This window comes from Metopolophium dirhodum, chromosome 2 (genome assembly GCF_019925205.1).
Source record: "Metopolophium dirhodum isolate CAU chromosome 2, ASM1992520v1, whole genome shotgun sequence".
Taxonomy (NCBI): Eukaryota; Metazoa; Arthropoda; class Insecta; order Hemiptera; family Aphididae; genus Metopolophium; species Metopolophium dirhodum.
The window spans coordinates 20601466-20745644 of record NC_083561.1 but is presented as its reverse complement, the minus strand read 5'-3'; the positions used below and the strand labels follow the sequence as shown (position 1 = coordinate 20745644).

At 29.7% G+C, this 144179-nt stretch overlaps 1 protein-coding gene and 1 long non-coding RNA gene across 4 annotated transcripts; both read left to right on the top strand.

Annotated features, from left to right (window-relative positions):
- Window positions 1-61375: 61375 nt before the first annotated feature.
- LOC132938368 (uncharacterized) lies at window positions 61376-62155 on the top strand. Its single transcript, XR_009663904.1, has 3 exons — window positions 61376-61513; window positions 61761-61941; window positions 62015-62155. It is a non-coding gene; the product is annotated as an uncharacterized LOC132938368 (long non-coding RNA).
- A 3721-nt stretch (window positions 62156-65876) lies between these two features.
- On the top strand, window positions 65877-130077 carry LOC132939174 (activating transcription factor 3-like). Of its 3 annotated transcripts, XM_061006220.1 has the most exons (5): window positions 65877-65946; window positions 75692-75743; window positions 120718-121420; window positions 122691-122798; window positions 128509-130077. In XM_061006220.1, the coding sequence occupies exons 3-5, from the start codon at window positions 120863-120865 to the stop codon at window positions 129043-129045; spliced, it is 1203 nt and encodes a 400-aa protein (XP_060862203.1). In that variant the 5' UTR covers window positions 65877-65946; window positions 75692-75743; window positions 120718-120862; the 3' UTR covers window positions 129046-130077. The 3 variants fall into 3 exon arrangements, with proteins under 3 accessions (XP_060862203.1, XP_060862202.1, XP_060862204.1); XM_061006219.1 differs by lacking the exons at window positions 65877-65946; window positions 75692-75743 and adding an exon at window positions 94334-94493; XM_061006221.1 differs by lacking the exons at window positions 65877-65946; window positions 75692-75743; window positions 122691-122798 and adding an exon at window positions 94334-94493.
- Window positions 130078-144179: the final 14102 nt, after the last annotated feature.

The window sequence follows — 144179 nt, the reverse complement described above, 5'->3', positions numbered from 1 at the left end:
GTTCCCAAATAATTCTATCGCCAAAGACTTAATAATTACGACCGCAATTTGGGAGACTATAATAATATGCAATGTATATAATATTATCATGCACGCATGACTCACATTTGGCATAAAATAAAATATAACTCTAATAACTACATAATGATAATTCCAAGAATATAATATTAGAGTGTGATTAATGATTATCATAATTAATATACTGCTGCTTTGGTTTTCACTAATATAAGCAATTCGCCGATAAGTCAAATACCATGTTATTATTATTTTAATGCAAATTTATAGCTAGATATTCTAGTAATACCTGTTGGATTTCTCAATATATCAAACCGAGGATATCATAATAATAATATAATTCAATATTAAATTGTGTATGTATGCACACGGTTGCAGGTTTATTTAGTCGCATAATATATATATATTATATAGTGCACACTATAGTGTCGTACATTAAGGATTTATCACGAACAGTTCATTATCATGTGACTATAATATAATAACAATATGTAATTGGATTTTAATTTATAAAACATATAATTGATTTCCATCAATTTTTTTTAACCTTTATTATGTTTGGTAGAAATATTTTTGCGTGACCTACCTACGTCAAAATATGGATAAAAATAAAGTTTTTAAGGTAAACGGTCACCGTTGTATACGGTCCATCTTTGTTTAAAATGCATAACTCGGACACTTTGTATACGCCATACTCATGGTGAAAATGTATATTTCGGAATGCGTACACTCTGTAAAATTATATATATATAAAGTATATAATATATTATGTAAATATAACTATATAATATAATATTATGTAAATATATTATGTATATAATATTATAATGCTATAAAATTCGATGAGATTTAAACATTATTTTATTTAATTTGTATTTAAAAGTGAATTAAAGATGTTATGAATAGTACCTATATGTATAGGTAAACAAACCAAATTAATCAAAGTTTTTTAAATTTACAGGTTAGCTGCCAACTAGTAACAACCACACGTAAGGTACTTGGTGTTGTAACATCATAATAACTATAAATTATAACTATAATATTACTGAATTAAATACCTATACCAATAATGGTATTTAAAACTTAACAACATTTTTAATAGTATATAATAGGTCATGATTATTCAGTCTTTTTATACTATGCTTTATGTAGTTATATATTATTATGTATAAACTAGTACTAAGTAGTGTCTGAGTTCTACAGTTTTACCCGACCGTACAAAGTGTCCGGGTTTCGCACTTTTAATGTTTGACGGTACAAAGTGACCGAGAATCAGTTTTGAAAGGTATCAAAAACAAAATAGGCGATAGTCACATAATAATAATTATTATTTGTAATCGGATTATAAAATATAAAATTGATTTTCATCAATTTTCAACTGTTATTATTATCGTATGATGTTTGGTAGAATTGTTTCTTACCTAATCTACCTATGTCAAATGGAGAAAAATTAAGTTTTGAAAACGATTGGTCGAAGTTCTTGGTCCGCTATTTGTATGTACCGTATGATTTATTATAGTATATAATTTATTAAAAATTCTGAACACGTACAATTTGTAAGCACCGAGTTGGACAATTTTACAATTATTTTCAATTGGATGGTGAATCGAAATAATACGCACTCGTTATAAAAAAATATTATTACCTATTATACGCAATTACTGCTTGTAGGTAATTATACTGTCAACTGTTCTTTTAATTATTATTCAATTGGCTATAATATATATATGTTATTAAACGGTGTTGAAGTGCATAAGGTATTATGACATTTTCATTCATCAGTTGAACATAGATTTTTACTTATTGTGCAACCGACAACCGCATCCAAAAATATGTATGGCTATTACAGTTATCATAATATATTATAATCAGACGGTCCACATAATTTGTTAATATACGTAGTACCTACTATAATAGCACTAAACATTGTGTAGCACCAATTAATTGATTAAAAATACTACATTATATTCAATATTCGAGTTTCTTAATAATAATTAAAACTTATGAGTTTTACTGTAGATTAATACTACACAAAGTCGTATTAAATTAAATACGTTAGTCGTCATGGCCCGATGTAAACTTATTGTGTACTCCAAGTCTCCACATAATGCTGTACAGAATTAAAAAAATATTCATTAATAAATGACTATATGAGTAGGCACACTACGAGTCGTTTTCATTTTGGTTAACCTCATTGACTTATGGCAATCTGTATTCAATTTACAGGGCGTGTGGTACACGTGACTTTTTTCTTTGAAGTTTGAACACAACCTTTTCACTGTCCTAAAAGCGTTTACTGTGAAAAACCCCGTTATAATGTAAAGCTACACTTAACCTTACGGTACTTCGAACGCTCCTCAAAGACGCTAAAATATATGTAAGCATATGTAAATAACCCATTTCGTCAAGTTTCACATGATATTTTATAAAAGTAAAAATAAATCAGTACAGCAGTTTATAGGGTAGGTAAATTGTAAGACGACGGTGTACAGGGTGATTTTTCTAAGCATCCTCTACCCCATTTCTCTCTTTAATAGCACTCTTACTCAAATTTTTAGAATTCTTAAGTATATATACTTACTGACCATATTTTCAAATGTCTGATATTTTTTTTCTACTTAAAGAATGTCTTGCGACGATACAAACTTCTATAAGTAAAGACAATTATTATCGATCAGATGCAGCAATCGTCCAACTACACCAGGTAAATAAATAAATTTATACATTTAAGTTTAGAACACCTTTATTCCAGTTGGGTCCTTTCATATTGGTTACTAGTACGGCAGTACTGCATAGTCACGATCGTTAATTGTAAGGATTTTTATTTAATATCCTTAGTTACTGTACGTCGTTACCTATTGTATTAAGATATTTAATTCCACTTATGCAGAACCAAGTTATTATTGTGTAAGTACCTAAGTATTTAATATAGATTTACGCTAGATAAAATATACCGCCAAAATATTACGGTTACCAAATTCTGTTAAAATTGTATTTGGAATTATAGTTTATTGCGTTGCGGGCGCGGATCTAGAAATGAAAAAAGGGAGGTGCTGGACGCTTTAGACCCCACACCCTACTTGTATCCGCGTTGTATATTAAAATATATACGTTTGAAAGCTTAACCGGGAAATTTAGCGCGTTCGCAGAGTGAGCTTTCCTAACTCGTTTTATTTTTCCGACCGATCGCGACCGCGCTTTTCGTCGCCATCATTGAAACCACGCAAATCAACAACAAAAACATATTGACTTATCATAATATGCAACGATTTCTCAATTTTCATCGCAGAGGAAAAACATCGAGTGCGTCACTAATTTCGATCATTTATTTTTGTTGTACGACTGTTGTAGTTATATTATATAGTCGAACACCGCCGTAGTGCCCGGCCTGTTCAGCATACTAGCTGATATTATAAATATATGATGATGTATATAATAGTAATTGCTATAAGGACCGTCCTGCAGCCGCCTATGATTCACTCGCTGCCGGATCTAAAGTCGGGACGTGACTCATATATAGACTCTCAGTGATATCGCAATATCCAACTCGAGCCGGTAACCAATAGCGGCACGTTATACCGCGGTAACGCGCATCACATATATAAATTGGTATACAAAATGCGTGCAAAAAATATATTATAATAATATGTTCACAGTGGTCAGTGTTCGCGGGCTACAACGGCGGCGCGCCTATGATTGCAAACGAAAATAATAATATAATGTTATAACATTATTCCAACACTGTTACAATATCATGTGAACGAGTCGACTGTTTATTTATGTTTTTTATGCCCCCCCCCCCCCTCCTCCGGAGTCGACGAATTTATAATCTCGCGTGCGCGCGGTCTGCTTTTTTGGCTCGGTCCCAGGGAGATTTCGGTGAATCATTATATTATCTGGAGACTACAATATATACATAATATGGATGGTATAAAACATAATATATAATATTATTATTATTGTGCACGTTTGCTGCCCGTTTTCAGACGCACTATATAGGAGAGACGCGTACAAACCAGCAGACCCGCCGCCGCCATACGGTCATCATATATTAATAGAGTTTTATATATTAAGTACATTTAATTTTTCTAGCTAGTACGATTTTTTTTTTGTATTCCGTTCTCCTCGATTTTTATGTATAGTTTTGTGTGTGTGTGTGTCGAGTGTGTGCATAACGTCGTCATTTCTCTCTCACTCTCTCACTCTCTCTCTCTCTCTGTCGCTATTTTTTTTCTCTCCGTACGAATCTATACAACGCCCAGACAGCACACTAAATTATCTTTGAACAACGGCGACGGCGTTTTCACAATGTCATCTCCACACGCCGACTGTGTGTCGCCATACACTCGCCGACGTTTTAAATCTATAAACGATATCGCCCGAGTTGAAGAAAAAAAGAGTTCAGTGGTTTCCGTCCGGTCGTCTATTATACTATTTCAAAAGACAATATTAATTATTATTGTCCGTATTGTAATATTGTACCTGTACATAATAAGTGATCTGTTTATCAGTTAACCCACTCATCATCTAGCGGAAAACATTCACGATTTAGAAAATACCGTTTTTACATATTTTCATATCATATAATATATTACAAATAACAATATGTTTGAAAAAAAGATATATTTTTTAACGTTGTTCGTTTTTGTACGACGACATACATTTCATATTCCCAAACTGAATATTTTTCTAAACATTTTTATGCATAAAAATCGAATTTCACACGTAACTTGTCGATTAGTTGTATACTATTATTAGTAGGAACCTTTTTGCTATGAGTGGAGTGGCACGCTGGCCCATGGTTACCCCTCAAAATGTCACTCACCAATGGTCATTTAAACTTTTAAATATACAATATAAAAGATATAAATAATTTAACTACTCATTCGCGATGACTCGATTTTCTTACACAGAAAAATATTGTACTTAGGAATATTATATTAAACATTTATGTTGTACTTCAAAATCTTAAAATGTCAACACGAAATAGATGATTTTTTTCAAAAATGTCGTTATTTGTAATGAATTCCAAATCGTTTATTCTTTTATATCGATAACGATACGTGTTTTCTTAAATAATCACCCCATCATAGATCGAACCTATGATTTTCCAATCAAAAATATTGTCATTTATGTAGATTTTTTTTTTTGTTTCTACTAATAAAGGTCGACAAATTATGTACGGTTGGAAATTCGCATATCGATAAAATTTTTATCATTAAAATATTTTACAGGTAGCGTGTTTAATAATGATCTTGACAACGACGACGACGACGATGATGATAATAATACTACTAATAATAATAATATTGTTGGGTTATAATCAATTGTTATATTAGAATAAAATAAAAATAAATGTCTTTATACGGCGTGTCCCTCGATTTGTACAGTTGTTGCCGAGCTGAACTCATGGTTCAGGGGCGATTTTCATACGGATAGTGAAAGGACTCGTGACAAGGATACGCGCACAACTTATACCGCTTTATAGCGGACAATTATTATTGAAGGGCCAAACGAATACCTAATAACCATAATTATTATCATCATCATCATCGTTATTAATGTTAGAGAGACCATATGGTCAAGTCGCCTGCTGGAGAAAATATTTTAGTGGCCGCAATTTCAGTAGAATATAAATGTCGTGACAATCAACGCGTTCTCGATAATAACTATTGTTGTTCCATATGGGTGTTTTTTTTAATTATTGTACTTTTATAGTGGCGATTTAAAATAATAAAATTAGGCGTCTATATTATTATGTTTAATTATTCCTAATCCTCGAAATTAAAAAAATATATAATTTAATAATAATATTATATTATACAGTTACTATTATGTCGCTTTTGTGACTATACCTACCGTATACACAATAGTGCAATTTCCATATCACGAATAAGTCTCATGAGCCACAACAAAAAATACGTATTATAGAGAAAAATATTCGTTAACTGGAATTAAATAAATTTACTTCTAATTTGGTTTGGTTCTCAAAAATAATTTGTTAAATCCAAGTGCGTTATATTATGGAAGATTCGCTGTATATTTTCATATTATATTATTGTTAATTGTATAAGATTTCTAGTGTAATAATAATATTGTTCCGTCGCTGATGATTTGTGTAAGAAAAAAAAATGATTTAGGTACCTACCTATGTACTATCATATGATTGGTTAATATGATAATATCGATATGGCCCTGGACGTCACGACCATTATTTTTCCATTTTATACATTTATTTATTTATTTATTTTTACGTGTGCGCATTTCGTGGCAATTAATTTATTAGTTTCGTGTAATTAAATAAAAAAAATATGAAAAACAAAACACTTTTATTCGGTTGTTGTTCGTATGTTCATATAATATATTATGCGTATATGCGTGGATAGTTATTATATACACATCCTTTGGCCTCATTTGTCCTCCAGCTGAGAATACGACAGGCGCATCAATAATAATCAATAATCATAATAAATTAAATTATTGTTTAACTGCGCGGTGTTTTTTTTTTTTTTCATAAAAGGAGAAAATATCAGCATGAAACACTTAAAATTTATATTTGAAAACAATTAATCATTCATATAGAAATTTGTGTAAACAGGATACTTAGAAAAAAACAGTAGTCATGAAATACAGCTCTGTATAGTATTATATAATATACATAATTTATACTCTACGACCGTGTGGCGTAGAAACCATGGATGATTAATTGCAAGCTAAAAATTCACCAAACAAACTAAGCATAAAGTCTCGTTAAATTTGCTTTGAAAAACTTGGACATTTCATGTAAGGAATTTCTTTGTTTTTTCTTTTTCTCTTCCCGTCATAATATCTCTTTGTGCGCCTCTCTCTTGCGCCGTCTTTCCGAAACGCACCTACTTCGGTTTCAACCAAAATAATAATGGCATTCTCTCGTAATATTATTGTACATAGATATTAATAGAAATACTTAACCACTTGTATTTATTATTATTGCCGTTATAATATTGTATACGATAATGCCGGCCGAATCCCATACCAGTAAATTAAACGCGTGCCGTAAATCCGTAATAATAATAATAATATATGACTTATGATATATGCACTACATATTATTATATATTTTATACCGCACATTATTTACGTATTTATACGTTTCGAATAATAAATGCACATTTGAATTATTAGGTTATTTTATATAACCCGAACGTGACAATACTCGTTTTGTGCGAGGACAGTATTATTAATTACATTGTGCTGTCATATAATTAACCGATCCAAAACTGATATTATTATTATCCCGTGTTGTACACGCGTATTATTGTTTTAAAACCATTCTAAAATACGTATATATAGATAATAATATATTGGACGATGTTGGTAAAAAACTCGCACGGGTGAATAAACTCGGGAAAACAATATAGTTATTTATTTATTGTCAATTTAACAGACATGTGCCCTATACATTATGGATTTACAGAAATAGTAATAATATGAACACACACTAATATAAAATAAAGTCAATAGGTACAAAGGTGGGCAAGTTAGGTACCTAATGTAAATAATCGACTCAAGTTGAGTTAAGAGAACAAAATACCGATAAGTTAACAGTTAACAATTCAGAAATAATTTAGCTCCATAAGTTAAAAGTTAATATGGAAAAAAATATTAAGTTAACTCAGTTTAAAAAGAGTCAATCTACTTTTTTAAGTAAGTAGTATGCGGATCACATAAAGAGTAACTGCGCGTCCTTTCTAATTTTCTAATTTTCTAAATTATATTAAACAATTTGATTGAACTTTTATCGTTATGTACAGTGTGAATAGATATAGATACCTATTTAATTATACACTATTATTAAATATTTAAACTATACAATTTAATAAATATTAATTATTTTAGATCATTTAATATTGAGCCTATCTAATCTACTAAAGTATATCTATGTAAAAAAATATTTTATTAATGAACATAAACGTTTGTATTATTATAGTGTTGGATTGTTTTTATTTCAATATTAATATTTACGTATAAAACCACAAAAATGAAAAATGTTAACATTGTTGTAACTTGATGGATTATTTTAAATCAACAGAGAAAATCTAAGTATTTCAACTGTCAATTAAACTATTCAAGTTCATAAGTTAGTTAGAAAATTAACTAATTAGTTAAGTGAAAAAATAATTAACTTTTTGACTGGTTAATGCCTACCTTTGCAGCTATTTAAAATCAACATCAAAAATCAAGTGAATACTGTATAGAATATTCGATTTCTAGAATTAAAGGGATTGATTTTAAAATTGACTAAACAAAGTAAATTTGGACAATCGGTCAATCCAGAAGTTAATTTATAAAGAAAATTGTAGAGCAACACTGTCAACGCCCTTCTTTAAGAGGAATAAGATTTAAGGAATTTAAAATATTATCGTACAGACCATGCGCAGACCTATGCATATTGCATTTAAATGACATAAAACGCAGAAAGTTATTTTGTACAAATTCAATAAGTTCATTCTGTTTTAATGTATTATTAAATCCGAATTAATGGAAAATATACAAGGTTAGAACGAACTAAGAAGCATTAAAGAATTTTTAAAGCAAAATGGTCAAGGAAATCTTTACGTGCACGCTCAGTGAGGAATGTGGGTCATATCCCCCGGACTCCGGAGACTAAATTTTGTACAAATTACAACATGTTTATAATAATATCAATATATGTGTATACCAAATATGTCTATTAAAAATCTATACATCCCCCCCCCCTGTGAAAACCCTAGATAGGCTTACGCTATTGATAAAACCTAGAATACACATATAAATTAATTCTTGATCGATTCAGTATCGTAAGAATTAAGTTTATAGTCACGAGACTCTTTGATCCCAAGAACACTAGAGTTAGAGACAAATGCAAGATTAGTGTAGTTAAAAATAATTGGATTCTTAATTGAAGAAAATCGCAAGAACATATACGTTTTTCATTATTTAGGAAAAGATAATTAATATCACACCAACTGCAAATTATTAAAATCTGTTTGCAGATCAATATTATAGCATCTTGAATATTATTTTCAATAGTTCAATAAATTCGGCAAGTAAACATTTTTTAGATTTTATCGACATCATTATTCCTAGGCAAATCATATTTTATTAAAATATATAATCATATAAATATGTATTACGATCGAAATATCGTTTACCGCAAATACCGAAATAGCTTTAAAAAAATTGTAATCCGTCTAAATCATAATAATTATGCTTTATTAAAATATTCAAATCTTAATAATTTTAATGATAGTACAATTCACATTGGCTAATATCAACAATTTCACGGCTTTTCAGTAATATAATTTTAACATAATAATAGGTTAGGTTGGGTTATAATTAAGCTAGAGCAATAATCGACGTCATGAATATTTAAGTATAATATTATTATTTATTACAATAGTTGTTATTTTAGATTTTCTAGATTGTACTAACTTGTGTTATCTAATTCATATTGTTTTATAAGCTGTACGCAGTAGACTCTAGCTAGGCCCCCACACGAGAGTCTCAACGGGGCCCATAGTATTCTTGTTTGTTGAGAAATAAATAAATAAATATTTATAATTTGTATATTATTATACGACATATTATATTAACATACGCCTCATAAAATATCTTGGAAAAAATTTAATTCCATCGACTGAGAATAAAATAAAATAATAATATACGTTATGAGAATCGTAAGAACGTCGACCCTATTTTTTTGGCGAATAAATTATACGCCTAACTAATGATATATTATGTAATTTTGTGAACGCTTCGAAAATTCACAGTTTTAGCACTCTGAAAGTTTCGTCTAAATTATATTATTATAAGTCACAAATCACATTAATAATATAATTTGCTATCACATATTATATTAAATACTAATATTAATTATAATTGCTTACATTTTGTTTTCCTAAGACGAAAACAGCCAAATTAAAATTTCCGTTTTCAGTTTGTTCGTTATATTATTATCATTATTTTACGCAGCATTCGATGAAAACGATTGACGAAATATTTTAATCTTTTTGATGAATCAAATGGTGTTGAATTTCTCGATTTCTGATCGTGTACCTGTGTTATTATATTATATGGTGTGAGATAATATAAAAATTATAACTATTTCGGGTTGGGTTTGTAACTCTGAAATTTTTTTTATAGTAATATTAGAATACTTGCATAGTCACATAATAATTGTTATCAATTCACAACATTATTATACGCACATAAAAACAAAAATTAATACATACGTTCTACAACATTTTAATTTAAGTATTTTAATATTTTTATTTTTTATTTGTTACGTTTGATCGTCGAAAGTCGTATTAGGTTATGCGTAAAATAATGTTAACACTACTTATTTGAATTATTCTATTAGGAATAATTAAGGCTTCATTCATCTACTATTATAGGTCTATTAAGTTATTAGAAAACTATTTGCCATAAATAAATTAAAAAAAAGTCGATTTTGTATTATTATATTATATTATAAGAACATGTTAAATCTATAAATGTACATATACTATAATAATGGCCAGGTTGTTGATGTATTTGAGATCAGTAAAAAAATCAGTACAACTACTAAATATTATAATGTAAAAATTATTTTCAATAAAAAACAATAGTTCTTGAAGTGGTCGTTTGAATGATTTTGAAGAAATCATTATTATATTTTTTATTAATTTTATGTACTTATATAATTTTATTTATCCCCTAACAATTATAACTACGATTATTTAAGCATTATAAATATTATAATTTTTAATATATTGTTTCATTATAAATATTAAAAAAATAAACTAATTTTCCACTAATCTAGTATCCGATACATATTTAGGGGGGGGGAGTGGTTTAATACCACGGGGTAATTTATCGAAAAAAAATTACTTCACGGGGATTATTCTCAGGCAATGTAGAATTGTCGAATTTTGATAGCTATTTTTTTACCTGAAAGAAGAAGACGACTTCCAACAGGCCGCATTGAACACTGCAGATTTTATTTAAAATAATGGTATGATATAATTTATAAAATTGTATTATTTTTGAAAACATGTTATAAAGTTTGAGATTAAAATACTGAAAAAATCGAGTTTAATGCGGCCTGAAGAATATTACCATCATTTTAGTTTAAAAAACAATTATCAAATCGGGTCTGTTCTACAGAACATGATCGTTATTATTCCCGTAGAGCTTATTTTTGTGGACAAAATTACATTGGCACCGTTGCGCCTTAAGGGACCATTATTGGCTCACTATATATTATATTGATTCATTAAATGTGTTGCGATTGTCCGGGCAATCCAGCATTCCCGAGGTACCTATTTACCTATACTGATATACGGTGTCACATTATTTCACTGATTTTTTTTTATGCAATTTCTGTAGTATTGCGATGCTGCATTGGATTTATCATTACTAAACGTCTTATGTCCCTGAATCGGTCTTTTACTTTGTCCAATTAAATCGCGTCGAGTCGGCTATACATAATAATGATGATGATAATATCATCATCTATCCGTGCCTCCCATCATCGTCTGCGTATATTATAATTTCAATATAATATATATTATTATTATTGTGTAGATGTACAGTGAGCAACGAACACTACTGGTTTTGCGCGTCGTGCTCATCGGAAATGCAAAAAAAAAATAAAAAAATAATAAACACCAATTATATCGCATTATATTATAATTTATATTATATCTGACGCTGCAGCAAGAGAACGTGCCAATTAAATTGTCAACACGGTCGTCGTCGTCGGTGTCGCAAGTGTCGTGTCGTAAATCGGGCAGCCGTTACGAATAAAAGTCACATTGATTTTATATAACAGCAGCATTATAGGCACATAAATAACGATACGATACGTTTTTCCATTGGAATCCGCGAAGTCCGACGTCGAGAGTGACGTGACGTGCGCTAAATTTTTTTTTTTCCCCCAAGCGTGTGTCGAGCAGTCCTTTCAATTAAATTATTATTATTTTTAATTCGCCGTACAGTGGCCTTTTGCTAACATTATATTATTATCGACACCTTTGCGTCAGCTGCACCCGCGGTTGCCTATCATACGGCACTTGATATAGGCGTCTCATACTCTTTATATAATATTATAGACAGTGATGTTGTAAAGTACCCGAGTAAAAGTATTTGGGTAAAAATATTCTGAGTATAAAATACGTATTTTATATACTTTTCAAAATAAGTATCTGTATTTGTACTTGAATACTTTTAAAAAGTATCTTTCATAAGACTGCTTATATGTGTATAGTAGCCAATAGGTAATAATATATAGCAGTGGTTTTCAAACTATGGTAAACTACATACCACTGGTAGTACAATAGAATTAAAAATTAATATTTTTGCTACCGATTATGTTTACAACGGATATAATATTATTTTATGTTTTGTGTAAATAGGTTACTGTTAAAATATGTACCTAATAAATTATTATTTTTACCTATTATTATTGTTAAATATCTAACATCTTAACATTTTGAATAGCTTTATTTTTAGTAATTAGTCGTAAATGATGATCAATCTATAATACACAAGAGTGGAAAGTTCGCGAAAAAGAAATTAGAGAATCTCTGATATACAATTTACAGATATATTAAAATATATGTATATTGTATTATATGAGGTTATAGGGTCGTTTTAAATAATCGCTAGACATAAGATATAAAACGAGTACTTATAAGATGTCCAATATTATGTTTCGATGGCACTTGGATAAAACGGCGTCATAGTATATAGAAACCAAGACATGTGTGCGATTATAGCCCGTTTAAACAAGTAATCCGTCTGACCGTCTGCGTAGCTCCCTAAATCAATATTTTGAAGTCAAACCATACCAATAAATTAGTAACCAATTCGTAATAATTTTTAACCGCAAAACTAGGTACAACACTATAGGTAGTGGTTGTTTCTACAAGTACAAATTCCACAATTAAATATATCAAAAAAGAGATCAACATCAATAGCATACGATCATAGTTTGAACAATGATTCTTATTTTGTCGATATTTTGAGTCCAAGCAGCTTCTCATCAGTTCTCAAACAATGTCAAACAATAATTTATATAATTATAAACTAAATGAAAAAAATAATGCTTATACGTATATATTTTAGAAACTAAATGTAATGAATGAAATAAAATGAATTAAATAAATGAATGTATTGATTTTAAACCGATGTGTGTTTTTTTTTGTGTCCGTCATCACACCTTTTGCATTTTGGAGCACTAAAAATGCTTTAATTTTCAACTTTGATGGTGCCTGCAGGTTTCTGGTTACTTATTTTCCCCTTTTTAACTTTAAAAACGCTTTGCCAGATTACATTAAAAATAATTAGTTTTTTTAACACCCGACACCTTGATGTAATTCAATCCGACCAAGAAATATCACAATCAAAAGTTCTATTTTGGATTTTTCGGGTAAAAATTATACGTGTCATCTGTACATCATAATATGGTCTTGAACTACCGTACAACTAGTTCACAGGAGTGCCTCCAAGGGAAGGATTTTTATTAAGTGAATTATTCACTGTAAATTGAATATAAATATATTATGTAATCGTGAGTTCTATGTTATTGTAAATATTCACAGATTGTATTTTCACCAAGTAGAAAAATAAAAAAATTATACACGTATATAATATACGTTCATAAGCGATAGTAAGCGATACTTGCATTAAATATGGTAAACGGTAAAAAAGTCCATACAAAAGAAACAATATATTATATTATTATCTACAAAAAAATATATAATATATTGTTTGAAAAAAGTTAATTATTTATAAAAATAATAATTTAAAAAAAATAAGTTTGGTAAAACTTATTTATATTACTTATCATTGGTAATAACTTTCGATTTATTTCCCTCTATTATATAATGAGAATAGACGTATGAGTATTATTATAATATATAGGTACTTACCTATTGGCTATTACCTATATGGCTATATATAACCGGAACATACATTTTCATGCAGTAAAGTTGTTTCGGGCGTACATCTCTCAATCAAATTACGTAAAATTGAGGAAATTATTCTTGCCACCTAAATAGTGTGGAATGTTCGTAAAGCGTTGTATTAAGTAAACGGTCAATATCAAACCAGCTGTTTAACTGTATAACATATTTTGTGAAAGTTGGAACACCCGGTTAACACATTTGATGAGATTCTACAATCTGGAAATTAATTGACAATAAGTGTCAAGAATCAAGACGTGTGGACAAACTAAAGTATAGCATCAAACGATGCCCGTGAATAAAATATAATAGTAAAATATCCAATAAAATCGTACATAGCCTTAGCATGTATTGTATCAGCGATATGTGACTATAACCCAATAAATACTTTTCTACAATAGTGTCGTATACAAGGGGGGACGTGGGTGTCAGATCCCTCCCATTGGCTTTGGAGTTGATAATCTTCCATAATGTGTTTGATGTGAATTTTTAATAAACTCAAATTATATTCATTGTTCCTTATTGTGAAAAATTTTACTACCTAAGTAAAAAGTTTTGAGAGGATGGGGGATTTTCTAAATCCCCCTCCCCTCCATTTAGCTAAGTCGTTTTATTTTTTTGATCCACCCTTTCAGAAATCATGTCTACGCCACTGCTACATTGTACCCATTATGAAAATAATTGGACATGATTACCAATGGTAACCCATACGGTTAGGTCTTGAAGGTCCCCCTGGACCATACCTATTATACTATACTGTCTTAATCAATTTAATATTTTGATACTTAATAAATAATTAACTTTTTAAAGACATAATATTACACCATGGAAACTTTTATCTAAACTTTTGTTCCTTGAAATTAATTTTTAGCCACCATTTTTTACTCCGATCTTTTTTCCCCGTACTTTTTATCCAGTCGTCTTGCACAACCTCCTTTGCAGGAGCACTACATCGGTTGGTCGTCATCAAACGCTTTTGAATTGAACCATTTCTGCAGACAAATAATTTTGTGCGCAACGGTAGGTACTATATCGAAAAACTTGTTTTCGACTAGACCGGTAACGACTGAATTTCGCTGAAAATGTTTAACAGTTAAATAGAGTATTGTGCGCTCACGTATATAATATTATGTGTGTGTACAACTTTGACAAAGCCGATGCAGATTATCACTGCTGTTATTGATGTCATGGTATTGGAGAGGTTCAACAAAAAAAAACTCACATTTTACAGTTTAAAAGTGACGTTTATAAAAGTCGCACGTTTTTTTTTTTTTGGTTCTTATCGAGAATCGTTTTTCACATTTACCGTATTTGTTTATAGATAGCATTTGTATTTTATACTTAGCGTCTATGCACATACGATATAAAATTGAGACGTGTAAAATTTTGAAGTATCCGATTCGATATTTCCCGTACGACTTTTTTAATCACTTGCAGTCGTTGACGGGTTTAACACGCCTTAACGTGCAGATACGTATATAATAATAATATATAAGCAAGTGCACACGGCGTTAACACAACGTTTTGTCTTTTTTTTCCGAACTTGATTCAAGTATTGCTAATGACCCATATCGCCAAAGCTACAAAAAGTTCAATAAAAAAAAATAAAAAATATTCAAGTATTAATGTGGAAATTGGATAACATAGGTACCTTAAATAGGTTAAATTTCCCTTTATATTTCAAATTTGTTATATAATGCTATTACAGTTCTTGTATAAGTATTGCGTTCATTTTTCTAAAGTATTAAATAAAGTAGGTAAGTATAATATTGACTTTCAAAATGTAATTTCAATTTTTTTCTTTTGCGCGTTATATGATGCAATATTAAAAAATATAATATATTCTTATGATCTCGTGAACGTTAAATGACAAATTAAATAAAATTTATACCGTTAAAAAAATATCATTTCCGCAAGTAATAAAATTAATTATAATATTATTTAATGACATTTTATAGAAGTAAAGTTCATTATATAGATGTTTAATATAGTGTATTCATTTTTTTTATGTCTCAAAACTAATGCTAAGAGTGAAATTGACTATACTGTTTTTAATAATTGTGTCATGTAATAAATTTTATCGAAGGTGTGTATTATAATTTTATACAGGTATTTCTAGTTTAAAATATATATTAAACCACGGTTGTTTATGTGGATAAAATCCAGAAGCACACGGAACACGTGATGAGACAACATTCAAATTAATATTGTAAATTAATTTAAATTTTAAATTAAAAACGCATAATATGATAATCGATTTATTATGCATATATGCATTTTGTGCTATGATAGTAACTATAGGTATTATACGACCATTGAAGATCGAACAATGATGATTTTGTGCTCATTACTATATAATACAGTGATAACGATGATGTCGATATATTGATAACATATTATACTTTTTAGTGGGTACAAAATGATTCGATCATCGAACTTCGAACATATAATATATTATTTTGTCCACTTAGTCGATGCTATATAAACACTGCGCGTGCATTACGTGCGATATTATATGGTTGTTTACGTATTCTCGGCTTCGAGGGAATAAATTCAAAATCGAACGTTATAATATACGCACCATGTATAATAATATATAATGTAATCCTATATACAGGGTGATTCACCGAGCGTGCTCACCCCCTTTTCTTCTTCAATTGCAGTTATTCAAAATATTATATTTGGAATTTTTAAATATACCCACCTACTTAATATATTATTTTTAAACGTTTTGTCAAAACTAATTTTTTCGTACTATCTACGAGAGTATCTGGTGGAGCTATAAGCTTCTATTTTTTAAACGAGAACCCCCCCCCCCCTTCTTTTTACTGTAAATTATTCAGTGGACAAGTTTTCTGAACACTTTGACGTATCAGAATCAAAATTCTTACGAGTGGTTTTTGAGATATTGACCTTTGTATATTAAGGATAATATATAGGTCCTCAATAATAGGTTTGTAAGGCATAGCTATGTCTATATTTTTGGTATCACTAGTGGTGAATATTTTGGTGATCAATATTAATCAATCAACATTGAAAATTTGTAAACATAGCCCGAGTATAATAACTATTAGATCCAATATTATAATCTGTTTTACATTTTCGTAAAATCATTTTGAAGGACTATTTAAGGACAACAATTTTAATAACCGAGAAACTACTCGTTCGAATATTTTGAATTAGGTTCATCGACATTTTTGAAAATATTATCCACCTAATAATTTACGGTAAAAATGGTGGTTCTCATTTGAAAAACAAAAGTTCGTATCGCCCCAGGACACTCCTTAAGACAGACGTGTTTAGTGTTAACAAATTCAAGAATACGAAAATGTAGTCTTCGAGTATATATATAAAAATTCCAAAAATAAGAATTTGAATAAATGAAAGGTTCGAAAACGGGGGTGATTATGCTTGGTAAATCACCCTGTATGTATTATGACATACAACATGTATATATGTGTATGATACAAACGTCGATACGGTCTTTCACATTCACCGGATAAGGTACACCCGTCTGACGATAATAATATTATATATACTGTAGTTACTAATGTACTATATGATATACAACATAAACATATATTATGTATAACGTACACACGTACTTATTGTCATTATTATAATGTGTTTGGGAGGGGGGCATAAACTATTATCATATACGAGTGTGCGATATACCGCACGTGTCGCTTGCAGAAAATCTGATTTCTGCACAACGACCGAGCAGCTTTGCTCGAGCAAACAAAAAAAAGTACCACCGGAGAACGAAAAAAGAACTTTACACGCCGTCGGCTTCTAAAAAAATATCATTTCCACAAGTAATAAAAATTACTATTATATATTATGTATATATTTAATGACATGTTATAGAAGTAACGCGTATATTATAGATGTATAATATGATATAATATTATATGATAGTACCTAACCTAGCCTAACCTGACCTATAGGTTTAAAATATGTATTCAGCCGTGTGGATAAAATCCAGAAGCACGTGGAGATGAGACGACATTTTAATTCGATATCGTTCATTTATTTTAATTTTAAACTAAAAACGCGTAGTATGATAATCGATTTATTATGCATAAAATATGCATTTCGTGCTATGATAGTATATTATAGTAGCCATATAGGTATTTATATATTTATACACGACCATTGAAAATTGAACAATGGTGATTTTATGCTCACTATTATATAATACAGTGATAACGATGATGTCGATACTGATAACATAATATTATACTTTTTCGTGGGTACAAAACGATTCGATTATCTGATTCCTGCACAACGACCGTGTTTCGTCGTCGTCGTCGTCAGCGACAGAGCAGCTTCACTCGAGTAAACAAAAAAATACCACCAGAGAACGAAAAAAAAAACAACTTTACGCTTTACACGTAGTCGGCAGTTGCTATACGCATTATTATATTATAATATATAGGTACTCGCTATATTATATTATTATTATAGCATGGCGTATTACAATGTGTACATAACTCACATAAGGCACACACGTGCGCTACAATATCCTATTCTATTCTAGATTATAATAATAATATATGCCGAGTGGCGGCGAAAACGTTTCTACTTATTTAGACCATGTCCTATTAATTATTACACGGCGCATACTCCATAATAGTAATCCGCGGGGCTATACGAATAAAAAAACAACCAGAAAACAATGCATAAAACGATAATTACAGTGTGATACAACTTAAATTGTATTAAACTGCGAGCAGCTCGACTCGGAAAATAGGATAGCGGTAATATATTTTATTAAACATTTAAATTCGACTTAAGTCCGTCTATCCCTTAGAACTATGACCGAATCGAGTGCACGCAATCCAGTGACTTTACTAATCGCCCAGACGTTAGTTTTTAGAAATCATTTCTTTTCGACGCGGTAACTAATTATCAGAAGATTTTGCTTGCATTTCATCGACACTTATTATAGCAACACCTAACCCCCGTGGCCATAATGCGATGATTGTAGTGGATCCACTGATGCAGTTTAAAAGGTGTGTAGTTATATTATATAGTATTATTATAATTAATCAAAAGGATGAAAATTCGTTATTAAGTTTTTTTGCGATTCGGCGTCGTCGTGGGGAGATTAAAAACTCACACACACACAAACACACACCGTGAAAAAAACCGTGTGAAAAATACTGCAGTGTTATCAATGCGAATGGTTACCCGCACGCGCGCTGGATGATATATTATTATTATTATTTTTATTAAATATTATAGGTAGGTCTATATATATATACATACAAGCGCAGTCCCGATCGCAGTCTCTCTATATATGTAGCTAGTTGTAATGAGTTATCCTGGCTCGGTCGGGTGCGTGCACGACACGCGTGTACAATTTATTCGGAAAACGCAATCCCGGACGGAATATTAATATCGTCGTGACCCCGCGGAGGTCGCTGTTGCGATTGTGTGTGTGTGTGTGTGTGTGTGTGTGTGTGTGTGTGTGTGTGTGTGTGTGTGTATGTGTGTGTGTGTGTGTGTGTTTGTATGAGTATAATGTGCAATATGTATATATAAATAATATTTATCGTAAAGAATAATGCAGTTGTGCGCGATTTTCTCGACGAGGCGTCGTTTTGTTTTATTGTATATTATTATATTATACGGTGTGATCCGTTTAACGTGGACGCTCATCATTATAATTATTGTCAAAAACCATAAACATATTTTATGAAAACGTTTATTTTACGCAACATTAAGTCGTTACTAAACAAAATTATTTTTTGAAGAAATCATAATATTATTTTTTACCATTATTATTGTTCAAGTTTTGTATTGTTTAGAACGACTGCATACATTTATAATTTCATGTTCCGAAGCAGAATATTATTCGGAGTATTTCGAACTATAAAAATCAATTCTCGGACAAGTAGTTTATCAGTTAAAAGTATTTAAAGTTTAGATGAGCGGAGTAGTGGACCCACATTTTGGGGCGTACCACACGCCGCTCATCTAAACTTTAAGTTTTAACTCGTAAAACACTACTCGTACAAAATTCAATTTTTATGCATCGAAGTTGGTACTCCAAAAAATATTTCGCTTTGCAATAAGAAATTAAAAATGCACGTTTTCATTAAAAACACGGTAACCGCGGTTTGGTTGAAAATAATGAAAAATTTAAGTTAAACGACATAAATATTATAAACTACCTACATAATATTATGTAAAAAAAAAAAAAACATTATCGTTGCGAGTTCTTGAAATAACGAGTTCGTCTTACGTTAAAATGTACCACCCGGTATATACAGGTATACCTATCTTTATGTATTATTATTTTATTTTTTGTTTTTTGGTCGTTTCGTCGGGCCGAGCAGAAGGGTCACACGTCGCCATTGCGATCTCGAATAAGCAGTCCCATTGATATATTCACCGGTGTCCGAAACGACCATAAATCAACGCGATCCTTTTCCTCCGCGCTCGCGTCCATTTCATTTTCGATAATTTACGACCAGTCGCGTCGAGTTTTTTTCCTACGGTAGAATATTATACAGTCGGTTGTGCGCTCGCACAAGGTGCCCAAACCTGCGTAATAATATTATAATGTTGCGACGGAATCAACGCGTTTTCTGAACAATTTCGTTTTCGGAAACGTACCTAGGAGGCACCTTTACTATATTTTATTGTAACGATTTTTTCTCCAATTATTCATACTTTGCATCGTGGAAACGTTTTATTTTTTTCGGACGTTTTCCCGGAAAAGTTTACTGCGTTTCATTATTTCAATCCTATTTTGTATTTTTTTTTAAATACGCGCATAATATGTATATGTGTTACGTGGATATTATATTATTATATTATGGGCATGGGGCGCGGCACTTACAACTATAGGTATCGCAATATTCGCGCAATGATTATATATATTTTAAAACATGCATTACTCGAAGTCACGAAACCATATTATGAATGTTTCTGGGGAATAAATATACAAATTAAAAACATCCATTTCAATGATATTTAAATATTATTATAATCGCATAGATACCGACTTTAGTTGTAAACGATTTATCTAGGCGTAAAGTGTAGTCATTGATGCCAAATCGTATTATAATATAGGTACCTACTGTGATAAATGTATACGAATCGACAAATTATATCACCGATGCAGATGTGCGCCTACATCAAGGAATCACGTCCAAATTATTAATTAACAGTAACATACAGTGTGTCCATACGAGAACTGGGCATTAGCGGTTATCAGATGGGTACACATAACTCAGTTACCTATGCATTACTCAGTACCTTATGCATATTTTAGAAGTCTGTCTGCGGGTTATTGATGATCCAATAGTCTAATTGCATGTCCCGCAAACAGAGTTCAAAAATATGTATATATATAGCGGCAGCACTATGTGTAATATGCGTGATTTAATTATACAGTGTGCCCTGTTTTCGCGGACACTCGGATATAGGTACGTTAGCATATTCAACTCATTTGACAAGATAAGCAGCTGTATCATGGAGGTTGTTAAAAAAAAAAAAATATGTTGTACTTACAGGTAATCATACATATAATTAAATCGGCCCATTTTGAAATCGAAACAAAACGTTCTTCTTTTTGATCAGTGGACCGGGAATGTGTTTATGACCATATTATAGTCCATAGTATTATTATACAGGCGCAGATTAAAAAATCGTCACGATGCGTACATTTTGAATGGTCCCGTTCCTGAACGTGTAAATTACATGTGGCAATATAGCTATATTATTATGAATATTATTTAACTCGCGTGTGGTGTTATAATCAGGGCTAAGATTTCTATGCATTTGCATGTTTTTTCCTTGACTACAAATAGATTGGTGGGGTCAGATATGTCCACGATTTACATTATTATCAACTAAATAGATCAAAACTTTTTTTTGCATATTTCGAATAAAATGCATACAGTTGCATAATTTGATCTGCATAAAACTCTATGCATTTTAAATGGTATTCGTTTAATGAACGTCCATAATTATTGGGTTATTAGTCGAATATTGTCCATCTAATCGTATCTTAGTCAGACGACCGATAGGATTACCTATATATTATTTTAGTTTTACATTGGTACAAGTTTCAGTCAATATAAGTTTCATTACAATCACCGGTCAACATTTTAAAGAACATAATAATATTATTACAGCAATATTCAATACGTAACAACGCAACAACCTACAATAATTTCTGATTTGTATGCAAAAATATTAAATGTATAATATTATAATATTATGTAGAAAAAAAAATTGTTTTTGCATATTAATTTACAATTTTATATTGCATAAAGAATAATTACAGATCCCAGCCCCAAATGTATTATAATATTATATTAGGTAACTTGCTGTTATTGATATCACTATTATAATATTGTAAATATCGGACATAATCCGTATGAAATAAATAAAAACAATAATAGTACGCCTCCTATTCTCACCTCCGCCGTGCACTTGCCACCTCCGTGTGTCGGGTTTGTGGCCGGCGGGCGAAGACGCGGTGAAAAATTATTCAACGGCCCACAGCAGCAAGAGCAGCGGCAGTGCGCACGCGCGTCGTTAATATAATGACATAGCGTGGTGCGTATTGTCTTGTCCGCGCCACTTGTGCCGGTCCAAGTCGATTAATAATGACCAGCAAAAATTATATGACAGTGGCGTGTCGGACCGACGTTAATTTATATATTTTCCCGTCCCGCACATATTATAATATTATTATAGTCATCATCGGGGGGGGGGGGGGGGGGGGGGATACATCACCGCGGACAATATTATAATAATAATGTGTGTATTATTGTTTTTATATTTCGATTGAAATCATCGTCGCGCCTGTTTATAATAATATTACCATAGTCGGAAATTTTTAAAATTTCAGGGGGGCTAACATTATTAACATCGATCTGAGTGGGCTAAGCCCCCTTAAGCCTCCCACCCGATTTTCGCCAATGGATATTACGAGTGCAAGCACATCTCTTCCGCACGACCGACGATAAAATAATATAATAATAATAATACAATTCATCGGAGTCGAGCCGGATCGATTAGGTATTTAGGCGGCACCGGTGATGGCGCTTGGAGATTTATCGCGTAACCCTCGTCATGTTATTGCGTAATGATGATAGACCGACGTATGATTTAGTATATATTTTAGGAACGCGCCGCGGACGGTACCGAATAAAATCATTCGAGTGTCGGTTTTCTGCACGTCAGTATCATAAAAATATATATCATATACCATATCGAACGCCCTGCAGCCTCATTTATATAGCTTTCGTTCGTCTTTAGTATAATAATAATATGATTGTTGGAAATTCGAACGAACAAAATATTATCATTATGATCGTAAGAACAAATTGTTAGATTAAGACGTTCATATGACTGACTCGACAGTCTCAGTATAAAATATATGATTGTAAATTTAATCCAAGACAATGAAATGTGATTCGATTCGACAATATAAATTTAAGTAAGTACTAGATTTGATGCTGTTAAATAAATTTAGAAGCCAATAGACACTACCATTGCTTCGTATTCTTCCGTCTATTCTCTGATATATTATATAGAAATCATAATATCATGAACAATTTATTGGCACTATATAAATTATTGATGCGTTTACTATCCTGTACGTAAAAACAAACAAGATACGCGTATATATATGTGTGTAATCTATAGATTTCGCCTTAGAACCGACTTTATACACTTAAAATATTAAACGTTATTATTTATGAAGGTTTTTTTCCTTGAACTTCAAGATAGCGTGGCTACAAAAAAAAACTCATCGGGTGTATTAGAGGAAATGTCTAGAGAAATTTAAAAAAATCTCAAGTTATCGCGGGGTGACTGTGTATCGAGATAATAATTTATATTTCATACGTGCAGGCCACTGGCGCATTTAATACGGATATAATTTACTGCTGTTCTAACATTATCTCATACTGCAGTCGTTTATATTAGACAATTTAGACATAGGGAACTATAATAGGTAGTCGATATACCTACCGTATAATATATATTTGTTATAAGGAAATTAAACGATTCTGTTTTGGTTTTTTTTTTTTTTTAAATTATGTAACCACGAAAATTTGTATAAATTCGTCTACTCAACGACTGCGTGCCATATACACAATATAATATTATACTGTATATATATAGACTGTATGTTATGTGTACAACACAACGCCTACTTATATTCCGTGCAGTTTATAATATACAAAAATATATAATATGAAAAAAATTATGTATTCTCAACACGTCCCAGTTGCACGGTGAAGGTAATGTGCTCTAAGTTATTAATTACATATTTTCAATCAAAAGTTGTCTATACGCGCACAGACAGTGCCTGTTGACGCTGCAGCGCGTATATTCGATAGGTAGGTAATTCATAATATTACTTGTATCGAAGCTGACGAATGTGTTAGAGATAAAATTATCATAAAATTTCGTCATATACATATACACTCATACCTATCTACCAGCGGCAGCGTTATTATCATAATATCATATTCATTTAAGCGCATTTATTATTCAAAAAACCATGCCTATAATATTATAATATTTTGCAGTTCTCACTCGTCGGCTCACCGATTATTATACTTTATTATAGGTATGTATACAATATTACCTTCGAGGTACCGACCGTCCCGATTAGTTGTATTTGAATTTCGAAAAATTCAATGCATAAATCGACGACGGCATACATATTATATCATAGATATTATATTGTGTGCACTATTATGTTTACTCGGTACACATAGGTATTCGGTATTACCGAGTGTTTGCAGATTCGAGCGATTATCTTCTAATATTATATTATTATAATGATTGCAAGAGAAAAGGTCAAATCGTCTTCTCGAGTATTATAATAATAATAATATTATATCGTATATTAATATGCAATGTTTAGGACGAAACGGTTTTCTGTAATATATTAATTATACATTATCTATCGGGACGTATTAATTATCTATCAACCCTAATCAGATAACACGCCACATACAACAGGTGGGGAATTCACTAATTTGACTGCGGTCTGCCAGCGCACACTCACACATGTTATTTTCCACGGCACGCGTACCTATATTATAGTTAAGCATACGGTTGCGCAACTCTACGTGCCTACACATACCTACTATTATGGGTAGGATAGCTAAATTATATGTATAGGCAGAGCATTTTGCTCGTATATATAAAACAATTGATAATATTGATTTTAACATCGATTCAAACTACGGTATGGGGGGGGGGGTATATATTATTTATATCATTATATATTGTTATAATGGTGGGGATCGGTTCCGTCATGCCCGCCCATTGACCTAAGAAAACGAAAACATCACCACTCCCCTCGACAAGTGATATTACAATAATTAAGCCATTAGCGATACAATATTGTATTGTATATACACGCCGTCTAACAGCGCACCGACCACCCCGAAGTGTACATAATAATATTATGATGGTCGATAGTCGTATCGAATCGAGCGTTACGCATGCGAAAAATCGTTTCCGTCGTACTTGTAGAGTAAAATATGTATATTAATTATTATTATTATATATTATAGGTACGATTTAAAAATAAAATAATAATAATAATCAAGACCACAGCAGCCCGAGGATCTGTAAGGTAGCCAAATTATTAAGGTCCGTTGTAACAAAACGCACTTGAATATAAAATGTTGTATTTTAATTCCCCTTTATTCGGTAATTTACCGTTTTGGCTCGTGAACAAAATATTTTACTCTGAGGCTTACTTATTTAATGGCTGGGATGTCTGAAACGCGTGAAATTAATAATATTTTTTGGCCATTTTTTACTGTCCCGGCCAAATCTATCCCTACGGCAACACGAAAAAATAGTCCTACCATTTGCATAAATCGTGTGTTTAGCGATAACGTACGTGTTCGCACATTTCCCAAGACCAATTTTTACATAAATATCTCCGAACCCAGCTATAAATCGTCGCTAATTCAAAAGCGCCTATAGTACAATAGTTAAATTTAGAAATTGATTATGCTCGTTTTTCTATGCTTAATATTAATACAATATATAGATAGTACCTATAATACCTATCTATACATTAAGAGTATAATACTATACCTAAACTATAATGATTAATGTTACAGACAATATCAATGTTGAAATTATATTTTTATTGATTACCTAACAAATATCAGCTACTATGTAACACCATTAGTTATATTATTTATTTATTATATTATTGATATTTTATTTTAAAACACATATTCATACATACTAGATTTATTTATATATACATATATAAATGCAAATTAGTCTTTCTTAAGAATTCAATAGTAGTTTATGTTGTTTGCTGTTTCTGATCTTAGATTGTGTTATTGTGTATAATGTCGATGTCCGATAAGCCACTGCTGCATCATTGTTTTTTCTTATTAATCATACACTATAATATTATAATTCTGAATTACTATGATATGAGTAGATAAATAACTCTTAAACATAATATTAAACACATTATACTGTTCATAGTTGTATCAACTCAAAATCGTATATATAGTACCTATACCTATATTATATGAATACGACGATAAAAAGTTACCACCTCAAATGGTTTTGTAGAAAATTAGAACGAAATATAATGTACTATTCGTTAGTTTACTGATTTTAACAAAACTGTATAATTAACATTTTATGGTCACTCCAGAAAAATTTCATTTTCGTGGGTACTTGACCATTCCTCTGCAGTAATACGTGGTTAAAATATTATTTGTTTTTTACATTTATAAAAATTAGGATTACATCGTTTTTTATACCATTCGTAAAATATTGAATTGAAATTGAATAATATACAATATATAGATAGGTACATAATATTGGCATTATATATTATTATATATAGTTGTTACGACATACATATTATTCATAGAAATTCTTTATGTTCGACGACGAATAATATTTTCAAACGGCTTATAAGCTATATCTATACCTATTGTATTATTATTATGAATATAATATCAAATAATGACTTATTGGTTATTGCTTACTAAATTACGTTATTGCATGAATGCGACAAACCTCTTATTTTATTTTTCCGCTCGGACGACTGATTATAATAATAATACGAGGGTTGACAATATTCTCGTACTAAAAAATGTCGGAAAGTTATTGTCATAAACCACGCGTATTTCCATAACATAATAATTTTGTTACAACGTTACACGATCTCAATATTTTATAAGTTATAACGAAATTTATTCAATTCAAGGCGTACCTATACAGGCCGTGTTTTTGCAGTATGTACCTATCCAATATTGTAAAACGTGAATACGCGCTGTGTCTCACCCCGTTCGTGTTCATTGGTGTATTATTAAAATGATTGGTTTTGTTTTTCTCTTACATGAAATCAATGCTTACTAAATAATATTTTATTACAATTGTTGTATATTATACGGATTAAAATTTAAATGATATAATATACCTACGTCAATGTCATAATATTATTATAAACGACGCCATTATAAGAACTATACATAATATATAATAGCTACTGAAAAACTATATAATCTGTTCATTAGATACACATGAATAGATTTAAATGCAATATACAAATCACAGTACAAAATATTCACAATTTTTAAGTACAGATATGTTTTTTAAGATACTTATCGCAAATCGTAAACCCGTTGTCTTGGTTTTTCCCTCGACAGGTTAGGTTAGGTAACCGCTATAAGTAAAATGAAGTATTATCCGTGATTACATACTGCATTTTTTTATTCAACATTTTGATTTTTGAGAAAGTTACTTGTCAGTAATTTCTATAAATATATATATAAAAAAATAAAAAACAATAATTTGCCAAAAATTGTATTATTAAAAATAGTCAAACGCAAATGTTCTTAAGCATTTCTACAAAAATGTTATGAATTCTGATAAAATATTTATTTCAACCGTGTGAATTAACTATGGAGAGTGCTGAGTGGTATTGCTTTTTACTATAATCTACCAATCCACGCGCATGAAAGTCAGTGAAAACTGTTATACTGTATTGCATCGTGCCCTTAAATAATAACTACAATTTCAAATCTTTTTTTTTTTAATTTTGAATATTACTTATCTCGACCATAGTATTGCTTAGTTTATTACTATGAACGTGTAAATTTGTTTGTTTGTACACAATTCTTAAATTGAAATATTTCTATAAAATACTAAAAAAAAAGATAAATTATAGTTATTACAAACGAATCTAATTAATTACATATTTGTTTAAACCGTATACAATTCACTTAAACACGAGTAAGAAATTTTTATGGTTTTTAGCTATTATATAATATATTATATAAGAAAAATTAAAAACTTTAAATTTACTTATAATGCTTATGGCTTATATACATTTTATAATTTACGGTATTTGGACTTCCCCCCGTTTTCGCTCCCGCGGAATTTAGCAGTACCTGACGTTCCACCCCCTGACTTAATATGTGTGTTTTTTTGGACTATTTTATTTTGAAACTAAAACTTGTACCTGGGTATAGGTAGAACAAATAACACTTTGGGAGGGTTGAATAATAAATGTACAACACCAATCATCCTGCAAATATATGGCTTTTCGTTGAAGCTCAGATGAGCAACTCAAGTGAATAATATTCTATTAAAATGTTGAATTAAAGAACAAGACCTTTCCGTAATAATTTCGGTAATTGATGATGATAGTATGTTTAAAAAGTGGTGTGAAAGATTTTTAATATTTATATTTGTGATTTTTGTATTAGTTTTAGTATTATTCGAATTTGAATTATGTTTATATATTAATTTAACCATTTGTACATTTATTGATTTGAATTGGATATTATGTTGTTTAATATTTTTACATACTTTAAATTTGTCATCTGGGGGGGGGGGGGGAATAAACTGTCCCGATTTGGGAGGGGGGCATCCAAACAAATGACAAATTTGTTCGACACGTTCGACATTTATTGTTTGTGTTTTTTTTTAGATTATGATAGCAAATCCGTGATGTTAAAAATATATTATTATTTTTATTTATAATTATACAATTGTCATTATTTTTAAACCATGATGTAAATATCTCCTATATATTATGCTGTATATATATTTTGCTTTATACTATTACAAGCAGTTGAATATCATGTTTGTTATAACCAGTGGAATAATTTTGTCAAAAATAAAAAATACTGTGTTTTCACAAGCCATGTTTTTTAGATATTTCAAACTAAAATTTTAAATTTATATAAATGTTTTGAACACTGGTCGATTTTATTTATGTGCTCGAAGCGCTGTGTTCAGTGGTATAAATTATAAAACTATTTAATCATTCGTATAATAGTATGAACGCCGATGTTCAGATAAATACAGTACAAGTCGGTATGGGAAACGGTAAAAATAAATTATTAAACCAGAGACAATAATAAATATAAGCGCTATTGGGTACCTATCTAGCTATTGGAAGAAAAAATGATGTACGTATAGGTACATAAGTTATTCATAAGTCGACGAAAATTATATGAATAAATGATTGTTGACATTCATGTTTTTAGCATAAACTATTTTTCATAAATCATACTAAACAAGTCGTACGTAATAGTATTACCGAAACATAAAAATATGAAATAAAATAAAATAATAATTAAATTTTATTTAGTTTAAATATATTTAAATTTGTTTATAGCGAAACAATATTTTGTGGAGGACCGAGTATTTCAATGTTTGATGTAAGTCCTATGTCTTAGGTTTCCTACCCTATCCTACCCTCTCACAAATATCTTTATATATTATCTACATATTATATTATATATAGGTCATGGGCAAATAATATTTTGTCCGCCTATATAAACATATAGTGTCTATCACATCTCTCTTATAAGATTTTAAATCTACGCTTCCGATTGGGAGAGATTTTTGTAGCACATTATTCGAGGCGTGCTGTGACTTGCCGAAAGTATTATTCACGCCGCGTGTGACTCTATAATATTCTGAAGTTTTATAAAAAAAATTTTGTTCACCCGACAGGCGCTGCACTACGATATATTAATATTTAGAGTAGGAAATTTGAATTGCAGTGTGCATGAGTATCATGTGCGATTATCGTTACAATGCGTAAGAAAAAAAAGCAACGAGCACGCGTACAACAATACAAGTGGCGCGGAGTGCAGAGGTACCTATATACACAGACCTATTGTCACAGAACGTGAAAAGTTCGAAATGACATAATTATCTCTCTTTCTTCGATGCGGAAACGCCGCGTTCTTCTAGTGGAAACGACTGAAGTCCACTCACGTATGTGTGTGCGAGGGGTTCGTGTACTGCACGCGTCTCGCTGCTGGAGTCCGTGATATACTCGTGCATTATAATATGTTCTCATTAATGGAGACCATATCGCACGCGAGTATGTAGCAAGGGATTGCAGGACAGTCATGCGGTATTATAATAATATACTGTAAACCGTATCGCACTGCACTTCCACGACGGCCTTACGAAAAAAAAAATTACGTCAAATTAGTTCAGACGAGCTAGTGCGGACGCTGCAAACGTGTCACCTGCAGAAGACGTATATTTGAAAAGACAGTAATGCTACAATGTCATATTGTCTGCGCCGGTCGCGTTTTCATAATAATATATAATATTACGGGAAACGTATACCTAGCGAGAGGTTCATTTCCCTGGCACCCCCACTTCTGAATTTCGGAACCGAACCCGGGGCTTTCAATTTGTTCTTCGTTTGTTCTATTGTTTGATCCGAAAATGTCGTCGTTTGTTCCATCACAGTTCCCGACTTATAGGCCATTCACGAGAGGGGGGGGGGGGGTGCTAGGGAAATTCCTGCACCCCCACTTTTGAATTTCAGAATTGAACCCGGGGCGTTCCATTGTCCTTCGTTTGTTCTTGTTTGTTTGCCCCGGGTTCGGTTCCGAGTTTCGGAAGTGGGGGTGTCGGGGAAATGAATCTCCTAGTGGGGACCTCGCGGTGTACGTCGTATAGATGGAGGCAATAATCGTGTAGTAGATATTTGCACGTGTATTTGTACGGAAAACGTTACTATTATTCTTATCAGAACATGTGACACTCGCGCATTGTAATAATATTATATTTTAATTAATAGAGACCACCATATTATTATAATATTATGTTCTAGTGTTGGTAGAAACCATACCACGCGAGTATGTAGTAGAATTGCAGGACAGTATTGTATAAAGCGTCCCGGCACATTTCTGCAGACGGCACTTGCACGACGACCATATAAAAAAAAATCACGTCAAATTAAAGACAAGCGAGTGCAAACAGTTATATACATGTCCCCAGAAGTCGTATATTTAAAATAGATAATAATATTATAATGTCACATGTCATAAATTGCGTTTACATAAAATAATGTCAGTGCAGGAAATGTGCCCACCTCGTGCAAGTCGTAGATGAACAGAGGCAATTACGTGGTAGGCGTATTTGAGTGTGCTTGAATGGTATAAACGTTATATTTTATTTTTACCAGAACTTGAAAACGTTTTTGACATTTCGGTTCACGCTCTCTTATACAATACAAAAGGGAATTTCATTTTCATTTTTGTTTTTACGTTTAATTAATTTTTCCAATTTTTATTTTCGTTGAACAATAAACGTTCTTTGCAGACGTCTTCGTTTCCGTTAGGTCAGTCGACATGATCATTATATTATTACTATTTGGAATGATTTAAAATATTCTTTATAAAATGATTAGTCTTTATAATATGTATGATATGGATTGATGTCAACTTCACGATATTTCGGAAAACCATTATATTTTATTAAGAAAAATTTTTCTTGAAATCAATTTTTACGGTTCAACCGTATTTTAACTTCAAACTTAATATTATTTATTTTTGCATCATTTTTGTTTCTAATGTTATCTTACATTTGCAATTTTTGGTGGACATCTCTGAGAACAATTAAACATAGATTGGAGCGTAAAAATAATTTTTAATCACTTAAATAATATTCAAATAAACGCATGGAAACAATATTTAAACGATTTCTATTAGTTTTGCACTTTTATACTTTATACATTATATGCAGTGAATATGCGTTTTCCTTGAAGTAAATTAACTAAATAACTTTGTCATCTATAATTTTCCTTGTAATATTATTATTGCAGCTTATGTTGGTTAAATTATTAAACTAGACTTAATAGTGTTATATGAATAAAATATAAATCGTTGGTTTTATCTGTTTCAATGTGTAGCTTCAGGGCTTTCGAAGTTTCGCATTTGGTTAAACAACGTTTTCGAGCTGATTTTATTGCAACGACTGCGAAGATAATATAGACCCAAGTTTGCATGATTCGATAAAAATAAAAACTTTAAGAAAGTTTCATATCAAGAATAAACAGCAGAATAAATTGTCGAGTTCCAACATGCAAAGTGGATTATTATCCTACGAACATTGTCAAAATCGATATGAATAGTAAAACCAATGCAGTACGAATAATATTTATTAAAACACTCGAGTTACCTATGTTGTATTAAAGACACTCTTAAAATGCTCACGTCGCATTAGAAACGCTTACTTAGTCAAAGTTGTTTATTGATTTATTACATTATAATGTATAACGAGAAAAAAATCATTCGCAGAAATAACATTATATAATGAAGCGTTGTACTTATAATATTAAGTTGTGGGTATTATGGGCATCAATATGCTATTAAATCAGTATAGGTACATGTTGATAACGTGCTTTTTGAGACGTAGACAAATATTATTTGTTCAAAATTATATTATACCTACCAAGATATAAATACAACTGCAAACGGTTCGAACGAACTATATTCAGACGTTTTATGCAACACAGCGGTTTTGCAACACGACCGTTTGGGTCTTACGTGGTTTTGACTCGTATTATAAGTATTTGCTGTAACAGCAGTACCTATATCCTATTAGGTATATGCATGATAAAAACAACATGGTATGATCACAAAAATTCAGATTTGGTTCGAGTCCGCGCAACACGTCACTTGCTTACCCGTATTATCATAATATTATTATTGTCATTAAAACGTTTTATTATTATTACTATATTACGCACTATATTATACGCTACGTCACGTGTATACCGAAGGATCTGACCGTAAAAAAGTTACCACGTTGTTTATAATATCAATGGTAGGTATATATTATGTTATATCAATATCAACGATTCAACTCCAATTACTCATTATTAATAATTACATTTTTTTAGTTATATTAAGCTATATTTTAAACAAAGAAAAAATTAAAACACTTACCGATTAATAGATTTTTGAGCATCCATTGCTGGATTCAATCTTCAGTTAAGGATGAAGTTGTTGTTTCGTAGTCAATAATCTTACGCAATGATTCAGCTGTATCATCAAGACTGTTTTTTAATCGAACACATTCTGATTTCCTTTTTAATAGTTCATCTTGCAATGTTTTTAATTGTCCTAAATAAATAAAATATTTGTTTTTATAAAAATTCAATGTAAGTTATGAATCCTGAAATGAAGAATTGGTTACGAGAAAAAATACAAGTTCTGCGTTTATTGATTATGCATTTGTTGACTTGAAATGTTTAAATTACAGGAACATCTCATTTGACAATGTAAATTAATAATAACAATAAAATAAAAATAAATGATAAACAAAAATTCATATACGAAGAAAAGCTTCGACAGTCAAGGAAATAATAAGTAAAATTCAATTAAGGCGCCCGCCGCCGATGCCATTTTGTCCTCAAAAATACACTCTGCGGGAATAACGATATCGCCTTGTAGAATCAACCAATAAATTTCATAGTACCTATATAATATAAAGGTTATATACCTATATTTACAAAAATAAACCCGTCACTTTGTTATCTTTCTGTACTTAATGCCCCAATGGCTAATATATTGTGTATATATTATTATATGTCTGAATGTATAAACTATAGGCTTAAAACATTTCATTGTATAAGTTGATTTTGATATATACTTTAATATAAATTATAAACATATGTGTACGAGTAGTTGTTCTACAAACATGGTGAAATAGGTTGTGATTACCAACATAGATATATATATTATAGAGATTAACCCAAGGTGGTTTTACATAAAGAGTCGGGGAATGTATTGTATTTCAATTGTCTGAGCAAGCGCTTGAACCAGGTTGGTTTAAACATAATGTGCTGTAAGATTTGCAGGTTAGTTTAAGTAAGTCAATACTATACTAGTAAGTTTCAAACTAAATTTTCCGTGAAGTTATTGACGTACCTACGCAACTATCGTGGTCCGAAATCCACTGCAAGAAGATTGCTTACCTGACAAAATAGGGTTTGTATATTGTCCGCTATCCGACAAAGTCAGATTGCCTACCTATTTGGCTTAGTCGCAAGTCAGCTATTGAAATACAACGGTGATGACTGATAGCTAGACAATCAAACAAGCTTTTCTACTCTTTTCGATTTTCAACAAAGCACCGGACAGAGGCCGTTTAATCAATTTACAACAGCCTTGACAGATAGCTAGACGTTCAAACTCAAAATACAAACATTCCCGCCTTTGAAAAAGTCGTTAGAGTCTCCTAGGTTATCACAAGTCCTTATCACCGTGGTCAAAATGAACACCTCCATCAGCTTTTGAGTTCATGGTTTTAAGATTTTAACCAACCATCAAAGTCTGGTGCAACTTAAGTGTATAATTATTAGACCTCCAAAATTTTTACTCACACTCAGCGTGTATCATAAGCCCATTATAAACTATATTTTCCATTCTGCACTTACCGCAGGTAGATTGCATACATAATACTATAGGCTTCGCATATTGTCCGCGATCTGACGCAGTCGGATTGCCTACCTATCTATGTGATTTAATGACTGATAGCTATACAATAAAATTGAATACAGCATCGACTCTACACTTTTTAACAACCAAAATATCATACGAAAGGTGGCAGTACCTATACGTATCCAATACGCTGTTTGTTGTTTTCTCAGTTGGGTATCACCTTACACCGATGACGATTGATAACTAGATACTCGAACACGGTATTCGACTTTCAGTAAACCACTGGATAGAAGCAAGGGGTTCTGTTTCAATTTGCAACGATAGTGACGGATTGCTAGACGTTTAAACTTTTAAACGTACCCGCCAAAGCACAGGCCTTATCTCCAAACCACACCAGTAATCCTTATCAAACATTCGACTGTTTAATCAGCAGGTGTGACTTTTAAAATTCAAACTACTATACCTCCAAAATTTGTACTCTGCACATTCATCGAGTCTCATAGGCCCACTGCAAACTATATTTTCCGTTCTTTACTTACCTACGCTACGAACGGGGTCCGCAAACCTAACCGCAAGTGGATTGCATACCTGGTGATATACGCTTCGCATAATGTTTGCGATTGCCTACCTATGTGATTTGATGACTGATAGCCAGACGAATACACTTATCGACTCTACACTTTTTAATTTTAACAATTTTAACAACCAAAAGCAGCGGACAAACGCCAAGAGATCGTATCCAGCATATCCATTTATAACTTTCGTGACAGATTTCTAAACGCTCAAACTTTTAAACACTCCACCAAAGCACCAAGCCTTATCCCAATCCTTATCACAAATCCTATACTTTCGTCTTACAACTGTTGCGACTTTTATAATTCCAGCGACATTGTCCCCAAAATCGGTACTCACTCTCAGCAAGTCCATCGAGCCCCCAAGTTTCACTAAAGCTAGTCAATGATAAAATCATTAAAAGAAAAAAAAAGTTGTGAACTTTTTTAGTTTAATTCAAATTAGTATTACCTAGTAATGATTCAGTTTCGGATTGTAGTTCAAAATTAAGACAACCTACAATAAATTAATATTGCCGCTGTTGTCCACATAGAATGATGGTTTCAAATATTTCATGAAGGAGGTATTACCAATGTATAAGGTCCAATCTAGGAAGGAAGTTAACAAATGTATTTGTTCTAAGTTTGATGTATTATCCTTTCAAGTAAAAAATAAATTATCTTTGGTAGAAAATATTACATTAACCACAGATACGTGGACTGATACAAAAAATACTAAAAGTTTTCTTAGTATGACAGCTGCTCACTATTTTACTGTATCCAAATTAGAATTAGAAAGTGTTACTCTTGGTAATATTAAACTTGGTGAGAGGTGCGTCGTCTTGGCACCCATAAATCGTCAAAACCCCCCTAACATATCTCATTGTTTTGTACCAGATTTGCATCTATTTGTACCCTCCATAAAAAAATTACTTAACTTATGTTCTTATTTGGTCAGCAGTTTTAGTTAAAGTAGTTCTATACTTTAATGGAGTAGATTGGTGCTATATCAAAAATGTTATTTTGTATTAAAACTTGAGGATTGAACATTTTATTCATTAAAATATAACAAAGTAATTTTGTCAAATAACAATATACTTATATACTCGTATACAATAGTAATATAATGTAATAACTAATTACTACCATCGATGAGTTATTACATTTAGGTAAACCGAAAAACAAAGATTTTGAAATACACCAAGCACCCGGGCGGGGGATTTGGTTTTGCGTAAAAGGGATAGGAGTACAAAACATTTTTAGGTAGGGTTCAAATGGGTACAAATTGGGTACGAAAAATTGAGATCGGTGCGGAATCGATCGGTTGACTTCTGGTGGTTCTGGGTGCCAGGACGACGTCGTTACAGCACCCGGACGGGGGATTTGGTTTTGCGTAAAAGGGAGAGGAGTACAAATGTTTTTATGCAGGGTACAAATGAGTGCAAATCGGGTACAAAACAATGAGATATGTTAGGGGGGGTTTGTCGATTTATGGGTGCCAAGACGACGCACCTCTTGGTGAGCATCATGCATCTGATAATATCAATGAGTGATTTAACGATGTTCTTAAGGGGATTCGATACCGTGATTTTCTGTTTTTGTCTAACACACGCGTAGCATAGTATTTTAGACGTGGTTTTTGCCAAACATTCCAATTGATCTATTGAAGCAATAAGAATTCTAAAAACAGATTAGAATTCGTCGTCAAGTCTATTTGAAACGACTTTCCCACATTTTGGATATTATCCCCCAAATTCCAAAAACGTCATATTAAAAAAGAGTATTAAACATTTTTGTATTTCAATTTTCAGAGAAGCTAAAATCAAAAAATCAAAATTGTGGGAAAGTTGATTTCAAGTAGACTTGACGACGAATTCAAATCTGTTTCAGAATTCTTATCACTTTATTAGATCAATTGATATGTTTGGCAAAAGATCCGTCTAAAATCCTATGTCGCGAGTGTGTTAGACAAAAACAGAAAATCACGGTATGGAATCCCCTTAATACATGGGGTAGGTATTATAAAAAATCAAATTTGTTTAGTTCTAACTGACAGTGGCAGTAACAATATAAATGCTGTGAACAGTTGCATTTCTAAGGAAAAACATTTCCCTTGTTTCGCACACACTTTAGAACTTGTCGTTTAAAATGCTTTAGACAAAATCCAAAATATTGCCAACATAATAATTAATAAGGTAAAAAGTTTCGTAATATTTTTTAAGCAGTCCGAGCAGTCTGAGTCTGCTATGGATAAACTACATAAAGTATGCGAGTATAAATGAAAACAATCCGTTCCAACGAGATGAAATTCCGTATATTTTATGTTGAATAGATTCATTATTTCTTCGGAGAATATTGCATCTGCCATAGTTAAATTCCCTAAAGATCTACCTATGTTATCTGGTTCGGAGTTATTTACAGCAAAAGAAATTATTCAGAATTTAAGTCCAGCTTGATTCAAAAATTAATAGCCTTGTTTGGTAAAGTTAAATATTTAGAAATCCTTTCTATAGCTATTCTTGATCCCCGTTTCAAGACTCTCTATTTTAATGGATAATAGATTGATACAATTTTAGATCTTAGACATGATGAAAGTTTCGAAATCATTTCTAATACGGGTAATTCTACTGACATAGATCATATTTTATGGTCAGTTCATAAGGAGCTAGTTAATAAAAAAGCAATCCATGAACCAACTATGGGCACTGATAGAATATCAAATGATTTAAATCATTATTTAAATCAACCCACTGTGCTGTTAGGTGATAACATTTTAAAGTTTGGGGATACTTTTGGGATTTTCTAAATCTGGACAGGTAATTACTGACATTCGTAATCAACTAACAGGTGAAAATTTAAATAAACTTTTGTTTCTTGGGTCTCTTTTGAAAAATTATTGGCATTTAGATGATTAACATAAAATAAACTAATTCTAATATCTCATATAAAATTAAATTAAAATAAACATAAACATACTTTATGGTTTATTTTTTATTTTTTAAATTATGTATTATTAACATTATTATAATGTAAAATAATGTATTATTACTATAAATAGTTCAGAGCATATTAGTGCTTTTTTTTTTATTACTCATACATCAAAGGCTATCCAAGAGTTATACTGTAAACCAATCATTCAATTAACAAAGTAATATTCATATCTATAGGTAGGTAAAATGTAAATAAAAATAACGGGGATGTACAACGGTGCACTTGAAATTATGTATCGGGTGCAAAGATATGCTTTCGTACTTTCTGAAGCTGAACATTAATCCTGTTAAAGTACAATACTATACCATTGATTTTTATTATTTTTTTTGATAAACATTGGTACGTACAAATGAACAAATAATAAAATAAAGTTATGTTATAACTTTGTTATTATTTATCAATTATATCAGTGCCATTATCATATACCTACTATAGAATACACTTTAACAAAATAAACATTTTTATTTGATATAAAATATATTGTATTATAATATATACAGACATACAGACATATTACAGTGTTTAAAATGCACAGCTTTTGATATTATTATATAATTATTACCATTCAAATACAAAAAGGTAGTGTACGCGAGTAAAGCGATTGGCTTCAAATATGATTTCATTTGACTTTATGATTATTGGAATATCTAATGAAAGTTTTGCACCTGCTGAAATTTAATGGAATCACGTCAATGCGGCTACTATACCCAGATACTTTCTATAAAATGTGTTCATATGGTATTATCTTTGATCGTACGACGTACATAATATACTATTAATTATTATGTTAGAGTTTAAGGCAAGTTAATTGTTTTGTGTGTAACCCACAGTAACGTCTGTAACATTCTATAATAATAATACAAATGTTGAAATGCCGCATCAAGTTTAAATATAGATAAACATTACTGTTTATTTGCTCATCGTTGGAATAACACTGATTTATGTTTACGATACTACAATAAAATAGTAGGTATACAATAATAATTTACTTGAATATTTTATATTTATATACATAGATTCAGGAAATAAGGGACCAATACTTGTTTTTCAATAAAAATAAACAATAAATAACAAAAAATCAATTTTGACTTTGATATTTTTATTTTTATTCATACCTATAGGCTATAGGTACCTAAGATAAGTGTATAATATCTGAATTATTATTTGAATATAAATATTAAATATTCTTATATAACTGTAAGCAGTGTACCTACCCTACCCTATATACGGTTTAATATTTCGACGACAAAAATAATATTAAAAGTTGTATCCATTAAAAAATGGAATATACATTTTTTATTTAACTTTTCTCGCAAGAACGTATTTTTCATCATACTTTACAAGGTCTTGCAGGTTGAAGTAAATACAATTTTATAAATTGTTTATCCTTGGAGTTTTCGTTTCGAGTAAAACCGATAAAATATATGTCCACACACGATTAAGACGAAGATTGATGGTTCGTGTTTTACTAATTCTGCATAAATAACGTATATCTACCTGTATACCTATAACCTAGCCCTAGCCAAATATATTATAATATTATATGATATTACATATGCGTATACGATAACTCAAAATATACAAACAGGTAAATATATTGACAGAAGTGAACAACTCTGAACGGACCATCATATAATAATAATATGAGTATTATGTTTTATTATTATTATTTCTATAGGAACTAGTATAATAGTGTTAACACAACGCATACTGTATACAATAACATGGAAAAGAGTCTGTAGACGAGTATTATATGTAAGCTCGTTTCCGGTAGTTATATAATATTATAGCCGGCATTCGTGTGGGGCGGCGCGTGAGACCGATCGGCGACGAAAAATTAATTGTGTTTTTTCCTTCCCGCGGTTTTTTAACCACCCGGCCGTGTCAAATGAAACGACCTCGGACGGACGTCACAATAATAATATTCAATAAAAAATGTCTTATTCGCACCTATAATGTGGTGGTGGCGATCTCAGCCGGGCTGGTCGCGGTGTAAAAAACACATCAATTGTACACAATACAAAGCGTAGGTACATATGATATAATAATGTGATATATAGACATAATATAGCGTGCATATATATATTTGTGTGTTATACGGGCGCGCGATGAGTGTTTTTAATTGAAACGTTCCCGATGAAAATAATGATAGCTGCGTGAGTATTATATAATAATATTATAATGTATATCAACGGCGGTCGGTCGGTCCGCAGCTGATAATGGAGTATTTTTTTTTTGATTATAGTAATTTTTCTCGCAGGCTTTTAGAGGAACTACTTGGGTTAGCCGATGATTTACTCGCCGCGGTGTTTCCGACTAGGTCTCAAGGTCTCGCAGACGAGTGCAGTGCATATAATATATATATATTATGTATATATATGCCTCCCATGCTGCAGAAAGATAAACCTACATACGTATCATATATACATAAACTAAATATACTGTATACTGGATATCGTGCAACTTTGAAACTAAAATATAATATACTTCATAGTTATGAATAATACGCGAGACGGTAAATTATTGCCACGATTTTCGATTTTCATTGTATATTTTATGTTGTATAATTTATCACAGCTGAGAGCACTGAGCGATTCCTAGTGAGCGTGTAATATTAATATTACCTACAACGGCTACAACAGGTACCTATCATATTATTACAAAACGTCTGTATCTGCAACAGTGATGTTGTTTACATCGCTTAAGTAAGTCTTACCACCGAGTACTCAATATGGTCTTACTTTCCGCCGCGCGACAATAACGTCGACCACTACAACAACGATTTAATACAACTTTATACCGAGTACCTACCTATTGGGTATAAGCGGTATATAACACATAATAATATCATTTTACGGCGTACAGACCACCGCCTCCATCGTGGCGGCCCGTCAAAGTTCAACCGCCTCGCGCGAACGTCTCGCGTCGTGTTCGTGGACATGTTTAATTATCGCCTATTATTTTTATAACCATGTTGTAGATTAATATTAATTACCGGTACGTGACCGATCGGATGGGTAAAATACAGTATTTCGGTGCAGGCATTCAATTTGACGTTTGGTCCCGAGGTCGCGCACACGTGCAGGTCGATCATCAATTACGTGCCATAAAAATGAAGAAAAAAATACAAGGACTTAAAAATTTTAAGTTGTATCTGCCTGTATATACTATACATATAGGCTATATAATAATATGGTTTTATGTAAATATATTTTTAACTGTATACTATGTATTAACTTTTAATAAAATCAATGAGTGCAACTCTACACAATACGAAGATTAAAACGAACAACAAATTATTAAGAGGACGTTATAGAGCCATTTGTCGTCTCCGTATTTTCTGTGCTTAACATAGCAAAATATGTACGCTCAGCACATCACGTTTAGTTTCTTTATTTTAAAAATTAGAGTGAAACTGTATGGTAAGAACATAATTTGTTTTTTTACGATAATTCAGTTTTTAATAGAGTTATGAGCATTTTCAATTTTTGCTATATTATATATACGTAAAATTTGGTAAAAAAACTGAAGTATCGTAAAAAAATGCACATACAAACACTGTTATTGTTCTTACCATCAAGTTTCGTAATTAATCGATTCACACTAATTTTTAAACTAATGAAGCTAAACATGACCTGCTGAGTGTAAATTCGCTATGTTACGCACTTGTAAGACGAAGACTACAAGTGCTCGTGTAACGTCCTCTCTAGGAATCGCAGGATATTATGAACACAGATTCAAATATGTATTGTTATGTCGTATGTAATATTATGGGAAAAATCTCAAAATAATTATTTCGTAAATCATTTTTTAAATGTACCAAGTTAAGAATGAAAGTTGTAAGTTATTTAATTCATAAGTATAAATTAGTTATCACTAATGTTTGTTTTGTAAATCATATAACGATTATTGTACTATAAGCAGTTATAGTAATTAGATTTTTTTATCCACTCAACACATTGTTGTATAAAACTCAATTATAAATACTTATTGTATTCAACTAGGTACCTAGTCAATAGAAACGATTGTTTTATCCAATCAAATAAAATTACTTTTGGATATTACTGAAATAATTTATTCCACCAACTTTTAAACTGAATAAAAAACATTTCACGTTAAACAAATTGTAATACCTATAGGTATTTCTACTATATATTTTCTAGTACCGAGGTTTACCCGCGTATATTTTAATACACATTAGTTTAATGACTTAGTTATGTTTGTTGGACTTGAAAGAGAAAACATCCATAAAAAAACTGTCCGTAAAAATAAAGTACATCAACAGGAACAAAAAAAACTCAAAAGTAATTTATTGTTGAAAATAAAACGTCTTTTCAACGTTAGATATCGCATAGGATATAATAATATAATACCTAATATAAGAAATGTAGATTATGTAACTCTAGAATTAAAAACACGGCGGTGCTTGATATATTTATCGGACATTAAAAATTATTATTGAAAAATACACTGCTACAGATGATTGAGTATTATAAACACCGTGAAACGTGTAAATAAACATTTTGAATTCTTGTCAAAGTATATAATATTTTACATAGTACTTACACTCTACAGCGTACTATTATGAAAATGTAACATTTTGAACGTTTAAATTATTTATCTGATTTCTGGTCAGGTGGCACTGCTGGGAGCCTTCCTTCTCTTGTTATTTTTTTTCTTATAATACTTACTTACTCTGTCACCACACTTACTCATTATACACTTATGTATAGATTGTAAATATACTTTATTTTTAATAAAAAAAAAAATTATTTATCTGGCGAATCGACTGTCAGAAGAAATTATATTATTAATAATGAAATTAACAATTAATAATGTTATCAATTAATATTGTTGTCGCGTGGTGGTTATACATTGGCGTGATGAAAGTCGTTGTTGTCAAACAATATGTGTCTGGTCCGTTTACCGTTACAGCCAAAGGTTTTAAACGAATTGTTATGATGAGTTACACGCCGGTTAAAAGTATTATCCACAAGGCCGTTGGGCGGCGCTCACGTTAAACCGCGGCGTTGTTGTTACGACTAACGAGCTAATTTCGACGGCTCGTCGTCTAATATTATTATTATTTCGTTGCTATTATCATAATTATAAAATGTGGCACACAGAAGATTGAATTATTATAAACACGGTAAAACGTATAAAAAACATTTGTGATTTTTGTCAAAGTATATATTTTACATAGTACCTACTTACATTCTACAGCGTGCTATTATGAAAATGCAACATTTGAACGTTGAAATTTATCTGGCGAATCAACTGTCAGAAGAAATGATATTAATAATAATAATAATAGTTTTTACTGTCAATATAATATTTTACAAAAAGATAACAAAGATTAAAATAAAACAAAAGATTAGCTTGTGGTGGGTGCAGCAAGTTCCATACAACACACATATATTACATAAATTATTTAAATAACGAGCCTAACGAGCTAATTTCGCCGGCTCGTCGTCTAATATTATTATTTCGTCGCTTATCATAATAATAAAATATTTCGTCTGCACGTCATCTATTAGTAACGAACGTCAGGCCTTACCTCGTGAAGCCGGTTACATCGTGTCTTGTCGTGTGAAATAATTTTCTCCGATTAGCTGAACCGGGTAGGTCCACTAAGAGCCCGTTTTACAATCATAGTGCCCATATTTCAATCGTTAAACTAAGGTTAAACCACCGGATTCGGCCGGAAAATCAGTGGGTTAGGCGTAACCGAGGTTTAAATTCCGATTGTAAAACGGGCTATAAAGGGGGGTTCACACTTACACCGTGTCGTGTCGTGTCGTGTTGTATCTAGTTTTTATGATCGTGTGATCACATTTATCACGATCATCATCGTTTCGTGGGTTTTATACCAAAATACAATACCAACGATACCAAAATTATTATCAATTCCAGTAAATGTTATTATTTTTTTAGTTATCATTTTTCTGCACTTAATCTGTAACCACACGGCCAAAAGTTGAATATATTCAACTATGCGATATCGTTTGGTTACTGTGGTATCGTGTGATAAAATTATGATATACCATATGGTAAACCTCAATAGAACCACGCGGTTCAGCCAATCAGAGACAATTTTTCACACGACTCGACACGACACGGTGTAAATGTGAACACCCCTTAAGTGTATCTACTATATTAAATTATACCGTTATTTTAACACACGATAACATAGTAACCAAACGATACCGCATAGTTGAATATATTCAACTTTTGACCATGTGGTAACATTTGTTTGCGGAAAACAGATAACTAAAAAAATTATAAAATGTTATCATCGGGTACCTACAATATTAATAAATCATTGGTATTGCATTTTGGTATACAGATAAAAAAAACGCATGCACGGGTACGGCACGAAGGCACACGATAGTTAAAAACACGACACGACACGACGTAAGTGTGAACCCCCTTTACCTGCAAGTGGTCGTGGATGTCCGTGTGGTGATCGCAGTTATTGGTAATCGTGGTTATTGATGATGGCAGTTGTCGGTAATCCCGGTTGTTGGTTTTCCGTCGCTTGAGCGGTGTTTCTCAAAGAAACGTTTCGACGACAATGAATAATATCTTCGTAGGTAGGTACTTCACTATTATACTATATATATTATAATAATATCCTTAAAATAAGTAAAACTAATTTTAAAAGGTCACAAAAAATCAAACGAAAATCGGGAAACTCGTGCCGTGGTTACGTCGGAAAAGGTTGATACCATACGCTGGTAAACATAATAATATTATCTAGTAGAGAAGGCCTCACTCAGCGCAGGGATGGGTGGTACGCCTAGGCATGGAGTTGATGCTTTACACCACCGCTTTCCATTATTTTTTTTTAGGAAAATTTAGATTGAAACCACTTCTTTTCAAAATGAACAAGCACGAGAGAGTGAAAATAATTCTTTTTCTCATGGAACATGAACTTTTATCGTTATTTTTTTTTTAATAACGTTTCAACATTTTTTTGTTGTTTATATTATTTCAACAACATGGACGTTTTACACAATTCAGTACCTTTTTAAAGGTACATTGGGAATATCGAACGTATATACCATAGTCCTTAATAGGTAGGGTATCCAGAGAAAATCGTCAAAAACTGTATATGATGGATAATAATTTAAGTATACAGCATACGACGTATCTGCAACGAAAATATTCAATAAAACCTCAACTTTCCGAGTAAACTGGAATCTGTGTTGGTTTTTTGTTGTCTGCACATTAAGATTCAAAATTATGATTTATAACATTTTCACAAACACCTATAACACTACTCAGATATAGCCGATATAGGTAACTATAGGATAAAAATCATATAAAATATACATGGACAATGTTATATTATAGTAAGGTTAGATTGGTGGGTACTTTTGGTACCAACGATTAATGAGGCCAGTGACGTATCCAACACCGGTACAATTAAAAGGAAGAATTCTGAAGTTTTCATTGTATCGTCAAATACTACAGCTTGGATGTCCTATAGTTAAATATTTAAATGTACAGTGTTTTCTCTGTACTGTTGATTTAAAATAGTAAATATGTAGCTACATTTAATGATCAAAGGTACGCCATACGAAGTATAATGTTATTAAAGACACGGTGTACACTCTTTAATAATGATAGTACATCAAGAGAAATCGTCAACAACTGTATTGTATAAATTAATGTAAGTATAATATACAAGTAATTGAATCGCAATAGTATTTAAAAAAAATTCAACCCGCCGAGTAAATTGAGATCAGAGTTGGTTTTTAACTATTTACACATTAAGATTCAAAATTTTGATTCATAACCATCACCTGCGCTACTCACAGGGGCCAAACGAAATAATTATCGAATCAAAGTCGTATATAATATATTATGATATTATGGTCCATTATGTACAGTGTAACATTAAGACCTGACTTTTGTTATAATCAATATTTTCAATTTTTTTTTTTTTGTATATAATTTATTTACTCGTGCGTTACAGGTACCTATGACTGTTTTTTTTATTTTTTAATATTGAAAATAAAAAATAAAAATCTGATATAAATTTTTTTTGAAAATTTCAGAATAGCCAATTTGTAAATCTGGTTTTTGGAAAACTTTTGATTGTAAACCATTTATCGAAATCTAGTAGCTAATTTTTTTTATGATTTTTTGATCCAACATATTATATTGTAGTAAGGTTCATTGGTATTTTTAGTAACGGCTAATGAAGCAGGTGACGTACCTACTTCATTATAATTCAAAGGAAGAATTTGAACGTTTTCAATGTATCGCCAAAGACTACAGTTTGAATATCCTATAATTAAATATACAGCGTTTTTACTGTATTTTTCATTTAAAATAGTAAATATACCTACATTTTATAATCAAAGGTACCTACCTACCTACCTACTTTATACTTACGCCATACGAAATAAAATGTAATTAAAGACACGCGGTATATTAAATAATACTGCGGCGTCGGGTTACTATAAAAGTGATTTTGTAAAAAATTAGTGAACACATTTTGAATATCGTGATGAAAACTCGTTTTGTGAAGTAATTATTAGTCTATACTAATAATTGGTTTTAATTTATAACCAAGGAATTATACAGTTAATTAATTAAATACGACACTATCGTGAGTTTTTTTTTGTCCGAGACTATTTATTTAAGGAAAAATTTAATATTTAATTAACTTTTTATTTCAAGCGTAAATTAATTAATTATTGAAGCATGAAAAAAAAAAAAAATGAAAATTATAACATCATTAAGATCATATGATATATAAACGCGTTAAGGACATCATTGAAACTGCAAATAACAAACGATTTAATAATGTTTTACATTATCGAGTACAAAATACGGAAGTAAGTGTACCTAGTCAAAATAAATAAAACCAATTTGTATTATTTAGTTTAAGATGTTTTATGATAATCCGATAAAAAATTCATACATACCTACGTACTAAGTTATCGTGAAATACTGGCAGTGGCGTACGAGAGGTAGGCTTCTAAGATTCTGGCACCCCCTGAAATTTCTTTCTTTTACAAAAAAATCTTATTTAATAAGAAGATATTTTATAAAATCCTATTTAATAATCTATTTTAATAATTTCAATACACAGAGTCGATCAATAATTGTTGATCATTTTTAATAGATATAAAATGTATTGTTAAATGTGACAAAGGCGTCGATTATCATAGTTTCAGTTTTTTGGTTGATTTAGAACATTGCTAATCGATGTATCATCATATGTCATCGTTCATCGATTATTACCAAGTATATTACGACCAGAAGAGGTTCTACAGATGACTAGGTGTCCAGGTTAACCACTCGAGTGTTCTAAATGTAGATTAAATTTGAAACTAACTATAATTTTTATAACCAATTATATAAAAACTGTTTAGAAAAAAATAATGTAAATTATTTACTCAGGTAAAACCCTAACCGAACTAAAATCCTGCATACGCTACTGAATACTGTAATACTATTTTGGTGTTCATTAATATTATATATTTTAACCATTGATTTAAACGTATGCTTAATCAATATGGTTGAAGGTAGAATAAAGTTCAGTTGTCTGCAGCATTGAAAACTTTGTCTTTTGAATAACTATTTGCAAACGTTTTATTTTTTTTTAAATTCAGTTTTTTTTATTATGCCATCTGTTACATTATACTAGACGATAAGCTTAATTGATAAAATAATGAAATAATGACATGTAAATATAGAGTGAAGTGTACTTCCCAGTGGGGGTACTTTGTCGTAAAAATAAAAATAGGTATCAACATCGTGGCGATCGTTATTACTTATTAATTATTATGTTCACATAATCTCATTTGTATTGCAAACAATTTTGATTAAAACGCCCTTATCTAATTATTTACCATTTTTTTTTTATTATTATTATTAATGAGATATTAACAATGAGATTATAATATCATGACAATCATATAAAAATATCATTGATAGTAATTAGACATTATTTAACATTAAAGGTTGATATAGTGGTGGGATAATAATTTTCTTATCAAATCTATATTGAAAGAAAAAAAGGATCAATAAATATTTTAGACTCTGAGCAGAGTGATGAATGTATTAATTTTACAATGATGTCTGAGGTTTTTTTTAAGTCTTGAGTCTGTAAACACCATTTACCTTTAAGAATAGTAAAAGTACTTCAATATTTAACTTTCTTCTACTCTTGAAGTTCCTAGTTGGTATTTCAAGGGGTCAAAAGTAAAAGATTACTATTATTCTAAATAATTGAAAAATAATAAAAATAATGGGAAAATAGGAATTTAATTTTCATAAAACTTATTTTGATGAATCTATTTTGTTATAATTCAAAATTTAATAACCGTAGATACTTGAAATTTTCAGAAAATGTTTGTATTAAAATCGGGTTGTCTATATAGAAAGGCTGGCGGTGCTTGAGGAAAATCGGGAGTTTCTTATAGAAAAGTTGGTGGTGCTGGAATTTAATTTAATTTTTTTTTATTGAAGTAAACAAATGGAAGCGAAAATCGGTTAGAAAAAAAAGCTCTATCCTGTCAAAAACATATCTATTTGAAAAATAATAAAAATATAAAATACCTTATGTCTATTAATAGCTCAAAAAGCATAGAAATATTTTTAAAATGTTATCATAATATGTATAAAAAGCTAATATAAAAATGTATGGAACATTTCAAGAATCTACAGTTATTTGTTTTTGAGTTGCCCCCAAAAAAATTGTCGAAAACTTATTTCGTGTGAAAATTCTAGTAAGTTCTAGTGAAAATTTATCTATTTTATAATTTTAAACCTAATCAGAGACCACCATCAAAGAAGAAAATTGAAACATTTTTTCTACTATAAATCGTGTTTATGTACAAAAAAAAACACGCATACGTGTCAATGTAGAATTTATACATTCATTGCTCCGCTCAAAATTTAAAGTATATAATAACGTTTAAAAAACTTATCTATATTAATAAAGAATATCGAATAACTATTATTTTATTGTTATTGGTTTAATGTAATAAAATTATATTATAAACTAATAAGTAATAACCAATCAGAGTGTTGCTACTAATTTACCTTTTATGTAGTGATTCTATTGAAAAACAAGCCGTCTTGTATCCATCAATCATCAACATTCACGGTACGCAAATCAGAACGTTCAGTCACTTAACTCGTCTGTTTGTTATTGGTCATTAATGATACACACCTATAACACCTAGCCGAGTGTAGGAAAAAAGATTCCTCAAGGACAAGTTTAGTAAAGCTAGATTCTTTTATTCAATTTTTATTTTATGAATTAAACAATAATTATTAGAATATGTATAATGATTTTATACTGATTACAATAGTATTGCTTCGCTTTTAAATCTTAATTACTTTTGTTTCGTCAAATTTATCATTTCGTCCGAAACCAATGATTTGAGCATAGTGTCCATGTTTTACAATTGATATTGTTCAAGGTTCTTACGTCCACGCGCTGTTTCCTCAGGAATGTTTTATATTTAATTGATATTGCCTAAGCTAAAAAAATTTATTGTGTACATTATTGTTTTACTATTGTTGAATTTGTTAGCAACGTAGGTACATGGGCCGGTCTTATTCTACGTATATTTTTCCCTATTATCATAAAGTAGGATGTCGATGTCCAATACTCTGATGTGTGATGATAAAGGAGAGTACTGATGAGTAGTTATAATGATATTATGTGGTCGTTCTTAAGACCAACAAGTATATTAGTATTATTTCGATATTGTTTATTTTATTTTATTACATGATTATGAGGAGGTCGGAATTGAGACGCTTCGATAGCAAAAATCCTAAACTGACCACTGTGCTTTTATCAGAGCAATTTTAATTTGTATTCTGTATGTATTTTGTATTCGTGGTGGTATTAATCGAAAGAATATATTATAAAATGTGAGTAGTAAGTATTCGTTCCATTCTAACTGCTTATTTCGTTGTGTCAACTGCAACTCTAATCAATTGTGATACCTACAATATTGTAGCCTGATTTGGATTTTTCTTTTACCACCATCAGAATGAGGCCTACGACGTTCAAACATTGGACTTGTAGGATTTCAATTGTACTGTATCGTTGTTGTTTTTAGTCACACACTGACGTTTTTAAGCACAATTACGTTTATTTTGAGTGTATCACGTTCGGTTCGTGGAAACGTCACTTTTTCTAATTTCCATATTAATACGCCACCCAAATCGTACCATATAATATTATATAATCGCATAATATTATATTGGACATCAGCAATAGGTATATACGTCGTCGCATATTATATATGTATTTGAAACTAATATTTTAAGTAATAACATGCGGTGCAGTGGCAGTTTCCAATAATTATTCGAGTTGACGTGATGGGTCAGTCACATAATATCTAGTTTCATTTGGTACCTACCTCTACCGTCGGAAATATTACTGCACGAACAGCAATAAACATGATGCCAAAATGTCGGTGGGTCCTCGATTATTACAGCAGTCGAGAGTTTGTGACATATTCTATGAAGGTACATCTAAATGCAAATTGAACTGAACGCGGACGTGATAGTTTGAAATTATTTGTGTTATTACAAATACATACCTAACTAATATTAATAGAAATAATTAAAATTGGTTTAAAGTTTAAATATATTATTTATATTTAAACTTTAAACAAACAAAAAATAACATTGAGTAAGTATTATTGGTACCTACATAAAATATTGTTTTTTTTTTATAAACTTAATTTTTGAGATAACACTTCAAACATCAATTACGTTATTGTTTTTATTGAAATATACTTGGGTTCGAGTAAATTAATTCTGTAATCTTTAATTGGTTTGAGAATAATAGTTACATCATTATAATTGGGTAGGTAGTTATTTAACGATTTTGTTCATCATAAATGCATTTATTTATTTTGAGATTTTTGGGATTTTGAGTTATACACTTACATTTCATGCAATCCTAATTGTTGGATGATTATAGTGACTATACAATATATTATAATGCCCATCGTTATTCTAAAATTAATTGTTATACCTAATCATTAGTTTTTATTACATATTATACTATTTAACTTTAGCCACTCACGATTTTATTCGAATAATTTATATAGTTGGTTAATACAATTTTTAACGCATATACAACAATTATTATTTGTAATTTTTTAAAGTGTAATAACATAACAAGAATAGTAATTTATTTAAAAAATACTACACTATATTATGGTCCATACTTCAGACGTTGTAGACCATATAATAGTTACAAAATTTTATAATACTAAACAATTTTAAGCAAAACAAACTACCTACTTATATATATACATTAAGATGGACTAAATTTCGTTAAGAAACAATTGTATACGTACAACAATGAGATGTATGGATCGCACCACGGACGGTGTTTACAAAAGTATATTACAATATTAGCACACCGACTAAAACTTGTGAAAATATCTATGTAGGTATACCTATATAGCGAAAATGTAAAAGTTTCAAAAATGTTTGATGTGACTAATGATAGCCGTCAGACAACGGTGGGCGGTGAACTATGTGTGTTTAGCCTGCTCAGCTTGTTCAGCTCCTGTCTTTATCTGATTATAGCAAAAACATTTTTCTTCAGATTTAATGCATGCATATACATGTGTGCACACATATCGTTTGGTATTAGAGAACACATTTATTACAGTTGACATTTTCCTTGCCGTTCAAAATGCACATTTATAGTTTTCGATCATAATATTATTTCCATACAACCGCGCACACATTATGTTATTATGTAGGTACGATTTTTCGTTGCCACAATGACACCTTCACGTTTTATTCTTGAAAATAGTTTATGCGTTTGAGTGAGTGTAATTGACAATTATGTATAAATTGCATTGTTGTTCGAATAACAATAATCACGATAATGCAAATCATGCAAACCTTTATGTTCAGAATTATTGTAAAATAATGTATTACAAAATCGTTTAAATTTCGATTTAAATCTTAGATCACTATTATTTATGATTGTTAGTAGAAAGTCAATAGAAATAAAATATAATGTTTACTGTCGTTATTATTTTATGATTTAAAATATATACAAAATGACCAATTATGTTAAGTTTTATAAAAAATATATTATTATGACTAATAAGAACTCTTTGTCGATACCTTTTCGCTTTATAGAGTCAGCACATTTTGGGCCACCCTGAAGCGTTATAATATTATTAGAATGGTACAACATCAAGCATATAATATAAGTTGAAATTGAGTTTAACATATAAACATTATTTTTGTTATTTTGGTTTACTTATAACCTGTATCTAATCTTAATGTGGGCTATTACCATCGCTGTTGAAGCCTTAAAAAATTAATAATAGATAATAAAAAAACATACATTATGGTCTTCAGTTATACAGCCATATTGGAGTGTATATTATAATAAACAAGAATTAATGTACCTAGTTAAATTTATATACATTATACAAGTATACTTCACATCAGAAATGAATTTTTTCGAATATGGTCAAACAAAATTTCTCAAAACAATTTTAATTTTATCAAAATACTAATACTCATATTGTTGATTTGTTTGCTATAATTAACTATTTCAATTTGAAGTACATTTTACAATTTTAGGTTAGGAACGAGTCAGAAGAATTATATTATATAATATTGTTAATAACAGTCATCTAAAATATAAAATAATAATACAAATATCAGATGGGTTCTAATGGTTTTTTTTAATTAATGACTCGACTGGTAAAGTTATTAAAGTTCAAAGGTTAGGTACTTTTGGGTTTTAAAACATACATAATGACTTGGGGTATTATTGCATCAAGTTATATGTGGATAAAAGTATAAAGTATACAACCCCACAAATAGAATAAATTCTAGTACCTAGGTACTTATATAATATTATCCATTAGCAAATGAATAATTTAAAATTTATAAAACCAATTTTAGATTCTATAATTGTAATTGTGCATATTAAACGGTCTGTAGTAAGTAGGTACTTCATTTTTCTTTCAAATTTCAAGGCATTCCTGTTCCATAAATCCATTATTGGTGTTGAATAAAACGGGTAATCGTATCTCTAAAAATATATATACAAGGACAATTGAGATTATTCGTAATACATAATTTAGTAACGCCCTCCGAATGAAAAATATCACGTCCGTCAGCTTAAATTCAAATCTTTAGTTTATAAAGTTTATAGATGCTTTTTCATTTGTCAAAATTTCAGCGGGATTAAATACCAATATAAACAACTATAATATATGTATAATATACTATTTTATAAGCAGGTATCTGGCGGGTTACACAGTTATTTATTACAGCCAATATTATAATTAAATAATTTATAGAAATCTGCAGGTACGCATATTTATGATATTTTGTATGTCCCTTATATATATCACTGGCTATTATATCGGAAAAAAATGAATGTACAACACTATATAAAAATATGCGTATTCTTGTACCAATAATTATAATAATATTATTAGCGACATCATTCTGAACGAGTAATTCAATAATATAAGATATATATGCTAAAAGTTGTATATACCTCAAAACACGTCCTATGTAACTATATAATATTATATTATTCAGAGTAAAAATATTTTTACTCTTTTTTAATGTTTTTCTATACAATACATCTCTGAAATAAAATGTAGGTGCCTACATTGTCATTAGATGTATAATAAAATAAAAATTGAAGTTTGTTGATAATAATAACAATATGTTACACGACATGCGTGATGCGTCTAAATCGATGATTTTCAGAATAATTTAATTTCCATTTCCTTGTAATTTCCGAGTATTCTAGGTATGCATAACGAATCAACTTTTTAACCATAAACAAAGTATACATTTAAGCTATTTTTTAAACAACATCTAACTATGCATACTATGCATACTTTATACTATTTAAATTATTTATTTCTCTATTCACATTTTTATCAAGTCAAAATATAGGTCTACAGTTTAAATTAAAATGCAAATTTCATTCACATTTTAAAACAAAATGTTCTATACAAGTCAAAAAAGTTTTACATCTTGATATTTTTTTATACTCAACATCGCAAGTTTGAATTTGAATAGTATTTCAATAGAATCTATACTAAAAAGATAAAAGTTAATTTCAGTAATGGTGTTTAACAATGTAGACAGTAAAATTAAATTTATGTCAGACATATTTATATTTAAAGCGCACTAATTATACGTTACTTACACTTATACTGCTTACTTATGTATTTTTAATTCAAATTTACGTTTTAAAATATTTCTTATTGAGTTTCTTTGTTTTTTATCAGATAATTAAAAAGTTTCATTAAAATACATTATTATTATATGATTCCGTCCTTGTATCACTTATTTCGTAGTTAAATAATTAACTCCTTGATATTTATTGTTTTTTTATTATTAATACTCATTTTATATATATATATATACATGTTGCACTCGTTTATAATTTATTTTTTATTTTTTTGTACGTACTTCAGGCATCAAAGAATACCAGCGTGTATGTTTTTTTCTCCAACGAAATGGATTCAACTTAGCAGTTTTCAAAACAATATAATATCAGATTAATTTTCTCACAGCAGTTCTATAATTTGACGTTATTTGAACTAACTTTTAAGAGCTCTTGATAAAGCTGATCAAGATTAATGAGACAGTGTACAAAGTTCGTATAGTACATTTTCTTAACTGACTTTTATCACTAATGGTGCTCGTTTTTAGTTAATAGAAGTTCAATTTTCAAGTTTAATACATTTTATCTTGTTAACATAAAATGCATTACAGATTTCTGTCAATGCGGTAATTCATCACTTTTTTGATAATTTACGAAACCGCAAAGGTTATATGTTTGAAAGATTAAACCCATTCTATTTAATTGTAATCATCAGAATTGCCTTATCGTTTAGTTTTAACCTTGTCTTAGGACCTGAGTATATGATAGGTACCGTTCTATTATATATAATAACGTCAAGTGCTAAATCTACATTTTTAGTATAGGTATCTACGTGTAAAAATGGCAAAATGATTTTCTATATTATAGTATTTATGATTTGACAAAAACAGTTGTATAAAATTATAATAGGTATATTATATTGAATATATAAAATCTTAATTTTTTATTAGACTTTTTCCGGTGCTGTTTTATAAAAATATGTTGTTGGAATTAATCTATTGATTATTTGTTTATCAATGATTTTATCATGATTGGCATAATAATTTGTACTATACCAACCTAATAACCGTTTGAGTTATTATTTTTTATTTGATAGTTATGGTTTATCGACTAATCATCCCATTCATCAACTATGGAATATTAATTATTGTTTATATTATTATCATTTATCTGGATATTAATTGAGTAGGTATACGAGTATTATACATAATAGTGCGTTTATATTTTAACGTTCAAATAGAATAAAGTGAAACTCGACGATTTTTTTTTATTATTATTATATTGTATTAAGTTCGTTATGCGACTTGCATAGTTATATATAATATACCATTCGAATGCATAAGAGAGATGAAGACATTCGCGTAGCATTTTTATAGGCATTTAAGTACCTATATGGCTATATACCGACTACCGTTGCTAAACTTTTAATTCCATTGATTATGATGCAGTATAATACTTATAACATATAACATAATATTGCTTTTCACTTTGATGAGAGTAAAATTAATTAATATTTTGTTTGAAATTATTAATTAAAATAAATGCATCGGACACATGGGTATAATAATTAATGGGTATACCTACATAATTCAACCTAATTTTCCTCAAAAAATAAAAACGTTTTACATCTTGTTCATTCAGTAACACAATAATGTACCCATTATAACAATTTGTAAAATTGTGAACTGTATTGTAGGGGACGTGGTATAAAACTATAAACAATTAATTTGTTTTCTATTATTTTATTTTTTACCGTCGTAGATGTTCCACTTTGTTCCGGTTCTATGACATAATCTACTATTTATTTTTCTGATATTTTAAGATCACGTGCGAATGGTCTGAAATGTCTTCACTGTCTACAGTTACCATCAGTTCATATTTCAACTTAGAAATGTATTGAACAACTGTACAATGCGCATGCAAGCCACAGCCGGTGTCGAAAATCATCGCAAAACACTATACTGTAGCTTCTTCATATTATGTCTTGTGCTTGCAGTTTGTATAATTTACTAATTTTTCGTAATATTCAAAGAACAAGGGTGGACGGTTTTCATGTCTTCACTGCCAGTTGCCATGACCACTTCTCACTTCAACTTTGAAATTTATTGGACAACTGCATACTCCACATTACAGTCCACAGTGGCTGCAACAAATCATCGGGACACCACTGTCTCCTTGACAATATGTCTTGTACTTGCTTTATATCACACACACATACAACTATTGTAGCAATGTGTCTATTTTATGAATATAATTTCAACACGTAAGCCTTATAAATATTGATTGCAGTCATGAATAATAATTATTTATTCGTGTTTGTTACCTGTCGTATCCTTCACATGCTATTCATCTGCATTCAACCACAATTATTAGAGTGATAAATCTATTGTGAGTGCCTAAAGTAAGTTTATTACCAAGCCCAATAACCGAACGTTTCCATCTTTTTTAGTTTTTTTTTTCACCGTCGCCGCATCAGTATAGTAGTCAATAATGTCATTTTTTCATATTGTTTCCGCTTTTAAAAATTGCGCGTAGGTGTATTGCATTATAAATACAATAAATGAGATAATAGCCGTAGGTACGCATAGCCTGAGCTAAAATAATTTATTTAAAATCACTGAATGTCCGAGGAATAATAATATTTTAGCATTATGTATATTAAATTTACATGTAAATTTACCGACGTTTATACGCTATACGAATAAGCATCGAAAAATATCCGTTTATATAACGTCAGCCGTCGAAAAACCATTAAAAAACGATTTGTAATCGTACCAGCCCAGCTAAATAATTACCATAGTATAATACAGGAATATACTTCAGTAAATATAGCAAAATATTAAACCCGTTAGGCCGTTCGATCAGATTGTGTAGGGTTGGAAAACAATTGCGGACAACTATGGCTTGAGGCGGTACCCTCGTCACATTTACTCAAAATAAAAAAAATCTCGAATTTGTTTGTCTAACGTACAAACGTTTAAAACTTCCATTAATATTGTTGAAGAGTTCTGTCCTACATTTGCGTATATAAAATAAATATATGTGGCTTAAATAAAAACGTGCGTCCATCACTGCAGCAATGTGGAAAATGTGCCGAAGATGATATACAGGGAGATTATGTATGCTCACCCCAATTTTTTTTCCTTTGATAATGAATTTATTTAAATTCTAGTTTTCGAAATTTTTAAATATTATACCCATGTCTGTTGTAGTAATATAATATCGTCTGTGGATATTATATTATTTTCTAATTCTTGAATTGTTTTGTTATTGAACTGGACTGGAGGTGTTCAAAACATTTTAAAATAAAAAAATCCCCTTCCCTTTTTTAAGGTTTTTAAGGAATAATTTTTTTGTAAATTTTTATTTGATTGGTTTTAAGGTACAATAGCTGCGCAGTCTTATTTGGGATACCTGCTATATGTTTGCACAGATGTCCCATGGGAGGGGGGGGGGGATCGAAGATTTTCACAGTGTTTTTAGCGGTTTAGAAGTAGACGACCACGTGTGAAAAAATATGTTACGAAAAAAACAAATCATAATAATAATAATAATAATAATAATAATAATCGTAAATAAACGCCCACGCTGGCGCATATGAACACTATTAGTTTATATTATTATACGTATTAATATTATAGTATACGTGCGGGTATAATATTATTATTCACACACGGAGGTGCAGGCATAGAGGGAAATAAAATCACTTTTACACGTGTTTGTACCTCTATCTGTAACCTGTTCACGCCGGCCGTGATCACGTCCAAAAACATATAATAAAGTGATAAATATTATTCGTACCGACGACGGGGAAGAGAGAAAAATAAAAGAAACGGATATCGATACCGCGAGAGTGCTCGCGCGACGGGAGGTTTTAAAACGAACAATTATTCGATAATAACATATAATAATATAATAGTATAAAATAATATTAATAAAGTTACGTGATTTTTTTCCCGTTAGGCGTATAGCTGGTAATATAATAACTGCACCGACGTCCGTCTCAGCTATGGGGCGTGAGAGATATTATGTTATGCTGTCGAAATCAAACGATATCATTCTTATTTTATTTTTTTTATTCACATTATTTACACGGACGACTGATATCCAATTAATATTATATTGAGATATATTATCGAGTATATATTGTATTTTAGCGATAGATGTTTAATCTCACCTTACAACTTTTTTATTTTATCTAATAAAATAGGCATGCACCTACCTATAATATTGCTGTTAGATATTATTATTGGATATCTCCATACTGAGAATCCAGCTAAAGACAATTATTAGACAGTTTGTAAGTGTGAAGTCATGGAATAGAGGTAAGTACTTAATTATAATAATAATAATGAAATATAATATTGTCGCTTCCGGAGAAATAAGTTCAGAGTATTTCTAATACATTTTTTAAACATTTTTACTTTTTACTTTTATAAGTTCCGCGTGAGAGACGTAATTTTGCACCTTAAAGCCAAGAGCTATGATAAGGGAAAAAAATTAATATTTGTGGTAAAACATGATAAATTTTAAACTATGCCTATGAGTATTTTATCGTGGAACATTTTCAACTTCATATTTCTATCAGTTTTCGAGATAACATCTTGGCAGAACATGATAATAATTGTTCTCATATATCAATGATCATAGGAAATGTAACAAAATATGACATAAGCAATATTACTCACTTGACAGGTAGTTTCAAAATTTGTTTGTTGAGCAAAAAATCAAAAACAAACTAAACAACAATGAGAGATAAATTTTAGTTATATTGATTGTTTTTTTAATTTGTTATATTACAACTTAAAAGGTTAATAATATTATATTTTTATTGAAATTAACAGCTGAATATTGTGAAAAATTAAATTTTCAAAAGATGATAACTACATCTCTTAACGAACTTTATACCTACCTACTTATTTTTAACTAAAATAAAAAATGTAATCAACATAATGATTTAAATATGAATATAATCATATGAACAAAGTATAAATAAAAATAGACATTGGTTCAAAATTGAATGAATTATAATAAATTTGTAATAAACATATTATGCTTAAATTATTTTAAACGGCTGTGTTTTAAAATATTGCAGTTTTTTAGCATATCAGCTAAAAGCCCTCTGACACTGAATATTGCCGTTGAAATCAAATTATATCAATCTTATTTTATTTTTTTATTCACAGTATTTACACAGACAACCGATACCTAATCAAGATATTTAGATGTTATCAAATATATTGTATTTTCACAATGCATATATAATCTTCCCAAATTTTATATATTTTTTTTAAAACTTAATACCTACCATTGATAATACCTAGGTGGCTAGGTATATTGCTATTTAATACTACTGTTGGTGGAATAGTCGAACTGCACTTTTTACCTAAATCAAATAGTTGAACCACACTGAGTTTAGTGGCAAAAGGTAATGGTCAAAGTCCACTCATGTTCAAAAAAAGAATTTACAACAAAAATGTTCAAAAAATAAACTTATTTTAAATATTTTGAAAACACTTAATTTCTTTCCTGCTTAAAATGTAATCATTGGCATTATAATTAATATTATTTTAATTATATATGTATCATACATGTATACCTATGTTATATTATATTATATTTTAAAGAAATTATGTTTTGTAAAAATTTTAAGAAAGTGAATTATGACAGAATATTACAAATAAAACCTTAGACACATGTTTAAAATAATTTGTGAAAAGTGCAATGAATAAGATTTAATATTTATGCCAGTTTATAATATTTTTGTTAAAACCAGAGTGCAGTTCGACCATTACCTTATTTGAATCAAGTTCAATTCGGATGATACCGTATATCGGCTCCCGCTGGACGTTAATGAGTCCGTATCTGCTCCGGGTCGTTATTCCTTGCCGTCCGTTGAATGGCCGTATTGCGTCCGGTTTCGATAACGAATTTTTTGATAGCTAGTTAATTGCATATATTATATAGTTATATGAAATTACAAAATATTATCTAATGTTAGTTCTCGTTTTATTGCGAAGTGTAGTGCGTCTAAGCATATTTTATACACGTATATAAAGCTCCGCAGCATGAATATTAGGAAAAAAACTAACAACCATCAAAAGATTTGTAGTGTTATTCAGAAATTTAGGAACAGGGGGAACAGGGGGCCAAGTGTTACACGGGGCAATGTGTTACAATAGCCGTTACTTTTTGTACGATGTTGGTAACACTGTAATTTTTTGACCAAATTATCAGCTTCTATCATGGTCAATTAGTTATTGATAAGCCGACTCGAACACAAATACATGGAAACAGTTATTACCACTGAATAACTGTTGTTCTGTGTTATTACCACGGTTTAAGATATACAGGTTGCGTATTGGGAAAACAGATTAACACTGGGAGCGCTGTCCACGCCTATCGTACTGATGGTTAGGCGGATTCCCCCCTACGTGGAGTCAGGAAATTGTATGTACTTTCCCGACATTTCGCATATATTTTGCTTTAAGTAAAGTGTATTTGAATGTATTTGACAATATTAGTAGATATAACGTATACAGTTAGCTATAAAAGTGTATAAAGTTTCCAGAACTAATTTATTATAAAAAGTAAAATAACCAATATAAAACTATATCTATACATCCCGAATTGGATGGTACAAATTGTTTCCACCAGAGCGCGTTTTGTTAATCTGTTTCCCCAATCGAACTCCCATAGTTTGACGGGTGAACTATCTGACACAGCTGTTCCCAGTACTACTAGCGCACCCTGAGGACAAATTTATAGATTCAATAATACTAAATACTATAGGTATTATTGGTATCAAAAGCAGATAACCATGGTAAGTGGTTATGTGGTTATGATATTATATATATATATTTAACATATTTAAGCCACAACGATCGTTAGTGATTCTGGGCCGTCAGCTGTTTCAGATAGTTGGTTCACCAGTTACCATAAAGCACTATTCGTTATAGGCCGATCTTTAACCTGTATATTATCTTAAATCGTGGTTATTACACAAAACATGAATATTTTGATTTAAAAAAAAATTATTTTACATCTATGACTTATTAACTAATTCCCGTCAAGTTGTCACATAAGGTAAGTTTTTTAACTAATTTTCTTACACAATGTCTATTCAATGAAATTATGTTGGAATTTCTTTTGTATGTAAAATATTCAATGCGTTAAAACTAAAACAACTTAAAATGGCCCAGCAGGGCCAATTGTTACGGGGTAAACTCTTACACAATTCGATGTAACAGTTAACTCGACCACAATTTATAATCATAAGACCGTTTACCTACCTATCTTTGTGCCTATTTAATATGTTGTTATATATTTATAGGTGATTATCATGGTAAGAAATTACAAAAGAAAAACTAGTTTTGGTACAACACCACAAGTTATTTATGATAAATCAGTCCAAGAAATAATTTATGGTAAAATGAGCCTCCGTGATGCCGCTAAAAAATATAACATAAATGTCATGACATTACAACGTTACAACAAAATAATAACAGATCCTAGTATGTTAATTATATATTTATTATTTTCATTTTCATTAAACTGTAGGTAGTTCTTTGGTATATTTTTTTTTAGATTTAAAACTACCTGCTACTATTGGCTGGACAAAAAAAAACCGTATTCTCGACAGAACAAGAAGTAGAATTATCGGCGTATGTGAAACAGTTGTCTCGAATATATTTTGGGCTTACTGGTTGTGATCTAAGAAATTTGGCTTTTCAATATGGACAAGTAAATAATTGCAAAATGCCTAGTAGTTGGTATGATAATATTTGTGCTGGTGAAAATTGGGTGTATTCATTTTTGAAAAGAAATAATGATTTATCAGTGAGGACACCTCGTGCTACAAGCCTATAAGCAGAGCCACAAGCTTTAACAAACATAATGTTAAACAGTTTTTTGATAATTTATGCTCATTATATGATATTATTTAAACTAGTATGTTTTATTTACCAAAGAAAGTGTTTCTAATGGACTGATTATATTTTTAACTAATTATTTACCTAATTTAATAATTAAGTTTACTTAAGAGATAATGTGATATAAATTCTAGTATCTAGTTGTTATTATTTGATTAAAAAAAATGTTTTTAGTTTACAATAGTTAGTCATTATTCTATTTAGTAGTCATTATAAATTATTTATATACATTTACACCGGGGGCTGTAACACATCGCCCCACCATGAGGTAATGGGTTACATTTTTTTTTTAAACAATTTTTTTCACAGATAAAAATTATTTCCTAAGTTTTTAATGTCCAGTGATTTTAATCATTAGACGTAGATATATCTGAAACAGAAAAAAAGTGACATTTTTTTGTACTGGTTACGAAAAAAATCAATAATTACCAAAAGTGTATCATTTAGCCTCCCGTTCCCTATTGATCAATTTAAACAAGGAAAAATTACCAGAGCGGAATACGTAAAAAAAGTTTCCTTCAAGTTCAAACCACAAGTTCTTAATTTTTTACCTTACTTAAGTTCACATTATTTTTAAAACTCAAAAAAACAGTTTTAAGTCTATTAAACTCTTTTTAAAAGTCAACACAATTTTTTATTTTAAACGCCAACAACATTTTTAACCATGCTTACAGAGAATTTATTCCGTGGCCAGTCCTCAGCCTGTAAATGGGAAGGAAAATGTTGTTGATCGGGAGTCGAAAGTTCGGTACCACTGGCATCGGGTCGGAGCCAATACGGCTACCTTCAAATATCAAATGAAACGAGGGAGCCGAAACGGACAAACGGGAGCTGATGCGGATACCTCCAATTCGACAAAAATAAGTGCAATTTGACCTCACCCATTGTTGGTGCCACCAGACAGAGAATCTGACAAAAGACAATTCATTATTAGATGGATATTAATTTATTATATCGTATAATGACTTTTGTTAATTATGTAGGTACTAGGTACTGACATGGTAGGTGCCTACCTAATTATTATAATGATTATTTTTTTAAAATAATAAAATATAATACTATACAAGCTTAAGCTTAAGCGGAAAATAAGTTCAGTCCGCGGACTATTCTAATACGTTTTTTGAACGGCTTACATTTTTAATATTATTCGTTTCGTTCGTTATAGGGCGTGCGAGGTATATAATTATGCTGTCGAAATCGAATGATATCATTCTTATTTATTTTATTTTTTATTCACAGTACCTATTTACTCAGACAGCCGATGTCCAATTAAGATATTGAGATTTGAGATATTATTATCAAATATATTGTATTTTTCGCGATGCATGTGTTTAATCTCACTTCACTACTATTTTTATTCAAGGTTTTTTTTTTAAACATAATACCTATATAATATTTCTGTTAGATATTATTGTTGGATGTAACCAGAGTGAGATTCCGGCACAAAAGACAATAATTATTAGACGGTTATTAATTTATTATATCGTGTTTAGATTTATTAAACTTGTACCTAATTATAATGATCATTAATTGTTATAATAATAAAATATACTATTGTCGCTTCCGGAGAAACAAGTTCAGTCAGCGTGTTCTAATACGTTTTTTGAACGTTTTAAATTTTGTTTAGTGTTATTCGTATCGTTCGCTTCACTCGATATTACGAATTTGACAGACGACAGTCATAAAATAATAATGACTCTTTTCATAATTATTACGAGGAATAGAGCTGTTTGTCGTGCATTATTTTTATTATAATATGTTCGTCATTTATTTACTGTTTGGGTTTTTCATTTATGTATTATTCGTAAATAACCTGAAAATATATTTTTTTAATTATTCTTATTTTTCTCATTTTTTTTTGTAAGTTCATATTATTTTGTAAATAAGATATATTATATAACATTTTCTTTTCGATGTTACAGAAAACAAATTCAAACCGTTGGAAAAAAAATCTACAAATATGTAATAAATTGATTTGTTATGATTCCCAGTACGTTATTAAAAACATTATTGTATTGTTATGATAATAATATAATAACGAACAAAAACGCAATAAACATGCTTAAAAAACATCACTTTTCTCATTTTCCAATATCAATAATTCCGAGGATAATATGGTATTTTTAACATATTTCTTTTTGCTGCGTTCGAATTATATGTTTTCATTACTGCTTTTTAAGTATATTTATATTAACCCACGAGCTTGTACATTTATCATATTATTATAGTTTACTGATACAGTGATACAACTTACCAAATACCTACCTTCGTGCGAGTTGTAAAATATGATCTTGATTTTATAGAATTTTAAAAATAATTTAATTTTGTACAGTATACTCGTTGGTACTTGAAAAACTGCAATATCACTATCCTATCTCAGTCGATTATAATAATGTTAATAAGTAGGCATGCATGTAATAATTAATAAAATATGAATCTTGCAATAAGTACTTGTATACTACTTGTATAGGTTATACTACTATTGGTGCTAATTTTCGTTTATTTTTTAAGAGGTTTTCCATTTTGATGATTATATTATTGAATTTAATTGAAACGCAATATATTATACTATACGGTTTTTTTTCATTGGTTAAAATGACATCATGGGACATGGCAACTATTTAAGTCATAATTTATGCGTGGTTATATTTTGTAGATGGTTAAATTATTGTACATAATTATTATACTCATGTACCTATATACAACAATATAATTGTAAACTAATAAGTAATACCTAACTTGGGCTGAGGACTTTTAGTTTATATGCAATTATCCATATCCATCTAGAAAGGTCGCAGAGCAATAGAGTGATGTATTAAACAATATGTTGAACCTATATTTCAATATTTTAATTTGCATATTTTGTCGTTGTTGCATATATAAATGCATATTTGAGACTTTTAGTATATTAGACAAACTATAAGAGTATAATATATAGGTAGCCTTTAAGGGGGGCATGTGGTGCACGTAACTCCTCCCCTCCCTAGTATTAACCTTAATTACTAATTCAATGTTATATTTCCATCAAACACATAATATGTATTTTGGTGGATTGGTTATGACATTATTTTGAGATGGAAAATGTGTGTTAACTACTTAATATATTATATGTACCTATAATTTGAATTTTTCGTTTGTTCCAACCCACCATAAGACATTTCTAAATACATCCGTAGATACACACTTGGAAAAATTGTATATTAGATATAATGCTATAACATTTATCGAACCTGTAAAAAAATATTATTTTCCAAATGTGTACTAATATATTATTATTATTATCAGTTATGTGTATCTGGTAATATAATAATATAAGGGCGTGCGAGATATTATGTTATGCTGTCGAAATCAAATGATATCATTCTTATTTTATTTTTTTTATTTATACACAGTATTTATACAGGCAACTGATATCCAAATATCCAATTAACATATTAAGATATTATTATTTAGGTTAGGTACCAATTCACTATCCGGCCGATAACACCGTGACGTGTGTAGGAAGTGAACTTCACTTGGCCGTCATAATTTATCGCGTATAGAAGAAAATTAAGAAGAGGACGAAAGCAATTAAATTTTCAAGATTTTGTAAGTTAATTAAAATATAATTTTTAATTTTTTTTTCATAGAAATATTGTAATGTAGGTAGGTGCCGTATTTTATACAAATATTAAATTTTTAGAGTATATTTTAAGTATATAAATATTTTGAGGTTTTAAGTACCTACTAGAAGTCCTCAGCTCTAGTAATAAAGCAACTACTGCTGCTACTTATGACATTTGACTATTTGAGATCAATATTGTGAAATTCTTTAATTGTTTTTTATTATTATTCGATAATTTTCGCTTTGACTTCAGAGGTTATATTACCAAGTATGACTAGTCATAATATTATATTTACATAATATCTTATTATTATTTTTATTAATTTCAACTTGAAGGTTCTGTCGGTAACCATCACCCATTTCGCCGGACGACTAAATTATAATATTTACTGTTTAGTTTTTATACCGTTTGATGTATGACGCCGCTATAATGACAGTATTTATAACAGTACGTGATTGTAAATGACTATTATTTTATTTTTTTCAATGATAAGCCTTATTTTTAAATAATACTATAGTTTCATGGTTATATTATGTAAGCTACCCTCTACTACATCAGTAGGTTTTTATTTTAACATAAAGAATTAAACTATACCTTTACCAAGCCACGTTTATTAGTTTGTTTTCATTTAATTTAAATTTGTTTTACAGCTATTTTGAATTATCATGATCAAAACTTATTAATCCAAATGAATTTCTTATAATTGGTTTCTAGTGAATAAAACGGTTGTGTGTGTGCGCGAGAGAAGGCGTGTTTTATAAGATTAAAAAATTCAAAAATAAGTGCCAAATAATATAATATTCATTATTCATTATAAGACTATAGTAATAAGCTAGGAATTTAATGCACTATAAAATCTTAAAAATACATTTAATAACAACAAATACACTAAAATGTTCATTAAATTTTTTATTAAATGTTTTAAAAGTATAAAAAAGAATTAAGTAGAAAAAACCACTTTGTTACGTTCATATTTAGATTACAAGAAAAATGCCCATCGAAACAAAAATCAACAACATCTGACTAAAATACATTTAAAAAAAAGGTAAATTTGTAATTTCCTGTAGTTTCTCTAAATTTTGTGCTTCCTATATTTTACTAGCTTGTTAAAAAGTTACCTCAGCTAGTGCTGAGGCTAATATTAGTCGAAATAAACTTTTTTTATTGATTTAATGGTACCTTATGTTGCAACAACTATATAATAATAAGGCTATTATATACAATAAAAATGACATAATTTTATTTCAATGAAGTTTTAAGATATATAATTTAGTTCTTCGTTGCTGGAGGACATGGTCTGAGAGTTTCTCCGTGGTTGACCATTGAAACTTTTAAAGCAATTATCCTTATAACCCAAAAATAGTTTCATTAAATATATGTATTTACCGCAGTAGTACAGTCTACAACATATACGGAAAACAAGAATATTAGTAACTTAAAATAATAGTTATAATATTTATGTTAAGCACATGACTAGGTATTATTTTGATCAACGAGTTTCAAAATACAAAATTAAACTATTGTAATCATAACAATAGTAACTATAAATTTCTTAACAGTTAACAGTTATAAAAGCTATCATAATATAATATGTATATATTTTATTCTTATTACGATAATAATTCATTTAAGTGGTCTCAAAAGTTTTTTTTTTCTATATAATTCAAGTACCTACTTTCAAACACTCAGCTTTATTAATCACAAATTGAAAAATTCAATACTTTATTTTCTATCAAATTGTAAGTTATGATTATGATATATTTCTATCTTAATAATTTGTATATAATATATATATATTTATTTATTTATTTTATTTTATTTCAATCATGTATAATATTATAAAAAATTACATATTTATTTACTTTTTCGAGTATCTAATACCTTTTTAGATAAAAAGAAAAAAATATATTTTTAAAAATGATACCTACCTATTATACATTTTAAGTATCACAAATAAGTACTTTTTAGTTTTTTAGTATTCTCTGAAAATATGATAACATTAGTCTTTATTTTGACTTGATTATAATTTAAAATATTAACGTATAACGTATTTATTTACATTTTTAAAGGATCATCATAACTTGCTTCAAATTATTGAAATATAAGTAAAAGCTTCATGTTTATATAATTATTTTACCTTTACATTTTATAATAGGTCATTTACTCTAATTTTAAAAATAACTGAGTGAAATGGATTATAGCGAACGTAAAATTTACTATGCAATTGTACGTTTGTAAGGCGAATAAAACTGCATATTATGCAGGTGCGACGTTCTCTTTTCTAGATTTTCATTCCTGTGTTCAAATCATCTAATATTAGATGAAGTATTTTAATACAGTTTTCGTTTTTTATAATTTAATTTGTTTGTTTTAGTGTCTTTTAATATTGTATACAGTGAAACCTCTAAATACCGGATACCCTCGGTCGCTGAAGATTTATCCATTATTCGGAGGTGTCCACTATTCAGAGGTTTCAAACTGTAGAAAGTTCGTAAACAGTTCCCAAGAAAACGTCCGCCATTGGGAATTGTCCGTTTGGAGAGGTTTCATTGTAATACTAAAATATGGTATATCCACGCATATATGACAACTTTATTTAAGTAAATTGCTTACTAACCTACTTACCAACAGACAGAGTATACGAAATCGATAACAATAATAATAATACATAGATGTAGTGATGTGCCATTAGGAATATTCCCCAAGGAATGTTCCCGGGAATAGGGAATATTCCCCAAACTCTCTGGAAATTTCTTTAAAAAAAAATTTTATTATTTTTATATTATCCAGTATTTCAATTTCAGTATGTTTATTTTTATTTTTTCAATATTGATAATTAAAGGTGGATCGTTTATTTTGTGATCATTGTATAGATTTTAATTAAACAGTTTAAGTATAGTTACTTAATAACTTTTTTTTAAAGAATAAATATCTAAACTGACATAATATCAATAAAGATAATTATTATTTTTTTTTATTTATTAAATTTATTTATTTATACAGTTTGCTAGTTTGACTCAACTTCTCCAATCAGAATGGTTTATCATTGATTTCAAATATAACACATCCATTACAATGACATATACTCGACACTAATGTATAGATACAGCAGAGCGGTACCCACTTATTCGCCTTTTTTTATTTTATTCTATGGTATACCTAATAAAGATATCAAGACTATTGCTTTATTATATATTTGTCTTGTCTTCTTTACATAATATTGTGAAAGGTATTAATTGCGAAAAATTCAATGGATACCTACACTATACATATTATACCAAAATGACCAAACAATTTTTTTTTCGTAAAATCCACATCACTACATTGGTGATTATACGAAATTAAAAAATATTGAGTTTTGCAGTGAAATGAAACATATATTAGGTAGAATGCTTAAACCAACAATTTTTTTAAAGAAATAGAAATAAATAATAAAAAAATTATTAGTACAATTTCTTATAATATATGCACCTGGAGTTGGTAACATTACGAATATTTATTTTTATTTATTTATTTAATTCGTTTAGAATCAAAACAATAATCTATTTATACATAATAGTTCTTATTTGATAAGTATTTTAAATTACTGTTGATGCCTGATCCCTTTAAGCAATATAATAAATTGGTAGTTAATAATGTTTAGTGTATCTTTTGAGACTGACAAACATAGTATAATATTCACTAATCCGGAGAATTCCGGATATAGTCGATTCTATATAAATTCGATGAAATCTCTTACTCGGCCTCGTATCATTATCTCGCGGGTAAATGTAAAATATAAATCCTAAAAATTATTTTAAAGCTGTGCATGCAGCAGAAAACAGGGCGAAAATAAATAATAAAATAACTCACATTCAGACTTATTGAAAATAACTACGGTATATGGATACAGAATGGCATTCAAGGAACTTAAATTGTATTAATTGAAATATTAATTACGTTCATTATTTATGTTTCTCAGTTAGAATTAAACTTAGCCCAAACAAACGCATGTAGATAGTAAAACTTGTGTAATACGTTTATGCAATAATATATATACGTGTATATTTTATTGTTGTGTACAATGTGTAGAGTATATATGACATTGACCACGAGTATACAACATAAATGTGCTTATATAGTTTTGGGCGTACAAGCAGTTCGCAAGATATATATGTTAATATCAACAACTATATTACACTCTAAAGCACATATAATATTATTATATAAATACGCAGTGGATCATCGTTGGTGAATCAACCATACGGTGAAGGAATTATAACCAATAGTGACCCCATTGAAATTTCGAAATTTTGGCTTAACTCATCTCAATAAATTGAACGGACGTAAGTACATATTATTTAATACAGTACCTACACTATGTGACGCGCCATTATAATATGTTGTGATTCACAAAGTAAACTGCAGAGGCAACCGTGTACCAGATGATTCATTTATCATAAACCACTCATTATTTCAATAAGTATAAATGTTTTTGAAAAAAAAAAAACAATTTTGCATGGTTTCCAGTTGTTAAAAGTAAATATTTATTATATTTATATTTTATATTTTTTATCCTTCTCATTTTAGATTCTGAGTGGAACGACGAATGTATTAATTTTACAATGATGTGTGTTTTTTTATTTTTTTATTTTTGTATCTATCATTACCTTTTAGGATAATAAAAATGCTTAGATTTTCTTCAACAGGATCTTTTCTGATAGGAAAGTGAATCTAATTGGTACTTTGGGGGGTCAAAAATAAAATAATCCCAGTAGTTTTCAAAAGCACCGTAAATACAAAAGAAAAATTAAGGAGAAACGGAAATTTTTACGTAAACTCTGTTTTTGAGAAAATTGATTATGGTTTTTGGTGCAACTTAAAAACAAATGACCGTAGGTACATGAAAGTTTGACTGAATGTTTAAATTAGCATTTTCTATACACCATAACATTTTCCAAATATTTTGACCTATTTTGAGCTGTTTACGGACATTTTCAGTTTTCATTTTTTTTAGTTTTTTTTTCCATAAATATCAATAAAATTTTATTTTTTGGTTAAAAAAAGCTTAAAAATTTAATAGAAAGCTCCTAGGTTATTGTTACAAAGACAGATGAAAAAAATCCTAAGTCACAGTTTTTATTTATAAGCATTTAAAGTTCAAACCTTGACAAAATACGGAATAATCACGAAAACTTGCAAATTATTTTGAGTTGAGATTTCATAAAATTTTTTCTTTGTAAATCTAAAATACAACATATACGGAAAACAATTATATTATTAACTTAAAATAATAGTTATAATATTTATGTTAAGCACACGACTAGGTATTATTTTGATCAACGAGTTTCAAAATACATAATTAAACTATTGTAATCATAACAATAGTAACTATAAATTACTTAACAGTTAACAGTTATAAAAGCTATCATAATATAATATGTATATATTTTATTCTTATTACGATAATAATTCATTTAAGTGGTCTCAAAAGTTTTTTTTTTCATAGAATTCAAGTACCTACTTTCAAACACTTAGCTTTATTAATCACAAATTGAAAAATTCAATACTTTATTTTCTATCAAATTGTAAGTTATGATTATGATATATTTCTATCTTAATAATTTGTATATAATATATATATATATTTATTTATTTATTTTATTTTATTTCAATCATGTATAATATTATAAACAATTACATACTTATTTACTTTTTCGAGTATCTAATACCTTTTTAGATAAAAAGAAAAAAATGTATTTTTAAAAATGATACCTACCTATTATTTTTTTTTTTTTATTATTATTGGTCTAGAGCCCGGCAACTATGGCCATTAACTATTGTAGGAGTTACGGTTGGTATAGGGTTGGAACAGTGGGTATGGTTGGTATGGTTAGTACGGTTAGTTGACTACACATGCATGTGTGTATGTGTGGCAAGGTTTTTGCCACTACGGACACGGGTGGTCACCCATCCGGGAACTAGTGGCAGCGGCTGTTGTTTACTATCAGCCACTGTGCCACGCCGTGCCACTAAATAATTTTTATTTATTGAAAAGTACATATATGTACCTATGTGGCTATGTGTTGCACTATATATAATATTATAATATATTTAATGCAATGTTCCTGATATATTTTTACAATAGCAGTTGAAAAATATTAAAAATACATAGGCACAATTTTTTTTATAAGCATTTAAAGTTCAAATTTTGTTAAAATTTAATAATTATTTTGTAGTCAAAAATTTATAAAATGTTCAACTTTTATAGCTAAGGATTGAAAATTTAAAACAATGCTCCACAAATAGGTTATAATATATAAACTACTTTATTATAATATCAATAATATCAATAATATCATCAAATATACTTGGTAATATCATAGGCTGACTGACCATTTCGCTCAGAATCGTTTTTCTTATACAATGATATTATATCATTGGATTTAAATTTAACATCATCCATTACAGTGACTCACTTGTAACCTACTGTACAGCAGAGTGACATCCACTTACCCACATTTTTTTAAAGTTAACTTAATTTTTTGAATGACAACATTATAGTATAACAGTTTTGATTCCATATTCCAAAGCAGAATATATTTTTGAGTATTTTGATAACTGCATAAAAATCGATTTTTTGACGAATAGTTTATGAGTACCTATAAGTTATAACTTATAAGTATTTAAAGTTATAAATCATAAACTACTCGTCATAATTCGATTGTATGTATTGATGTACTCAGAAAAGCATTCAGCTATGAAAGATGATATTAAAATTGTATTTCTCATTCAAAAAGGAAAAATCTTAAAAAAAACTATAAGGATAAAAAGTACTAATATATAGTTTTTTTTAAAAAACGTTGTTTATAACGAATTTAAATCATGTAAAAAATATATTTTAAAAAACGTTAATACTTTTTCAAATAATTATTGTTTTATGTTAAATGATTCACGTTGTATATACCGTATAGTATATACGATACAACGAAAGTACTTAAACTGGTATATATAATGTTTTATAAGTAGGTATATTCTCAATATTTTGTTGAAATGTTTATACTTTATATATTATAACCAGTACCTATATATATAACCACGTAGTTAAAACATTTTCTTGAAAAATAAAAACCGACCGAAACAATACCACATAAAAATATATTTTAAAGAAAAATAATACTCGTCATAAATTGGTTTTATTTGAAAGAGAGAAGCGTCGGGACGTGATGTCATCGATGGTTATTATTATTATTATAAGACAATTTGAACCATCATAAAATAATATGTGAAAAACAAACACAAGAGAATATTATAATAATATGCAATCGTATATAATTACGCGTTTTATAGTAAGTTACGTTCTATAAGAATTTTAATAAACGACAATTAGTTTATTGTAAAATATAAAAAGGTACGAATTATTATACGATAGATACAAAATATGTATTATAATAGCCAACATATTTGTGTATTACACTTATACTTACTTTTATTTTTTTATCGGGACCAATCTATTGTTTATGCATGCACACACATGTCAATATGCATTACGCGTATACCAAAGATGTTTAAAGTTCGATAATATTGTATAACCTTCGAACGTACAAAGTTTTTGAGTGTTTAATTCGTGTATTCAGATATTCACATTTTATTAATGAATATTGAAAAATATACCAAAATATAAGAAATAATGAACGGACATATCAAATGATTTTTTTCCTTTTCACTAAAACCGGTTCCCAGATGTCTGGCTCTTGATTGTGCGGGTATATAATATTATAAACCTTTTATAATTTGTACGCGAATATACGATCATAATATACATTATTATAATTTATTATAAGTGACATCTGCAGTGGATAATTATAATTAACGTCCAGTCGTACGAGCTTTATCGCATATTATCATTATAGTACCTATATATATATATATATATATATAACAATATTATGATTCTAATAAGTTATTAACGGCAGAAACTCGCATTATTAATTTAAAAGTCTAAAAAGAAGTACCAATTTATTTGTATATTATAATAATTAATATCGTAATATCGATATTATTCAGTGGCAAGGCTGGGCATTAACGAGTTAAAAAGTTAAAGTTAAGTTAAAACGTTTATTTTATTTTAACTTTTTAACTTAACAAGTTACTATTGGCTTTTCATTAACTTATCTGTTAACTTACTAAATTTCTTTCTTAATTAACGTGAAATTAACGAGTTAATTTTTCATTTTAAGAAGTAAGTTAAGTTAATTTATTTTGTTTTTAATTTTATAATATTTCACTATTTCAATCTATTTCGTTTTCATGTCAAAAAATATGTATCTTAAATTGTTTAAAGTTAAAAATTCATATATGGAAATACTGTATGAAGTATTAACACTCTATCCTATAATTTAGTTTTGGGTTGGAAAAAAATTAAGTACGCTAGCGTTGTATAAACAAAAAGTGTGTATTAACTTTTAACTTAACTGAGTTAACCTATAGTTAAATTAACTATTAACTTTTAACTTTTTGTTAATGGTGCATATTAACTTAACTTAACTTAGTTAAAAAAAATCAATAACTAGGCCAGCCTTGTTCAGTGGTAGGTAGGTATATACGTATTATACGTATAGGTACATTCATCCATATACAGAGTGTATAGGTATTATAAAAACACAATAATATAATATCATTGATTACATAGAATTGTTGATAATAATTAATATGTTAAAATAAATAGCTATGTTTTTGGGCTGGGTATAAAAAACATATAAATGATTCCTCAATTTTCCTTGAAAAGGAAAAGTATCTAGAAGGTAGCATGCTACTTAAAATAAATACGAACATCATTTTTCTATAACTCTATAGGCATTGTGAACCACATTTATTATTTTTGATTTTTACTACTATGTTATTATTATAATATATTATAACCTATTATATTGTATCATTACTCTTAGTACATTTTTGTAGATCATTTTATCATCTATTGTTAAAATACCAAAAAAAAAAAAAACCATAGCACGCTACCCGATATTTTTTTCTGATCAAGGTAATTCTTTGAATTATAAATATGTTTTTGTATACTTATAACACCAAGTTTAGATGACCATTATCGAGAAAACTTTAAAACAAAAATTATAGGTATGAGCAGTACTATTAGCTAATAGAGCTTTATAATTGTCATACCTATTAAACGACAAGACCGCGCGTGCTGCTGCAGTTGTACAAATATATAGGTCATGTATTTACATCTTGTGGGTTGTGACTTTTATGGATTGTGTCACGTGTGTTTTTGCAAACATAAAATAATAATATATCGAGTTTTTTCTGAATTACGAACCTACGAGGTATACATTGGACTGAGCATAATATTAGTTTATTGTTTGATGTATTGAGCACAAATACAATATGTACTAGTGTAGTAGTATAGTTTGTATATTATTATAAACATAGAAGGAACTATAGACCTCTAAAACGCGTCGTGGGGTGCTATAATAATTGTAAATGCCCCACAGAGTCATGGCTCTTCGTTATTAATTATAACGAGTTAATATTATATTTTAATATTTTGACTTTTTTAAAATAAATATTTTATAAAACATGAAATTTTTGGTATTTCCTAATAATTTCCTAAGCGTATACCTAAAAAAACAAATGCTGCTAAATTTGAACTCGGGGTGCCAACGACACTTTTGCAACCCCCCCCCCCCCCCTCCCACTAGTTGGGTAAATGATATTAATGACGTTTTTTTTTTTAGGTATTATCGCGACAGCTTTTGTCCGGTTTGACAACGCATCTACAGTTACCTGGTAACCTATCTATAATACATGGTACAAACATAATAATATATAATACACAAAAATTTATTGTGTATTTTAATCAACCCTTTAAATAAACCTAATAATAATGTATTATGTATAATATAATATATACCTATATTATGCTTAGTTGTATTGAATACGTGCGTCTATAAAGACTATAAAAAACAGTAATTTAATATATTATTAACAATGAATGATAATATTATATTATTCAATATCCGTTCAGCACCATTTTATTATAACTGTCGACGTACATTTTTTTCTTCATTTTATTGAATACGTGCTTATAAACTATATACCTAAACATTTTCCTGCTGCAGTTCCCACTGATATTGCGTTAATATTGGAGTAGAAATCAAAAATTAATATTCATTAGTTAATCTGTTATATAACGTATATTGTAATATTATTATGATTAATACTTCATACACGCCGTTTTGTTTTGTACAATTATTGCAATTACGTAGGTACAATATACTCTCAGAATATCAGTAAAATTTATTGAATCGAAATAATGTATAAAAACCGTAATTAATATTTATCCAAATCAAAGTTACAAATTATTTCATACGTGAAATTTATTATAATATAATATTATGTCGTACATTTATTATTTATATTTATATATACAAATATTAGCATCTACCACAACCGAACAGCGATCGAAAGTGAGCAGTAATAACTAATAGGTACGTACTATTCCTATCATCGTATCATTCGTCACACTAATAATGAGATACTGAAAGTGGAAAAAAACATTTTTAATCAGCTGAAAGTGAAGGTATTTCTTAATGCACATAGGTATTGCATAATATAAATCATATTATGTTAGTATTATCATGACGTATTAATGTGGTTATTATTTGTATCGAATGAGCTGTAAACCATCGTCGTTCGGAAATATGCGTTCGCATGCCTACAATACTATACTATTATAATATACTACCTTATCGTTATTTTCATAAATTATTTGATAAATTTACTTGTAATTATAACGCTTGTATATTTACTATGTTATTGCAATGTTTTCTAAATTCCGAAAGAATTCGATCATCTATTTGTATAGGTATGAGACAATTAAAAACTAATAAAAAAAAACAATCGTAAATGAAATGCTGAATGAATACTGTAACTTAACTTCAGACAAATATGAAATTGCTAGCATTTTTAATAAATTTTTTTACTAATGTGGCACCTAATATTATTGCTAATTGTATTAATTTTATGAATAATTTTAAACGAAGAGAATCGAATAAACTCAACAATAACTATTATATTAATACTATAACTAACCCTATTTATTTGAAACTAATTGAACCTGATGAAATAAGTTACCTTATTAGTAAATGTAACGAACACTCCTCCTTCTATGAAGGGTCTTTGACTAACTTGTTATTAAAAAACCCGGTAAAAAAAATTTCCAATGAATTACAAAAAAATTAATTTTTATACCAATACCAATAAGAACACTAACATTAATAACTGTACAGACTGTGGACAAAATAACGTTGACAATATTATCTAAGCTACCTACGCGTTTTTTGGATCGTGAAATTTGTAATTCGGAGCGTTTGTAAGGTATAATATTATCCAAAAATTGTTTTATATTTAACTATATTTCATAGTTTACCCTACTGATGTATTAACCCGACTTCGGCCGTGAAAAAAACGTGACAAACGTGATACGGCGCTTTATCGGCATATGTATATATCTGTTTTAGTGTGCCTACCTCATTTCATGGGAAAATCTAGGCATTTATGTAAGTACCTATGAATAGCTGCGTGTAAACTAATTCTGCCAAGATCGGCTTGTGGTGTTTTGGATATAAGTGTCGGTTACTTGGTATATTTTCTAACGCTATTCAATAAATACTATCTAAACTTTCCTGATATCTCTAAGAATATTATCTCTTTAATTTTCATGAAAACCGGTCAGTTAATTTTTGAATTTTTATGCTACAGACATGTGAACATTTTCTTTTTATGTAAATTTGAACTACAAAATACTTTAATTGGTTTATTTTGTTTCATTTTAATTATATAAATTGACTGGAACCCTTCAATTAGTTAGAAAAGTTAAAAAGTTTTAATATTTTTTAAATTTAAATTTCATTTTAAAACTATGCTTAAAATCTGCTCCTCGATGTCCTCTTTAAATTAAAAAAAAAAAAAAAAACGCATTAAAATTGGATTAGTGGTACCAGAGTCAACCCGTAACAGAAAAAAACACTTTTCACAATTATATATTTATGTATATATAGATTCCTATTCATAACTATTGTAGTAACTATAGTAGCAACGCGGAAAAGAGCTTTATCATTATTATAAGACAAATGATATACTTTTCGACAGTAATTGTATATTACTAATTGTATATATGCCTACCTGGGTCTAGGCCAAAATAGCGAAACAATTTACCGCGAATGTAAAAATCGCGAATCAATAATAGCGTAAATAAAAACAGCGAATTTCAAAATAAGCGATCATGCATAATAACGAAACTTAAAATTATATATCATTTTAAATATCTCGCAGGGAAATAAATTTAGGACAAAACCCTATGCAGGTAGGTCACAATAATATCGTTATACCTACTGATATCGTCAATATGCTATCTTAATTATTATTTAACTTAAACAATGTCATATACTAATGAAAATAAGAACTTCATAAAAGGTACAGCATATAATTTGTCACTGAATGTCTAAATATAATTATATTTAAATTGAATATAATTATTTTATTTAAAATTATTATTATTGCTACTATAAATACTTATTATTAGAACTTAACGATATTATAATTATAATGAATGTATTTAAAAAATATATAAGAGACAAATAAAACACTAAATATAATGATTTTTCATTTATATTCCATGATCACTCCATATTTTATTGTATGCTTTACTTTTTTAAATTTATTAATCTCATTTATAAACTATGTATATCCATTTTTTATTTTAACAAATATGTTTGATTTTTACACTGTGTCATATAAGCAACCCGACAGACAGATGTTTCTCTTTTCGCTATTATGTATTTTCGCTCTTTTTTACAATTCGCTATTTTTATTTACGCTATTATTAATTCGCGATTTTTACATTCGCGGTAATTGTTTCGCTATTTTGGCCGGATACCATGCCTACCTATTTAGGTCTATTTTGAATAGTAACTTCTTATTAATTTTAAATAAAAAAAAAAAAAAAATTATTAAACAATATTAATAAACTTCTTATTAATTATTACCGATACCTAAGTGATAACCAAAGACAGTGTATTAGTTTTGAATTGATTTATTATTTACATTTTGAAACTACTTGATATAATATTAAAAGTATTAAACAATATTAACAATGAACTCAAATGTAAATATTATTATAAGGGGGAAAGTTGGTAATTGTTCTGCTGTACAGAAGATGTCTGGTGTTGGTATTTCATCGTTGAGCTGTATAATATTTATCATTGTTATTTTTAAATTGCAATAATAACTCACGAAGAATCACGTATTCAATTTTCAAGATTTTTGACCGAGTGAACATTTTTTTATCAACAGATATTTATAGAAACAAAAACACGAGTTTTTTGTTGTATAGAAACGTCTGCAAACCAATTTTTTGACAAACAACAAGAACTGAATTCGACAAAAATGGATTATTCGTATACTATTTTAAGTAGGTACCTATAATATGTCTATATCTAGAGTTATAAAGAAAAGTCTATACATTATATTAGATAGTTAAGATTATGTTCAAGATGTTATAATATGTTATTATATGATATATACACGTCTTGTAAGTACAGAAAGTAATGCATTTAGTTTTATCTCCTCGTGTGAGCGAAGATACCGTAAGTATGGTTGTATTTTTGTTTGCGTAAGAACTTATACATATTATCATGCAACCGTTTACCTGCAGCTATATAATAATAATTTATGTTTCATGTGGGAACTTCAAAAATCCCTTACACAGGGCCACGGGCCATCTTGCTTTACGATTTGAGATTCTCGGGGTGAATATTTATAAACACGAGATCCTTTTTCCGTAAAATTAATTAGGGGCCATTTTTTTTTTGTAATGTACGGTTGCGATCATAGTCGAACGATTGTTGAAAGCGTTCAGTAGTTTACTTATCTAGAATTTGAATAGTGTTATTCAGTATACACACATTATATTCATATTATTATAATAAATTACATTTGTATACAAAATTAGGTCTCTTTCCGTAATTTTCAACACACTCTTACGCATTATACACAAAGTAAAGTATTTATGAGTGATGAAAAATTGTCCAAATGGAGAAATGATAAAAGAAAATATTATTAGATATCAAGGGCGCCCATTGGTTGGTTGGGGGGGGGGGGGGGGGGCTAGAAAATAATAAAGTATGCGAAAAAAAATTATATATGCTTTGAATCCATATACTTATTAGTTATTACATATTTAATAACCATACTTAATACGGATACCATAGACCTTTGCTCAATGCTTATCACTTAATCAGTGAACCAATAATTTTATGTTCGTACAGAATAATATAGAATTTGGAATCAAATTTCATCCCTCCCCCTGAAAATTACCAAATGAAAGCCCATGTTAGATATACAATTTATTGTTATGCTGCATATAATATAAATAAATACTCGTACTATAATATTATACTAGTTGAACAGTTTTCGAAAATTTTTTTATTTTATTTTCATTGATATATTAGTATTTCGTTTTGAACACCAGCTGGGCCTAATGGTGTTTAAAATGGATGATCAATAGACCAATTATATAGGAACTAATTATTGTGTTGACAATAAGTCGGATTTATTGTATTTGCTTAGTTTAGCTTTTTCTATTCATCAATCCACTGTATTTTTTAGAACATCGATGATGCAATTATGTTAGAAATAAGATTTTATGCCCCCCCTCCCCTCCACGAACCTGTTCAGTGGGGTCAATTATTTTTTTGAAAGATTAAAACAAAACTATTGTTATACTGCATATGGGTATTATGACTGATTGAAAGTATCAAACTTTTTAAAAACTATTTTTCTGCTTGAGTTTAAATTTTGGAAACTGTAGAGATACTTTGATGATAGGTACATTAAAATTTGGATATTTGAACCTTAGATCTACAAGTTAGCTCATGCCTTTGGCCCTAATTTCTAATTAACTATTATAATACAATTTATTAATATACAATCACAGTAATTAAATTAAATACGTACACTACAGTATCTATACCTCCTTATCATAAAATTATTATAAACATTAAGAATTATATTTTATTATTTTTCCACATTTTTAACAAGATTATTTGGATATTTCCCCCCCGTTGGTAAATTGAGAGGAATATTTTGAATAATACTTAATGCATCATTCAGAAATCAAAATTATTTAGTTTCAATAGAAACATCCTGAGTGGTATATAATAATATTGTATAATCAAAAGTTTTGAAATATTCCTGAATATGTTCAAATTAATTTACAATTAAAATGTCTTGTCAAAATATAAACCATTGAAAATACAGTCAATACAGTTCGGTGATTCAATTTGAAATGTCTGTATAGTTTATGCACACCATACACACTTGTACTGGTTATATACCTATGTGTATTTGTGTTTATTGTATAATGTACATAAAACATAATATCATATTATTATCATCTAATAATATTGTATTATATTATTATGTGTTTATACACTTATACGTACCTGAATAAGTGCATTAAAAATATAAAGAATATAGATTTGTGTATGTCCTATCATGATGAGAGTGTAGTGCGTATAGGTAGGTACTAGGTAGGTATATCCAGTGGCGCCGAACTAAAATTAAATTCGGGGGGGGGGACATTTATTTCTCATAGATTTTTCATGTTCCCATCACCTTTTTCACCATACATGTTACTGACTACTGGCTACATACCTTTTATATTTATATATTTATGCTGACTATACATACTTCTTTTATAGGGTCAGGGGGGGTTCCCAAGGACCCCCACCCTCCGAAAAAAATGTTGGGCGGTTGCCCCTCTTGGGCATATCTATCAAGAAGTTTCAACAAAAGATAAATTAATAAAAATAGATATAATTTGGTATTCTTCTAAAAATTATTATAAAATACTAAGTACTACATTTGTGTATTACCGGATGATTTTACAAGAAATATGGAATAAATTATCCGGACAGATTCGTCTCGTGTATAATTCTGTGATGTACCCATTATGTTACTATAGTAGAGTGGATATAATAATAAATATATAAATACTCCATATATATAAATTATATATTATAGTCTATATAGACGTATATAGCATATTAATAAACCTATAGGTTTTAATTAATATGTTGATATATTATTTGTATATTATTTGTATTCTATATTTTGTTCAAAGAATGTTTTCCACATTTTGAATTACTTATACTCAAAATATTTTTACTCTTAAAAAATAACTTATGAGTTATTTTACCTGATAGTAATTTTTATTAAAATTCAAGTTAAGACCCAAAATTACACACATCAGGTCAAAATAAATTTTAAATTTTTTCAGCCATCGTTTGTAAAAATAATTAACTTCAAAAAAATAATGTTGAAAAAAAATGTTTTTACCATAGGTATAGTTGTTATAAATATTAAATATATGTAACAATATTATAATTGTCTATTAATGATTTGCATTAGAAGTCTTAGCAATATAAATTTAGCAGTTAAATCGTATACCACTATTTTAAAATATTTAAGAATACAATGAGTAAAACTGTATTTTGTTGTAAAATTTTGACATTATAATATTATACTTTATTATACTTTATTCATATTTTAGTATAATATATTGCTAGGCTACCAATCTGGTGAAGTAAATATTTACGTGATTATTGATTACAAATAACATTATCAAAATAAGCTATAAAGGAATTCACATAAAATGAGTTTAAAAATCCAAGTAGCGAAAACTTAGTGTCTTGTTAAAATTAGTTGTATGATGTGACTCCGAGATAATTAAAAAAGTTTTTTTACTAGGTATTCTACAATTAAAATAGTTTAGTTTAGAGAAAAAAGTCAAAAGTACTTTATAATTTAGTCTTTATTGACTTTATATTCTAAAGCTAATAATATGTGTTTAATGATATAGATATTAATACCAAATTCACTCAGCTCAAAAATAACCGATTAATAAAACTAAATTAACGAGCATGCAATTATTACCTTACATTCAAAATAATACGTATTAATCATCAGTTTTTTTTTAACCAAGGAAGTTAGTTTGACCAATAAAATTCATGGGGAAAAATATAAAAATAATTAGTGTTGAAAATTGGTGGTATCCGTTTAAAATAGAGAGATATACTGCGCATGCTCAAAACTTAAGTAGTTACATAAAAAAAACGTATGGCATACATTTATGTATTCTATTGTATACTTTGGTCTTTGATAATCAACAAACTCTATCTCCCGATCTCCGGCTCTATTAATTTTATTGTCACTGCCAATTTACACAAAAAAAAAACCATAGTAGGTATCTATTCTCTTAACTTATCAGTTATAATTCAGTCATATTGTATTTTATCATGTCATATGAGTATTTGTTAACGGTGTTTTATGTACTCCATATATTAACAAATATCTTTAAATCCCTCCCGATAATGTTTCCCACTGCAGATATCGAGGATATCTTTAAATGAAGGTCATAGCCAGCAATTTTTTTTGATGAGTTGGAGGGGTTTAAAATAGGTATATATAATAATATACGGGGCTTGCCCGGACTATTCCCATTTGGAAAAAACATAAAAACATGTAAAGACGTGTAAGGCATCATGGAGCTCGTAGCATAGGAATATTATATACCAGCGATAACTGCGGAAGCTATATATTATGGTCCATGCGAATCGAAGCCCTGCTGTACCCATTTATATGCTTAATTATTTAAATAAGCGATGCGGCATGGGGGCCAAGGAATGTGAAAACGTATGGCTCCCATGTAGTGATGAAACCAAAAAAAAAAAAAAAAAAGGTAAACATATATAATATTGTATGTTTTTTGACAAACAAATTTTAAAATGTAAATAACCACAATAATATTAGAAAAAAATTACTGGTAGGAGGGGGGGGGTCTGACAAATAACACCCACTGGCTAAGGCCTTGCTTTAAATTAAAAAAATATAAAATCATAGTTAAAATGTGGGTCTATACTCTGAGATTATTTTGATTGTTTCTATAGTTATAAGCACGTAGACACCTTATAAACTATAATAGAATAATATATTATTACTATCCTATAGGCTATAGGCCAAAATACGCAGATTTGCCAGTTGTGTGTACTTAAATACCTGTACTCATAAATAATATTACTATATAATTTGGAATCGATTGATTTATAAAGATAAGTTTGTAGATTTAATATACATTTTTAGTTATAACTATAATAATTTTGTAGTGTTTTGAAAAATATTTTCTTAGTATAATTTGTCAATATTATATTATGGTATTTACATAGTCATTTATATAAAGGACTTGAAAATTAGAAATGTTCAGAATATAATATACAACGAGCTCACACATTCGTAATGTCGATATAACAGACCTAGGAAATTATTATTGTTTGATTTGACTTGGAAAATCGTGTATATGTGCTTATGACTGCAGTGGCGTCGCGAGCTATTTTCACACAAGGAGCAAAGATTTTATTCTAAACCCAAATTTTTATGAAACATATAAAAAAATTACGTTAAATTAAATTATGTTTATTATTTACTTAACATTTATATATAGCCATATAGATACAATAACAGTACATTCTTAAAACGATTGAAGTTTATAAATTTTCAACTACAAAATCATTTTTAAATTTTAAATTTGATAAATGTTGTCGAAAATCGAACATTAAATGCCTATAAACAAATTGTGCTCATGTATTTTTACACTGCTATTTAAGCAATATATCAGGAGTTTTGTAATAAACTTTGACGATTTTTGGCCAAACAAATAAAATTTTGTTGAAATTTATAGAAAAAAAAATTGAAATTTTAAATTGCACGTAAACAGCTCATAACAAGATAAAATATTTTGAAATTGTTATCAAGTGCAGGAATTGATAAAATAAATATATGATATAAATTTCAAGAATCTACGGTTATTCGTTTTTGAATTATAACAAAATAAGAAAATCGCCACATGAGAAGTCAAGTATCCAATGTTGTAAAAATTTAAACTTCAAATGGTCATAAAAATTTAATTTGACTTTCTTATAGACATTGTTTATAAAGGTAGATAGCCTTATATAGAGTCTTGTATTACATTTACACCGGAAAAAAATTTAAGGAATTTTTAACTCAAAATAATTTGCACATTTTCGGGAGTTTTACGCTTTTTTTCAAAATTCGACTTTAAATGCCTATGAAAAAAATTGTGGCTGGATTCTTAATATTTTACAAATGTCACTATAACAATAAATTAAGAGCTTTACATTAGATTTTCAAGTTTTTTACTCAACAAATAAAATGTCATTGACATTCATAGAAAAATAAAACTAAAAAAAATGGAAAATGAAAATGTCCGTAAACAGTTCAAAAACATATCAATATTTTTGAAAATGTTATTGTGTATATAAAATGCTAATATAAGCAACCAGTGAAATTTGCATGTATCTACGGTCATTTGTTTAAGAGTTATACCAAAAACCGACTTTGCGTAAAAATTTCCGTTTTTTCTTAATTTTTCTTTTCTTTTTCCCTGCGCTTTCAAAAACTATTAGGATTTTTTAGATTTTAGACGCCCCAAAGTATTCATTTTTCTATCAAAAAAGATACTGTAGAAGAAAATCTAAGCCATTTTACTGTCTTAAAAGGTAATGACAGATACAAAAAAAAATTTAAAAATTTAAAAAAATGAAAACACATAGGTATCATTGTAAAATCAATATACTAGTATATTAACCACAGCCGCCGCTCCACTAAGAATCTAAAATGAGAATTTTCACGCAAAGCACATTTTCAACCAAATCGATTTATAATGAATAATAACCGTATAGGTAGGTACATGAAATTGTCTTACCGAATATTAGCAAAATATTATGATTATTTTTGAACTATTGATAGCTATATGTATAATCAATTTTTTTTTAATTGCTGTCAGTAAAAAATTTTTTGGTAGAGCAATAAACTTGAAAATGTAATTGGTACACTTCCGCTTTAGTTGTTAATAGTGAAATAAAAAAATTTGAGCGTAAGTCCTCATAATTTTGTACGACTGTCTGAAGTTAGAATTTTGCGAAATTTATCAGTCTCGAAAATTTTCAAATTACTTTTCAGTTAGAAATTAATAAAACATTTTCAAATGTAAGTGATGAAAGGAAAATTACGAAAAATTGCAAATTATATTGTAGTTAAAAATGTATAAAATGATAAATTTTTTATTTAAATATTGAAAAATTAAAACATATCCACACAGTTATTTTTATAGATATTTTAAGTTCAAATTTTAACAAAATTAGCCTAAAATTGTACCTAAACGAAAAATAACGTTTTTAGTTATTTTTTTGTAATTTAAAAATATTATTTGTGAGTACATAAAACTTTTAAAGTGTAACAAATTAAATGTTTTTGACAAAGTAAACTTAACATACTGTTAATATGGTATAATAAAGTATAAATTACTTTAATATAAATATTATAAAATATACTTATAGTAATATAGGCAGACTGTCTTCGTTCAGTTTCAGTTTTCCTGTACAATGATTTTATATCATTGAATTAAAATTTAACACATCCATTAAAATGCGCTCATTTGTCATCTAATGAACAGCAGAGCGGTACCCACTTACCACCCTGTTTTTACATTAGTACTTCATTAATCCTATAATATATTATGTACATATGTATGCTAAAAATTAATTCCCATTACCCGATACTCACCCACCCAAAATTTGGAGGAGCGGCCGCTCCTCTAGACCCCCTTCACCACACTACTGCTTATGAGTAATTATTGAGGGTATTCGAAACTATCGCATAAGATCGGTTAGCAACATCAAATTAGTTTATATTCAGTTTGTCGACAATCTAAATCACCGACAACCTAGTCAGTTGTAACTTACCAGTTACCAGGGTAGTGTTTAGTATAATGTGTATAATCTTCTTAATAATAATAATTATTTTACTATTGGACTATTGGTTTGAACCACGAAAATTGAGTCGGCCCATTATCGTGACAAACGAGTACTACAATACATTGCACATATGACATATCTATATTAAATAGGTCTTGTTTTATGTTTGAAAAATCTATTAAAGAATAAAGCCAATAAAACTAAATATTTCATAGAATAATTACTAGACTTGTAGGCCTTATCAAACATGAATATACTAAACAACAAAATCGCCAATTTCTTACTCGGTTTTTTAATTTTTAAGAAATATGGTTGATTTTTTTTTTTATTGATCATGAAGCCCGGTAACTAAGGCCATTAGCCGTTTGTTTTTTGTTAGTAGGAGAGAAATTGTAAGTTTGTTATCACGTGTGTTTTTGGTTTGACATTTTTTTTTGTGGGCACCCGTAGGTATCTGCCATAACCGGGTGGGGGATGGCGGCATACTTCTCTCCATATAACTGTATATACAAAATATGTATACAAAATATATAAAATGTACTTTTTTTAAAAATGTTAGTATAATAAATTACTGAACAAATCATTTTTTTTATTGATATAATACAATAATTTTTATAGTGATTCGACGAATGGATAGTATTGCACCGCGTATTTTGAGAATTTCTTTGCGAGTCTAAAGAATGTCTGAAACATGGAAAATACCTCCAACGCAGCAGGCATAAAATATAATATTATAATAATATCATCGTGTATGACTTCATTATTTTTCCTCCAGAGCGTACGGTTTATTAGTTTGTTGATGTTTTTAATCCGAAAAAAAAAATACACACACGTCGAAACTATAGCGAGGCACAGCAGTCCGAATCGATCGGCGAATTTTCAATATTGCAAGGCAAGCCGTATTTGCAGCGTGTATATATAAGATTAATGGCTAGGGGAAAAAAAATACGAAATAAAATCCGCGCTTACGTGACAATCGATTTTTTTCTCGTCTATAAACAAACATCGGGAACAAAAAAAAAACAATAAATAAAAATAATAAATGAAAAACTAAAATAATTTCCGAGAATAGGTACGTATACTGCCGCTGTCCGTGCCCCATTTCTCGTCTCCGCGGTCAGAATATAATAATAATAATATTATGCACACCACCTGCAGTATGGGAAGGGGTAGGTGGTGGTGGATCGCTTAGGTTTGAACCGTTTGTTTATACATCGTATATACAACAATATACTCGTATAAGTCGTATATATAATATAAATTATATACCTATATGCCCATATACATTTTATAAGATATGTATTGATTTGCAGCGTCAGATTCCGCAAATCTGAGCGAAAAATCTATTTTCGGTAGCGTAACGTCATCGACTAGTAAGCAAAACTCGATTTTGACAAGCTAAAGATTTACTCACACATATGATGTACGTACCTAAAACACTATATTATCATACATTATGCGATAGTCCAGAGACATTCAAATTGTGCGTCACGGCTCCCGTACAGCGTCGCGACATCTGTCGAAGGGTTCCGCGTAAAAGCACCGGACACCAAAATTAATGTAGGCCAAGTATAATAAATATAATTAATATTTAAAGTGATTATGGAAACGATAATGAAACACATTATCCGACTATTTGAGGTTTTATTTCTAGTACTAATGTCACTGTTATTGCCTGCACCCATACATTGGCTATTATATTATATTGTAACGGTATTGTTTAAATTTTTTCGTGATAATTTGGAAAACAAATTTTAGCCGTAAGAATATTGTGGACACACAAAGGGGGCCGCGGAATGAAAAAGTTTGAATACCTCTGTGATAGTCTAATAAAAATATATAATTCAATGATACCTGCTATATATGTTATATAAATTACGTTGGTACTAGGTACTACCTGTTAAGTGTCCAGCCTCACGTTGACAGTGCCAAAGAATTGTTTTTTTTTAAAGATAGATTGTAAAAAAAAATGTATATTACATATTTGAGGTAATTTTATTATAATACCTTTATAGTAATATGATGTGTAATCAATGGCATTTCTATAAAAAAAAAGGTTTAATTTTTCGTGAGCTGACAAAAAGTGCAGGTATGGTGGTGAGCTTACCTTTTAGCTACCTGGGTATAGGAATTGAAAAATAAAGTATAAACATGTTCGAAGTCTCAAGAATTGGTATGAATCTTTATTGAAAACGGTCCAGTAGTTTTTAAGTCAATTAATTTCGGATAATCCTGCATTACGTAACCCTTGGCCACCGTTTATATGGCAAAAAAAAATACTAATTTCCAATAATTTGCTAATGTTACTTTATTATAATAATATTATTATGCAACCCCAATGGCAACCATATTTTATACCTGTGTACAAAGATCCCATTGAAAAAAGGCCTTCCAGTTTTTCCCGAATTTTCCAATTTTTCTTTCCGTGAAAACCTCATTTGGAATTTAAAAAAAAAATAAGTCGAATTGGCCGTTCTCGATTGATGCGGTTACCAATGAACTGCAGATTTTCATTTTTTTTATACCTTATTATATCTATATATAAATAATAATATGTAGTTATACTGCGTGTACCACAGCCGCGGTATATTATATTATATTATATCTTCTTATAATCCTATACTATTCAAAGTTCAAACGATATAATAGAATAATATATTATGATATTATTTCTGTTGAAAAACTTTCGTTATTATGGCGAGTGCTGTATTATATACCTATACGCACGTCACACACAGTTGCAATAAGCGCACGCACAAAACTGAAGATGTAACGAAAAATGTTATCCCTTAAAGGTCGAGTTAGACTGATTAGTCTATACTACTATACTTGTATGAAAAAACCGATATATAGATAGGTAGTTATTGTATATATTTTATCTTTCGGGCAAACGTTATGTGGTTGGTATATTCCTATAATGCATCATAATAAATTATTATATACGTCTAATGATACTAATATACAATATTATATTTATTTATTTTACATATAAACGGGCTTACGCCCAGGTAAAAAGGGTACATAATATAACAATATAATCAATATAACAAACAATAAAGACAGCTATTAAATAACAATTAGAATTAACTAAGGAAGTGGGGGTCCTCATTTGCTATTTTCATCATGCGATTTATAGGTTCATTAGACATGTAATTAGATGAACAGAGAGTGACATGAAATGGAATCGAATTGCGAGTAAAACGCGAAGGCACTCTAAAATTAACTAGCGAGAGAATTGTTGGAGCGTCGATATCCGAAGAAATAAGTTTAGTGAGGAAGGAAGTGTTTTGAGAATATCGACGGTCAGCTAATTTGGATAGGTTGTGTTTAGATAAGACAGGGAAATAATCATGTGGAGGGCAAGGAATTTCTTAAGTGTTACTTGCATAATTGAGGAATTTCTTTTGGATGCCTTCAAGTTGACGACACAAATCACTACAATACGGATCCCAAACCACTGAGCCATATTCAAGAATCGGTCGGACGAGAGCGCAATAAAGAGATTTGAGTGAGTTAGTAAATATAAACTCACTCGAAACTCTCTAATGAACCCACGTAACTTATAGGCTTTACATGTAATGCTAGTTATATGTGACTATGTGAACGTGGAGAAAGGGAAGGCGTGAATATAAAGCCAAAGTCACGTATAGAGTCAACAGATCAAACTCCAACTTCATTTATTAAGTAGGTATTGATTATAGGAGACCGAGTTCTGGTGAAGGACATCGAATGGCATTTAACAATATTGAGAGTTAGGCCTAGGGATTCACTCCACGTGACGTATTATTGTATTATGATTTATGATAATATAGGTATCTAACCTAACCTAACCTAACCTAGTATTATAATATAATATAAGCAGTGGCGGATCCAGGGCTTAATTTGGGGGGAAGGGCATGGGAGTGCAAAAGTACAAAAAGTACAAAATTGGCTAAACACAGTGTAAAACAAAGGGAAAATATGGTGATAAAAGATGTAAGATGTAGAACGAAGACAAAATCAATATAATATTATAGAGCTAAGTATGTTATTATTTGTACGCCGAAGGCAAATCAGAGTGAATATAACCCCTCGGACATTGTTACATTCAGCAAATATATTTGTACAAGATATGTGATTTTGGGGGGGGGAGTGTTTGAAATTACTAGCGCCAGTGCCACTCCTCAGTCTCGGAAAACTGAAAAGTATTATAATATAATACAATAATAATTTGTTTTTTTCTGAACAGCCCTTATCACTTAGGGGTATGAAAAATAGATAGTAGCCGATTCTCAGACCTATTGAATATGCATATAAAATTGCATAAAAATCGGTCAAGCCGTTTCGGAGGAGTATGGTAACTAACATTGTGACACGAGAATTTTATATATTAGATATTATATACGTTGTGAGCTTCGACGCAACACAGTAATGCAACTGATACTAACGCCAGGTGTGCATCATGTCTATTTTATTGTGACTGTACTTACACGACTCCGTCCATACTCTTCATAGTATAAGTACAAACGGTTTTAATAAATTCAAATTTAGAAACAAAAAAAAATATATATCGACGTTGCATTTGATAGTTCTGCAGAATATATTGCGTTATTTTCCTATAATAATAATATGAACTTTTAAAAATTGATTTTTAGAGTTTTATATTATATATAAAATGATCTAGGTGACCAACAATTCTCTGCATTAATAAAAAAAAAATGGAAATAATCTATCCATAAATAGGTAAATATGCGATAAGGACTATATTATCACAATTTTATCGCTATTTGCTAAGTATAAGATAAATCTAAAATACGGTTCTTGTATGTTTATATTAAGTAGGTATAGTTTATAATTTTGGTTAACTGAAAATTACAGTAGGTATAGATATAGTTACTATATTTATAATGTTAATACTTAATAGTCTATATTTTGGTTTAGCGTCTCATCCATGCCTATTATATAATTGCAATATTTGTATTCATAGTAAACCTTGTATTTAAGTATTTTGCACGTTATTAAAATTTAAAGCTACCGTTAAGGTTAACTATATTCCTGTATATATAACTGTAGCGTATAAAAAAGGTATAGACTAGAAAATAAAATATGTCAAGATAAAATTATTGTCTCTATTATAATGGACTCTTTAGATTATTATGTAGACTCTTAAAGGTTTAAAGCAGCTACGACGCTTTTCCCTTTAAGCATCCCTGTGCATTCTCTATGTAAGGTGCGTTTATCTGCATTGCTGCAAAGACGAAAATAAGTAAGTTATATGTGATTCGTTTTATAAAACTCTAAAAGAACCATAGCCGTTGGTACACCTACACGAAAAAAAAATTGAATCAAAAAACAAAATTCTAGACTGCGCGCGGCGTGCCGTCACTGACACAGTGACACATATATATATAGTATAGGTATATATACTACCGTGATGCAAGTATATATAAGTACCTATTAAATGTGTTTCTTAGCTCATATTTCCTTGAAAAATATGATAAACACGTACGGTAGCTGGTATACCTATATAATATAAATATATATTATTGCTGGCATCGGGCGTACCTATATACAATATACATACCTAATATACAATTTTATATTGTTACAAATCATATGTGGTTATTGGTTATAGGTATATCAATATAATATAATATAATGTATAAATAATAATACATCATACTATGAAATGACTATATTACTAATTGACAGCAGAGCATGCCTATTGCCTATACCAGAATAAATTAAGAATACATATAGGTACTCAAAATGCATTAAACTATATATAGGTATATTCTTTAAATTTTAATCTACAGCTGATAGCATATATGGCGTGTACTATATTATTTAATATTTAATAGTATAATAAATTGCGATACTTACCCTTATAGAATCTTGAAATTCGGTCGATTTATCTTTGTAGTAAGAGGACGTAATACACGGGCATTTGTTGTCTCCGTCTTACAAGTGTGTATAACATAACGAATTAACGCTCAGCATATCAAATTTAGCTTCGTTAGTTTAAAAACTAGAGTGAATCGACCTATTATATATGAAACTTGATAGTAAGAACTAAGAACATTATCTGTATTTGTATGTGTGATTTTACGATGGTTACATTTTTTTTAGCAAGTTTTGTGTGTGCAATATAGACAATATAGTGTAAATAAAAAATGCTCTAAATAATACTCTCTTAAAACCGAACTATCGTAAAAAACCCATAATATACAAATTACAAACAAAGATAATGTTCTTACAATCAAGCTTAGTGACGTTATATTATTATGTATTAGATTAAGAAATCGATACTTTTTAGTGTCTATAGCTAGGTATACATTAAAAAATATTATTTGCATATGCAAGTAATTTAAGTATAACAATTTGCCAATGTCAAAAGTATCTATATTTAATCGAAAAATTTCAAAACTACTAGTTTTGGTTAGGTTAAGCCATTTTTATGCAGGTATCTACCTAATACAAATAAGAAATTAAACATACAGTAATTGATAGTAGGTACCTATTATAATAAATAAACAATAAACACATCAACAAATTAATATTTAACAAAATATATATTATTATACATATATGTGATAGGTATATCGTATGTGCAGCACATACTTTTTAAATATTATTAAATTGAAAATTTGTATTAATTATATCTTTTGAAAAAAATACTTACGAAACGTGATTTTTATATGAGTATTATAATGGTATAACGGTTGAAAAATTTACAATATAGTAAATAAATACTACTATAGATTATCGGTTTGTAATTCACTAGGTAATGCTTTTGTGTAGATATATATAGCTGGTATCAATATAATATATATATTATATACCTACGGTTCAATAAAAATCAAACGGATTTGGGGATTTACCCATGTCGGCGTCATCGCGATTAGCTCGTGAGCAGATACTATATAGATATGCAGGTACATGGTTTAGGTTAATATATATTTAGTAGGTACCTACATATACATATTATTCACTACACGTGTATACTTAGATATAAATTAGGTATATACCTATGTCATTTCGCATTACTATTGTGTATATAGGTACATTACAACGTGCTCCAAATACTATTATTATTATTTGTTATACTGATGTTGTTATTGAAAGTACCTATACACTTGGCGGCGGCGGTAGATAAAATTTTTTATTAATATGTTAATTCACAATAATATTATATCGTTATCACTATAATAATAATATGTACCCATGATAGACGGGCACTTAGGCTGCGATCCACGACTCATGCGTGCGCGTGCGTGTGCGTTTGCACGTGACAAGCGGCCTCGCGAAACGGTCAAAATCGAATTTGCCCGCCAAACCCCGGCCGGCCACCCGTCCAATAGGTTCGGCCGGCGGGCCGACATGCCGGCCAATCGGAACGCCGGGAATTGACGTCAGCGCTAAATTTAGAAATGCTTTGCGCGAGGGGGCGCGGGGGGGCGGCGGCGGCGGGGCGCACCGGCAGCGTGCCCGAGTGTCGGTGCCGTACGCTCAGTTCCGCGATGGTCGCGAGGCGACGTGCGTTCTTGTGTGGTGCGATTGCTACTCCTCAGCGATTTCTGTCCGTCGTTGTTTTTCCGATCCCGATCATCCGAAATCACGATTATTGCAGTTGTGCCCGGACGACTTGACTTCGAAACCGTATTCGGTAAGTACTATAATAATATTAGTTAACTTCGCCAGTATTATATCAGTAGGTACCTATGTCAAGTCTCTGCAGTTTTTTCTCCACTTTCCCGCCTTCTTGATGCCTACCTATATTATATAGATACGGAAAAAAGTTTCACTGAGAATATAATATTATTGTAGACAAAAACCTTACCTACACATGTACACGACTTTTATTAATGGTGGATACACACAAAATACAGCATGGAGCCTTTTTTAACCTGTTGAGATAATATTATTATTACACAAACAGGTGTTTTATTATTTTATTTTTTTAGGTATTTTATCTGTCTGTCTTTTATGATACCTACTATACAGTAATAGAGCATGTAGGTATGAGATACCTACAGGTTATAGGTAGGTACGTAAAAATATAATTAGTTTTATTCAAAATCACTGACAATATGCAATATATTAAACAGGTAGGTACCTCCTACCAATCTGCTATACCTATAATTATATATTCTTAATGTTTTACTATAATGCATGATTTATTGCAAAATTCAATATGAAAAAATAAAAATAAATTAACAATAATTATTATATAATAATAAAATTATATTATTGTACCTATAACTGCGGATTATATTTATTTTCTAACTAATTTATATTTATAACAAAGTAAACTGATTTGTATTAGGTGCATATTTTTTTTTAATCAAATATTTGATAAGAATTTAACTATTTCTCGTCAGTCGTTACTTATTATAAATATATAATATACTCGATAATTCGTATTTTCATTCATGATCCACGGTCATCAAAATATAGCCTTTAGTAACGTAATCTTAATGAACTCGTGATGTTTATATGTGATGGTAAGTTTATCAGTATACATAATTAATATAGAAGTAATTACTCGTTATAATGATAAACTGCAGTTATTCCTATACAACTATAAATATATAATATTATATAAGTAGATAATTTATACGCGTTAATTTACTTAAAACTATCACGAACAATGTAAAAAAAAATATATGCATCCATGCAGTCACATATTTCAAATATTTTGATGCACATTAAATCAAGCTCATTAGGATATTATATTGCAGCATTAGGTACAATTATTAATTGGTACATCTACGATTTTTCATACATAAAAGTACATTTATTATTTTATTTACTTCGTTTACGTGAAAAAGAGGACGTCATATTATAGCACGTGCCTATTGTTTAGCATACGCAAGCTTCGGCCTCAGATAATCACTATTTATGTGATGTATAAAGTAGTTATAGGTGTCAGACGTCTGTACTAAGTTAATGACTCTTTCGAATAAAAATTAAATATTTAAAAAAATATATCGCACTTTTACTGTTTAATTTTAGTATTAAATTATTTATACAGGATGATTCAAATAAAGTATGTTAACCCTCCTCCCCTTTAATGAATGGATCAATTAAATTTCTGATTTTTAGAATATTTAAGTATATTTACTTAAGGACCATAATAACAAATACTTAGAGTTTTATACCAATTAAGGAATATCCTGTAGCTATAGAAACTTATTTTGTTCAAATTAGAGCCACAGCCGTTTCCGCAAATTACTTAGCAGAGGTTTCTGAATTACTGAAATGTATGCACTAGGGATATTATATTATTATGTATAATATATTAATATATTATAATATAATATATATCCATAATACCTAATTGTTTCACATAAAATATAAAATAAATATTATAATATATAATATTATATAGTAGACAGTAGCTATTCTATATTTTAAGGTACTATTAGTATACACAGATCATTTTTATAAATTATGAAATGTTGATAGATTTTATGAGTAAAATTTTAAAATCACCGTAACTCTCATATTATATCTTAAAAACCTATTATGGTGTACTATTCTTGGTTAACAAAGTTTAATGTCTCAAATACGACTCGCTTAAATTTAAATTTGGATTATCAAAATTAAAAAAAAATAATCAACAATTTACAATAAAATATGGAGGTACTTGTTTGAAAAAAAAATAAGTTTATTTATATCGCTATAGGACACTCCTTAAATGACAAAAAAAATTAAGTATTTGAAAATATAATTAATTTTGTAAGTCAATATAGATATTATATAGATATATTAGGTACATATAGGTACCTACTTATTGAAAATTCTAAAATCTAAATTTTTATGTAAGTACCTATATGTATTATTGAATTGAAAAATGAGGGTGAGCACTGAGCATGCTTGATGAAACCACTCTAAATATGGCCATTGGTATAATATTCATAATATGCGAATCTCATATATCTTTATCATGATATGTTTGTAGGTGTTACCATCATTGGGTATCATTTAATTGTATAGAAACTTGGTATGTAAATCGTTACCTATATTACCTAAATATAATTTACAAACATTTTAATAAAATATTGTTAAAAATTACGTATTAAAAATATTAATTTGTTAAAAAAAAGGAATGTAGGTACAAGATAACGACATATAATAATAATACATTATGCGGGTTGTCATTTTAAAAACAATATTGCTTTAAATAGTAGAATGTAGAAACGTAAGAGTTTAGAATTTATCAAAATAAGATAGTTTTATAGGTGTAATAAAAATCTTTATATTAGGTATTTAAATGTGTAGAAGTTATAATATCTTATAATATAATAACTGTATATATATTACGTTAAACGCCCTGTATAAACTTATCTATAAATTGTTTTGAAAGCGAAACAAATATTTTTTTTACATACAACTAAGTAGGTGTAAATTAACAGTTAATAATTGTATGCACATCATTACTTTAAAATATTTAACGATTCGTCATGATGGGTATCATTACAAGTTTTTGCCGTTTTATTTGACCTTTTCATATGGGTAAAAAGGTATAAGACATTTTTGCATTTAAAGTTTTTATAGTTTTTACCGTGATACTTATGGCAAAACGAAAAATATGTATATACGTTACACTTGAGTATTATCATTGTGTAAATGTTCTATTTTTTCTATCCAAAAATAAATACTTACTTGTATTTTGTTCACTTAGATAAATGCATATTGTAGGTATATTTTTACTCCCTTAAAACCATATTATTGTTAAGCAGCTATATAATTTTAATTTCCTCGTCTCTACTCTTTAGACTATTTTTAAGTTGTAACAATTAAGATTTATATTAACCACGTGTATTTTTTGTTGTAATGTATAGTACCTACCTCCAAATTATAATTCCACTGGCTGACGTTTTACCCCAATATCAAAAAAAAAAAAAAAAATGTTTTAAGTATATTGTTTTATCTATCTTTACTGATAAGATAAATAATATAAATTTTCCTTCTTGACTATAAAATATGATGATGAACATAAACAATATCTGTTAAAACATTAGTTACTGCGCCATAAATGTAAGTATACCTAGGCATATGTTTATCTTGAATAATTATGACAAATATTGAGTAATCGGCAAACAGTTTTGCCAAGGATGTATAGGTACCGACTGACTTGTTCATATAAAGTCCACACGCTATATTATTATCGGAAATGCGTGTGTATACCTATTTAAAATAACTAAGATTATCAAGATGTCTGTGTCTATAAGGTTCACAAGAAATAGGCAGGTACTAAGTAAGGCTCATAGTTATGCTAACTACACAATACATTCTGTATATTTTGTTACATCCGATAATATTAGTAGGAATTTAACAAAAAGTTACTTTTTTTTACTTACGGATTTGTTTTGGTGAAAAATAGATGCGAGTAATGCAAATTATACCTACTAATATTTATTATTTTATCAATTCGAATCTCCAGACAGTTTTCTGTCCTTATATAATTACTAATTACTTATTAGAAACTAGTTCATTGAATTATATTGTGTATTTAGTATTTGTTTCTGTAATGATATTAATGTATTATTTTATATTATGCAATTCTATATGAGATAACTCAAATTTAATTGATAGGTTTATTTCGTTTGCTTTTAAGATAACACGCAGCAAACTCTTATCAGATACTGTATCAAATAAAATGTCATAGGTAGGTTTTAATGAGCTAAATTCCAACTGTCAATTTTTATTTTCATCATTATAAATCATAATTGTATTGATAAAAAAAATTTGGTTTATAAGCACTAAAAATCATTTTGTTTTTGAAATAAATAATAAATAGTTAATAATAATTGTCAATATTAAATAAATAAGTACTTTTTACACATTTTTTTTTATAATTTGTTGCAATTATTATTGCTATTAATTAAATTGAACAAATATATTAATATTTACTATAGTCATTTTTATTGATAAACATTGTTTAAATGTACCTAATTTTTTTTACAATAACCTAAGTATGTCGATAACAATTTGTTTTATAATTTAACTAGACTTTTATAAAAAAAAAAATTGTTTCATAAAACAAGTTAAATATCATACAACAATATAAATTATAACCAATAATATATTATAAAATTATAATCGGATCGTTTGATCAGACATTAAAATTTAAACCCGTTGCTATTTGTTATTTTGGTCATACATTTGTGTTGGATGTTTATGTCTTTAACTTTTTTTTTATCGCCTATAAACATAATATATAATATAATATAGTATTATATATATACCTATATGGTATATAGGGTAATGTAATCGCCTAACTATATTAAATATAAATATTACGTATATAATATATTATGTATGAAGTGTATGAAGTGTATATAATATGTATTGAGGTTAATACTATAGATTTCAGACCACACAATGTAAAGTACGAAATAGCTACCTACTAAAGTATAGTGTTTTATGGTGGCCGGAGGCTTAAGGAGAAAATATATTATACGCGCAGTAAAATTGAACAACGGCTCAAAGAAACCTTGGACGTTTACAAAAATATATTTTTTCGCTAATAATAATTATTGTATAAATTTATCTTTTAGATTAGTGGAAAACTCCAGACATCTCCCCGAATTCAGATCATTTATAGCTAATTTTTTTTTATTATTATCTCGTTAATGACTCCCAGTGGTTTTAGTGGAAATAATTTACGTTAGTTTATATAGGTACACAATTATTTGTAGTGATGTTAATTTTTTACATTCATTTAATTTTTAATGGTGAAAGCAATATAATATTTTGTTTATATATGGGTATGCTGGCAAATGATAAATCGTAAGTCATGAATCTAGTGAATATTAAATACCCATTGGTGTATATATATTTATAGAAACTCTGTATTAGTATATATTACTATATAGTTGATGTCAGTAATGTAGGTATATAATATACTTTATTATATTAATATGTACATCTATAAAGGAAACAAAATCTAAGTATCATCCTCTAAACATTTAACACATACCTACCTATGTAGTTTAGCAATTAATTCTGTTATATAGTATTTTTGTCCATATATGTATATTGTATACTCTTGTAAGTACACTAAGTATTTAACAATAATCAATTATGATTGCTCCAAAGAAGTTGAATTATTAACGTTTTAAAAGTTGTTTCGAATGAGAGCCAATAAAGGAGTGAAAAATAAATGTTAACTCTTAAGTGCTCTTCACAGAAAGCAATTTCATGTTCAGCCTATATGCTTTTTGTAGTAGGTACCTGTACAATATTTGTCAAGGAATATAAATAAAAAACATCGATAAGCAATAATTATTCATAATTATTTATTATTATTATGATAATTATTTGTAACCAAACTTAAGAAAATCTGACTTAATATTTCACGTTACCAAATAAAATTAAAAACTTTCATTATTAAATGTTATGACTTATGATAGTACGTGTATTGTATTTTAAGGCTCAATTAATTTTTACAATGCTTAAACTTATTAAATTCACATTAATCTTGAGTCTTGACTTGGCAATGTATTTTTTATTTTTTTTATTTTTTTATTTCTGCAATTTATTTGTCTTGACAGTGTTTTTCTTTGTAACAATTATTCTTAATTAACATATAATTATATTATGCAAATAAACACTCAACGGCTGTTAATGTAAATTATTATTTAATTGGTGTTTAATATCTACAACATAATTACGAGTTCTCATTCAAATTTTAAACCCTAAACAATATTTTTTTAAAAATGATAGTATTTAAATAAACGGTTACCTGTCCTATATAATTATATAATATGCACATAATAACACGCATGAAAAAAATCTGTGATTGCCCAAATAAAAATTTTGTCCAACAGACGACTGATATTTGGACCTACAACCAGCACGCCACACGGTCAATACGTGCCATACGAAAAAAAATCTTTAGATACGCCGTACAAATTAAACACATATTTTTAGTCCACGATTTTTTTTCTGTATTTATGTCCACTAGAGTGTTTGCCTCGTTTCTTATACTTAAATAATTTGTTTAATGTCTTCCAAGTTCTATTTTCTATATCTGAGCGCACGGCAGTGAGCCAGACCAAGTTCAAGCAGCATATTCTGTATATCTTTACAAATTAACCAATTCATCCAGTATTTCCCTTTAAAATTTTTGTTTCTTGGCTTTTAAAATTGGATATAATGATCAAGCCAAAAAAACATAGGACAATGCAAAATTTTAGCCTATAATATGTAAGCCGTTTCAATATGCAGGAAACTTTCAAAGTTTATATTTTTTTATTGGCTCACTGACTATAGCCCATCACCATAATTATAATGCACTTCTCTTATAGGTAGAAACATGCAATTTGGCATACAGATTGATCATATTAATATAGTGTAAGCAAAGACATAAATATTTCTATCGTTTTTCATTTTGCATTAGTTTAAATATAGGTATAATACAAACCCTAATAAGCACAAAATTACAATGATACATTTTATAAATTCCCACTATTCTTAATAAATTCTGTTTTAAATTTTATAGTATAAACAATGCCGCATAATCAACAAAAAATAATGAAATCTCCATCAAAAACTTAACCATTATAAAAAGTCCAACTTAAAGTGATGGAAAGGAGAGAACTTAGAATAAAATAAAAATGTAAGATCTCCACCCAAAATAACTTGAAGTAGGTTTGTCTATGCTGAGGCAAAGCCGTTTTATGTCTCATTAAAATAATTTTGATTTTGAGAAATGAAAGATCGTACTTGCAGGTCATTTGCATGCCAGGCGTTGACAAAGCTCAAGAGGCTAATTCAGAAACTGGCTAAGTGTTAAGCAATAAAAAAAATAAATAAATAGTAGTTGCTTATGAAAGTAGGAGTAAAGTGAGGTTAGGTCCATAACCTTATGGACTTAAGAAAGAGTATACTTGCACCATTGCCACAATGTACAATAATATGTATCACTACTTTGATAGGCTGTCTTTTTTTTAAGTGCTCTAATTTGATTTAATGGATAGATTTTTGACGTAATATGTTTTCGGAAATAAAAAAAAATAACAAGCTTATTTAGAGACAAATTCAATTAATTATCCGATAAATAATTTAAAAAAGTCTCATCTATTGAGAGTTATATAACATACGATTATGAAAGGTTACGTAGTTTTTTATTATTATTATTATTATTATTATTATTATTATTAGAATTAGAATTACAGAATGATACACTAATCATGGTCACCCCGTTTTATCCTTTAATAACGCGTTTATTCATTTTCTCGTTTTTAGAATTTTTATTAACACTTAAAGCATATATTTTCATATAAGTAGGTTAGATTTTCTACACAATTTAAGAAATATTCTGATGCACACTTTTTTTCAAACGAGAACTACTATTTTTTGCTGTACTCTAGTAAATTTTTATTTGGGTGGTATTTTTTAAACTTTTGACGTGTTTTAATAAAAATGTGGACTTGTAATTTTTGTGTTATTAAACTTTATGTCCTAGGGGTAATAGTTTTTGACAATGGTTTTTCATAAAATATTAAGTATATTATATAATATTTAGTCTTCTACCTATTTATTATACTCGGTTAAATTTTAAAAATTATAAAATTGTAACAAATTTCCAATAATTTAAGATCATTATAATGTTTAAACTATCACAGCCTACATATCTTCTAAATCTATACTATTATCTGTAGTACACATAGCTTAATAAGTAATAACTCAACAACTATATTACTCGTTCAAATTTTGATTTAGATACAAAATTTTCCAAAAATCATTTGCTTGAAAAGTTACAGTAAAAAGGGTGGTTCTTAAATGTTATATCATCACATAATTCTCCTTAAACGGTATTAAAAATCTAAGTACTTATTTGATTATACAATAATACGTATTAAGTGTTAAATTGCCCTGTATAATATAGCTATGAGTTACATCATTACCTATATTATAAGTTCTATAGTACCTAATAAATAAAATATAATTATGTAAAAATATATAAATGACTGTATATTATAATATGAAAGGCATTTTTCGTACAGTTATTTAATGTTGGTATTATAACTAAATATTTTTTTAATTTTATACTGCATCTTACCAGATAGTTATCATTAAATAAAGAATAGAAGGTACCTACTAATTTAATACATTATTATGTATTGGCTCAAGTTCAACATTTTAGTATTTTACTTAATGCTATGTAGAGTAAATCTTTAAATCCTAACCACACCTAATAGCGGTTTAATTTATAGTTAAATGGCATAAATTATAAATATAACTCTAAAAAACAAATGGATCTCCGTGTTAACAAGGTCGTAAATGTTATTAGCTAGAATTGTATCATTAAAATTGTTTTAATTGAGATACAGCGCTAAGAATAAGATTATTATTATTGTATATTTTTCTTAAACTTCAATTAAAAATCGTAAAAAGTAAAATCAAAATTAAAATTAAAATATAATCCAATAAAATGTTAAATAAATTCTAATTATATTTATCTATTATATCTATCTTAAAGAATAACCATAAAATATGCAGTTTCTAAGTTATAACTGCATGTCATATAAGAATAAAATCTATAATATTACATATCTAAATTTGTTTTTCATGGTAGGTATTTAATAATAAATTTATATGTATGTATATATATTATATATGTATGAGTGTCAGCATGTGTGTGTGCTTGCGATTGAATGTAATTAACATCAACGATGGTTAATATGATTCGAGAACCTTTCTATACTATATATTATTTACCTGTGAATGAGTAAAAAATAAATATCAAATAAAAGTGGTCTCGAAGCGTGACCTTCGAGACGTTAAACATTAATCCGTTTATTATTTAGAAGGAATTCAATTCCGATATACCTACGATATTAATTAATACTTCCTAATAGTTCTGTTTCCGGGCATTAATAATTGCCACTATAATGTCGTGTATATGTAGCGGCAATACAAAATACAAACATCACGAATTTTATGTTTATAATATCTATCACTATAGTTCGAAAAATAGTTAATAGCCATGTCATACATTACAATTTTAGATGGATAATTGGATAAATCTGTGCAAACTTTGTGTCCAGAAAGTTGTCAACGCGTATTTAATAAGACGTTTGGCATAAGAATTTGGTTTTTAAACATTATTAATTCATATTATATTCTGCGCGTGGAGAAGTGCACACTTTTTATTTGCGATATTGTGTTGTTGATAATTCTACGGCAGTATTCGGCATTTCAAACGCGTAGACGATTTAATATTGCGTGTTATCCGCTGATGAACGTGTCGCGGTGCAGTACTCGTATCGGTGAGGAAACGATAATAAAACTAAATGGGTGTTCCTGGAACAGGAATAAAAATAAAAAACTAAACCTGTTGATTCGCCATTTGAAAATAACGAGAACCATTGTCGACGAGAATTAACACGAACTACCACCACACATGTACGACATGCATACAGAATAATGCAGTTGCAATGGGCGCAGTCACCACCTACATAATACACGTACTTTTATATTATTATACTGTAGTTCCGGATGTATAGAAATATTAGCTGCATTTAAAATTTAAAAAAAATTTTTATCAATGATATTGTATGGTTATATTTTGTAGGAAAAAAAAATTATAAGTACATAGTAAGATGTGAAATATTTTCGTTAAGTTAACAGTATAATATTTCGGTAGAATTTTACTATAACACGGTATATACCGCACTCTTCAGCCGTTCACTCTGTATACTCAAAATGTCGTTATCTTTATGGCCGGATCGTGACGTTGACCGGGATCTGCAGCAAGTTTGATATCGTGCAGCAGAGGAATACGTATATTTTCGTGAAAAAAATCGCACGTCAACTTGCATTGTTCTAAACTCGATACTATTGTTTGCCTTTTTCGTTATTTCCTTTATTGCATACAATAAAAAATAATAATAAATAAATAAACCGCACGTATTGTAAAGTCTCAGTGTGGATATATATATATATATATATATATGTATAATGTATAAGATAAAACGTTGCCGGTTGGAATCGTTCCATGTACATTATTTTTCTCTCTTTTTTTTATCATTAATATTAAACTGGAGCATGTGTGAGCCATAAATTTTGGGCGCACAGACGCACACGTCTGCACAACACGGTGAAATGTTATGTACCAAATGATCGTGAGAATTCAGCATGTGTATCATCCCGGGGAATCGTTTTTTTTCTTTCTTTCTCATTTTTTATTTTATTTTTTAGCCTCGCTGTCTTTGGTCGCCCCGATTGTTCTGAGAATGCAAATCAAACGATTAATATTTCAATAATGTAATTCAAGAAACAATAATATAATAATTGTATATAATATTATAGTCATTCTACAACGCCTCGCGTTCATAATATAAGCACCTATATAACAATATGTAACACGCATCACATCACCATCGGCCACTTAATCCAAAAACGGTCCACGGGTTCCGAGTAATAATTATACAATGCGTAAAATCTCTTGGGATAAACGACGCTGCGTGCAAATTGCAATTACACATAAGTATAGGTATATACAATACCGCGACGTCCTGGTGCATTGTTATATTATGATATTATAATATGTATGCGCGCAAGGGCGTTGGAAACACAACAAACGGTCCTAAAATTAAAAGCTTAAAATATAATATAATACCTATTATACCAATTGTCACCTACATTCGCAAATCACTGCACTGTCGATAAATTAATATTCTACAGTTAGTGCGACTATCTAGTGTAAGTATTATTATAGGTATACGCATTTAGAATATTCTGCATAATATGGTGTATAATTGTTATTGTACATAACTACCGCATATTATACAGTTTTGAAGTTTAAATTTACCCGTATCGCCGTGACAACTATGGTTGAACACATTGCTGTTTGGCTGTTGGCTATGTGCCATTAGTAATTAATTTTACTAGGTTTGTTTTCATTTACATCACTTTATACCATGCGGTTACAATTTTTTTCGAACAGTTTATAAAAAATAAAATTATACGTTAAGTTGACGTGTTGAGAAATCAATAACAGACTTCAATAATAATAAAATAAACCAACGGCGTACAAAGTAAGTGTTGCCAATGATTTAAAACTTGTACACAAAGGTAAACTCGACGTCTTAAAGATTAAATGCTCAGTTTCTAAAAAATAAAACGATATAATGGATTGGCGTGGCACGTTGGCTGCTACCAGTCGCAGAATGCGACTGGGAGTAAGTATCGGCTACAGCTACTAACTCCCGGATGGGTGACCACCCGGGTTCATAGTAGTTAAAAACCTTGCCACACATACACGTGTTTGCTACAAACCGTAAAACAATCGTAAAAACAAACTACCGCACCAACCTTACCCCTAGTCCCTACCACATTTCATAACCCCTACAACAGCTAATGGCCTTAGTCGCCGGGCTTAAGTTCAATAAAAAAAAAAAAAACTATACAAATAATGTTTGCAAAATAAGTCATCCGCATAATTATTATTTCATACATTTTTAATAATCATTATCGATATTAAAATATTATATTATAACAGCATAATAATGAAATAAATATAATATTGTGATCCTTTTTTTGACCATCAATAACATCGTATTATCTTAAATGTAGATACCTATGTCTAAAAACAACTTTTGTGCAGTTTTTCATGAATCAATCTTTGATTATTTAATTGTTGAATTACTTGAATTATACATTTCCTTCAATTGTGCTGCATGTTTTCGAAGTTAATTATGAGGTTGTTTAAAAATAATTATATAAAAGATTGTGTGATAAATGTTTAAAGTTTTTAATTATAACATTATATCTACCGTATATTAGACTATAACCATTTACAAAACTACGTTGCCTTGAACTGCCTTATCTGTTTTTTGTAAGCTGGGAGTCTTTTTTTCTTTTGAATTTTGCTGTCCTCTTAATTTTTCTCCGTGACATTCATAGTACTTTAGCACATTTTATTCTATGAAAATTAAATAAAACCAGATAAAATTACAAAATTCCTAACACATTTTTTTTCTCTCCTGATTGAAAGTTTCGAAATTTATCACTATTATATTTAACGTATTATATTATATTATACAATACTTTTGAATGAGTTATTTTTTTTAGTGTTTTAAGACGGGAAGATATACGTATAAATAATTACGCGTCGTTTCTAATTCGACTATCCAGTTCAAGACTGCAACAACTCGAAACATAACAAATCCGAGTTATATGCACCATCTTATGACGATTTCAGTTCAAGAACGCAATAAAATACAGTTAAATTATTGACCACGAGAGAGCATTCTCAATATTATAATTCAAATTTTACATTACGTTACATAGAGAAACAATAAAGAAAACACATTATACCCAATAAACCAATATTTTGAGTTGTTGCAGTCTTGAACTGGATAGTCGCTATGCAAACATTGAAACATATATAATATGAATATCAAATCGTATAATGTGCATGTATATTTTTATGTTATTGCGCACAATACCTGGTTTTATATTATTCAAGGAGAGAAAAAAGTTTACATTTCTCGGAATTTAGTTATAATTGTGTATTGGATTTGGTCAATAAACAATATAAATTTCATAAAAGTTATTACGTTATTTTACTCGAAAAGACTACTCACGCTGTATAATAGAAAACGTTATCATCGTGTAATGTATTATAATATTACAATATAATATGTGGTACTTTGGGTGTACTATGTGTATTATTATATGTATATATTATATAAGTATATAACCGCGTATCACAAAAAAAGATAATAATTCACCGCCACCCTTAAAAAAATATTAGCCGGTATAATATATTATTATGACGATGATAATAACAAAATGTAAAGGAATTTTATCTTTCTTTGTAACCGGCAGCAGTTTAGACCAGCTGTCTATTATATACCTGCAGTTTACCTATACGGTTATAATATTATTACAACGTCGTCGAAACGAGTTTATTTTGTTTTTGTCGCCACTCGCCACCCGTCGCCGCGCCGCCACTGATCGAGCGCCGTTAGATTGATACAATATAACATATTATTTTAAAACCAATACCTTTCATTCCTAATCGCTGTACCAACAAACTAATGGCCGAGTGGGTACTTATATGGATCTATATATAATATGGTTGCATTGTCGTTTTAATTTTCTTTTTCTTTTTCTTTATACCTTCGGAGTGTGTCTATTAACGCAATAATTATCCAAGTCTTAACTGTAGGTAGGTACCTCTATAGGCTATATAAGTATCTCGAAGGTCTGACAGAATGCAATAGCTTACTATTATAATATCTAATATTCGGTGTATACGTCACATTATCTACAGATGTATTTATTATTATTATTTTTTTTATTAAATCGTAAAACAATATCACATACTTACCTATAACTTATTTAAATTACAATTTATCTATCTTATTTAAGCAAACTTGCGATAGAGATATTGATAGTTAAGATATTATAGGTAAAATTCAAAATTTTATATTACATTGTATAAGTTTGCAACGCTTACCGATTATTCGATAATATAACTTAATATAACTTCGTTATCTGACTTTTCGGTGAACTGAACTTCGGCGACGACGGTTTAATTTATATATACCGAAGGGTTGTTAATCGGGAGCTATATGCTGCAACAGATGTCTCGTCGAATAATATTGTAATGCACGCGACGCGCGTCTTCGCCTACCGCCACACACACACACACACACACACACACATCAATCTATCACTAATAACTATTATTGTATGGATATCAAATGACCAAATAATATATAGGTAGGCATAGGTCCTCGTGACGTGAATCTCGAGTTGTACGCCTGCAGCACGTCCGCTCGTCGAGTCTCCTGCAGCTATCGCGCGGTAAGCTCTTCGTGAGCCTTTCGTTTTCATTTGACGCGCGCCAGAAAATAAATAATGGGTAATTTCTACGGTAATGAAATTTTCGCAACACACACGCCGACGCCGCCGCTGACAGTCGTTATATTATGATCGGTCTTCGCGCGCGGGAGTCCAAGGCCGGCACGGCTCTTCGTGACTGTTGTACACACACACACACAAGTACTTGAACTCATGAAATATATATATATAAATAATAATAATAATACATTTATTTAATATACATAAATGTGTGTGTGTGTGTGTGTGTGAGTGTGTGTGTGTGTTTGTATGTGAGTGCGCGCGCAGGTAGGTTAGGCGCATACGGTGCGAAGGTACATATATCGTCTTGTCATGGTAATAGCGAGTTTATATTTTATTTGTTTGTTTGGTTTTTTCTTTCTATTTTTCGTGTGCGATATTCGGGTCACACGAGCTGCGCATTGTGTACAGCAGGACGCGCGCGTGGGAACATCACGGTACGACTTTGACACGTTTAAAATAATAAAAAAAAAAATTCCGTCTTATCGTCGACAGCGGGATTAAACGATTTTTCTTTTGTTTTACTACAATAATCGGGACATGATCCAATTATCATTGCTTGTCTATACAGATAGAAAAACCACCGATGTAGTAGGACGTGTGATGTACATAATATATGCCAACAAACATAATATTATATTATGACGTGTGCGATAAAAATATGTCACGAAAATAGCTGGTAGCGTATTGGCTGCACACTGCTACCACGGTACAATTATGATTAATTTACTTGCGATTATAAAATAATAATAGTATTTTATTAAAATTCCTCCAGCTTGTAGAGCTCAAAGTGGTGTTTTTAATTTTCTCATGTGTTCTAACTTTAAATTTGTTAACAACTTTATGACTTAAAAAGTATCCTACAATTTTACTGTGCCGGTTGATGAATGTCGTGCACGTATGTTGATTATATTACTCTACATTGCTACGTTCTACAACTGTAAAAATTAAAACTAATTTTACTGTTTGGAGTGCATTTGAATTATTAGAACAATTAAAAGTCCGCAACAAGAGTTAAAGTCTTCAATAAATGACAATAATAATAATAAAAAAACGGTCGTGTATTATTTGATATTATTTGTTCAGTGTTTGTTTTAAATTTTTAATGGACCCTTTATAATACGTTTTCTTAATATACATATTACTCAATAATTATCATTCAACCCGCATTGAGTAACAATGCATTTACTGCAGTAAAGTGCATTTCCGTGTATTCAATTAAATGTTTTATTAATTATCATAAAACTAACAAATCATATGATTATTTATATTATAGTTTGATTAGAAATTATTATATTATAATATAATAATTATATTTCTTTTTTTAAATTGACACGGTGCAAATATGTGTAGTTTTTTAGCGTTTGTTTGTCATTATTATTTATTGCGTAGAAATTTGAAAATTGAAATATACTTTGGTAGATTTAAACAGTTGATTTATTATTATATAGTACCTACTTATATGTGATTAGTGGTTAATAGCGCATTGCAACACGAGTAAAGATAACACGCTAAGACATGCATGCAAATTGAAAACTCGAGAACTTTGTATTCACTATATGAAGTTATAAAGTTATTTAATAAGTACAACTTATGTGGATAATTTTACGATAATATAATACAACATAAATTATGATAATTATAAATCCATTGATTCTATATGTAATGAGTACCTAAATATATATAACTGTTAAACTGTATGTTTATATCAGATAATTCATAAATTTCAAGCATTTATAGAGTTGAACTGTAAAAAAAAAAACTATTATAAATATATCTGATTTGGAATTTAAACGATTTACATGAAATATTACAATGTAATTGTAATGTTGTACGGCGCTTTACAAGTAAACATTTGAAGAACACGATTCGATTCTTACGCTTTTATCAAATTAACAGTATTGGTAGTGCAATATTGTTGTATAATGGAGAACGATTTCGTATGTTTATAAAAACTGATGAATGATTTTGATTTTTTTTAAATCAAAATTGTATAGCACTAAATCGGTGCTTATGCGACGTACCTACATGTGATTTAATATATCGTTGTAGAGACGCTGTTGGTTGTTAAAATCTTATAATATTATAATAATATAATGTGTATTCATCTATATTATTAGGTATATGAAAATGAATGCTTGTCTGTGTGTGTGTGTGTGTCCTTTATGTATTCCTAAACGATTGGACCTATTTTTATGAAATTTTTTCTGTGTGTTTGAATGGTTCCCGGGATGATTTAGATTCCTAATTGAACCCGGTAGGTCTAACTTGGGGAGGTGCTCAAACGGGGATTTTGAGATTTACGGTGGACATTTTTGTATATGAATAGTGATTGCTATTGGTTATAGGAGAAATAATTAGTATTTATTATTTTATCTGTTGCTATTGGTTAATCGAGCAGATCAGGTGCAACCATAATGCATCAAATCGAATTTTCACACAATGTCACATTATATTGTCTGCGATCCGACGTAGTCGGATTCCTTAGCGGCGAGTCTGAGTTGCACCCGCAACTAGTTGAAAAATCATAATTTTTTTAAAAAATTTTATTTTTTACTAGCAACGAAGTGGGTGGGATCAGCTAGTGTATATAAAATAATCGCAACACTATGGAAGAAAAAAATCATCCATGCCACTCTAATACATATATGTTTTCGTCGTGTGGTAAAAAAAATAATAGAAAACAATCTCGTGATTTATTTATTTTTACTTAACTTGTAGTTCTAGGAATAGAAATTGAGTTGAGTTAAATAATGTTTTTTTTTACATTATAATATAATGTATATTATGCGAAAGAGGCGCCTAGGAGTTACGTTCGCAGAAACCCATGTGGTGTGTCCCGCACTCAACTATAGGTTTCCATTCGTCCCAACGCATGTGTGTATAATATATCTAAATGTTTATATTGTATACAGAGTGTCCCACCGGCCACCGCGTGAGCACCCACTTCTCACCAACCAAGTCGTTACTATAAGTACATTACCTTCAAGAACTTAAAACTGGCAACAGTATATATGAGTGTAAGTATAATGGAAATTAAAAGTTCAACTTTTAAAATACCTATGAATATTTATACTAGCTGGTAATACTGCAAGTACCTTTACTATAAGTTTTATGAAAGCTACTCTCTAATTTTATTATATTTTTTATTTCAAGCCAAGGTAAACCGAAAATAATCTACATCTATGAATTGTATATAATATAACTGTGGTTCCCCTATTATACAGTGGTCGTCCTGCAAAACGATAATATTTCAAAAATTTAAACCGAAAATTAAAGTTAATGACAGGGACAATCGCTGTTGTGGTGCAGAAACACCCTGTATCAATAATGCATACACATACTTATACTTATATTAGTGCGTATGTGAGTCAGGTTGTTATTGAGCTTCTAATCAAATATCAGGTAGAAAATGAATTTCTGACAGGGATAAACCCTTTTGTGGTGAAACACACTGTATATTGATAAATCATAATGCACATATATATATAAACACGTACTGTATATTATGTGACTCAGTGCGCTTGCGCTTCTATATTAAATGTGAATACTTGTGTGTGGCGTATAATTATTGCGTTAGCGTTTCGTTGCGGCGGTCGTCCATATTATTATAACTGACCGGAAACGCTCTGCACATACGTAGGTATTATGTGGAGGCCGTGCGGAACGAAAAAAAGTAAAACCGAATCCTCTCGTCGACTTTATGATGATACTTATATATTATATGTTCGCTCGGGTCGGGTTCGGATCGTCGTGGATTGAGAACTGCAATCGAAGCCGACGAGATGTTTTCCCTTCGAGATTCCGCATCACGGGACTAGCGGGAAAACCTATCAAATTAATAATGATGATAATATACGATGTACGACGTGCGGAAAAACGATTCGTCCGGTAAAAATCTCCGGTTCGACAGTTAATGTGTGGAAAAATAGGTAGAAAATAATCAAACACGCGACGGCCACATAATAATGATATTATAACAATTGAATTAAACAATGAGATTTTCTCACTATGCGGGGTTACACGTCAAACACATATAGGTACATATTATATTTATTAAATGCGTGCTCGGATATAATATAATAATATGCACGTCTTATGCAACTTGATGAAACGTTTGGATCGTCTGAAAGTCGAATGGCTGCCAAGGTTGTTCGGGCTCGCGGACAGGGAAAAAAATCATAAAAATAACCGCTTTATTATTACTATTTGAGCCCATCGTACGCCGGAAAAAATAAGCGTGTGTGTGCAGTACATCGCGGGACGCGCGCGCAATACACAAATTATTATTTATTACGAATTACCTACATAGTAACCGTCAAAATCTAACAAATCACGATACAATATCGAGGGCGTTCGTTGCATGATATAGGTAGGTTTTATAGGTATTATTATCATCACAATACATATTATAGCAGAGATCTCGATAAGTAACAACAATCGTCTATTATTTTTTTTTCCTACGGTTTTGTGGTATACAGGAATAATATACTGTCCGCACACCTTTATACCGCGGTTACCATAACAAAGTACGTTAGCAATAGGTATACGGCTATATCATTATAATATAGTTACGTGGTCACAAAACAAATTAATTATCAATCGACCGTTTAACGATAGGTATTACACCCACTAAAATTCGGAATTCTGGAGAAAAAAAGTATGCACATAAATAATAATAATACTCGTTCGTTTACAATATTCTCACCACATTCTAATATCATATGGTTTATAACAAAAGTAATAATATTATATTATTATATACGCGGTACGTGTTCGTCAATATTGGCGTACCGAGTTGTTTTTTTTATTAAACAAATGTGAAAACGTATTTGATAATTTACCCACAGCTGACATTGTCGTAGTGCTGATTGCATATGATATAAATGTGTGACCAATTTTCGTTTTATTTTTTACCTTTAATCGTTAACTTCTATTATTTTTTATAACAACGAAGTATTAAGACAATCGTAATAAATGCATTGCGTTGTGTGCAGTATCTGCAGATGGTAGATTTGTTGGAACTAAAATTGTAATTTATTTCCGGCTTCACAACAACGACTTATTACCCTGTGAAATGCGATATAATAAAATTGAAACAAGTACTAATATTCACACACACACACACACACACACACACACACACACACACACACACACACACACACACATAATATATTTTACTAGTGATGATATACTGTTTTAGTTTTAAACGTTTTATATTTTGCTATTATATACCTGCCTACTATAATATAGTAAAAGTCTATATGCACATAATATATCATAATAATATGATATATCACGCATTTGCGAAAGACACTTTTCAATAGTGTACTACACATTGTTTAGTTTAATGTATAGATAAATCGTATTTATGATAATCACTTGGATATAGGTGTACAATGTCGTTATTAGTTCTTTGTTTTTTTTTTTTCATTTCATTTGTTATTATTATTTATTACCATAATGTTAATAATCATAAATAATAATAAATTCTGAGCTCCCACATAAATCGCTTTGGTGAAACACTGCGATATTCATTTAAGCAACATTTAGTTTAATTTATTTATGAACTACTCGTATACACTCGATGACTGTGATCACGTGCAGTTTGATGTATTTTTCCAACGCCGATCGGTGTTTTCTATAACCTAGATGTAGTTTGGAATGAAAAAAAAAACAACAACAATATATTATTATTCCGATGTTAATATTTAATAATATCACTTAAAGAGTTTGTTCGGAATCGAGTGCAAATATTTGTATGGTCAATGAGCTTAGTGTTTATATCAACTGACGATTAAACATGAATGTTAATTCATTTAAATGTGTGTATGCATATATGTAAGTATGTATGTTTGTGTGTTTGTGTGTGTGTGTGTGTATGTATGTATGTATGTTTGTGTGTTTGTACATGTATGTATATATGTGTGTATGTATAAATATACTTGTAAATGTGCTCTAACACACAAACACACACCCACTATTATAGCACTGTAGTACTACACACATATTAATATATACAATTGATGATGAGCATTTGCCCATATCGAGGCCATGGTTTCACATTAATCCTACTTATCATTTCAGGAAACTGCACCTAATGGAAAGAAAGTGATTAATAATTCACCTTCTACGCGCGATAACGCTTTTATGATCAAACGAATCTTTTATCTTAGAGTAAAAAAAAACGAGATTTTATTTTATAATTAACAATATACGGTCGAAAATTATTGGGTACCTATCGTAATCATTTAAATACACGATAGTACCTACACGGTGCACGCTTCATGATTTTGCGTTTATAGTAGGTGCCTGTAATAGGTATTATAATAATTTATTGCGTTCGGCAATCACGTCCGTGCGTGTTTGTGTACTAATAATTTTAAATATTGAATTAATATTAATATTTAATACATAGATATATTAATTTGTATTTTACAATGTATTATAATATAAAAAGTTCGTTATGTTTTGTTACGGGTTTATACAGCCATTATATAGGTCAACGGCTAAAATGTTAAACGTGTAGTATTATAATAATTTATTATTTATAGCAAATACGAAATCATTTGTCTTGTACACAATTTTTACAAACACTGCAGTCGATAGGTACCTACCCAACATATTTTTTACTTCATAATTAAAGTAGTTATTATACACATAATATAAGTACATCATATTCTTATTGTACTATGTAATTATTACTTTACATCAATGTACCTACCTATGTTACAATATTTTTCTATTGGTCGAATGCATATAATTGATATTATGACGTATATTCATCGATCATCCACAGGTCGCGATATCTATATAATTACATGCAAATATATAATAAATTTTAACAGTTGCGAGTGGCTCACTCGAAATGGCTTTCAGTGACTTGGTTATAGGTACCTACTATGGACGCACGACGTGAAATTAATATAATTTATTAATCATTTCCAATTAATAAGTTAGTTAATTAAATCATAATAATAATATATTATATTAAATGCGTTCAGTCTCTCATTTACATTACACACATATTATAATATAATATTATACAGTGTACACACATATCAAATGAGATTACCTAGCTTATACTTTTCGCATATCACGTATAAAAGAAACAAACAACCGATCGGAATTTTAAATAGATTGGTGCCTACCACACCTTGTTATTAATGTCATAGACGTACATAATAATAATATATCAGTAGAAATTCTATGCGTTTTATTTCATATTTCAGTTTTGGAATTCCCAACAAAAGCAATAGTATTATAGCTGTATATTGGAGTCCGGAGTACACCTTTTACACGAGTCCCACGTCATACTAGTTGTAGATAATAGTTTTTTTTTATTTTACCGCAAGTTTTCCTCTCGAAATTATCATTGAAACGTAAAAATAAAATTATTAGCATAGGTATATATACAGTTCCTATAAAATATGAAATTTTATAGCACGGGCACACCAGTATATACCTACTGCAGTTTGGAAAGTTGAAAACGCTGTTGCGGTCCTATACAACCGACAAAATATTCAAATATGTAATAATAAAAATGAAACGTAGAACTTATACAAAACGATTGATGATTTTATGATACGAGAAATGTAAATTTAAAAAAAAAAGTGGATAAGTGGATGTCGCTCTGCTGTACAGTATGTTACAAGTAGGTCACTGTATAATGGATTGTATTAAATTTGAATTCAATGATATCATATCATTGTATACGAAAAACGATTCTGAGCGGAGGCGGTTTGTCAGTCTTGATATTTTATTATAGCCTGTAAGTCGAATTAATATCATAAATTACAACAAAATAACTTAAGTTTTTATTTTTATTCGTTTCTATGATGATAAACAAAGTTTTAAAAATTAAAAAATACCATTTTTAGTGGTTTTTTTTGTAATTTGTCGGTGGTTTTTCTCGTGGCATTAAATAACTATTGAGAAAATCGAAAAATGACCTCTCTAAAGTACCATCTTGATCCAATTTGCTAAAAGATAAGATACTATATGTCGAAGTAAAAGCACTCCTTCTGATAGAAATTTTGTATACAGGATAAAAAAAAATAAAGAAAGAAATAAACACCATTGTAAAACCCTCGCTCCACTCAGAATCTAAAAATATATATTATAATAGTTACCTATGTAATATTATATTATATTAATATTATACTCACATCAATACGCTTGAGAAACATATCACTGCAGATTTCACATCATGTTAAGTATTGTACTCATAAAACTATAATAATAATAATTATGAATCTCGTGAATAGTTATTAATCATTTATTGTTCTGCATCCATATTCATTGGGTGTTTGATTTATGCGAAATAAAAACCGTCACCTTTACCGTGAAATTCAATACCGCCAGCAAAATATTGTTGAGTACGGTTGTTTGTCAACGGCCATAACACTATAGATGTTGTACGATATACACGCAGGGACGCAACTTGGCTTTGATCCTAAAAAAAAATTAAAAAATAGAAAAAATTACGCACGGTGTCGACTGCAGGCGGCTTTGCGACGACGACGTCCTCCTCGTGTATAATATATAATATTATTCTTTAGGTCGTTTCTCGTCTTCCGGTCGAGTATTCGCGGGGCGCGGGGGCGTTATAATCGAGGATCGACGGATTTTTTACGGTACAAAACAACACATCATCCAAGTTCACGCAAAACGATGAGAGTCCAAAAAAAAAATTATTTCCGAGAATATTATAATAAACGACTCTCTTTATATTTTCTATCTCACGAAGAGAGCGTATATAGGTACGTACTACTATTGTGCGTTTCACGATAAAATATGTCCCTCGACACCAATACGCGCCAGGTGCCGATTTTTCGTTATGGTTTCTAAAATCAGCATCTAATTACGGCGGGAAATTTAAAATTGAATGCCAGCCCAAATTGTGAGCCCCCGGTCTGATTAAAAACCGCCGTGTTAGTATCGAGAGACATTTGTTGTGTAATTCGCACTATATAGGTAGGTACCAATATGTTACGTGAAAAGTACCCGCGGGAAAATTACTATATCAAAATCCAATACTGACCCGGAGGCGTACGATATGACGGAATTATATACTATAATAATTGGACACTTATACGTGGCATTTGTCTGTGCAGCATCCAAAATTGTCTGGACCTGCAAAATCGCATCCCAAGTCTTGGCCTGCACATGCGATATCCCGAACCCCGAAAATAAATATCGTAAGTGCATACGTATGACCTACCCACGGGTATAATACGGACATAATTGTTTTCGTAGTTTCGCACACTCGATTGTGTGTATATTGCACAATAATTTATCCACAGCAGTTTGTAGCGTACTCGACGAGTCCCGAAAAGGTTACCGTTTATTATAATATACCGCCTAAACGGTTACACATCTTACGCGTCACAGCAACGTTGTATACCCGTTGGACACCTTTTCATTAAAATAAAATATATTATATTATTTTACCTCTTAGGTACATATTACAAGCGCGTTATGTCGTGTTTACGAATATTATTGTATATTATGTAATATTTATACAAACAGCTATAGGTGTATATCTCATAATGCGCGTGTACAATTTAATGCACACTACACTAAAATTTTATTTTATCGTAAGATTTTTTTTTAATGCACGCGTGCAGCAGTCTGGTATTTGTATGGCCGTTTGAAAACTTATCGGGTTTAATCTGGTGAAAAAAAAATAATAATAATAATAATAATGTAGTTATATTAATATTCAATACTACCTATATTATTTTAATCTCACTAATTTTTCACTAGTGGAAAAACACACACAAGTTGATAAAATATTGGCAATTTAGCATCATTATATTAATGTTAAAAGTATAATTACATCATACGCGTCGTGAAGTAATAATATCGTTAAGTAGGTACATTATGGTGAAGGCATAATTTATATGGGTAGTACTATTATAATATACATACCCAGCTGTATATGTACTAAAATATTATTTAAGATTTGTATTTTGTTCACTATACTATGCATATTATTATGTTTTATGTGAATAATAATAATATATAAACATTAAACACTAAAAAGTATATATCTACACTAGGTACCGCATATTGTTATCATAATATTATTGTGAATTGGTAACTATTTTATGCATGAAATATCAAATGGTATATAATGCTGGACATTATAGCTATAAAATCATAGAAATAATAAAAGTCGTAAAATATTACGAATTAAAACTTAATAACTTACTGGTATTAAAACCTACGAGGTTCACATAACGTGAAAATGTCATAATATCCCGCATAATATTGTTGAATATTAATCGTGTATTGCAGACGGCTGGTATAGCATTGTCGCGTTTCATCAATAAAAATAAATTAGCTATTTAAAAAAATATAAAAATTTTGACAAATATCTCACATAATTCATGGATATGGTTATATGTTTGTAGTTGACACGTCATATATAACTAGTATTAAAATATTATATTCAGTTGTTATATTATTATTACGGAGCTCGGAGATACGAAATAATAAATTGCGATTCAGCCATAGATCACGAAAAAACTCATGTAATTTTGGGTATTCATTCTCTTTCGTTCCTTTTCGTTTTTTTTTTTGTAATAGAAAAAATGAGGATGACCGTCATTGACCGATGACTGCAGAATAAAAAAAAATTCACTAATTTGAATATTTAATCAAAATGTCTATTTACTGCACTATGAGAATATTATTATTATATAATATTACATAATTGGTAAAATTACACTCAGGAAAACTGCACCAATCATAGGTTGGTTTGTTATACTGAATTCGGGGTGCGAAATAATAAATTGTTATTCAGCCATATGATATAGATCTCGAAAAAATGGAATTTTGTGCTGCTCATGTCATTTTCGGTATTTATTGTTTTTCGTTGGTTTTTTTTTTTCAATAGAACAAATTGAGATGACCGATGACTGCAGAATAAAAAAAAAAGTATTAATTTGATTATTTGATCAAAATGCCTAATTACTGCAAAATATATAACGATGAGAATATTGTTATATTATATAATGATGTTACATGGGTGGTAAAAATATACCGAGGAAAAATTCACCGATCAAAGGTGGCGTTTCCATGTAAAAAAAATTTCGTTCGTATATACTATAAGTAGGTAGAAGGATTATAGAATTATATGTTTTATATTTTTCCTCTGCACAAGGACAATTGAGGAATTATAGATATGTTTTTGGGTATAGCGCGCAGTGGAAAAATAACTATAGTTACATTTTATTAGGAATTTGATTAAATTATTTTTCGTTTATTGTTGATTTGTGTTTATATGCGGCAATAGATAATGCCATACAAAATTTGGTGAGAAAAAAAAAGTTGTACCCAGCCTAAAAACATATCCATGTTAAAAAACATTGGGAACACGCTCATCTTCTGTATACTGTATAGTATAAGTGTCGAGTATACTACGCCATTAGGTATAGGTCACTGCGGTTGATGTGTACAATTTAAATTCAATAAATCGCATTGCATACATACGAAAAATTATTTTTACTGAAGACAGGCTGTCCAACTAAATTTTTAAACATATATTTTATATTAATTATACTAGATATACTTTTAGTAGAGCTAAAATATTTAAAACTAGATAAGCTAATGAAATCGAGATAAAAATTGATAATGATTAAAATATTTTTCTAATACAGTATAAGTTAACCCACATTTTGCAAGAACAAATTACATACCAATCTTATATAAAATAAACAAACATAATTATAATATTATTTAAAATAATATAACTATATACCTAGCTGATATAAATCAATATACCTACTTAAAATCGATCTAAATAATATTTTGAAAATTTCACCCATGTAGTAAAATAATAAATAATTAATTGTAAGTGTAATAGAGAAAAGCCAAAAGTCCCTACAAATAATTTAAAAATAAACAAATTTAACATAAAATATTGTATACTTAATTAATATATAATTTTGGTCGATGAGTATTAAAAAGTGTTTTTTTTTGTTTTTCAGAATCACTATCAGGCTCACCTGTAACATTTGTCTGGATCAGATACTATACTGGCGTACCTACATTATTATTATCACCGCGATTTATAAACACCTTACGGGGTTACTGAGCACTATATTTGGTTACCTTTTTTGCGGTCATAACGATATGTCTTACTCGGTTACCGGGGGCGGTGGCGGCGGTCAGACAGTGGTCGCTGCGCTACCACATGGCTGTTCAACGATCCCGAACACTCCCGATGTGATCAACTCGCTCATATCCTTGATGGATCCATTCCAAAATTTCCCCGGCAACGGGTCACTCGCGTCTGAAGACTCGTCCGGCTCGACGTGTTCCCCCGTGTCGACGTGTTCCCCCGTGTCGACGTGCTCCCCCGTGTCGCCGACAGCCAGGATGCAGAGCATCTGTTCCAGTCTGAAGGTCAAGGAGGAGCTTAAGATGGCCATCCGGTCAAAACAGAGGAACGCGGCGACGGCGACCGTGACATCGACGTGTGCTGGCGGAAGTCCGGTGGAGACTGGTGGACCGATCACTTCCGGTGCGTGTGCGATGATCGTGGCGGCCACGGCATCGGCTGGTCTGGCCGCCTCATCGCCGGGCGGCGGACACGCGAAAAAACGAAGAACAGACGAGGAGTCTCACGGTGATGATGACTACGACGACGACGACGGAGATGGAGATGATGTATCGTCCCATGGCGAAGGAGTAAGCTTCCAATGATCAATATAAATACTATACGCCTGTATAATGTCTTATCACATGCCGTAGTAATAATATACATTTATATTATACCACATGTCGTGCTCAGTGGTTGTAGGCCAGGGTCCTAGTACTCTAGGATAGTGATTAAGAGGGGTGCTATATAGGAAGGGTGGTAGAAACCGGCTTGGGTTTTTTGGGCGTACCGATTTGTCATACGTCTAACTATATAAAGTCTAAAATAAAGAAAAAATGTTATTATTGTTCGTTCATATTGCTAAAATTTGTCATTAATCACATTAATCTTGTTCTATGCGCACGAGTCAGATTACGGTACATATATTATAATATTCATGCGCACGCGCGCGATATCGGTCTTTGTAGTATTTTTTTCCCGTCCGTCGACCTTTTTCCTCGGTACAAATCGCCTTCTTATAGATATGATAACGCTGCGACAACGTCACTTTCGAATGTACGCCTACGATAAACAGCCGAAGAATGCGATTGACGCGTGTGCCGCTGCGACGATGGATAACAGTAATAATAATAATAATAATAGTAAATAATTATGGAGTTCGTCTGTGTTTAACATGCAAGTCGCATGCGCCTGCTGCATATGGTGACTTCTTTTGGGTTGCGGCCTCGAAACCGTTTTATAATCCGTGCGGCGTGATCGCGTATAATATTACAATATAAAATATACATTACATAGGTGCATCGAAGTATTTATACTTATCTCGCGCAAACGTGAATCATAATCGCGATATTCACATTTGATCAGTAACTTTACGCATCCTATACTGGATTATGATATAGAGATATTTTAAGGGGAGGGGGCGTGCAAATATTACACAAACTTCCTAATTTATAAAATTATATTACATATTTGTGTGATATACGTTTAAGTTAATGCCCACCTCAGATCATCACTCTGCAGAATCCATGCCGGGTACCACCTATATAATATATTATAATGTTCAGTAGATAACATCATTATATACACTGCGAATAATCATCGATACAAAGTTCACGATCAATCTCTGTCTCTCTCTCTCTGTGTCTCTCTCTCGCGTTGTTTGTTATAATATTTAGGTAGGTATGTTATAAATGATGATAACAATAATATGTTATGTACTATAATTTGAACGGACTCTCCTTGGTGCACGCGTCATGTAAACGTGTGATAAGGTTACGCGCGGCGTGCAATGTAGGTGTGTTTTGTCTGCGTTGTAATTTTGTGATAACGACAGGTGTTTTTTTGTTTTTGTGTGTACAGCTAACGGCCGAGGACGAGGAGAGGAGGAGACGGCGGCGGGAACGCAACAAAATAGCGGCGACCAAGTGTCGGCTGAAAAAACGCGAAAAGACTACGAATCTGATGCAAGTGAGTACCTGTGCCTCCTACACTGTGCGTTCAATATTATTACTATTATAACTTATAAGTAAACAATAAGCGCGTAAACTACAATTCATATGTTTGACGGGATATTGCCTGTATTATATCTACCGTGTTATTATTGTATCGTCTGATCTCCGTCGGGTCGTGACGATCGTGGCTCGTCGCCAGGTCCATTGTCACACGGGCAGCCGGCAGTCGTAGTGTATAATATGGTGTTATTATTACAGTAGTAGTAACTAGTAGTAGAAGTAGTAGTTATTGTGCGGTAGTGGCCGTAGTAGTTATTGTGGTAGTGATAGTAGGAGCAGATGGTAGCAGTGTATTATTGCATATATTTGCATGTGTGTGTGTGTGTGTGTGTGTGTGTGGATTTATGTCACCCTACGGTCACAAATCCTAGTGCGTATCGGTCGCGTATATTGTAATGCGTCGTACGCGCGCTGTACGCCTACACGAGTGTCGAGCCGAACCGCGCGAAAGAGAAAGAGAGAGACTCGGTCCGAAATAGAATCTCCTCCGATCGCTGCAGCTGTAGTATATATATATATACAGAGAGCATGTTATAAATTATGTACGTATATATAGTGTTTTCTACACTCATGGTTATCTGTCGCGTGAACCTATACGATCTAGGGGAGGGGGGAGGCTGGGGAGGGAGCTGGTCTAAGAAGTCGCGTGTATGGTATTAAATATGAACATACATATTATTATATTAGATGCACAATAATATGACGATTGTTGTATGCCTACCTGCGATCTACGCAATATTATCGACGCTGTGTGCGCGGATAAGAATGGGGGCAACCGATACGTAGGTAGCCGGAAACCGTACGTTATATTATTATTTTTGTGCGTCCGAGGAGAAGACAAATCGGCTGACTTTTAAGCGAATAAACTATAAAAATATAATAGTATTTTAATGCACGTGTCTATTATCTGCTATAATATAATATTATAATATATTATATTATCCTCTATCGACTATATAGGTTTAATATATCAGATGTTGACATTCCGACATTTTCCCATTGTTGACATTAGTGGTTTTTAACTTTAATGGCATTTTCAAGTTTTTGTTTGTCGTTTATTGTTGAATAATTACTAAACTGATAAATTAACATCTGTAAAGCCAGATGAAAATGTACGGAATTTGAATCCATACTTAATATTTATTGATAGTTAAATTTTTTTTTAGTCAAAGTTAAATTGTAAAAATAAATAATACCTATAAATTAAACTTTTCTGAAAAATAACACAAGTTAAAAAAAAAATTAGAATAAATTTCTGTTCCACCCAGAGAAGCAACCCTGTTTTTTTATGGGTTTCTCAAAATTTAAAGTGGGTTTAAACAAGAAAAGCAGCCTGGGATTTTTTCGGGCTGGGCTTTTTCATGTCAACCTTGACCTATACTCTATAAGGTATAGGTATTTTGTAGACGTATACGGTATACAATATTATATTATACAAACACAATAACAACAATAATACATAATATATATACGTCATAGTATTATGTGTATAAATGTATAATATATGGTTAAATATTATTAGGTATATTATTATCATCGTATCTCATCATCATCGTCGTCGTCGTCGTCGTCGTGACACGTAACACGCGCATCGCATATGCATCCTAAACGTCGGGCAGACGCGTCTGTCTCGAAAACCGTTCGACTACCGTGTTCGTAAAAAAAAATTGAACCTTGCACATCCGCCAGGTATTACACGCATATTATTACATGAGAGTACTCAGATTTTGTGTGTGTGTGTGATTATAAATATATAGTACTACACCGGCGGTGACGTGTGAAATACGAACACGACACTGCGAAAGTGGGTTAGAATTTAATCGTACTCCGATTCTTACCTATATATACGCGAGTACGTGTGACTTGACTCGAACGACGACGTCGTCGCGTCTGCAACCGTTCGACTTGACGTGTACTTTTTAACTGTTAATTTTTTTTCTTAATTGTTTTTCATTCTTTTTCACTGGACTCTTCGCAGAACTGCGCAGTGACTGTGGATTATTAACTATTGACTATTTTTTTTAAAATTTTTTTATTTTACCACATAATCACTCTGCGCGCGGGTTTCAGAGAAATAATAATAATAATAAAATATTTAAATATTCTGTGGAGTGCCCGATAGTAGGTACCTACCTATAAAGGTAAACTCAATATTATTATACCTTCTATTTAATACCATACACGTCTCATAATATATAATACCATGCACATAACACTATTCCAAGAGTTGATTTGACGTAGCTGGGCGTAGGTATATTCTACGCGCGTGCAGGCGGTCACCTCGCGCGTGAACCATGATTCGACGACACTTACAAAATAACCATAAACCCATAATAGCTGATATTATAATCATGACGTTTTTCCCTACAATTGCAATTTAAACATTTGTCGTCGCGGTTTGTTTGAATTGCGTTGTTTTCATTTCCAAGCCGCGCGGTCGGTTAGAAAATCTATTTGCCGTGGAACAATATTTGATTGTGGCAGTGCAGTACCTATAATGGATAATAATATTATATTATAGGCCCGCGCGAAACGTAATTTTTTTTTTCATTTAAAAAATTCCACGGAAGATCATCATGTGACTCGAGTTATCTGACGGTGATAATAATATGTACATGCATAGTTTTTTTTTCTCGGAAAAACGTTCTCTTGATAAAAACTGGTATTATAATAATATCAAAGTTCATTAAACCTCTAATAAAATCAAACTGATTTACTGAACCTGTTCAGCATAATACATTAATACGTAATAATAGAATAATAGAATAGGTTATTGTGTATAACGACTATCGTCGTAGTTCGTAGATGAACATAAATTATATATTTATATTCGTCTTTCAGTTGATTTAAATTTATCGTTAGACGACATTAATTAACATTGTCGACATTTTCAACAACATTTTTTTATCAACTTTCGATACGTACTATACTCTGACGGGGTCGTACACTGAATGCATTATACATATTTACAATAATATTCCATTTTACTGCGATTACATATTTTAATGATACATTGATACACAACACGTTTTCGAATTTATAATGAGTGTTTACATAATAATATTATAAATGGTGTTGTCATAACGTCTTAATGTCTATAATATTATGATATGGTAGACCATACATATTTTACTTGAGGGCAAGTACCGACGAGATAAGAGAACTTACAAAAAGCGTGTTTAAAATCGTTTTTAGTATTGACGTAGGTAGGTATATTATAGTATATACATATTAGGAACTTGCCGGTCGATTAAAAATTAAAATATTCTTAAATCTATTCGACGAACGAAATTACGATTGCCCGGTATTTTTAGTATAAAAAATGTTTAACCACCTCTTTACAGCTCCAACTGTGAGAAATTCGTTTGTATGACCTTGGCGGCGTAAAGCACAACGACATTATATTTATCTACTAAAACGTTTAAATAGTACATTACAAATAATATTATTATGATGTCTTATGCGTTCCTCTGTATAAATGGCTATAATAGACGAACAGTTTTGGGTTGAGCAATAATTATTGTATTTCTGACGAAATTGAAAACAGCCTCCTGCGCTATTATGTACAATATATACGACGGGCGCAATGCCGAACAAGAGTCGGTCACTTTTGAGGATTGAAACAATATAATATTATGTACGGACAAGGTCAAGAGACCGTTGTGCACGTCTCGAAATTCACTTCATTCAGTCCGCCTGTGTAGGTATAATATGTACCTATACTCCAGCTGCAGCAGTAGAGATACACGACTACATAGCCTTCAAAACGTATTGGATATAATAATTATATATTATTGTTTCAAATAGTCTTTGGACCGCGGAGCTCTTATCGGGTATAATATAATAACACATCATATTCTCGAATTAGTATGGCTGGCGGATGTGATGTACGGCGAACAATCGCGTCTGTGTCGGCTTAGGTTTCGGACACTTTCTTAGGAGAAAACGCGGTCAGTTTTAAAATGTTAACTTCAAAATCCAATACCATACCACGTAATTTAGTATGACCGACTACTTTTAAAATTTAAAAAAAAATGTACAAAGCACACCTAACAAAACTATTTATTTAAAATAACCCACTGTGGGCTTATGTCTAAATCAATAAGGTATATTTTTTTTGGGGGGGGGGAGGGGGGGCTAAGCCTCCCCTAGTTGCACCATTGATGACGAAGCAAAATAAATAATAAGATCATCCTAGCTAGACTAGCTATTTAATGTTTATTTTTTTAGTGAAATAGTTGATACTAAATATATTTTAAAATTGTATTCATGCTTTTAGAATATATTATGCAAAATGTACTGAAAATATAAAAAAATGCAAAATAAAAGTTTCATTTTTAAGTTTTTCGATGTATTAAACGAATTTTGTGCTTGGAAAGCAATGATTTAGGACTTTCATAGAAAAAAATCACATCCAATAGTTGATAATATCAAATATATTTAACTATATATGTTTATACCAGGAGCTCTATAGTCGACTCGAGTATAATATAATAATACGTATTCTCGAATTAGTATGGCTGGCAGATGTGATGTATGTATGACGAACGATCGCGTATGTGTCGGACACTTTCTTAGGAGAAAACGCGCGCGCGGTCGGTTTTAAAATGTTAACTTCAAAACACAATACTATACCGCGCTCGTGGTACATAACGATTTAATAATATTATAGATATTGTGTATTATACATAATAAACTGTTGTAGGTAGTCCGTATCAGTAGAGTTCAATACAAATTAAAATCGAGAAAATTGAAACGCACGTTTACATTGGAATAATAGTCGTCTGTAAATTGTAATAATTGATGTTATACGTGGTTTATGGTGTGTAAATAGCAGTTTTGACACGACATTTTTACGTCGGAAGTCGTAGCGATCTATAAATTATATAAAATATAGTGCAATGTCATCAAGTGAAAAAAAAAATTAAATCATGCTGAAATCCTTCGTTGAAAATATACGTTTTGCCTTACCTATCAGAAATGTCAAATGTATTTCTCTTTTCATATATTTATTTTGATTTCATTTCTTATATTTGCTCGCATTATAATATTTTCCACCTTAAAGTGATCGCGATCTTTTGAATGCACATATGCACAAATAGGGGGGGGGGATTTAAGGGCGAAGCCCCCCAGAAATGTCCATACTCCTCCTAAACATTTCCTACATTTTGTTTTAAGCTTATTAAATATTATCAAAGTAAGGATTTAGCAATTCAGCACCTCCCACAAATCTCAAACGCTATTTGCGCCTATGTGAATGCAGTGTAATATAATGCCTGCATATTACCATGTATATTATACTTACTCCAAATAAGTTTGAATTTTCTAATATATTATATAAGCATATAATATAACCTATACCTTCATTACCATAATTGCGTAGGAAAACCCGTCTGCAGCGGTAGTATGTAATTGTTTACGTGTTGATCGAAAGGAACAGCGAGAAAAATAGTGAAAAGTGTTGTGACGAAATTATAGCTATTGAAAAACTAGTTTAAAAAAAATGCTTCCTAAGCTATATTATAATTATTATAATTTTTGTATTATAGGAATGTAACACGTGCAGTTTTAATATATTTATAATTTGCATAGTATATTATGTGTTATTTTCGTAACGACTCAGATCGATGTTATATTACAAATTTGTAACCGATTCTTATTCACAGGAATCGAACGTGTTGGAGACGAAAAACTACGACCTAAAGTCGCAGATCCAGGAGCTGGAGACGCAGCGGAACGAACTGATGAAGATGCTCTCGGCGCACCCTTGCGCCAAAAGGCACCCTCACCAACACCAACAGCACCAACAGCAGCACCACCAACATCAACCGCAGCACCAACACCAGCAGCAGCTCCAAGAGCAGTACTCGGTGGAACCTTACGCGACCGACCCCTATCGCCAACATGGCCACGTGGCCGTCGACCCACCGGTGCTTAAGGACACCATGTTCAACGGCGGCGGATACGCCCCAGTGTCGGCCTCGGTGGCCGACCAACCCGCTGGCGTGTACCACCGACCGACCACCTCGACGGCCGCGTCCATGGCCACCGGCCACTATCCTATTGTTGGCATCGGGGGTGGTGGTAACGTTTACGGGTCTTGCGTCGACGAACTGTACGATTACAATAAAGACTTGATTTCCGGCGGGGGTGGAGGACCGCCCGACTTAAGTCATCAGTACTACGACCATGGTATATGTTGATATTCCGATGTACACCTACCGCGTATTTTCTTCTTTTTTTTTCATGCCCACCCACCAAAGTCCGATTTTCAAACATCGAAATATTATTATTATTATTATTATGTTAGTTTTTTACAGTTTATCTAATAACAGAATATTACACCCGTACACGGTAAAATATTGTTCAAAATATTATTATGATAATCTCTTCGAAATTATAATATTATATACGCTCGCTCGGGCTGCCACCACCTTTCCCCGAGCTTGTGTGATGATGGATTCGGAAGAAACCCATTTTTACACCGTCAATAATATTATATATTACTTACTTTATTATTATTTTACTGTTATTAATATTCTTATTTTTTTTTATTATTATTATTATATTGATTACGAGTAATAGTTACCTAGATAAAATATATGTGATTACATGGAATTATTAAGTGCTAACATGCGTATATGTATATCATATTATAATATATACGCAGGAGTAAATATATATTTTTATATACATAATAATTATAATTTATACTATTATTAACTATATATTTCAAAAATGCGCATTGGCATTATTTTTATTTTTGCGGATTCTGCACACGTTGTCCGTATAAATATAAAATATGGCTGGTACATACGCGTAATATATTTATTAAATTTGATATACTTTTATATATTAATTCGGCACAGGGAATAAAATATTAAAAATTATGAATCCCAGCATCGATCACTATTATATATGAATAGTCGTCGAATGCAACCAAAGACTCAATATTGTTATAATATATGACCGTATTGTATTATTATAATATTATATGTTATCCGCGGGTATGATATATTTTTTTATATTTTCCTCTGTGGAAAATCCACCATTATTTTTTTTGTTTTTAATACTTAAGACGTATAGTATATATATATATATATATATAGTATTTATAATATAATATTATAACATTGTACTGCAGAACTGTTTTGTATTATTTATTTATTTATTATTATTTACTATTATTTACAATTATTATTGCTATATTATTATTGTATAATGTTAATATTTTATTTATTTGTTATCACTCACGTTAATTACAATTTGTAATTTTTATCGACGAAAACGCACGAGTTATTATTTTCACAAAAAGCAAAACATTACGTATACAGAAGTCGCATGCACGTGTATCATATTATAGATACTTACTCGATACTTTGAATGTGTAACGATGCAGAATTTCAGACAAATAGTTTTACTATCTCAAGACATAATAACACTAATACCGTTGACCGAATAAGGTTAAAAATAAAACAGATTGCACGTGTTGGCTGACCAAAACGTATTAAATATTTATAGTAGGTAAGGTACCTATCAGTCATACTAGCAAAATAGTTTTTGCGTCAAAATAATTTCACAATCATAATATTAGGGTATATATAAGTAATCGATTTGATATAATTTCATTATAGACTTTAATACACAATTTAAGACACATCGTATGATATGTTTTATAGACGTATACACTTAATTTATGTCCACGAATACGACGTGTCCAAAACGATTTAAATATTTTAAACTCGACAACTGCGGGACGAATTGAGAACATTTCCAATTGATTGATCGATGGTACAAGTTTTTTTCCCTCAAACCGGATTGCGGTCTAACGCGAACATGGTATTATGACGTAGGTACCTACCTATATGTAGAGAATTTGTTAAACGTTTTTTTTTTATAAAATGTAATTTCGTTTGCTATAAATTAAACGTAGGCATACATCAGCGAATCAGTTGCATGTACTTTGGTATATTATGAACTTATTTCGAACAATTTCGTTTAGGAAAATGCTCTCTGTAGTTATTTCTGTGGATCGAGCTAAGGTAACCAAATATATTATGTTTAATTTGAACCATAGAATAGTATTTACTCAAACATTAAACTTCAAACCAATATATCTGAAACTGTACCAAAATCTGTTCAGTGTATTATATATTGAAATAGTGTTGTTGATTGTTTTTCTTTTTATACAGTTGCAACAATGAGTAAACAATAAATGAAATTTTCTATAGTTTCCGAGCCCGGATTAAAATAATTTTGGGCCCGGGGCCAAATAACAATAATATATCCATTATCCATATATTATGGGAAACGTACAACCCGCCAGGGGCCCACTATTGTTCGATATCGGTTGTGGGCCCGTGCCCATGCCCCTCCCCCTAATCCGAGCTTGATAGTTTCATATAATAATTATTGAGCTTCTATCTTTTAAGAAGTTAAAGAAAATATATTTTCACGACATGATTTCATTGTTCTCAAAGGAAATTGTATAGTTTTAATAGTTACTCAGTGGTAAACTTCCCCACGTGCTGTAATCTTTTCGATGTGTAATAAAATAAAATAAAACTAATTACAAAAGTGAGAACAGACAATACGTTTTGTAGGTAGACAAAATCAAATTGCATAAACGTGCGAGCCGTTACAAGTGTTATAAATATGATTATAATATTACTAATCTATTATAAATTTGTAAAAATATTTTAGTTCCAATAATCGTTGTCTAACGGTTATTATAATAAATTCTAATAAAAGTTATCCACTTTTAACTAAAATGTACCATTATCATTTATCTTACATTTAAAAACAAAAAAAAAACGCTTGTTATATAAAGCGACGTAACCACGAAAGTTGTGCACCACGTCTGGACCCCCTGGGCCTTTCATTTGTATTCGAGAATTCCAATCGAGTGGATAACTTTTATTCGAGATTAATTTAAACTATAATAATAACACAATGATATATATTGTAGAAGTACAAAGTAAAAGAAAATATATACTTCGGCCCCATTCAGGAAATTCCTGTTCGCGCTACTGATAACACAATATCATCTATAGAGTTGTGGAATTTATCGGTAACATTATTTTAGTACTTTTACCAGTAAAATTTGGTTAATTCGTAAAATTTGTAAAAAACTTTTTATGTGTAATTCTTATTCAATATTCAAATTAATCTTACGTGTCCAATTTCTTACCTTTTCAAAACCTTTTTACAAAGTGTGCAGATGTAGGATAAACACTTTTTTTAAAAATATTTTCTATCAACCAACCTATCTAACCTATACGTCTACTATGCGACTATACACTAAAATATAGTGTCTACATATTTCATAGTCGTATAGGTTACTTTGACTAACTAAATAAAAGTTATTACACTAGTAAAAACATTGAAAATGAGGGGGTCACTCGATTTTATAAACGTTAAAAAACATCTCGGTAAATTGTACGTAAATTTACACTTACCCCTAAAATTTACCGAGCTCACATCTCTAATCATCCATAGTCAAACGTGGGTATAAATTAATTTCAAATTTATGTATAATATTATGATCAAAATGATACCTTTGATGTTATAACATTTTTATTATTATTTGATTTCACACCGTAATAAATACAGTGACAATTGCTTAAACATTTACCAGAAATTATGTCATACAGACAATGTGACTTAAAATTTTTTTTTATCTTGTAGTTCACTCTGTACTACTTTATATCGTTGAATATCCATTGTGACCTGCAGCTCTGGCCATAGTTACACGATTAGCCTAAAAAACAACATGCCAAAAATGAATTTTTCTGCCAGATGTTAAATCCCAATAATCCAATAATAGGTACTTTATTTGCAGACCGAAAAATACATTCATCACATCGGTCGAGATTTCAACGCACCAATAATCGTATACAACTACATCTGATCTGTTTATATAATATAATTAAGATTCGCCTGTTTATAGCTGAATGGGTGTAAAAGAAAACATTTTAAATTCCAAGGTATTAAAACTGTTTAAACCATATTTTTTTTTATTTGAGTATTATGAATTATTTTTACTCGACACTGTGTGATCGTTATTTGTGTTTACGTTAATATTAAAAACAGTTATTAATGTAGAGTCACTGTCACGAAATTATAACAAACAAACTGTTGATAAAATAAAATAAATATATATAATTATGTTGTATATTTTTAAATTTGAATAGTAATATTTACTTTCACTTACAATAATTAATAATTTGATTTTTGTACTAATATACCTAACGATTTTTTTAAATTTTTACTGTAATAAATTAAAATTTATCGAAGTATAATTTTAAAATGTTCATACTTATATAATTTATGTAATAAAATATTGTTTCGTCCGTCTCATTATAATTTGTTTAAAAACACTGTTTAAATAAGTTTTTATAATACTATAATTTACTGTACATAATATAGATACCTATTATACTTACTACTTAGGTACATTTACTACGTTGTATGTATAATGTGTATTATATAATATGTAGGTTAGGTCAGTTAATTATAATAAATTACTTGTTTGCGGTTAAATAATAACACATATTTAATAAAATACTTAGAAACAGTAATAATAATAATAATAAATTATATTGATTAAGTTTGTCCAATAATCCATTATACTACCGGTAACAAAATACATTCAGTTTTCATAATTACATTAAAAAATAAAAAACAAGTTTCTAAATCGATAATCTATAATCACACTGAATACAATGTTGAAAATAATTTTGAGTCATACCAATATTATTGCATAAGTATTAATAAAAAACATAAAAATACACAGTGTTGATTACCAGGAGCTCACATGGCGAAATTTGCATGCTTATAAATAATTGCAATGGATTAATCAAACATAGAAGTATTGTACATTATCGTAATAACATTAACTTGTGTATGAAATTCAAACTATAATTTTGTTTTTAAATAATATTATCAAACCATTAAGTTTCCTATGCAACTAAGAAGGTGTTAAAAATGTATAAAAGTTTAAGTATATATTATATAATTCATAAAAGTTAAATAACTGCATGTAAGGCTATTATAATATTTCAAATAATCATTAAGAGTCGAAAGAGTTGATCATAGATTTTAGATGTAGGGCCTACTAAAAATCGATACAATAATATTATTTTTTTATCATTCTTTTATTCGATTAATTATGTATTGGATGTATTATATTACACATAAATAAGTAACAACTTGAGATTTTTTAAGTCAAAAGAATATAATGATTGTGAATTTTTTTAACCATCGAATCTCCTCTATTATCATATTAATAAATTATTATTACCTGAGAGGTAGAAGGGACTAAGTCCATTTTTTTTTATCAAAATTGAGGTTATTATGTTTTTTTCTTATGTGAAATTTTGACACGCGTCATTTTATCTATTTTCATTTTAATCCAATGACGTGTATTTACTGAGATATTGGAAAATAACAAAAAGAACTAAGTCTAAATATCAATAAATTTTGATTTATAAATTGTGATCCGAGTCCATGATTTGGACTTGGATCATTTTGCAAAATTCTTGTTAAGACTTGGACCCAATTGATAACATAATAACATTTTTAAATTTAACTGGAATACAATGTAACTTTACTATTACCTTAATTCCTAAAAATTGTAAATTATTTAATATAATATTATAATTTTTACCTATATTACAATCTACAACAGTTAATGTTATAATATAATATTATAATATATATTTTTTTAAATTATCAAAATTAACATAGAGATCAATAGGGTCCAAGTCATTGTGTGATTGAACAAATGGATCCAAGTCCAAAATATTTCATTTAAATCGTAAAATAAACAATTATAGGTAAGTTATGATTAAAAGAAAAAATAATTATCTTATTGAGAATATTATAGCCTATAATTTAAAACAAACCTCGTTGGTACAGTTATTAAATTGAATTTAAATTTACACCAGCCATTTAAGTAAAATAAAAATAGTTGAAAAACGGTTTTTTGATTCTCCTGAAAAGTTACAATATTGGACTTGGTTCTTTCTACCTCTCAAGTACAGCATTATTATACTTATTATAGTTTTGCATTAAATAATTTCTGTTGACGGCGAATGAATATGCAATTTAACACCACGTGTGTCGTGTACTCTCAATTTCAAGAATTTAACATGCTCCTGATTTTGTTATGATAGAATCGATTTTAGAACAACTTGAAACACTAGAAAATGAATGATAAATTTAGTGACGTCTTCTACATTATAAAATTGTAATAAATATTATGATAACTTAAAGATTGTGTAAATAAATAAACATTTATGTATTAACAATTAATATTAAAATATATAGGTTTTTGTTTTATTGAACAATGAATTATATACAACCCGTAGTATGTACACAATACGTCAAATCACTGTTTCAAAATTAAATATTTTGATTTCAATATTTGTATAGTGAGTAAAATATAATATTTTTATAATTTTACTGTGACGAAATATTAAGAATTAATATTCTTTAAAGTATTATTTTACGTGCGTATGATTATTATACGTTTTATGACATTATTATTAATTTTACTTTACCACACCTATATAATATTAATATCAATTAGTTAACTGAAAATTATCCTTCAATGTAAACTTACATACTTAGTTATTACTTATTAGTAAGAGTTGACTGCAGTCTTGTTAATATCACTTTTCAAACGTATTCAGAATACTGCTGTCTTTCAAAAGTATTTGAATATGAATACAAATACATTTTAAGAGTATTCAAAAACTGTTCAAGTATTTTTTTTTGTAGTATATTGAAATGCTTTTACGTTTATCAAAAATGTATACTTAAAATTGTTTCTATAAAATTATATTAATTATATTAAAATTAAATAACTGATGAATACATTCTTTAATAATTGGTTCAAGAATTGCATATATTATGTCGTCAAGTTAAACTTCAGCGAGATAGATTGAGCTTTAGGTATTGTGTCATCTGCGTAGTTAATAAAATGTATACGATTCTTAGATACGTATTGTAAAATATTATTTTTAGACGGATTTTAAAATTGCTAATATAAAACAAATATATTGTTCATTGAAATACGACTGGAACGAGACATAAATAAATTGTATTTTGAAAGTATTTAAAATTCACTTGTAAAAAAGTATTTGAAATAGCAAAAAAAAAATTTAAACACAAGTACACATTTGAATCCTGGCGTCAAGTAATAATCATAAATAATAATACTCATGTGTGTAAAACATTATTGTTTAAGCCATTTATGCAGCATTGATATACATCGGCGTTCAGTGATTTCTATAGTTAAAAATAAATCAGATATTGCACGTTTTTCACGATTATTGGTATTGAGATATTTCATCGTATATTATTTACACATTTTTATAACTTAGGTTTTTGTACGTGTGAGAGGAATATTAATTGAGGATTTGACGTTTGTCGGACAAATGCATTTTTGGCATTGACTTTTTTAGGTTAATGTATAGTTTTAGTCTAGTTACAATGGATTCCACGGCCGGCGAAATGGTGGGGAAAGGTGTGGATGTGTGATATGTATAGATGCACATTGCATTTTAAATATAAAAGACTTAAAAAATGTGCATTCTTCGCATTGTGCCAAAAATTCGGACATGCCCTTGTAAAAACAATACTTCATTGTTTATCGACAATAGACGTATTCTTAAAAAAAATGTATTATACTTTTAAACTATTATAATACATGAACGCATTCAAAACTAATGTGTAATTCATATCTACGATTTGCATAATAATATATTATATTGGTAGTTTTTCGTTTTTCAAACTATAATAATGAATAAAAAATAATACTGTAGGCAAATGGCTTCTGCAGTTGAAGCTTTTTACCAAAATAAAAAAAATAAATAAATAAATTACAAATAAATAAGTCATTTATTCTGTGAGGGCGGGTATAATAACACATAATTGCACACTATAATTCTTACAAAATTACAAAATTGTCATTAAAAATGTAATCTCCGAAATATATCAGTTAGAATTTCGAATATAAATACGACTAAAGTCGATTTGTTGACTTTAAATAAAAACAACACACCAATAAACTACTCATTACAATATACCTAATATTATTATTATAATATTACGATTTGGAAACATTTATAATGATTATTGATTATTATTTATTTAACAGAAATTAATTCCAATTAAAAATAATATAATATAATACATTCATTTAAGTATGCGATATTATCATAATAACAATATAAATGGATTTTGGATAGCAAAAGAACAATTATAAATGATAATAAATATGCTTATGACAAAAATTAAAGTAAAATATATAATAATAATAATTATGAAACCATTCTTAGAATATGTACCTATCCTATAACAGAATACAAATTACAAATGTACGGAAACATATAATGTAGCTGGTATATTATAGACAAACATAAAATCAGAGCTTTGAACCCGAATGATTTATAAGGGTTTTGGGTTTCGGCTTTTGGATGCTGCATGTATTATTCATATGTTCAAACGTCAGAATAAAAAAATTAAATAAACGCTTGGGTGTTAATAACCATTATTATTCGGGTTAATATTGATTAATGCGGGTGTGTTTTTAGTAGGTCAGATGAAACATTATTTTTTTATAGTTATTTCTATAAGATATTTAATTTTTAATTTTTAATTGTTTAGCAAAATGTCCAAATATAACTATTATTAAATAAATAATGAACTACAAAATTGAATTGACCACATAAAATATATCCAAAATTAAAGATCATACGAAGATTGTAAAATAAAAAAAGATTCGGATTTCGGGTTAACCAGACTGTTTTATTCTGGTTTTGGTTAATTCGTGGATGTTTTGAAAATAGAACCATTTGCAGGGTTATAATACGGGTTTCGGGTACATGATTTATTTTTTAAGGCTGTCGCATGTTCTGGTTAACTCTGGTGCGCAAGTCCATGTATATTATAAAGCAGAATCTGCTAATTACGATGCCGTATATAACGATGTTCCGGGTGTAACGATATTCCGGATGTAACGATTCCCAGCTGGTATTTGATAGGTTTTTTTATATCTCAGGTGCGGTATTTTTTTGTCATCCGGATGTAACGAAGTTCGGATATAAAGATCTGATTTTCTGGGTCACTTGAAGATCGCTAATAGACTAGAAGTGGATTTTACAGCATCGTAATACACCGTAGACAAATCAAGGTGCAATTAAATTTATACCAACTACGCGTGATTAATATAATATTATGATTTACTATATTGTTATGTCGCGGTCGGTAAAAAACTGTACGTTATATTTTTTTTTATACTGCAATATATCAACGCCATATTTTTGCATTAATCATTCTAGGTAGGCCTAGATATACCGGTTGATTATATATCAAACTAATGACACTGCCAAAAATCGTTTCGGACGTAACGAAATTTACGAAAATGTTGGCACAAAAAAATCTTAAGGTTATTTTAAACACATTCGCAGACATCATAATAAATAATAATATATAATATCTCATAAATATAGGAACCGCCGAAAGTTAATTTGATTCGAGCGGCATCATATTATATGGTTTTCAAAATTTAACGATATATTAAAATGCTGATTCCCAGCTACGGCATAAACCTGTCAAAGTAATTAATATTATTATTATTATCATTATTATTATTATTATTATTATTATTATTATTATCACTACTACTACTACTACCAATTTATTTTTTTTTCTGGCAGCATCAGACCTTGATTTACGTGCCACGTGTTTTTGTTATAGTAAATAATAGCTGGAGAAAATTATTTGCAACATGCCACGACTTCTATACTGCTTTAGAACATAATAATATAATAAAATGTTCCAAATGTTTACGATGCACAAAATTATGTTTGTCGTTTTACAGTCGTAACACAATTTATTATTTACCATAAGTATCTACTTTAAAGTATACTATTATAATTTATTCGAATTTTTATTAAATATTTTTTTTTTAGATACATAATAATATATTATATGAAATACTATTTTTTGAATAAGTTGATTGTAAACGGTGATTTTCTATTTTTATCTAACATATGAATATATTGGTAGGTCGTTGTCTATATCAAACTCACCGATTAATCTACTAAATCTGCAATAAGAATTTTGAAAACTGATTTAAATTATTTCGTCGAGTCTACTTGTCTTGAGATCGATTTTCCCAATTTTTTTATTTCTTCCCCTATATCATATAAAAGGCTTTATATTAAGTGAAAATTAAATGAGAAATTATAATTAAGATAATTTAGAAATTGTTATACTTGTATTTTTGAAAAATTGAAATAAAATGATCAATGATATATGGGAAATCAATCTCGAGTAGATTTAACGACAAATATAAATCTGTTTTAAGAATTATCGCTTCACTAAATAAATCGATAAGTACTTTGAAAATTAAAAATTTAGTGAGCAAATATCAAAATTATGAGTCAATGTTATTATATCCGATGTACCTAACCGTGGGCAACTATTTATATAGAAAATAAATACTTATTTATACAATTTTCTACTATAACTATACATTATAAAATAATAACGATAATTATTTTATTAAATACAGTTATTATAATTAAAAATGTCTCCCATTTTGGGAAAAAACATTAGATCAATAATATGCCTTATGGCAAGCCATAATGCAGACTATGGTTCAGGCATTGAGCTAACCAAAACTTCTTAGCTACCAACAAACAATTGTATTAGATTTAACCGATATCTATATATTTTTCCTTTATATCGGAACTTGGCAATCGATAAAAACTACAGATTTAACTTATTGAATTGGTTGGAGGGAGGTAAATTTCCACTCCTAAATTCATACTTTGTATGTGACCATTATAATTTATAGGCATCACAGGAAGGGCGCCAAAAAACGTTGTTTTTTTACGTTCCACAATTTTTTTTTTTTACCCACAGTGATAAAACACATTTATATGTCAATAGAACTCGTCTATATCCACATGTTGCCCATGTGAAACACAAATACAGAATACCGCTGCTTCCCGTGTACAGTATGTCAGTGTACATTATAATGTTAGTCTACGTAATATTATTGTAATTACTAATTTCTATTTTTTGTCTTCATACCTACATTATACTTAGCACGCCCTTTAAGCAAGTAATATTTGTTCTGTAGTTCTTCATTGCGCTTACGGGAAACTAAACACCTGTGCCATATATAATATACAAAAATCAAAACTAAGATTAAACAGCAAATTATGGAATCGACCAGATCTGAGACCAAATAAATCAGTTACATTGGAGGAGCAAGTCAGTATAATAAAGTAATATGGGCAACTGAAATTGTCTTGTTTCACTGGCAATAAAGCTCACCCCGACGCTGTATAGTATGGCATTTTAAGATATTATATTAATATTACATTCTATTGTCCACATGAATTTATCCCAGAAACTCGTCCTTATTTGTATTGATAGTATGTCTTATGTAAACAATAACGAAGTAGATATTTTCATAAACGCATAGTATTTAATATGTAAATAATATTTTTTTTAATGGACGTGCGCTATTGTAAATAATAGCGGTGGCAGATAAAAACTCCCTTCACTCTATGTAAATGTATTACTATTTATTACAACAGGTGTATGTCTTAATATATTATTATTATTATTATTATACTTAGTGCTGCTATACCATGATTTTATTAAACACGAGAGTACGGTACTCTCCGACCGCATTTTTACATTAATCTAACACTGACGCAGAAAAACAGTTAAGTGCAGAAGCCCACCTTCTGCATAATGTAAGTACATTATAATATAGGTATTAACTACTGTCTATTACATTATTTAATGTAAATTAAATTTTACTGCAACTATGCAGTTAAACAATTCACAGAGTAAGTACTGACTATATAAATCTCATAATGTATTACGAGAACGCAATGTAATTTCGATTATAAAAATACGGTAACGCAATGTAGTCTTAAATAATAATATTAATATGCAATACACTCATCCCGCTGCAGTTTGGGGTCCATATTTTTTCCGATAACCCATGTCCAACATTTGCACGCCGTAAACTCGAATAAGTTCGATAATAGGTTCACCATAAGTCCGAAATCTATTAATTTATTGGAGCTGGTATAATACGCAATATTATACATAATTTTAATATTTAAAGCAGGAGATAAATATTTTCTTTCCAAGTTTTTCATTCTGGAGTAATGAGATTCATAAAAAGGAAACAAATTTATAAAATTGTTTACTTCAAGAACTTTCAAGTTTTCAGTTTTATTATATGCAGTGTGTTTACCTCTTTTATCTTGTGGTGGAGATTTAGAAACAGTTTTAGATTTCACAAGTCTTGTAATTCGTCCATCCGATACTTGTAACACCTGTTTAAAAAAACTTTTGCACACTCTCTCTTCTTTTCCATCATTCACAGGTAAATAATATTCCCTTGAAAAATGTCTCCTAGAAGTATCTACATTTTTTGTGTATGTTCTTTTTTTATCAACTACTTTAGTTAAGCCAAATAAAAACGCTGTTTGTAAATCGTAACTATCAAGCTCATAGAATTTAGTAAAAATTTCCTTTTGGTTTAATTTTGGGATTAGGTTGTGACATTTTTTAAAACATTTACATACTATTGGAACAAATGTCTTACAAGGTATAATCTTTCCTGTTATAGCAGAAGAATAAGATTCACCACGTAGCTTCTTTGTTTTCCTTACATTCTTCTTCCAAAGTTTTTCATTTAATGTTCTCTTTCTTGTAACAGGCGGCCAGTCTTGTTCTACATTTCCATCAACTAATGGTGTTTCATCGTCTTCTTCAGAAGCACTAACATGTGTTGTATCTGAATTGATTGACGGCACTGAATATGTGCCGTCAATCAATTCAGAATCTGTTAATAATAAGTCATTATTAGTTTTTAATGTAAAAAAAAATATATTATTTTATTATGTTCAAATGTTCATACTTACCAATTTCTAGAACATCATTAATATCATCATCATCCCTTGTTATGAAATATTAATTTAAAAATATGTTGCAGAGTAGTAAAAAGTTAAATAAAATTTTACACGAACGAGCATTGAGTGAATTCAATATTTCTCAACAGTACTTGAATACTATGAGTTACCACAATTTCACGCCAAATACCATTTATGAATACCTATTATAAAGCACGTCTAATAATAATAAAATCATCAATACCTAGGTAAAAACATTACCGTGGTTTTATACGTTATATCACATTGCCTAACAAAATTTAAAAGCAAAACTGGCCTAATCCAATTATAATGGGTTAGGCTATTTTAGCCGGGAAAGTAATATTACAATCGTAATGCCAAAACGACGTGTGTGCCGCCATCTAGCGAATAATTTTTTTGTGGGATAGGCCCTTGTGGATTTCAAATATTATATCAATCTGAAACGTTTTATTACATAAAACAGAATTTGAGTTTTTGTGGGTTAAGCCGTTTTAGCTCTATGCGCCTATTATTAATATTGGTATTAACTACTGTCTATTACATTATTTAATGTAAATTAAATTTTACTGCAACTATGCAGTTTAAACAATTCACTGAGTACTGACTATAGAAATCTCATAGTGTATTACGAGAACGCAATGTAATTTCGATTATAAAAATACAGTAACGCAATGTAGTCTTAAATAATAATATTAATATGCAATTCACTCATCCCGCTGCAGTTTGGGGTCCATATTTTTTCCGATAACCCATGTCCAACATTTGCACGCCGTAAACTCGAATAAGTTCGATAATAGGTTCACCATAAGTCCGAAATCTATTAATTTATTGGAGCTGGTATAATACGCAATATTATACATAATTTTAATGTTTGAAGCAGGAGAGAAATATTTTCTTTTTAAGTTTTTCATTCTGGAGTAATGAGATTCATAACAAGGAAACAAATTTATAAAATTAACAAATAACAATAGTTTGTACTTGGTTGTTTTAATCGAATTGCATTGTATTTTGATTTTGTATCTCAAATGAAGTGCTTAAACGCGCTATATGTACACATATAAAAATAAAGTAATATTAATATAACTTATAACAGCTTAATCAAAAGCAAATAAAATGTACGATTCTTATTACTATATTATAACATGACGTGTACACTCCACCGCCCACTTCCCGTCAGCACTACCGTTAACCACTATAATATAGAAATTTGCATACATTTATATGATATGTATAGTGTGTTTATTGTGTAGAATAACCAATATAATATTCTAGCTAAGTGTCACGCATATGACATGTCAAACTAAAATATGATGTGTGTGCCTGCAAGATGTACAGTTACACACACGCCTTATAAAAGTCGAGTAGACAATTTAATGTGCTCCGTACAATGGGGCAACAAATATGCAAACCTGGGCAAGCCAATGATAATTTTTAATCGAGTTAAATTAAGTTGATAGTAAATATTTGAAGATGTTTAAACTTAATAGTTATCCTAATTTTTTTAACTCAGTTAAGTTAAAATTTATATGGAATGTTAAAATTAATTTAAGTTGTAATTTTCTTATGTTTTTTAAATATATAAATAGCCATTTATAATATGGTTTATAATAATAAAAAGTCAATGTTTATGCAATACACATCATTAATAATAATAATAATAATAATAATAATAATAATAATGATATTATATTTATAATTTACTTATTTAAAAATTATCGTATCTTGGATTTGATTAAAAGTAATTCGTTATTTATTAAGTTAATATCAATAAAAATCATTTAAGTGAAAAATTAAGCTTATAAAAATTAAATTAACTTAACTTTTAACTTAATTTTAACTTTTTTACTCGTTTATGATCAGGCTTGCAAACAACATACGACGACTTGGTGGATGATCATCACAGAAACGGAACGCAATGTTGACGTGTTTACTATAATGTTTTTTTTTTTATATTTAAGATTTATAAATACAAATTAATATTATATAGTATATATATAATATATGTATACACGTATTGACTATCGACGTATCGTGGAGTATAGCATGACTCAATATAACACAATATTCACACTATACAAATGTATGCATTTTTATATAGTGGTTAATGACAGTGTGGACGAAAGTGAGCGGAAAGGCGGTCTGAGAATGCGACGATCCGATGATGTGGTAGTCTTATGATGATGCGTTCCCAGAGTCAGGTTTTTTTATCAGACCAAAAGTCTTCTAAACAAACTGCACTAGGCAACACTACATCTTCACACCTATTTTTAACATTGCGGCAGCCATTATCCTTATGCATCACTATGGCAGCGCTGATTTAGTTATAACATTTATCTGTAATCCAGGATGAAATGAAATAA

Coding starts and splice junctions, on each gene's coding strand:
- LOC132939174 (XM_061006220.1), top strand. CDS start 120,863: ATGTCTTACTCGGTTACCGGGGGCGGTGGCGGCGGTCAGACAGTGGTC. Junction 121,421..122,690: donor TATCGTCCCATGGCGAAGGA/GTAAGCTTCCAA, acceptor TTGTGTGTACAG/CTAACGGCCGAGGACGAGGA. Junction 122,799..128,508: donor AGACTACGAATCTGATGCAA/GTGAGTACCTGT, acceptor TCTTATTCACAG/GAATCGAACGTGTTGGAGAC.